At 37.5% G+C, this 144179-nt stretch overlaps 2 protein-coding genes across 5 annotated transcripts; one reads left to right on the top strand and one right to left on the bottom strand.

The window, feature by feature from the left end:
- Positions 1-52695: 52695 nt before the first annotated feature.
- Positions 52696-80043, top strand: CHODL (chondrolectin). 4 transcript variants are annotated; one of them, XM_057413059.1, is made up of 8 exons: positions 52696-52839; positions 67951-68263; positions 69023-69180; positions 73133-73180; positions 73546-73629; positions 75284-75386; positions 77770-77848; positions 79502-80043. In XM_057413059.1, exons 1-8 carry the CDS (start codon positions 52749-52751, stop codon positions 79502-79504), a joined length of 879 nt encoding a protein of 292 aa, XP_057269042.1. In that variant the 5' UTR covers positions 52696-52748; the 3' UTR covers positions 79505-80043. The 4 variants fall into 4 exon arrangements, with proteins under 4 accessions (XP_057269042.1, XP_057269044.1, XP_057269045.1 ...); XM_057413061.1 differs by lacking the exon at positions 77770-77848 and adding an exon at positions 77566-77638; XM_057413062.1 differs by lacking the exon at positions 79502-80043 and adding an exon at positions 77566-77638.
- A 3902-nt stretch (positions 80044-83945) lies between these two features.
- TMPRSS15 (transmembrane serine protease 15) lies at positions 83946-137309 on the bottom strand. The gene is made up of 26 exons (XM_057413034.1): positions 137165-137309; positions 134751-134881; positions 134384-134451; positions 133547-133591; positions 131249-131391; positions 126637-126678; positions 124560-124679; positions 118635-118743; positions 115852-115961; positions 114884-115021; positions 113496-113645; positions 111607-111709; positions 110977-111127; positions 109680-109821; positions 104799-104888; positions 102935-103060; positions 102334-102465; positions 99816-99926; positions 97260-97392; positions 93273-93368; positions 89989-90038; positions 89367-89541; positions 87292-87473; positions 86952-87047; positions 85950-86089; positions 83946-84228 (listed from the first exon to the last, which is right to left on the bottom strand). Exons 1-26 carry the CDS (start codon positions 137307-137309, stop codon positions 84073-84075), a joined length of 3084 nt encoding a protein of 1027 aa, XP_057269017.1. The 3' UTR covers positions 83946-84072.
- Between the last annotated feature and the right edge of the window lie 6870 nt (positions 137310-144179).

Below are 144179 nucleotides of genomic sequence, written 5' to 3'. Positions count from 1 at the left end.
CATGAGTCTGTGTCCTGGGTTCAGCAGTAGCGGTCATGTTTCTCCTTCGTGGTAGCTGGTGCAGTGCTGTGTTTTGACTTCCAGCCTGGGAACAGTGTTGGTGATACCGATGTTTTCGGCTGTTGCTAAGTGATGTTTACCCTGACCAAGGACTTTGCGAGGCTCATGCTCTGCCAGGGAGGAGGGGAAGCTGTGAGGAAGCAGAGATGGGGCGCCTGACCCAGGCTAGCCAAGGAGGTATTCCATACCACAGCACATCTTGCCCGTGGTGGGGGGTAACTGGGAGTTACCCAGAAGGACACGGGCTTCCCGGTGGGACTCGTTTCTTGGCCGGTGGTATTGTATTCTCTTCCCTTGTTATTTTCTCTTATCATTGTTGTCGTTGGTAGTAGCGGTGGTGATTTGTGTTGTACATTGGTTGCTGGACTGTTCTTGTCTCAACCAGTAGGAGTTGCACTCTTTCGATCGTCCTCCCCGTTCCTCTGGGAGCGGGAAAGGGGAGAGCTCCGGTGGGGGGTTGGGGGGGGGGGCCTCGATTGTTGTCAGCCCGGCACCACTCACTGGGAGTGAGTGAACAAGTTGCTTGACTGGGCTTAAACCATGACAGTCTGTGGTGGGCATTTTTGTGGGTTGCAGCTACAACTTTATTTCTAGCTATTTGTGAGCTAACAGACGAGAAGATAAATGTGATCTATCAAAACCATAGTGAAAAAAAACCCGCTGACAACTTACAGGAGCCTTCATACATGATTATTCCAAATCAGTAAAGAAATTGATTTACAGCAATTTAGATAACAATATCCACCTGCTTCTACGACTATGGCCTATGTGAGTATGGAAGGTCACGCTAAAGGTTATGTTAAGCTTCACCAGTATCAAAATACATTGTCTTCATTACATAGAAGTTATAAATACACTGTCGTTTTTCAAAAATCCCCATGAATCACCAGTCATGCACACAGAATGATCTCTTTTCTCAGAGAATGAAGCCAAAACAATTTATATCATATTCTGGACCTAATATTAATCTCATTTGTTTAAAGTGAATTGACTGGGTTGCATCAATTCCAGCATTTCCTATGTTTGTTATCCATACTAAGATCCAGACTTTGGCACTAACTGAAATGGAAGCTGGAATCTGAAATTTGAAGTGTCCTGATCTAGCACAGATTAACGACATCTCCACAGATATAACCTAGGACACGACAGTCATTCTTTTGCTCTTTGCTTTGAAAGAGCTGAGCCTAGTGCATAACTACAGATCACAGGAGGTCTCCAGAAGCACTGCCTCAAGTAAAGGAATGCAAAACCAGCAAGGACCAAAGAGCTTGAGGACAGATAGGATATAGCAAATCTTTGAAAATTCAGATGGAATTGCCAGCTTCTAAAGTTAATTTTATAGTGAAGACGTGATTACAACTTTTCAACAAGACCTGAAGTCTTGTGAGTCCAACATTCAGGATTAAGAATTTAGTGTGTCTAAATAAAGGTCTGCATTGCTCAGTGTCCTATTAGAAAATGGTAACCTTACATAGATGCCCAGAGGAAAAAAAAGCCCATCCATATTTCTCCCTAATATTTCTAAAGCATTTTTAGATGGCTCAGGAAATTCCTCTATTTCTAAGTACTTGTGTGTATTTTTAGTGGATTTATTTTCTCTGATTTGCCTTTTTTTTTTCTCCCGAACCCATTTACAATTTTAAGAAACATATTTTTCTATGACAAAGGCACCCACAAACATACCACTCACTGCACAAAGATTTATCTCCTTTCATTTTGAATGACATTCCTTTTAGCTTCATAAAACACACTGAAACTAAATATGGCTTCGTAGCAATGGTTCTAAACCCGATGAAGTTTTCTAAATGTGACATGGTCCATTTATAATCTTAAATTTTGTTTTTCCATGTTATAAATATTATCAATACCATAGGCTTATTTAAAACACATTTTTAATGTATTCCTTCACTGGATTTTTTTTTTTTCCATCTCAGTTCATGTGTTTCTTAGAGGTATGTAAGTGGATAGAAACACCTGATAAGAGTGTTTTGATCCTTAGAGTCCTGAACACTAAGCATAGTTAATGTTATTTCAACTACAAGAATACATGTCAGCTATGTGACTTATGCTGCTTTTTCTAAAGACATGAATGATTTGAATATACGGCTGGCTGAGCTTTAAACTGATCAGCCTATGTGGTACGCATGTATACAGGAGAAAAATTACCCATTGGAATTATATGACTGAAAGGGAAGGAGTGAAACTGTATCAATTTACATATGATGAATACCTGATTTATGCACAGTGCTTGGATCAAAACTGCTTTGATTTTCAGCCCAGACAGGAAATTGATTTGCATCACTTTAACAGAAGTTGGAATTTGAATCTATTTGTTTTCTGCTGGAAAACTTCAACACTTATTCACAAGGATGCTGCACTAATATACTTACTAATGATGTTGCAAAATGTTTTTAAATGCTACAAATACAAAAGCTAATATTTTACCCTCATTTTGCATGCATGTCAGAGATTCCATAATGCAAAGTCCATAAATGAATCTACCCCTTTCAGCTAATATTTTTTTTACTTTTACTTATTTATTCCTTTAATAAACCCCAGATTTTTAGCAAATGCAATATACTGTAAGGTTATTTTCAGATTCTAATTTGGTAGCAGATGTTAAAATAAATATTGCAAAAATCCATAAAATGGTAGCAAACATCATCTTCTTTATATTCACATTTTTAATATGATACAGCATTTGTTTTGGTAGCTGAAAGAGTAACCACTAGCATTCTGGACTTAGAATCCTAAAGTCTGAGTTCACAGTCCACTGGTAATCAATAAACCGTGTATTATCTTTTTCAAGATAATAATTAATTTTTAAACCCACAGATGTATGTACAATGTGGACCTGATGTTTTGTTAAAATTTCTAGATTCAGATGGATAAATATTAGGATAACAGATTCCCATCTTCTTGAATTCTGCATTATAGATGCACCAGGGCTACAACTCTCTCTCTTAGATGTAAACTAAAACAAAACTCTAAGAAATTAGGTCTCACCATTTTTCCACTAAACCACATCTGCTTTCTTCCATTTAATTAGTCTTGCAAAGTAAATAAAAATGGCCATTGGAAACTAACAGGCACAATACTGCCAGCTGCAAATGACAAGACAGTTCCCAGTGTTGTCATCTTTGTTTTAGGGGAAAAAAAAAAAAAAAGATGATTTTGTGCCTATTTGCTGAGCAGTGGTGGTGTGGGTCAGGTTTTCAAACTTTCCTTTGCAAGTAATATTCACTAGAAACTTAACACAAGTAAAGCAGAACCATACGAGCTAGATTCTCTAAGCTCTTGCCTTCCAGTAAACTACCAAAATTATAAGGCTAAAGATAAAACAATGAAGTTAACTACATTGCTGATATTAAGCATTATAACTCAGCAAACAAACAATTAAAGCAACACTCTCCACATATGAAGACTATAGCCTGCTCTCTCTCCTCCCCTAGTACAAGCAACAGAAATATTTTTGAGTTTGGGAACTCTAGCATATATCTATGTTACTTAAGTTCCTTAAATCAATTAAAAAAGCAGTTTTCTGGCTTTAGTGGGACCTTTTCTTGGACACTGCCACCTCCTCTTTGCAAAGACTGATTTTCATTCATACCTATTTTAACCTCACTACTGGCCCAGATATTAGATGATGCTTTGGGGAAAGATCAGTATGTGTTATCTTGTTGCAGGAAACTTCTGGGAACCTGGTCCTCAGAATTGTCTTACATGAGACCTGGGATGAGATGAATATTGGAAGTCTTATGTTCCTAAAACATATTGATGGAACTAGGACTCTGAGCCAGAGCTTTAGCCACTTCTTTATAACAATCACATAAATGCCTAAAATATTCATATTCTCTGTGATTCCACAGTCTTTCTTTGTATGCCTTCCTTTTCTGTATTTTCCTTTTGGTTTCTTTACCTGCCCCACTCTGCACTGTAGAAGCTTCTCTCCCAAAACTATCACTAGCTCCTCCCAGAGAAAGAACAATCATCAGCTCCCAATGAGACGCAACATCTCAGCCAAGGCACAGGGGAAAGAGGCAGGGTTCCCCTACTCCAAATCTGTTCCTTTCGTATAACACACAGCAAGCAAAGCAACAGCACAGGGTCTGTCCAACACAGATGTATAGCTCTGCTGTTCCAAATGATATTTCTTGCATGCCCTCTCTGCCAAGACCTTTGCACAAAGAGTTGTTCTATCAAATACAGATTCATCAATATTTATCAGCTAGGCTATTGCCAAAGCAAACCTTGAAAAAAGTTTAGCCAGATGCTCCAATTGCCTTATGTTAGCAGTGAGCTCAAGCACACAGCTGTTCAAAAACTGAAAGGTATTTTCAGAGAGGCTATGATTCAGGCAGCACTATCTTAAGGGATTTCTAAGCTCCTAAGAAACATGATTTGTGTACATAACACAAAGGATTTGCATAGATAACACATGAATTTGTTAGGAAGTAATGATAGCTTCGGCACAAATAACCAGTAATACATTACTGTAAAAGCTGGCTACTAGGGACCACAGTATAAACATTTTGACTGGGGAGAGCTCATTTCATGGGTAGGGGGGAAAAACTACAAATCAATCAGCAGTTATTGTATGATCTGCTTGGACATGTATGTAGCAAGATGTGACAAAATTTATTTTCTTTCTTTTCAACTAGCAAGGTTTTATTTCAATCTCATGCAATATTGTGTGGTAATTAAGTTGAAGTAGAGACTGGCACATCTAGCTGGCAGAAACAGATTATTTGTTTCGAAAATGCATTCACAAAATCAATATGAGTCCATTTGGGAAAGTAGAGTGATTTAGAGAAATATCCGCTATCCTAATTTCAGTTCTGTCTGTTTACTGAAACAGAGCGTGGTAAAAATTGGAAAAGCAATGTACCCTAAACACCTACATTTAAGAACTTGCCAGACAAAAGGCTGTGTAGTTATTATCAAGCAAATTTTTGCCTGCGTTCAATGACTTACATCCTTTATACCAAGAATGACTTTCAAGCAGTTTAAGCAAAAATACTACATATTCATCCCTTGATGAATTAAAGTTTACTCTTTAATTTTAGATTATATTCTTTTCTTTTGGGGTACATCTGACTTCAAGCCTAATACTTAGTTCATCTTAGAAGTTTTCAGAACAGAGACTTAAATAAGAAAGACTTTTGCAAGAACCACGTGTTTACAAATGAAAATTAGCATTGAGTGAAATTTCAGTTTGTATATGTAAATATGCTCTTTCACTAGGCATGTTTCTTGCCATAAGACTGAGGTCCAACCTCATGTTTTGTAGGACATACAAGGATAAAGGCATAGCTTTACCCTCATAAACAACAAATCTGTGTATTGGTGTGCCTATCACTAGGAAAATTTGTCCACATGAGGCATGGACACACAGCTGAACTTGTGTAAAGTAAGCCTGATCAAACAAAAAATGGAACTTTCCATCAGCTGCAGAGAAGGTTTAGACTGAATATTAGGAAAAAAGTCTTCACAGCAAGGGTTTTCAGGCATTGAATCAGGCTGCCCAGGGGTGTGGTTCCATCAGCCCTGGAGCTATTTAAAGGACATGTAAAAGTAGAACTTTGGGATTTAGTGGTGGGATCGGCAATGCTGTGTTTCAGACTACTCTGATGTGTACTGCCTCTGTTCAAGTGAACATGGAGACTCAGAAGCAAGGATATATAGGGAAGACAAATACCCTTGGAACTCTCATTTAGCTACATAGACTGCATAGCATTTCGCTCAGTATGACCTGGCCCTTGAAAAAGCTACACACTGATCTGAAGACTGAGATGTTCTCCCTCACTGCTTCTGAAACTGCATGTATCAGATGTTCAATGAATCAATGGTAATGAGCTGTATATTTGTACAGGTTCTCATCCCATATGGGCAATAAATAAACAATTATTTCAGTCACATCTCTAAGAAAAAAACAATGTGAAGATTAACTTCATGCACTCTTTAAGAGTTGGCTGAGCTGTAACCTATTATCTTGCTAGTCTATTTTGCAACTTGTAAATAAACCAAAGCCTTCCTTAGCGATTAACATTGCAGTATATTCTGTGTATTCTTAACTTATTCTGCACCTTCTGTGGATCAAGTGCCTAAACTGGGATGTTCCACCTGATGGAATCTCAGAGTGAACCTGAGCATCTCTGTTCTGAAACAGTGTTTTACACTCCTATTTGTTGCAGTTGTGGTGACTCTTGTGGAACTTCATTTCACATGAACAGTGTTTTGGTTTAGTCTTATTATTGTTAACTTTAAATCCTGATATTCTTCCATTGTCAAAATACTCTGGTTCTTTACCTATGATGTATAATAAGTATAATTTTGAAAGAGTATATGGAGAAATCTAAGCCACAAAGTAATTTTGACGATATAAAGACAGTAAAATTAAATCCAGATGGTTTTGACCAAATGTAGAATTTACATATTCTTAGTTCTTTCAGAGCTCCACTCAGTAGTGTCAAAGATCAGTAGAGTAGATACTGAATAGAGTCCTGGATATAGGGCCTTATGCTGCATTGAATGATTAGCTCTCCTATTGTTTTGTGAGGTGAACACCGGCTCTCATCTTTTCGTGACTCACCTTCTCCCTCCATCATCTCCATTTTGAAAAGATCACCTCCTTTTTACTTTAAGATTTACGGATATTCTATATTCATGCACCTCAAATTTTGACCTTCATTTCTGCTTGATTCCTTTTAATTTATTGAGCCACTGAAGTACAACTATGTTATTATGAAAATAGAGTGCTTTTTTATTCCCACATAAAGAATGGAATCATGAATAATACCCGAGTTCCTCAGTGGAGTTTTCTATAAAATAAGGCTACTTTTGTTATTTATTCAGACTGGTTCTTATTATATATTATTTTAAAAGGCTTGCAACCCCATAAAAATACTACCAACAGAAAAATAATCTATTATTTATTCAGAGATTAGGAAAAAAATGCCACTAATGGTCAAAAATTCTGAATGAAACTCAAGAAAAATGCAGGAATATGGTTTAAAAGTCACAATTGGTTTTACTAGGATTGCTGGGACTTTAAGAAAACTCCACTCCCATTATGTAGTAAGCCACTCAGAGCTACATAATGCAGCTGACCAGCTGTGATGGGCTTGTTGATGAGGATGGTGTGTTTAAAAAAAGAAAACATGATCTTGCTTGGGAGAAGAAGTAATAGATTTGCATACAGTTTAGATGGCACAAAGTGGGTGATAAAAAGTCTTGATGAGTAGAGAAACCTGCTGGGAAAAAAAAAGAAAGTAGAATTACAGGAGATCTAAGGCCATCTTTACTTTACATAGATGCTCCGCAAAGCAATTAATTATCAGCAAATTAGTCCATGGAGAACTCTTATGAAAAACTGTAGATGAATCCTCTTTTTCTTGTGCTGTAAAATTACTTGTACAGAAAATGTCATTTATATGGCGTTACTCAGAGAGAAACTAAATGAGCAGGGTTCCTTCAATTTTTATTGCTAAAGTGAAATGGATGATCATCTTGCATTCTGCTTTCAAAGAGAAATATCAAAACAGACACATCCGAAAAATAAAGAAATTGCCTTAGAGTGCTTCAAAAATATATTCTGATTAAGTCATAGGTTAAATGTAAAAAATACCTACTTTAGTTGTTAACAAAATCAATGTATTGAAATAGATAAAGACTGAAAATTAATACCAAGAAATAGCTTGGAACAAGTTGATCACAGAACTCCATATTGTTTAATTGGCCGGTGTGTAACTGGAATAATTTGTAATGATCATGTTTTTGATATAAAATATTAAGCTTGGCCAGTGTTAAATGAATGCACTCTATAGCTATACTATTTTCACCTGCGGCTTCCTTATACACAAGGCAGACTCCATCATACTATAGTAAGACTAAAAATCTAATCCTTTGTTTCCCAACTTGTGTATCTGTTACCAGCCATAGAGCTGCATGATCTTATAAGGTATGGCCACTATCAGGTTTCTGAAGATGACTTTAAATGTATAGTTAGAACTCAGCTTTTCTAAGCTGAATGCCTGAAAAAGAGGAGACGGGACTTTACGTTTCTAAAGATTTATAGGGACATCTGTACTGAGCAAAGAAATGTTCAAAGGACCTATTAATTGTTACCAAATGGGAGAGGCAGAATCATCTAGTGTAGACTGATGCTATCCAGAGACACACGCTTCCCTAAGCATACTGATACATTGCTATAGTCTTGGACTGACTTAGTAGCCATGGCTTAGTGCTCTATTGATCCAACTATATTACTTCTGGCTTTGCTACAAGATGCAAATGCTCCCACCCCCTTTCATTGTAATTTCTGCCGGGCTGCCAAACCCTTCTTCAGTCTATGAAATTGCTATCCTCATCTCTGTCAAAAGATGGTGAAACTAAGACTTGTGGGAATCAGTAGTAATATTTATGAAAAGCAGGATACAGAAATTCTTACAATTGAAACATTATAAGATTCCAGGAAAATACAAGTAAATGGTGTCAAAATACGCAATACACGGACCTATCAGTATTGACCATATTTATGCTGAAGCTCATATAACTCAACCAGGAAATGAAGAATTTGTCCTTTTTTTAAAAAATATATTCTCTTTCTGCTTAAATCGTTAGTACTGCATAGAACATGTTATTCTAATCAGCTTTAGTAGAATGCAAATAAAATATGCAGTTTCCTATTCTCTTTCCCATATTCCACCAATACTGATATGCTAATTCAATCTGATGGAATACCAGGTGTCCCATTGTGTAACATGTTTTTAGTCATAAAGTGAATGAAAAGTTCAATTTTCCATTAGTATTTTCCCCATCATTTTTTATAGTATCATATTTTCCTTTATGCTGCTCTTTCCCATAGTGTGCTTTTGCAATAGCCCATCTGCAGTGCACAACTAATGACATGCAAGGTGTTCCATTAGAGTGTGCCTTGGTTATAATCCTGCTTTGCAAACAGAAATGTCCAATTTTTTCAGTTGTTTTACTGAGACTAATTACTTTCTTACTAGTTACAATTTATGGAAAACACAATCTCTTACATCCCTCTTACAGGATTTACTAATCCTGTGACATCACCTCTGAAAGATTACTAGATACTATACAGTAAAATCTACAGTAAGCAGTATGAGACTCCATTCCAAACTATTAGACAGACATTTCTTGTCACAAGCTCATGCGGTCTCTGGTTGTGAATCACAGAATCATAGAATAGTTAGGGTTGGAAAGGACCTTAAGATCATCTAGCATGAAACTTCTGTTTCTCTCCCCTGTTCCTCTCCAAAATAGCTTTTAATCTATGCTCAGCACTGTTGGCATTTTTACCAGGTTAGCCAGGCTTTAAGATACTTTTTTCCCAAAGTCAAGCAAGCCAAAATAAGCTGATGCTTTCTGTCTTGTTCTTACTATGTTCCAACCATACCATGTGAAGGAGAGAGATTTTAAATGGGGAACTTCAATACTTTTCTTTGAGCTAGAGATGCCCAAGATTTTAGTTAACATTTTCATTCTCTTTTCAGTTTGTCAGCCTGGAAAGAATGGCTTGAGCCTTTAAGTTTAGCTCATTACATTTACAGAAAACAAACAGGGGTGTGAAGCGCAGAAGTGCTACTTAGTACTCCTGTGCTTTCCTCCCCTCCTACTGGTATGTTAGGTATCATAAAAGACCAAAACCTTGCTATAAACTTAAATTTAATATACAAGGTAGGGATATCTAAAGTATCAGACATTGCCAAAGGTTTTATGAATACAGTAATATGAATTATATTGAGTAAAGTATTTCATATTCTTAGGAAGTGAACCTTGATCTTTTATGGCACATGGGACAACAAATCTTCAGACTACAATTTTTGACCCAAGCCCTTGTGAAAACTTCTCTTACAGTGAATTCATGGGTTGAAGAAACAGGGCCGCTGCGTGTGACGCTGCAGAGGCTGCCTATATGTATACGACTGGAAAAGTGTTTGCATAGCTGCAGTGTAATTTTGTGGTGAAAGATGGCCTCATTACTGAGGTTTCTGTTAGAAGGGAATGCTAGATGGATAGGCATGGAGAGGCCAAGCACAGCTTTCCCAAGATGCATGTTCCAGGAACCAGGGTGTCTGATTCTATAACATACCTGCCCTACAGAATACATGAGCCATCAGTCTTCTGGAGGCCTCCCAACACACAGCTCGACCTTTCCTTTCACTGAAAGGGAAAAATAAACTAGCAAACTAAACTATGCTGTCACTATTCTATCTCCAACAGGTTTTGCTTTTAGGCACCTTATTGGCTAAAGACTTCATTTCCATTTCTCTGCAAATTTCTGAGACAAAAATCAGCATTTATTTTAAATTAAACTTTATTGATCTCTTCTCTGGAATTTCTAGGCAGCTCTTTAGGAGTCAGCTGGAAATAGTGCAACATGCTGGAAAATGGAATCACAATGGCCCTTTTGGTTTGCCCTTTACTGCCCACCACTCAGCCAACATAGGAGAAACAAGGGAGACAGAGGGTACAAGCTCAGGGTTCCTCATTCAAGTCATATCTGTGGTCCAAAGACAATCTGCCTCTTCTGTTGTTCAGCATGGGGTATTTTGCTAAGTATATTACAATATGACAAGTATCAGACTGAAAACAAGCTCATCTTGCTCTGTGAATCCAACTACCTTACTTTTGCATCTATAAGGATGAATGCATGACATTTCCAGCATTTTTCCCCATGGAAAAGAAAAGACAGGAGACACATTAGAAGTCTGAGGACAATACAGGCAAGCTGCAAGCTGAGTGTGTATAGAAGTGAGTCAGGTTAGTAGTCACTTTGGGCAGCATCACTCCCATGGACTATCGGGCACTAAATGATATTAAAAAAAGATCAGGAAAGAGTTCTGCATTATGTTACATTATGGCTTATTACAATCAACTCACTGGAAAGGTTCCTTAATACTAGAGAAACCAGTTCCAATTTACATCATTATTACTATTATCATCATCATCATCATTCTCATTACTGTCTCACAATATTTTCTATCTAGCTCAGCTTGCTTATCCCTAACAATTAGCGAAGTGACCTGGCTTCTACTTTGTACAAACCAAGCACCAAAGAGGCCTGACAATCAATTTCTGAAATGACTGAGTAGCAGAATTGCACGGCAAGTGTACATACTAAAATGGTGATGATTTGTAGGGCTTTGTAAATCACACAGCTAAAAAAAAAAAAGAAAAAAGAAATACTATGAACAAGCCATTAGCTTTTCTATCAGCTTAAGAGGAGGAACTCAGAGTTGACCTATAGCATGTCTGAATTTACAGACTTCTTTCCATAACTAACTAAACTTTTGCAAGCACAAAGTGATAACTGTATTCAGCACAAAAGAATGTACTGTTTTATATTCTAATTACTTTATAGCTTTCAGGTGAGAGGTTAAAGAAGTAGGCTGATTATGTAAAAAAATTTAGTTCATAGAAAATGTTATTAACTGAGGTCCTTCTTTGTTTGAGAGCAGCAAACGTGTTTCGGAGGTCAACAGTTGAAGGAAACTGAAAAATGAAAACCACTTAAAAGTCCTTCAGGATCAGTTAGAATTCATTACATTTTTGTTTCAGATCTGCTTCTTTTGTCATATCCAGAATAATCCAGTAGCTTGAGAGTATGCCTTAGCAACCTTAGCATCTTAGCTCTTGTCTGATCTACAGGGAAGCTGATGGTACTGCATATGGTAGTGCTCCAGAAATGTTACCTTCAGGGCAGCAAATATCTACTCGCTGTCTTGACTACAGCTCATCTTAAACAGTTTCAGATGAAGCAGCTACTATTACATTGGAGAGGATAGAGGTTACTATGCCAAATCCAGTTAACACTTTCATTGATAATACTTTCTTGCAGTCTGCTCTTGATAGAGACATTATCCTCTGTGGTTTGCTGCAGTGCTTCAGTATGTGAAAAGAACACAACCCCTGGGTGAAAAATTTGTTCTTGTGGAAATCCACTTCAGAGTCAAAATCACCCTTTCCCAAACAGGGTTCATACTATACAAGTGTTGTGGTTTAACCCCAGCCAGTAACTCTCAGCACCATGCAGCCATTCGATCGCCTCTCCCCCTTGGCTGGATAGGGAGTAGAATCAAAAGAATGTAAAACCTGAAGGTTGAGATAAGAACATCTTAATATCTGAAGTACGGTATACTGCTACCACTGTTACTACTACTACTAATAATAAGGGAAATAACAAGGGGAGAAAATATAAATCTAAAAGTGGAAAGAAAAACAGTGAACACAAGTGATGCACAATACAACTGCTCACCTCTTGCCGAATGATACCCAGCCTGGCCCAAGCTCAATTGGTACCTTCCGGGTGCCTCCCCCCCCTCTTTATATATACCGGGCATGACGTGCTGAGGTATGGAATACCCCTTTATCTGTTTTGGGTCAGGTGTCCTGTCTCTGCTTCCTCACAGCTTCTTGTGCCACTCCTCACTGACAGAGCATGAGAGGCTGAAAAGTCCTCGATCAGGGTAAGCATTTCTTAGCAACATCTAAAACATCAGTGTGTTATTAGCATTGTTCTCAGACTAAAGCCAAAACACAGCGCTGCACCAGCTACTGGGAAGAAAATTATCCCAGCTGAAACCAGGACAAGACAGAATTCCACCCACACTCCATCCTACTGAGCAGGTACTGCCCTATTGCACTGCTTTGGCACATCTTCCCATGCTCAGACCCTGGCTAGAACAAAAATTATTGTAAATGATCCCACCCACGGCAAATGTGCAGAAGCAGACCTTACTTTCTGCATTTAAGAAACTAATTGTAAAAAAAGTAAAAATAACAAAATAAGACTTCATATATTAGGTCAAATTTTTCTCACCACTAAAAATTTTCCCTGCATAAAGTAAAAAATACTCAGCTGATTGAGCAAAGAGCAGACCAGCATCACAGAGAAATGGGGAATAGATGCATGGGGCCAGAATGTGATAGCAGATTTCAGATAGTGTGAAGCAAATGAACAAATCAGTGCAACAGAGCAGAATATAGGACTGGAACAAAACTACCACCCTCTTACCTCAGGAAACAGGTGGCTCTTTAGAAAGAATGAGAAAAGACATAAATGATGTTCAGGAAGGAATCAATATAGAGAACAGGTGTAACTGCAACACAAAATACAGAAGAGATTTTTGTAAGAAGAATAAAAGCTGGTAAGGACTAAGAACTGAGAGATAATAAACTTGATTTTTGCACAGGAGACTAACAGTTTGTAACAGGTCTGTGAACAGAAAAATTATAAACAGATAAGGTTTCACAGAAGAGAAGTTTGTCATGAGTTTAGTTGGAAAACAGGGACTCAAAGTTCAGTGATGTGCATTATTACTGCCGTGGAAGGTTTCATTTTGTACAAATAAATATACAGAGACACTTTCTGTTCAGATCTCAGACAGAAGGATGTTTTAGCACAGTGCTGGTATCAGTATATATGGAAATGGAAATAATGTCTAACACCTACTAGTTTGCCTAAGAAATTAAAAAATCACTAATATTTATGAAGGCTCTATAGTATTTATCCAGGGACAGCATAGAATTAAAAAAGGCCTCTCTTTTTGCCAGTAAAATTGATTCTAAGTAAGCATCATGTATGAAATCATTAAACTAGTGCTGAAGTGAATATAACCTCCTTTATTGTAATTTCAATGAAAACTGAACTGCAAAAAGAAAATGTGCAAATGGAAAAAATAATATTTGCCAGGGAAAAAATTATCATCATAATGCTTCTGAAATGATGTAAACAAAGTATGTATAAAATATAAAAGCCAAGATCTTTGGCTCTTGGAAGTGATGTTGATTTACACCACCTGAGAATCTGGCACCAACAGTACCACAGCAATCAGGCTCTTTCTTCCAAACACTGAATAGTTCTTACTACAGTACTATTATATTATAATATGACTAGGAAATGCTGCAAATGGATCTAATTATTATTATAATCCTAACATTATAATCTTGAAGTCCTTGTCAAATGTTATTTCCAAGACATAGAGAGATGTCCTACAGGCAGGAGAATTAAAATAAATAGATTAAATAATTTCCTACGGGGGAGATAGCCTAAAAAGCTAATAGGTTTAGATTCCAGATTGGATTCTGCAGCAAAGATATTTGATTTGCTTGTCAAAATTTAAAGATCTTACAGTGCTCCATCAATCATTACGTATAAGATAGGTTAATAAGCAAAATCAAACTCAACAATTACAATCCAGACAAAAATTTGGCAAGGTGTATTAACTAGGGATCAAGTAGGATTGTGCCTTTAGTCTGATGTTGTCAGTGGCCTTGGATGTATGTCTAATTAGTACTAGTCCATGTGCTCTTCTGTTTCAGATATACAATAATAGTTCTGTTTTTAAAAAACGGGGCTTGCAGATCCAGTGGACACTGAAATCCTCAGATTTGGATGACTGGATCTTACTTGAGATTACTCGAGTGATAAGTGTCGAGAGCATGACAGACAAAATAAGTTCATCAATATCCATATCAACAGGATTCTTCAAACCCTGTCAGCTTGTTTTCACCTGATTTTAGAAAACCCTCACAATACTTCTTCATTAAACATCCACTCCCTCTGTAAGCAAACATTCAGAATTGCTTCAGTTGTGAAGGGATCTTATGGTTTGAAATATATCACACTGAAAATAAGACCAGTCACTTAATTTGACCTTTGTGATGCTGGAATAGTTTCCAGATGACTTCCAGACTCCAACAGTGCCCCTTTGGAAGTAACTCTTGCCTGATTAAGGGAATCGGGTTATTAAAAAAAAATAAAAAAATTAAAAAGTCTCCAAGTGCACAAATATTATCAGTCCAGTCAGTAGTGTTCCAGTATGAGCCAATGTCTCTTATCTTACATTATGTTGATAACACTGCCATCTGCTACACTTAAAAGCTTTCAGACTGAATGAGAAGGAATATTTTATTAGCAAATAATTTCTGCTAGTGTATCATGTGCACTTCTGCTTGCAGGGCCTGACAAAAAATCACCTTTGATAACCTTTATCTTACAGATGTCTCTTTGGAATATTATGTGATGGTGCTAAAGACATGGTAGTTCCTGTGGAATCTGCTAGCTTCCCTACCAGGCAAGGACCTCTCCTGTCACTCTGAGGGGGAAGAAAAGGAAGCCACTCAATTGTGTTGTTGGGAAAGCAATATGGTGAAAGAACAGATGAAGGGTGGTAGTGGGAGTTATGAAGTTTGATCTTGTCAGCTGTGAGGTCATGCCCAACAACCACAAATCGTGTCAGAGTGAGGATACTGTGTTTTCTCGTCAACAGTTACTTAATGCTTCTGTGCATGCTACACATTTTTTCAGATACATAGAGCTACAAAAACTCCCTCTGTTCAGCGCATGAAACCCCTCTTGCCCAGAGGCAGACAGTTCTTCAGACATGAACCATTTCACATCTGAGGTCCTGAAGACAGATCTTGTATTTGTAAATGATCAGATATAATTCCAATCCATGAACACCTCCTGAGCAACCAGCAATCCATGTGTAAGATCTTTACAAGATATGTCCTTCTTATAACACCTCGCTAGCATTATGGTCACTAATACTGTCAGGAATGCATAATGAATGAGCTTTGCTGTTAGCAACAGTAGAGACCTGAGCCTTGAGCTTTACAGTACCATGGTGTAATTCCCCACTCTTTAATTCCTCACACAGACCTCTATGAACCACTGTTAAATCGCCATTTTTGTGCATCAGGTGCTAACTTATGCAGTAGTTTTCCTGTTTCTCAAGCACTGTGCAAGGATACATGCCCTAGAGATAGTGAGATAGTCAGGCATTTGTGATGCTGAAGATGTGGCTTGCTGCAGTTCAGAAAAAAAACAAGAGGACAGGCATCAAGTCCTTAATACATATATTAACTGAGGCACAAGGTTTCTTTAACTGTTCTTCATTGTACAAGGGAAAAAATTAGTCATTTGTGCACTTTCTGAAATACAAGTGCAATTTTTGTACCATATTAATGACAAGCTATATTAATTAGTATAATGTAAATTAGATGCATTGTCTGTGTTAAGTACTCCTACACTCAGAATACTGCTATGGGTAAAGGGAGCATGTCATTTATTGCTTGTCCTATTAGCATTTTCATAGTCAAACACTTTAAATTATCCAGTGCAAAAAGGCCTCATTAATAATACAGTTGAAGTCATTACATGTACAAATCCACCTTTCTGAAATTTACCCCTTGTCTGTGGAGATGTCCTCAATCTCTTATCCTATTCCACTTCATTACACATTTCCTTACAGCAGCCTGCTCCCTTCCCCCTGCTCCCAGGGAGGGAGTGAAAGTTGCACCACAGCCCCTCAATATCCCTGGGGCTGTTTGTCCTCCAGAAACTGCCTGGGGCTGTGAGCCCCTTCCCCAACAGCACTCTCAGAGGTGGAGATCAGACAGGCTGGGCAATAGGCACTTGGCCATGGGGTGGCTGATAAGCCCAGCTCAGCCCTGCTCAAGCCAGGGGCAGCCCAGACACCCCGGTACATGCTACAGCCCGATGCCTCCCCTGAGCAGTGGCAAGTATGACCATGCTTACTGGGTTACAATGTAATATTGTTAGTTTTAAATAAATGAAGGGAAGCTACACTGAATATGACTATTCTGTACTTCATTTCACACTGAGAAAAACTGACAAAACTGGTGGGAAATAATCTTTTAATAACATAGAGTCCGTTGAAATAGTTGACTTCCTTCTAATGCCTTCTTTGAGAAAATGAACATTAGGCGTATTCTCATAATATATTTCATAAATGATGAGTGATTCATGGAAGACCTGCCTGTGATGAAGAATTAAAAACATGCAACCACAGATTCAAATCTTAATTGAAAGCTTTGTGTTTCCTAGTAATTTGATAATAAACCTTTCATCTTTTAATGGTATAGGCTAATGTTAACAGAAAAATCATTTGGTTTTCAATAAAGAGGTCAGCCACTCTTTTGCTTCATTTCACCATATCCTCTGTTACATAAAATAGATAGCAAATATTTCTCACTTTTCTCTATGTCTCTAACAACATTATCTAATGCCGAAAGGAGATCACCAAATAATCAATCCCTGAGTACTAAAGATTCATCTAGCTATACAATTACTTGGTCTGAGAAATGTTAATTTCCTTTCTGTATTGTAAATTTAGGCTTTACTTTACCAAAGCAAGCCATTCCCATTCACTTGGCCATAAGGCAACTCTTAGCTCAGCTCAAGGCAAGCCCAAGACATAAGGCTCTGGAAGCAATGGCAAAATCATATTTACTAGGTTAAAATCTGCATTCATCTTTCAGCACTGACGTTTAGGGGGATTGCAGCCTGACAGGCACTGCCTTCCCCGAGGCAAGGGAATGTAGCACCTCTGAAACCAGAACCAGCAGGTACTAGGAGAGCTCTATGCACAGTGCCTATAGCTGCACTGATGCATGGCAGTGGGATTATTACAGAAATGCTCTCACATGCAAAAAGTAAAATATTTCTGTTTCTTTCAGAGAATGTGCATGGTTCCTGTAAAAGAAGTAGCTATACTTTGTCTTAAATGTGCCTGTCACTCAGCTTCCCACTGTTTCTCCTAACAAAACAAAAAGACTAGTGATAAAAACATTGCCTGCATTTCAAGGGAAATAATAGCAAGTCTTTGTTCTTTGAATTAAAACCACTTCTTTTGTTTAAATCTTTGAGCTGTTTTGTTTAGTCTATGAAAATTCAATAATTATTTGCATACAACTGATTTTCTTCTAAAGCTAAAGTCATTAGACCTTTGGCTCACAGCCAGTTTTCCCAAACATAGATGGATAGATATCGTTGCATAAATTTTAATGGTAGCTAGGTTCCAACTCTGAGATTTTCTTCAGTTGTTGGATTGTCAAAATAAAATGCTGAACAAACACTCATGTCTCATATCATTGCATTTATTGTTGAAAATTGCTGGTCGATATTTGGTTGCACATTAACTAATAGCAGTATTTCATTGCCCATGCAATATTATAGTTAATAGCAATTGGGATGCCTCACACCACAATAAAAATTGGTTTCAAAAAAATCAATAGATTCCCCGGTTTGTATCAGGGAAGACAGATGAACAATAAATCATGTATTTGGAAGTGACTGGTAAGTCTGACAACATCGTATTCAGAATTACTTTGAATGATAGGTATAATTCACTGTAGAGTCAAATTCTAATATGAAATGCATCTTTTGATGTTTTTCTTTAGGGACAAATTACTGCAATAGTGTCTTGATGAATCTTCTAAGCCAAAGTGTTCACACCACCAGTTCACACCACCAGTTTTGTCTGGTTGATGCCACTTGTGGATTGTTCAAATTCAAGCAACATAATTTGACTCACGGTCCATCATGAGTATGACATCTGAGACAAATAGAATATACATACAGAATAATGGGAAAATGATTTACATAAATTAACATCTATAAGTTTCAAATATAAGCATTGTAAAGTTCTTTCAGAAGGAAGACTCTCACCAACAGAAAAAGGCACCCACCAGCACAATTCACTAAGCAGGGATGGCATGCAGGCTGTCATGGTAATCTTACATAAACATATCAAAATGAAATGGCTTTTGGGCATTTGTTTAGACAGAAAAATATTGCCACTTCTGAGGGAAGAGTTGTCTCAGTTTTATCATAATGATCCAAATACAGATTTTATACCCACTTTTTTTTAGAGCAGATAACAATGATGTTATAACAAAACATCAAATTTAGAAAAATTATCTTCATTAATACAGCAGAAGAATCACCTGTCTTTTTTTATCTGAGCAAATAATGGCTTGCTGTAAGGCTAAAGCATTGGTTATATTGTGCAAATGTTTAAAATGACAGATAATTGCTACATATTCTTGACAGGCAATCTTCTTAGGACCTCATCATGAAGGACAGTGTTATTCCTGACTACTTGTGTATTTGTTTGCATTGGAGATTTGCTTCAAACTCACTCTCTTTATTCTAGAAACATCTTTCTTTGTATCAGGACCATGTGCTGGAGTTTTATCCCAACAAATAGTACTTGAAGGATAAATCTACACCTGAAATATTACAGTCTCTGCTGTACTTTTTTTAAATCATGTAACTTGTATGTCTTTTTTTTTAAATCATGTAACTTGCATGCCTTTTTTTTCTACATGGTCCTAAAATCTTAGAGCTCTGCACTCTTTTGCTTTTTATATGGCAAAAACAATGCACAGAAAGATACAACATTACACCCAAACAGAATGAAAGACTAATACTTATCGTATTGACTAGCTACATTATACAGACTTCTTAGTTTTTTCCTCTAAGAGAGAAGACCATGAGTACCTTGTGGTCTCAAAGTAATCTGAAACATTACTTTACTTTTACAATGCCATTAAAAAAGCTTGTATAATAAACATTTAAAAAAAATTAGCATTATTAAAATTGACCAATGTAGGTTAAAGGACTATAATGTTTTTATCGTAGATGTTGAGATGTTACTAGTGGAAACAAGCATCATGGTAGAATGCAGATGAGAGGAAGGAATCAAATGAAAGAGGTAATTTTGATGGATAAATGTTAAAATATGAGAATTGGGAAAAAGGAGAAATCAGGTGGTAGTCAGTAAGAATAAGGTAGGTAAGTATCAGGTAGGTAAGAATATGCTAGATGAGTTGGAGATTTGTATGCAGAGAGAGGGAGAAAAGGAAAAAGGACATGTATAAAGAGATGATACAAGGGAAGAAATCTGAAATATCTAGGAGAATGAAGTGCTAGGCTCCTAAGAAAGAGTATAGAATCTGAAAAATTGAAATTAACTGAGACATGACAGTCCCTTTTCTGCCTGTAGTATTTCGTGACAACCACTACATTGTGTGCCTGAAGATCAGTCCCTGCTGTGCAGCAGCTTTTGATGCTGGTTCAGTAAGTGCAGCCAGTGAAGGCAATAGATTATGGTTAGCTTAAGGATAGTAATCAAATAGATTCTCATCACTATGGTAAAGAAGCTTTTAATGAAGGCTTGAATCTGTGTGCCACATCAGTTTCTAATTGTCTTGCTGCTAACATTTAGCCAACATATCAAACATTCAGTCTTATTTCTTCAATATCATTGTCATCACTAATTGGGTGTTTTGAATATGCCTTTACCCACAAGTCAATTTATCATACATTTACATTTTTCATCAAACCAATGAAAACAAGTGGAATTTTTAATCTTCACTCTTTTGCACTGGTGTCAGTAACTTCATCATCTGGAATAAAAGACCTATGTGGTTGATGATGCCTTACTAATTTTCTTTACAAAAATATATTGTCAAATACAACTGTCTAAATCTTAGTCAGATAAAGATCTGTTCTATTTTGCCACTCTATCCTGTCACAAAAACAAAAGGGGGAAATGATTCTCTGCCACAAGAAAACAAGTGGGGACCTCTCCTATTATTTTTCACTAAACAGGCCCTGAAATAAAAGTGACTTCTCTGATGATATTCTCTAGACTTCTCCCTTTATCCCCAGGGCCCAGAATCTGGAACTACTAGTAAACAGCTGTGCTATCAAAGCATTCCTGTGCAGAGGTCTCAACCACATCAAAAATACCAAACTGGAACTGAATGTTCAGGAAAATTATTCTGAGCGAGCACCCCTCAAGTGAAAGTTAAAATTCTGGTTTTTTTATAGAAATGGGGAAATATTCCTAATTTAAAGGACCAGAAAATTTGCTGAGAAGCCAGTTCTAAATTGGAAAGAGCTAGTGACTAAGAAGGCCCTGCTACTTCTAGTAGCAACTAGACATAAATGGTATAAAAATAAAAAAATAAATAAATAAATAAGAAGCTATTCTGATTATTAAGGTCATTATTTTAATTTTCTTCAAATCATTTTTTACCATAGGTTTCTGATGATGATGAGTAGCAGAAAGTCCTTTTACCCTGATGAGTAGGAAACTGAAAATAAGAGAACGTGTTTTTTCTGGAAAGCACATTATACAGTGTTAAGGAATCTGGCTTCCACGATCCAAATAGATTCCACCCCCCTCCCCAACCCCCCTAATCTGCGATATCCAAAACAATAAATAATTAGAAAAAAGAACTGGAGTTGAATCAACTTTTTGGAGAATGCATCAGACAGTGTATTTGCCACGTCTTTCTATCCTTGCATTATTTCTATCATATTCTAGGGAAATATGTAATTAATAAAACCATATCAAGATCACAGAAAAACAGAATTTAATGGAAATCTCCTATTAACAGACCATTCTGCCAATGATTTTCAACAACTGAGCATCTAAAACCCCATCCTTAAGATCACAGCATAATTCAGTTTAGAAAGAACTTCTAGAGGCCTGTCATCCAACCTCTAGCTCAAAGCAGAGTCAGCTACATGGTCATACAGGCTGCCCTGGGCTTTGTCCTTTGGTCTTCAACCTCCAGGGATAGAGTCTGTGAAGTCTCTCTGGGCAACCTGCTCCATCGTCCTGGGTTCAGCAGTAGCAGTCATGTTTCTCCTTCGTGGTAGCTGGTGCAGTGCTGTGTTTTGACTTCCAGCCTGGGAACAGTGTTGGTGATACCGATGTTTTTGGCTGTTGCTAAGTGATGTTTACCCTTACACAAAGGACTTTGTGAGGCTCATGCTCTGCCAGGGAGGAGGGGGAAGCTGTGAGGAAGCAGAGACGGGGCGCCTGACCCAGGCTAGCCAAGGAGGTATTCCATACCACAGCACGTCATGCCCGGGGTCGGGGGTAACTGGGAGTTACCCCGAAGGACACGGGCTTCCCGGTGGGGCTCGTTTCTTGGCCAGTGGTATTGTATTCTCTTCCCTTGTTATTTTCTCTTATCATTGTTGTAGTTGGTAGTAGCGGTGGTGATTTGTGTTGTACATTGGTTGCTGGACTGTTCTTGTCTCAACCTGTAGGAGTTGCACCCTTTTGATCCTCCTCCCCATTCCTTCTGGAGCGGGGAAGGGGAGAGCCCCGGGAGGGTGCAGGAGGGGCCTCGATTGTTATCAGCCCGGCACCACTCACTGAGAGTGAGTGAACAAGTTGCCTGACTGGGTTTAAACCACGACAGTTTTATTTTGGCGCCCAACATGGGGCACGAGGGGTTGAGATAACGACAGATCTGACCGAATTAATAGTCTTTCGTCACAATGCTGATTTATTGGCTCTCAGAGTTGTTCTTGTTGATCTCATAGTTTCAGTATATCATATCTTACTTCCATCTGGTATTTGCTGTATTAGTGTTTTTCAAGTGTGGGAGTTGGGCTAAGGTTTTTGTCTCATTGTACTTTATGGTAATGACTTGTAATACAATAGAATCATTGATCATGAAACTGATCTGGCTTATGTTCCCAGTGTGGTCACCACCTTTATACTTTGGGAGGTATATGATAGAGGTGCTTAGCAATTTCACATCTTTTTTCTCCTTCTCAGGTGCTCAACCTGTGAAGGAGACATCCTTTTACCCTCCCAGTCCTCCCCCCAGACCATTTACATTCGAGAGTTTTGAATTTTTTGAATGGCCTTTTAATGCTGTTGAGACTTGTTTGCTGATCATGATGGGAATCATCATGCTAGCATGCATACAGAGTGTGTTTTGCCCATGACTGATTTCAAGAGTTAAGCAGAGTCAGGTTTGGGTCTTGTCTGGGGTCAAACGATGATGTAGGAGGACCAAGAGATTTTCCCTGAGGCTGGACAGCCATGAGTGGCAGGGTGTGTTGGATAGTATGGGCAAGTATCTAGGTCAGTGGGCCCCTCTAGTACTTTGGAATTTCACTACCGAACAACTGCAAAATCCAGAAGAATTAGTAAAGCACTTAAATGAGGTGTGTGCTCATTCTGGTCATACCAGAGATGGACAAATCATGGCAACGTGCTGGGGCTTGGCCTATGCTTACAGGGCCTTGTTCAACACTATCCAGCACCTTCAAAAGGAAAAGAATGTCGGTGGATCTGAGGGCAAAGCAACAGTCAGCACAGCTACTCCAGCTCCAAGCACAGCAGCTTCACCACCCCCAGCAACAAGTACAGTCGCTACTCAAACTTTGGCTGCAGTGAACAGCACAGCTACCCCAGTGGCAAGTACAGCAGCTGCTCAAACTTCGACTGCAACAGACAGCGCGGTTACCCCAGCTCCAAGCACAGCAGCTACACCACCCCCAGCAACAAGTACAGTTGCTACTCAAACCACAGTGATAATTACTGCAGCCAAACCAGAGGACCAATTCGTACCAATATCGGTTGTCCCTGTACGCAAGAGAACAAGCAAAAAAGAGGGAAGAAGGGTGAAGCGAGATGAAGAAACAATGAATTAACTACCCAGTCTAGCATCTGATCAGGAGTCATCATCACATGACGAAGAAGAAGAAGAAGAGGTAACTTCTCAACCTCGGACCTCAACCGAGCTGCGGAATATGCGAAAAGATTTTACCCATCAAATAGGGGAGCACATCATCACCTGGTTACTCCGATGCTGGGACAATGGGGCCGATGGTCATGAACTAGAAGGTACAGAAGTCGAGCAGCTGGGATCACTTGCTAGAGAAGGGGGAATTGACAAAGCAATTGCAAGAGAGAAAAAGTCCCTCAGTCTTCGGAGGTGGCTCTTGGCAGCTGTGAAAGAAAGGTTTCCATACAAGGGTGATGTTATGAGTTGTTCGGCCAAGTGGACTACTATAGACAAAGGCATCCAGTCTCTGAGGGAATCGGCCATCGTAGAGATGCTCTATCACATCAAGCCGAATAACGGGGATACACCTATAGATCCAGATGAAGTTGAATGTACACGACCCATGTGGCGAAAACTTACACGGAATGCACCGTCATCATATGCCCATTCATTGGCAACAGTAACCTGGAATGACATAGTACCACTAACAGTGGATGAAATGGTTCATAAACTCCGAGAGTTCGAAGACAACCTCACCCCTTCCATCATCTCAGCTGTGGAAAAACTGTCCCAGGACCTCAAACAATTGAGGGACGATGTATCTGATTTATCCAGCTCCTCACGTGTACCAACACACGTCTCAGCTAATAACAAAAGGCGTCCTATTGTTCAAGAGAGGAGATACAGGAGGTATACGCCACGGGGTACCCTATGGTTTTACCTGCGGGATCACGGAGAAGACATGACAAAGTGGGATGGAAAACCTACTTCAGCTTTGGAGGAACGGGTGAGTGAACTGAAGAGGGGAGCAAGGGCCAAGACTGATCGTCCCATGAGAGCTACGGCTTCAGCCTCTGATGAGCAGTTTCCAAGATGGAGCGGAAGAGCTGATTTTACTCCAGCTCCTGTGATAACGAAGAATAATCCCTTTCAACACGACTTAAGTGTCCAATGCTGTGACGACCATTAGAGGGGCCCTGCCTCCAGCCAGGTGGAGGTAGGGGACAATCGGATTTATTGGACTGTGTGGATCAGATGGCCTGGCACATCAGTCCCACAGAAGTATAAGGCTCTAGTAGATACCGGTGCACAGTGTACCCTGATGCCAACAAGCATGGTGGAACCCATCTATATTTCTGGAATGACAGGAGGATCCCAAGAGTTGACTGTGCTGGAGGCTGAAATCAGCCTGACTGGGAGGGAATGGCAAAAGCACCCTACTGTGACTGGTCCAGAGGCTCCATGCATCCTCGGCATAGAATACCTCAAGAGAGGGTACTTCAGAGACCCAAAAGGGTACAGGTGGGCTTTTGGTATTGCTGCGTTGGAGACTGCGGAAATTGAGCAGCTGTCCACCTTGCCTGGTCTCTCAGAAGATCCTTCTGCTGTGGGGTTGCTGAAAGTTGAAGAACAACAAGTGCCAATTGCGACCACAACAGTGCACCGGCGGCAATATCGCACCAACCGAGACTCCCTGATTCCCATCCATCAGCTGATCCGTAGGCTGGAGAGTCAGGGGGTGATCAGCAGGACCCGCTCACCCTTTAATAGCCCCATATGGCCAGTGCGAAAGTCTAATGGAGAATGGAGACTAACAGTAGACTATCGTGGCCTGAATGAAGTCACACCACCATTGAGTGACGCCGTACCGGACATGCTAGAACTTCAGTATGAACTAGAGTCAAAGGCAGCCAAGTGGTATGCCACGATTGATATTGCCAATGCATTTTTCTCCATTCCTTTGGCAGCAGAGTGCAGGCCACAGTTTGCTTTTACTTGGAGGGGTGTCCAGTTCACTTGGAACCGACTGCCCCAGGGGTGGAAACACAGCCCTACCATTTGCCATGGACTGATCCAGACTGCACTGGAACAGGGGCAAGCTCCAGAACACCTGCAATACATTGATGACATTATTGTGTGGGGCGATACAGTGGAAGAAGTCTTTGAGAGAGGGAGGAAAATAATCCAAATCCTGCTGAAAGCCGGTTTTGCCATAAAACGGAGTAAGGTCAAGGGACCTGCACAGGAGATTCAATTTTTGGGAATAAATGGCAAGATGGATGTAGACAGATCCCCACAGATGTGATCAACAAGATAACAGCAATGTCTCCACCAACTAATAAGAAAGAAACGCAAGCTTTCTTGGGTGCAGTGGGGTTCTGGAGAATGCACATCCCAAATTACAGTTCGATTGTAAGCCCTCTCTATCATGTGACCCGGAAGAAGAATGATTTTAAATGAGGCCCGGAGCAACAACAAGCCTTTGAGCAAATTAAATGCGAGATAGTTCATGCAGTAGCCCTTGGGCCAGTCCAGACTGGGCCAGATGTTAAAAATGTACTGTACACTGCAGCTGGGGAGAACGGTCCTACTTGGAGCCTCTGGCAGAAAGCTCCAGGGGAGACTCGAAGTCGACCCCTCAGTTTTTGGAGTCGGAGATACAAAGGATCTGAGGCCAGCTATACTCTGAGAAAGAGATACCGGGAGCCTATGAAGTGGTTCGAGCTGCTTCAGAAGTGATTGCCACTGAAGCACAGCTCCTCCTGGCACCCTGGTTGCCCGTGCTGGGCTGGATGTTCAAAGGCAGGGTCTCCTCTACACATCATGCAACTGATGCTACATGGAGTAAATGGGCTGCACTAATTACACAACGAACTCAAATAGGAAATCTCAGTCATCCAGGCATTCTAGAAGTCATCATGGACTGGCCAGAGGGCAAAGATTTTGGAATGTCACCAGAGGAGGAGGTGGTGCGTGCTGAAGAGGCCCCACCATATAATAAATTGTCAGAAAGTGAAAAGCAGTATGTCTTGTTTACTGATGGCTCTTGCCGTATTGTGGGAAAGCATCGGAGATGGAAGGCAGCTGTATGGAGTCCTGGACGACAAGTTGCAGAAACTGCTGAAGGAGAGGGTGAATCGAGTCAGTTTGCTGAGGTGAAAGCCATCCAGCTGGCCCTGGACATTGCTGAACGAGAAAAGTGGCCAGTACTTTATCTCTATACTGACTCATGGATGGTGGCAAATGCCCTGTGGGGGTGGTTGAAGCAATGGAAGCAGAGCAACTGGCAATGCAGAGGTAAAACCATCTGGGCTGCTGCACTGTGGAAAGATATTGGTGCCCGGGTGCAGAACCTGGTGGTGAAGGTATGTCATGTAGATGCCCATGTACCCAAGAGTCGGGCCACTGAGGAACACCAGAACAACCAACAAGTGGATAAAGCGGCTAAGATTGAAGTGGTTCAGATGGACTTAAATTGGCAACATAAAGGTGAACTATTTTTGGCCCGGTGGGCCCATGACACTTCAGGCCATCAGGGCAGAGATGCAACATACAGATGGGCCCGTGATCGAGGGGTGGACTTAACAATGGACACTATTGCCCAGGTTGTTCATGAGTGTGAAACATGTGCTGCAATTAAACAAGCCAAGCGGTTAAAGCCTCTTTGGTATGGAGGACGATGGTTGAAGTATAAATACGGGGAGGACTGGCAGACTGACTATATCACACTGCCACCAACCCGCCAAGGCAAGCGCCATGTGCTTACCATGGTGGAAGCAACCACCAGATGGCTGGAAACATACGCTGTGCCCCATGCCACTGCCCGGAACACTATTCTGGGCCTTGAGAAACAGATTTTGTGGCGACACGGCACCCCAGAGAGAATTGAGTCAGACAATGGGACTCATTTCCGGAATAACCTTATAGATATTTGGGCCAAAGAGCATGGCATTGAGTGGGTATATCACATCCCCTACCATGCACCAGCCTCTGGGAAAATTGAACGGTACAATGGGCTGTTAAAAACAACACTGAGAGCAATGGGTGGGGGAACTTTCAAGCGTTGGGATACACACTTACCAAAGGCCACCTGGTTGGTCAACACCAGAGGATCTGCCAACAGGGCTGGCCCAGCCCAGTCAGAACTTTTACATATTGTAGAGGGGGACAAAGTTCCCATGGTGCATATGAAGAATTTGCTGGGGAAGACAGTCTGGGTTATTCCTGCTTCAGGTAAAGGCAAACCCACTTGTGGGATTGCTTTTGCTCAGGGACCTGGATATACTTGGTGGGTAATGCGGGAAGATGGGGAAGTCCGATGTATACCTCAAGGGGATTTGATTTTAGGGGAAAACAGCCAGTGAACTCAATTGTATGCTGTTGCCTGCTGTGTAATACTTTTATAGCTCATCAACTAGATGTCTCCAGCTCACCAGCGACTGGCCCTGACTTCCCTCCAACCATCATCCCAACAGAGAATGAACTTTGATAGAACCGGATGATTTCCGCAGTAAAGGAACAACCAGCATCAGCAGGCAACGATCCAATACTGCACACAGCCTTTCCTGCCCTGAAAGATTGTTACAAGAGATGGAACCTGACATCATGGACCGAATGGACTCGGCAGCATTATAGGGACTGGTCCATGCACTAAGAGAATGACTTTTTTCTCTTGGTCTCTGTGTATATGGATGTATATATGTGGGAGAGCGATGGTGTATTGAAAATGTGGGATCTGAGCATGACATGAATAGTATGGAATAAGGGATGGATAAGATCCTGGGTTCAGCAGTAGCAGTCATGTTTCTCCTTCATGGTAGCTGGTGCAGTGCTGTGATAGAATGCACTTCACAATGATACAGTGGTTTTAAGCAGGGTTACAGAAAGTAAGCAACCAGACTTCTACGCATTCCTACTAAACAAATGTGCACACAAACACTAGAATAGATGGAAAAGAGGAGAAATAAAGCCTCCCTATCAGTACTGTTCCTTGATAGGAGGAACAATATGAGCAATTTAACACCAAATTAGCTACTAGGAGAACCTAGTAGTTAATTCTTTAGACAGCAAATGAGAGGGGGATGCAGCAATTATTCAATAGAGTCATATTTAAATAGATCTGAAGAGCATTATTAATGTCTAAACTATTTTTTTTCATTTTTGTGTAAAGAAAATCTGTGAAAAAATTAGATTCCTCAGCTGACTGAAATACATTATAGAGCCCTGCAGAAAGCTAGAATAGAATAAAAAACCTTTAAATACCACTAAGCACGAGAGGAACACAGTACAAGCTGGCAATCTTCAGAGCCCTCCAAGAGACACTACTCCTTCAAACTCAGGAGCTAAGTCAGGAACATTGTCCTTTATTGTTCAGATGGCACGACAATCCAAAAATAACCACTCTTTGATCAACACTTTGGGTGACGCATTTTTGTCTAGAATAAAGTTATAAAGGTTTCTTTTTAAACCATGTTAAATTTGATACTTCTAGACCCTTCCTGACACGTTAATCTGCGCAATTTATTATGGTAGGAAAGACAAATTCAGAGAGATGTAAAGAAATCCTAACAGCAAATTTGTGCTAAGTCCACTGTTATCATACAAAGATAACAATTTTTCTAAGGAGGCTGTCTACAGTGAGATAGGTTTACTCTAAAATTTAATATCAGCTTTGATGACTGAAAGAGAAAACTGAAATAAAACATGAGCACAAATGAAAGAAATTATACAAAAATTACTATAATTATGAACATAAAGTTGCTTATCAAAACTCCATCTTCTTTATGCTAATTATTTTCCCAACAGATTACTCTGAATAGGATCAAGCCATCTCAGTTATGAAAGAAAACTAGTGTTTTCCCGTTCCCTGATAATTAGTCATTCATATTTAGATAGCCTTCATTCACTGCTGCACAGGTGCCTCAACCTTTGCCACACAATGTTGAGCTGCATTTAAAGGAATATTCTTTGAATACTTCTATAGGAATAATAAAAAACTGTATTAGCAGCTTAATCACCCTGCATCTTTCCAAACAAGAGATATGTCATGTGAAATTCATTTTTTTTTTGTTAGAAACATGCACAAAACTGTTCTGACAGACTAAAATATGACAACGTTGTATCAGCAAGCCTGCTTCAGCAGCCCTGCTAATTTAACACCCTATTCAGTAGATATTCAATTTCCGTGGCTGCTGGCCATGAAGTTTCAGTGAACTTCTATGGCTTGGCACCTGCAAAGCTTAATTCCAATTCAATAAACATGAATTCCTGCCTTGCTCATTGCAGATATGTTAACCGCTGACTGTGGCTATAACTTTCCAGCAAAAGCATGTCCCATTCACATATCTATATATAGAAGTCAGCATTATATGTCCATCAGACTTGTGAGCATATGTTTGGGTAGACCACAAGTAATGACATATGAGTGGGAGGAAAGTCCATGAAGAATGCCAGAAATACAGATGTGCTCAGAGATGTCAAAAGGAAAGGTTCCTGGATCACTGTATTCCCATTCTGAAAAGGTTATTTACTTATGGCTATAATAAGTACTAGAAACAATTTTATATTTAAAAAAAACCCGACAAAACAAAAACAATCCCTCCTCCCCATGCCAGTATCTTCTGAGCTGCTACATAAACTCAACCTCATGGGTAAAGCAGTTCACCTGCATAACCTATTCATTGTTCCATGAGCCAGGATCTTCTAATGAAGAGCTATTGCTAGGATGCTCCACTGCATCACTACAATGCACCTTATTCTGGCATTAATTTTAGGCTAGGCAGGGAGTCTACAAAAGATTCAATTATGAAGAATGCTTCTAAATGCTAGGATGTCTGGTTTTGCCATCTCAGCAACAAACTAACTCAAAATCTCAAACCTGACTTAATAAGAAATAGCTAAACAGCACAATTCAACATTCCCATGGAAAACTGTCATGAGATATCTGATTCACAAGATAAAAAAGTCATTATTTTTACTATTTAAGCTGATTCGGGATTAAAATCTAGCAAAATAACCAATGAAATAGCAGTCTGCTATTTCAATATGTTCCTTAAATGAGCATCATCCCTGAAGAGAAAAAGCAATTGTTAATTGTCATCACTACTTTCAGTAAAAAATTAGACAAGGTTAGCTGTATCACTGCAAACACATAATGTGAATGAGCAGATCAGGCCAATTTACAATGCAAGGGGTAGAACTGTATGAGATCTACAGTGGTGCTCCCAGTTCAGTGCTGCTGGTTCTTTGCAGTTTTGAAGGCCACTTAAAAATATTTTAATATATTAAAATAATAAAATAACTATTTGGTTGCCAGAATAAGAAGGAGAAATATCTACTGTTTATATAGTCCAGATTCTTGAATTCTGTTGGGCCTGTTCAACAGTGTGTGCATAGTACAGGTTTTATGGTTGTAGAGATACTTAAATTAGCTTTAAAACAAGCTGTTTTGAAAGCTAGAAACTATCTAGCTAAGGCAGAAAATCTGTCATGGTCTAATTTAACCATGTAGAAATAAAAGCTGACATGTGGCATTGATCAATTTATGTATCTCGACTTTCACAAAGACGACAGTGAAACATCACTGCAAGCATCCCTACTGATGATCCAAAATGGCACCCTTTTGGGTGATCAGACAAGTCCCAATTAACTAAATTCTCATAGCTTTAAAGCCGGGATAACAAAGAACTGCATGAATTACTGCCTTTGGTAGTAAATAATGAAAGGGATGAAAGATTAATGTGCTGTTCCTAAACTGATCTGGTTTTATCTCCTTAAAGAAAGAATATAATTTTTGAATATACTTATTTTTATTACCCCTCTAAATATAAGAAGCATTTGTATTCGATTCCGATAGAAGATGGTTACACACAGAATATCTACACTACTTTCTTGACCATTGCCCCTGAATCACATGCCTGGCTGCTGAAAGACAAATGACCAGCAGAACAAAAGCGAATGACTGGAAATTTGTACACCACGAATGCTGAACCATGACTGCTCTCTAGAAGATTACCATCCGTTTTGGTTTGCCAATAACCATTTGTCTATCTGAAACCTTTTGTTGACTGGTTTTGCAGTGGGTTGACCCTGGCTGGATGCCAAATTCCTACCAAAGCTCTATCATTTCCCTCAACTGCACAAGAAAGAAAATGTTATGAAAGGTTCACGGGTCAAGATAAGGACAGGGAAAGATCGCTTACAGGTCAGACAGACTCGACTTGAGGAAATTAGCTTCTTTATTACCAGTCAAATCAGAGTAAGATGAAGAGAAATAAAACTGCATCTTAAAAACACCTTCTTGCCACCATTCCCTTCTTCCTGGGCGTAACTTTACCCTGGATTTTCTCTATGTCCTCTCCTCCAGCAGCACAGGGGGATGGGGACTGGGGATTGGGGTCAGTTCATCATGTTTCTGCCACTCCTTTCTGCTCAGAGGACTCCTCTCATTCTTACTCTGCTTCAGTGTGGGGTCCTTCCCACAGAAGCCAGAACGTTACCAATGTGAGTCCTTCTTAGTATCTTAGTAAGATAAGAATATTATAGTGGACTGTCCAAAGGACTCTTCAAAGCTAAATTCGTATTCCAGTTCTGACTGCTGTCATTGATTGACATTGATTGACATTGATTGTCATTGATTGACATTGATTGATATTGATTGTTTTTTTTAACCAAGACCCTATAAGAATACCAGTAATCTTAGAGCTGGTAAACCTCACCATGGATGGGATCTGCACAATTTGCTGTGCCTTGACCACAGGTCTATCTAATACCGTATGCTTGGGGTTCCCAGCATCAGAAATAAGATTTTATAACTGGCTATCACCTTTTTTTTTGCTACTAATAAATAGCTATCTTCTTTGTAAATGCTTGTGTATTTCTTAAGGGATGTGGAAGGAACTGGCACCTCCTCAGTGCAAAATACCCTTCAGCTTCCCATTATGCGTACAAGAAAAATCTGATCTCTATGTTAGTAACCTGAACAAATTTAACCATTAAAGGTATATGTTATGTTAAAGTTATCATTAAAAACCACTTTTTCAACCCTCCCACACAGCATGATGAACTCTTATGATGAATTGCACATCCATAGTACACTTTTGAGCAGCACACATAGTAATATTGAACTGTAGCAAATACTGCAGTGGGGTATTTCTGGAACCAGAAAACCACCTCCATTTTCCATTGCACTTCAGTGGAAAATTCACAACCAGTCCTTCAGTCTTTCTTTCTTTTATTTTTTTTTTTAACTATTTGAAAATGAACAGCATGCTGAAGCTCCATTTTAAATGTTTTTCCTCACTAATTTGGCCTCATTTCATGAATGTAGACTGCTTGTGCCAAGATTTTATATACTGCTTTTTCCTTCTCTCTCCACTGTGCCAATAAAAATGTTTTTCATTTGAAGTCTCATATTTATTACTTTCAGTGTCACTTAAAGGAATAAATCTATTACAGAGTAAAGTGCAAGTCAATAAAGTAATGTACATACATCAAGCAAACTTTTTATCAGCTAAAGTACTATGGTACAGAAAATAGAATTCTCTGATATATATTGCAATGTTTTTAGCTGTACTGTAAATTCCATGGTGAGCCAATAAAAGTGTGCTAATAAGTGTCAGTTTTTAAATACCCTAAGATGACTAAACCTGTTTTAACCTCATCCCTATAGAATTCCTCCTTTAAATTAGATGGGAAATATATTTTATCTATTTTTCCTTCAAAAATAAAGAAAAAAAAATCTGTATAGTTATTACAGCTTCCACAGAAGATCTGTAACGAAGACCTCTACCTCCTAATAGCTTCAGACTTACTGCAACTGTATGGCTACATAAAATAATTATCTGGAAGGCATCTGTAGAAGTAAAAGAAACATCCACAGCTACTCATGCAGTGTATGCTCTCTTATTTATCTGGACAGCCCACTGAAAGCCAGAATGAGCTGCGTTTGGGCCAGAACCTTACCTTAACAGAGTGATCTTTTGACTACCTAATGCAGTTGGCAGGAAGGTTTAATCATACATTTTTCAAATGTTTTGGTGGTAAATTAAAAAGCCCCAACAGCCAAGGAATCCATTTGGTGGACTAAACTCTCAGTGTGTGGGCTGACTGGTTGGCCAGACAATCTTCAGGCTGGCTTCTACCAAAAATATTGATGGAACCATCATGCTGTCCGTGGGAACACAATACAATCTGCAGTGGCCAGTACAAGTGCATTTAAAAACAGGCAGATGAATATGTATACATATAGATTTCTAAACTATTATTATGGTCAAGAAGATTCACCTTAGTTCACTTCCATTTTCAGGCAGGCATTTTCTGTTCGTTTTTCATATAGAACCTCTCCGTGACTTCTTTAAAATAGAACATAAGGAATGCTAGGCAAGACTTGGGTATTGCTAATAGCTTCTCTCAGACAGACCATATGTCCGTGCCACACCACACTGATTTCAGGCTTCTGGGGATGCTGTGAATCAGTAACTTTCTGGTCAAATGTGCTCAGTTCACATGCAAAATGGTGTTTTATTTACATTTTATTACTACCAGTTCTGTCAGATCATCCTTAAATCTGAAAGCCAAGCTACTTTTTTTTTTCCAGCTCATGCATTTTCCAGGAGAAATGAGGTCTCTGATGATCTCATGGCTTGAAGAGATACTAATTTTGTACTAGATAAAGTCTGCAACCTGTGCAATTATACAAAAGGTGCAAGATGAGGACATTACAGAAGTGAAGTTAAATATATTATGGCACTGGATTTACACAGGTGAAACAGTGTGTCAAAACAACACCCTCCCCCCCCCCCCCCCTTCAAAATTATGGACATAGCACATAAGAAAGTAAGAACTGACAACCAGATGTAAACCATCCTCCTTTTGGATGGGTATAAAGATCAAAAACAACAAAAAGAAACTGCAGAGCTTGCAAGACTTGCTCCCTTTAGATGTGCAACAGGAATACTTAGATAAAACAAAATCAGAAGTCTTTTTACTGTCATGGTTTAAAACACAGCCAGACAACTTGCTCACTCACTCCCAGTGAGTGGTGCCAGGCTGGAAGCAGTCAAGGCCTCCCCACCCGGGGGCTCTCGCCTTCCCCGCTCCCGGAGGGATGGGGAGGAGAATCGAAAGAATGCAACTCCCATGGGTTGAGACAAGAACAGTCCAGCAACCAATGTACAACACAAATCACCACTGCTACTACCAAATACAACAATGATAAGAGAAAATAACAAGGGAGGAGAATACGATACCACCGGCCAAAAAATGAGTCCAACCCAGAAGACCCTGTGTCCTTCCAGGTAACTCCCAGTTATCCCCCCTGGGCATGACATGCTGTGGTATGGAATACCTCTTTGGCTAGCTTGGGTCACGTGTCCTGTCTCTGCTTCCTCCCGGCTTCCCCTCCTCCCTGGCAGATCATGAGCCTCACAAAGTCCTTGGTCAGGGTAAACATTACTTAACAACAACTGAAAACATCGGTATTATCAGCACTGTTCCTAGGCTGAAAGTCAAAACACAGCTCTGCACCAGCTACCAAGAAGGAGAAAAATTGACTGCTACTGCTAAACCCAGGACATTTACCCCGTCACTTTTCTGACAAAGTCTTAGTAACAGTTTGTGTATTTTGACAATGATCTGTGTACGTTCATCAGGGGTTTTTTGTTGTTGTTGGGTTTTTTGGTTCTTTTTAATATGGCATTTAACACAGTGCCTCCTTTAGCACAGAACATACTTTATGCTGTTACCATTTCTAGTCTTTCTGAACCCTTTAGGTTCTTTAGACTGATGTACAAAGCCTATGAGTACAATATACAGTTCTTCAAAAAAAAACCCCAAATAACTAAAATTCATTTCACTGGTTAGCGTTATGGTAAGAGCTGAGGTAGTAGGCAAGTGACTACAGATATGCAAATACTCAGCAGCTAACTTACAAATATTATAAATACAGAGATTTTTCAATATTGAAGACAGTAGAAAACCAGAACTGTTTTTTACTGTCTTATCTGTCAGCTGAAAATGCTGCCAAGACTTTCAAGAGCCTGATGAGATCCCAGTAACACAGGTCAGAAGATTAGCCAGCCAGACCAAATGGCTTTAAAACCAGACATTTTTCTCTTTCAGGAGAAAGGAGGCTGATTAATTTGCAGATGTAATTTTCAAAAGCAAGTATTCTGCTCTAACGTTCTACTTCAACTATATCAGTCAAGCACAATTTGCTAGCAAAGACAATACACACAAATTGCTAGTGACAAAAAAGAATCAAAAAGATCCTCAGAGTCTCTACACAAGCAGATACTCATCAGCTCTTCACTAGAATGATTTGTGCTCAGCATTTGTGCTGCTCAGTTGTGCTGCTCAGTTGTCCAGAAGCTCTGATCATCATTGTTACCACCTTTGTTAGTATGATCCAGAAGGAAATCATGCCTGCTTCAAACAGCAGACTACTTTAAAAAGAAAATATAGATAACTGATATAAGATCAGTATGATTAACCTCAGTTTACTGATTGTGATCTGAAGTACTACCAAATCTGTTTCAGGATGTTGGAAAAGCTAGAAATGAAGCCCATCTCAAAGCTCGGTCTGGGTGACAAAACTACCCTCTCTCATCAGCTTTTCTTTTAACTGTTGTTAGAACAAGACTGACAACTGAAACCATGCTGACAGCTGCATCTGGTCTTCTGAATGCTAACATACTGTTATTACACACTGGGGAACTGGGTAGCTAGTTGGCTGGCTACACATTTCAAATTATTTGATCCCATATGAACTTGCCTTATAAGCCTTCACATCAGAATAGGGGAAGTTTGGGTATTACCAATTGATTCGTAATTAAAACAGAATATAATTTATGCAGTGCTACTGACTTACTCTGATTGCATACACTGCCTTAAAACTTCCACTGATGACACCAGCTTACAGATCACCAGCTGACTTAGGGAAATAGCCTTGTTTAGTGGATATAAGATGTTCACACTTTGAAATAGGCACACAGATACTTGCCAAAATATTTGACACCCATCTTCACAACTGTTCCTGGATTTTGACCTTAGATGCAAATCAGAACCTCAGTAGAGTGCTGGAGTTCCAGGGCATAAGTGGAGGGGAAATGTGAAGAATAGTCTGACCCATTCTGCCCTGCAGGCTGGGATGCTTTTAAAGTGCTGAAGCACAGATTTCTGAGAAGAAGAGAGACAGGCTGAAGACAGCATATCCCTAATCCTCATTTCAACCCTCAAATTCCAGACTGTGTCCACGTAGAAACAAATCTAAGAAAAGGGCTACTACCAGTCCCAAGATAACTTCAGCTTTATATAGGATCTCTCCCTTCCTGCCCTCCTGCAACTTGTCTGTGTTTAATCTTTCTCATAATGTTGTCCCCTGAATTTGGTCACTGGCAAAGGTAGAGGCTTAGAAATTGTCATTCACTCCTGGGAGGAAAAAGTTCACTTGTTTTAATTTTCTTACTAGATGACTCCAGTGCAGTGTTCAATTTCAGGTTAATACTTCATTTTCATTATGAAATAGAAGTAAGGTATTGATCAGATCTGAAATGGACACAAACCTTTGTATTATACATTTACAATGCTGTTACTGCAGTTATTGGTCTTGAATCTTCATTTTTCTTTTTAGGATTTCCAGTAGAAAAATTAGATTATTTCTCCAGATGGAAAATTCTGCTTTCTGATCAAGTTTATTTCAAATTGTCAAAATTAAATCCACAGCATGCAGAGAAGTCTGTGTTCCAGAAAAGCACCTTTCCTAACTCAAGTACTTCTAACGACCATTTAGTTCACCTTTGTTCTCTTCCTCTATTTCATGAAGATGACGTGAGTAATGATTATTATATTAGCTCTGGTACCATGAATGCTACAACAGACTTGCAGCATAATTCTCTTCCTCCTTAGGGAACTGATATTTTTATTCATAGCACAAGAAAACCTAGTTTGTGGACAGAATATTTTTTCCCCGTTTCTGTTTCTTTATATGGTGTTTAAATGCAATAAATTGATTAGATAGACTAGCCAGCAGTTTCATAATCCTGTTCTGAGCCTACCAGAATTAATTACTGTTCACATAATACTATTCAGGAAGCATGTTTTAAAAAGCAGAATACTCATTATGGTATAATTTTCAAGGATGCCATCCACATGTTATAATTCCCAACAGTTACGGAGGTGGATGCTTGCATACTGCAAAAGGGCAAGATAGTTATCAGGTGAGGAGTTATCCAGTAATGCCAGACAGTGAAATGTGTGGTCCTGTGTGAGGCAGAGTTTTTCTCTGACCTTAAAATCAGATTACACCTGCCCTGAGTGTGAGTATCAGTGTTATGCCAATGAGTGCAGATGAGGCTAAATAGCTGCAGAATGGATCTGAACCCAGTGAAATGAATAATAGCGTTGCCACTGGCTTCATGACATCTTGTGTCTGGCCTTCAGTGTAGTCCTTTGCACAAAGTTTTGATTCAATTTCCTCGCCACAAATAATCCAAGGTTCATAAAAAAGGCATATGAAAGTCTATCAATCTGGAGACCCCTTTATCAGCTTGTTTGCTGTTTAGTAAACAGTTCTTAGCATCCACCACTGATGGTTGGATAGTTTGATAGTCCGATAGTTGCACTTACAGGTTGCAAAACTAGGGATTCCTTTTTCATCTTGTCCAGCTTACTTCTAATACTGCACTTTTCTGTGGTCTCTCCCTCAACTACTGAAGAGGGAAATCTCAGATCTTGTTAATAAACAAATACAAACAACTTTTGTAAGAACTTATTAGCACACCCTAGATTTCTTTATGATGGCTAAATTTATTGCCTAGATCAACACTGACAGGTTTTCTTTCACTAAAATCTCTCTGAGCTCTAAAAGTTAGCAAGTGCTGACTCAAGTCCTTTCTATTACGACAGCCTCACTGGGCTTTGTAAGTTTATCAGTGAAGCACTTAACCTACTTATATAGTACAAAATTTGGAACATGGCATCCATAGCATCCCTAAAGATGAATTGTTTGGATGACCTTTCAACGGATGGATTTCATGAGTTCAGAGAACTATTTCAATCATTGTAGAGATAAATGTACTTAAAGCAAGAAGCTTCGCAAGCAAGAAGCCTAGTAAACCATTTTCTAGACCTTACAGAATTACAACAATTACTTAATTTGTATTTCTTATACAGACAAGTGATCATATTTGTCCTTATACAGGCCTTATTGTCTTTGCAATGTTACTCTTCTTTTCACTAAACAAACATTTGCAGATGATGTCTGGGTGATATTTGGAGAAGAATACACACATTTACAGAGACAAAAAATAAAGCCTTGAAGTAAATCAACATTTATATTCCCTTGTCGCTTTTGTTTTGCACACTGCAACGATAGTGATACCCTTGAAAGAGCATCTACTGCACACCTGAAGAACTATATAGCTGTTAATGACCAAAACACATTAATATCATTGGAAGGGGTAGGGAATATAAAACACTATTACAGGAGAAGAGGTTGCCACAGTAGTGGTGTATAGCTAAATGTGACAAGATCTTCAGAGACTATTAGGTTGATGCTGTATCATATTGAACAAAGTGAAGTCAGCCAGTGATGACTCATGTCCTTTCCATCATAACTTAATAAATCGGTACAGAAATTGTATTGATTTTCATTGATAAGCGAGTAAATCTGAAATCTGAAAACTCAATGAAATATAAATTATGAAATCTGGACCATTTGTGATGATCTCATAACAGGGTGAAAAGTTCATCACTGCAAAGATTCGTTTCGACACATTATCACAACAGGTTTGGGTTCTTTTTCATTAAATAAAGTTTGGCAAATTTCTCCTTGTGACCTTAGGATTCTCCAAAGCCTTGACACTAATTATGGAAAGTTCTAATGTGGAATACCTACTTTAGAATTATAGAATCATAGAATAGTTAGGGTTGGAAAGGACCTTAAGATCATCTAGTTCCAACCCCCCTGCCATGCGAGGGAGGGGCACCTCAGACTAAACCATCTCACCCAAGGCTTTGTCCAACCTGGCCTTGAACACTGCCAGGGATGAAGCATTCACAACCTCCCTGAGAAACCGATTCCAGTGCCTCACCACCCTAACAGGAAAGAATTTCCTCCTTATATCCAATCTAAACTACCCCTGTTTAAGTTTTAACACGTTACCCCTTCTCCTATCACTACAGTCCCTAATGAAGAGTCCCTCTCCAGCATCCCTATAAGCCCCCTTCAGATACTGGAAGGCTGCTATGAGGTCTCCATGCAGCCTTCTCTTCTCCAGGCTGAACAGCCCCAACTTTCTCAGCCTGTCTTCATATGGAAGGTGCTCCAGTCCCCTGATCCTCCCCTTGGCCCTTCTCTGGACTTGTTCCAACAGTTCCATGTGCTTTTTATGTTGAGGACACAGAACTGCACACAATACTCCAGGTGAGGTCTCACGAGAGCAGAGTAGAGGGGCAGGATCACCTTCGACCTGCTGGTCACGCTCCTTTTGATGCAGTCCAGGATATGGTTGGTTTTCTGGGCTGCAAGCGCACACTGAAGCCAGCTCATGTTCATTTTCTCATCGATCAGCATCCCTAAGTCCTTCTCCGCAGGGCTGCTCTGAATCTCTTCTCTGCCCAACCTGTAGCTGTGCCTGGGATTGCTCCAACCCAGGTGTAGGACCTTGCACTTGTCACGGTTAAACTTCATGAGGTTGGCATCAGTCCAGCACACAAGTGTGTCAAGGTCCCTCTGGATGGCATTCCTTCCCTCCAGCATATCAACCGAACCACACAGCTTGGTGTCATCAGCAAACTTGCTGAGGGGGCACTCAATCCCACTGTCCATGTCAGCAATGAAGATGTTAAACAAGACCTGTCCCAACATCGATCCTTGAGGGACACCACTCGTTACTGATCTCCAGCTGGACATTGAGCCATTGACCACAACTCTTTATGTGCGGGCATCCAGCCAGTTCTTTATCCGAGTGGTCCATCCATCCATCCATTCATCAAATTGATGTCTCTCCAATTTAGAGACAAGGATGTCATGTGGGACAGTGTCGAACTGTCGGTCAGGCAGGATTTCCCCTTAGTGAAGCCATGCTGGCTGTCATCAACCACCTTGTTGTTTTTCATGTGCCTTAGCATGCCTTCCAGGAGAATCTGCTCCAAGATTTTGCCAGGCACAGGGGTGAGACTGACTGGTCTGTAATTCCCTTGGTCATCCATTTTCCCCTTCTTGAAAATGGGGGTTATTTTTCCCTTTTTCCAGTCACCAGGAACTTCACCTGACTGCCATGATTTTTCAAATATGATGGCCAGTGCCTTAGCAACTTCATTCTCCAGCTCCTTCAGGGCCCGCGGATGGATTTCATCAGGTCCCATGGGCTTGTGCACGCTCAGGTTTTTAAGACGGTCTCGAACCAAATCCTCTCCTACAGTGGACCCAAGGTCTTTATTCTCACAGTCTCTGTGTCTACCTTCCAAGACTTGGGGGGTGCGGTCAGAGCATTTGCCAGTGAAGACGGAGGCAAAGAAGTCATTCAGAACCTCAGCCTTCTCCAAATCCTGTGTAGCCAGTTCTCCCAAGAGCTTCCTGAGGGGCCTATGTTGTCCCTAGTCTGTTTTTTATTTGCTACATACCTGTAGAATCCCTTCCTCTTATCTTTAACATCCCTAGCCAAGTTTAATTCTAACTGGGCCTTAGCTTTCCTAACCTGGTCCCTAGCTTCCCGGACAACATCCCTGTACTCTTCCCAGGTCGCCTGTCCTTGCTTCCACCTTTTGTAAGCCTCTTTTTTCATTTGAATTTTCCTCAGCAGCTCCTTATCCATCCAAGGAGGTCTCCTGGCCCTCCTGCTGCACTTCCTTCTAGTTGGGATACTTTGTAATAAAGTAGAAAGTATTAATATGAAAGGAGTAATGTGAAAAGGGAAACTTCAGTCAATACTACAGAATGAAGAAATATGAAAGAAAAGCTAAGTATTTGCTGTTTTTAAATGAGACCTCGACAATCAGCTTCCAGATTCACTGCAATTAGAATCATTATGTTAAAATTGATTTGACCTAAAGAGATTTTTTTCAATAGTTTGCTCTGAATTTACTTTGTAGGGGATTTCAACCAATATGCCTCCACAGACAGATGTTTCTACAGAGATTTATTCCTATAAAAACAATTTTCATTTTTATAAAGCAGAACATTTTTTTTTCAATTTCCATCAATAATGATTTTATTATTTTTTTAATAAAATTTGTGCCGTGGATTTATTCACATTCACTACAGAGGAACCCATCCCTTTCCAGAAGGCTTCCTTCCGTTCTTCAGGACCTTAGACATTTCAGACAAACATGTAGTGTGCATGTACAGGGGGAGGAGCACCAGAGAAGATATGTGCAGAATATGACTTTTAATACTTTACATCTGCCAGTTACTCACCCCAGATTAAAGTAGACCACATAATTAAGTCCTGCATGCTTTCCTGCAAGATCACTAGCAGTTTTGGATGGATCATGTAGCTCTGGACAGTACCTAAGGAGAGGCAAGAAAACAAAATTTAAACTAAAAATGTATTTCCATTTAGATAGTCCTACAGCACTATTTGCAAATAATTTGCAAGTTCTCAAACATAACTTGCTGTTATTTTATTTTCCTTAACATGAATAGGAGAAGTATTTTACCCTATATGTAACTTAACTCATACCTTTTTCTGATGTTTTTAACAATTAGACAAAACCAATTTCCTGAACTAATATAGCACCACAACATATCTATAGCCAATTCTGCCAACTAAGACCACTACTTCTAGGACAGCTCTCATGCAGCCACTTGGCTGCAATCCCTTAGTCCATCTTACTAAGGAACACTCTCAGGTCTTCCATATCAGGCAGCTGGCACAGCCACAAACACTAAGATGTTTTGCATTTAATGATTTAATCAATCTTTCTCCCTGCTCAGAGACCAGAAACATGCATCTTGTATATTCAGAATTACTTTCTTCTTTCAACTATGGCAAAATAATCCTACATTGCCAATGCTTTTCTAAAGGAAGGTTCTGTTATTAGCATTCTCTCTACAGACAGGAAAGAAGACCATGTGTAGAGAATTGCACACAACAAAAATTGGTGGAGTAGAAGTCAGGACAATGAAGAAGGGTAAAATGGAGGTAAAGCAGTATCTAAAGATAGAACTAGTGAGAGATTATGACACACTGAAGTGGATTTATCTCTATGAATGGGAAATTTAGTCTGAACATGAACGTTTAAACAAGACATATGAAAGAAAGAAAAATCAAGAAATCCCTGGATAAAACTGGATGGTTCTGTTGGGAGTGGGGTTGCTCAACTTCAGTGCAAGACAGGAGAGCATACTGGTCTCATGTAAAAATCTTGGCAGGAGGAAAAGGAGAATCTACAAAAAACAGAGGGGAAAATAGTCTAATATTCATATTTTTGAGGAAATAATAATAGATAGGAATAAGAAAGTAGTAATTATGCATTTTTAAGTGCAAAGGCACTTTCCTGCCACCATCCCGTGATTTCAAACAGGCACACTCTTGATTTTTTAATAATTTTATTAGTTATATGTATGTTAAGATTTTAGTTACCAAAAATCCCCAACCCGATCAAAAAAGTACCAATGACCAAAAAAGTACCAACACTATAAAAAGGCATGACTACCTACCATTAACCACTTGGCCAAAGTATAAGCTAAAATGCTACGGCAATCTAACGTTCCTGACTATATCAGATATATCTCTAAAACTCTCTAAAATTCCAGAAAAAAAGATGGATACATGTGACAAATAAAATGATCAATTATTTTCAGTTTTATGACTGAAGCAGCTATATAGAAGACAGGAATTACAGGTTTTTGCATTTTTTTTGAGTCAGGTAAACTCATGCTTACAGATAGATACGGCCTACAGATAGATTATCATTTGACATTCAACTCTAGAGATGTGAAGGCATTCCAAATTCAGAAACTCATGAAGCCATGAGCCAGCTTGTGCAATATAATGTTTGACAAGAATCATTTTAACAAACAGATATCCTTAAGGTATTCCACTTATTTAAATTCAAAGTATGTTTTGTTTAAGCTTATTACATAGAGCTTTCATTGTAGTAAGTGTAACTGGCATTCTTGCCATGATGAGTATTCATTTTGCTTAGGTTTAGCTAAGACAAAATCTCCTGGGTGTTTGTTTTTGAAGTAGTATCCCGGGAAGTATATCCTCTTGCAGTAAAAATAACCTTTGCCAAATGTTCTCTAGGAACAGAATAATTTCCCCTTTCCTTTTATAAATTTACACACATTTTTCCAGGTTTTTACTAATCAAACTTTTCATCTAGGAATTCTTATTTTTTATATTTCTATATTTATTTTTGTTCTGCAGATGTCAGCAGTCCTCTTTCCTTCCTTCTTGAACAAAACTTTCCACTCCTGAAACAATTGAAGCTTTAATTCAACAATACACGAGATTATTCAGTCTTCTTTGTAAAGATGAAGTAAAAACTAGTGATAGAATTTCTGGAGAGAATGATATTGTATTTCATGCATGCTATCCATTAAACTAGCTACTGTGAGGTTTTGTGTGTGCATTGACTTTCCCCCTTCTCAAATGGTCCACTTCAGGAAGTTGCAGGGAGAAGGGAATGAAAAGAAAGGAGGAAAACATAACAATTTGGGATCAGTAGCATGTTCAGGCAGTATCAGTTGCCAAAGCTCAGTTTTGGGCAGAAGCATGAGAGCCAAGCCATCAGAGTTCCTGGCATTCCTAATATTGATTAGACCTCATTGTGAATGCAAGAACAGTAGTTGTAACTGGCATTCCTGCTTCTGCAAGGTAGGGAGGATCACAAATAGCTTAACTCATGAAAAGAGACATGAGTATGTGTCAACAAGAAAATGAATTCTGTTTCCTGCTGAATCAGCCACCTTATTGCTGCAGAGCTGAATTAGCAACAATTGACATCTGCAACTGAATTAATCCCAGCTCTCCAGGAATTAGAATTATGAAACAGCGAGGAGTCGCTGGCACCCTGTTATCTCTGCATTACTGAAAGTCATGAGACCACAGTAGTTCTTACTGTGAAGAGAGATCTGTGATGAAGCTACCCCTTGTTAGAGAAGCAATCCCTCAAGGTGTAGGGAACCTTAACAAACTTGCACCTGGAAACCACCACCATTCATTTATTCAAGAAAATAAATCCATGGAGATCACTGGTTTAGTGTTACATTACGTTAGAACAGCGGTATGATATTTGGTTTAGCTTCTTCTGGAGCTTCAGGATCACAGCTTATTTGACTCCAGCCAGAGAATTAGATCATGTTAATGAGCCATACTGTCCAGTCTTTCAAATTAAATGCTAAAAGGCCAGTATACAAGGCATGGAATATTATAAGTATAGTAATGCAGGATACGAATGAAAGGTGATTATTTTACTGTGCAAATCCTGAGCATTTTCCTTCACTGGAATACTAAAGGTTAGCCATGCTTGATCTAACAGGTCCACGCTTTTGCAGGTTTTGCTTTATTTGCAGTTAGCTACCTGCCGCTGAGCTCCAAGTTTTTCACCACCTCACCCTATTTCTCTTTCTCAAACTGTATTTATACAAGCAAGCCATCTTCATTACAGAAATCTTTTACTTTAAGCTGTATCCATCCACAAAAAGTGCAAATGTACACAAATCTGAAACACTTTCCGCTCAAGCAGAAAGGCCAACATCCAGCTGCCCTGGGATCCAGTTACCAGCAGCTGGCCAGAAAGACAGTAGGCCAGAAATGTGGAATTTTACAGGAACACCCCTGATCACCACCCCTTGTGCTTCCAGCAAGGGGCAGCTTTTGGGAGCCTCTGATTTGCAGGAGTTCTGGTTGAAACAAAGGCAGAGCTGTGAAGGACTTCTTTGTGCATGAAACGTGTTTGTTCGTGGGGATGAAGGAGAAGACAAAGGCAGCAAGGGCAGCAGCACATAACTGTTAATCCTCCATGCTGAAGCCTGAGAATTAGGATGATTCCTTCTTTGAAGGAATTTGATGATTATTCTTTGAAGGGAGATTATAAGGATGCTGAGAAGGGACTCTTCATTAGGGACTGTAGTGGTAGGACAATGGGTTCAAACTTAAACAGGGGAAGTTTAGATTAGATATAAGGAAGAAGCTCTTTACTGTGAGGGTGGTGAGGCACCAGAATGCCCAGGGAAGTTGTGAATGCTCTATCCCTGGCGGTGTTCAAGGCCGGGGTGGACAGAGCCTTTGATGACATGGTTTAGTGTGAGGTCTCCCTGTTCATGGCAGGAGTGTTGGAACTAGATAATCTGAAGGTCCTTTCCAACCCTAAATATTCTATGATTTTGTGATACTTATAGAGAGGAATTAAAAATCTAAGCCACTGGATATGAAGTCCTCAGTGATCCTTCCGTTTCCTGTGGCTTTACTGTAGTGAAACAGCCTGCAAGGTCTCATACCTTGGCCTCTCTCTCCTCATATCTGGGTCAGAGAGCTCATACTACAGAGTATCATTCAGGTTGTCCTCCCCCAGACATAACTGGAGCTTTTTCTTAGTGGAAACTTGAACTAGGATCAGATCTGGTGCCTGCACATGAGGATGCCATGAGCTGGGAGGCAATGTAAAATTTTCAAGCAACAACTCTTTGCAAGGCCAACAAGGAAATGCAGGTCAGAGATTCAGGGATTTTTTACTTCAGTTTGTGCCCCAAGGTGACAGGCCTTGCCAGCCAGGAAGTTCAAGCAAGGTTGGGAAGCACCAGTGTAAGCTAACCTTCCTGTGACAGACCTTTTGTTCTAGGGAACTGTGGAGTGGCCTTGAAAGAAGGATAACAATTTTCTCCCAGGAACTATATTTTCTGTTTTGAGGTTTTCTAAGTAGTATTGTTAATACTAGCAAGAATGGATTAGAATGAGTTAGCCAGAAAAATTTGAAACATCAGCTGCTGACATCCAACAGCCTGTGGAGCAACCCAAGACAATCTTGATCCTGTGTATTTCTGATGTCCCTTTCCCTCTGCTCTTGCATTTCTGTTTCAGTTAATCATGACTCCACTTACTGTCCGCACAGTTCAGCCAGCAGAGGTGAAAGACATCATCTCTGCACACACACTCATGTCTTGCATTGCAGTTGTATTCCTGAAAGCCAGGAGGAACAGACTCAAACAGTTACTTATATGAGGTAGATCTTGAGTAAAGTAGCCAGCATCCACATTGACTCTTTGTTCTTGCTAACAAATTGCATGATTTGATCTGAACACATTAAGAAACAGAATAAGATTACAAACCAAAGGTGTTATGTTATGCTACTTTACGTTACATTACCTTGTGTTGTTATGTTATGTTATGTTTGGCTTTGTTTTCTTCTACTCAGTGATTTGCACTAGAGCTACTTAGGTAATCAACAAGTTGAGACACTAATGAAAGCAAACATTGAATGACAGGCAGGACTCCTTGCTCTACTTAAGAATCATTAAGTCCATCCCAGAGAAGGAGAGAGAAAGACATCCCTACCACTCACAGCTGCCAGAGAACTCTCACCTCTTTGGCTGACACGTAGATCCCATGTCTGAGCCTTAGGAGGCAGTGGAACCTGGAAAGGAAAATAGACTTACTGGTGAATTGCGATGAAAAAGAATGGTGTGGCAAGGTACAAAGAAGGTTCTCTATGTGGCCATATCATTGCTATAGGAGATCAGCAAAGAGATCTCAGCAGCACTACAGAGTTGATTTCACAGCATTACAGGGCTTACGGAACATGATTCAAACTTATCAGGAGGAGCATGTAGTCCTCACTGCCAGCAGAGTTAGATATTCAAAGAAGAGGATCGAGGCAGGGTAACATAGCAGGTTACTTGCAATAACGGTCATAGAATTATCAAATTGGGATAACAAGGTAAGGAGTAAAGGAACAGGATAAGCATCGGTAGAGCTGAGAAAAACTGAGAGACGCGTTGCAAGAAGGTGCTTGGAAGGAAACATCATCCTCAAAAGTTAACATGCAATGTTTGCTTTGCCTCTGACAGCCTAGATGGTCCCCTTCTGCGGGTAAGTACAAATACCTCCAATGACAAGAAGAAACAGGAAGACACAAACCACAGCTCAGATTTCACAGGGAAAGGAAGGATTCTGTCAGGCAGCCTCTACTGCTGAGCAGACCTAGTAGTCAACAGTATTGGTTATCACATCTTCTTTTCAAATGTCTGAAAGCAGCTGAGAATGAAATAATGTGTGTCTGTGCCTAGTAGTCATACTTTAAGAAACAAAGATTTTAGGAGAAAGTAACACTTTGACTAAAGAAGTACAATCTGTACTCCCTCTCACATGGTTAATGATTCACCAAAGCACTTGATCAACCCTCCTCGCAAACCTCTCCTCCTAGTTGTCGAAGTAGTAGTTAAGAGTAAGCAGGAAAAACCCTATTTGAAAAATTACTGAGTGAATCTCATGACATTCTTGAACAAAGTCTGTCTAGAAAGTCTATAGAAAATTCCAGACTGCAAAGATTTTGATAAAATATGTAAGCACAAAATAAGATTAGAGAATCACAAAGGTCACAGCAGAAAGTAAACGTTCAGTGCATCTTTCATGTGAGGTACAGTGGCAAGGCTTACATAAATACTGCTTGTGTTTGTAACACATAGAGACCTCCACATCCAAATGAGGTTGTATCATCACCTCTGGTAGACAGGGAAAACAAATGCCTGTGCTCCCGCAAAGATATAAGTTAATGTCCTGCAGTAGAGGCCACCTAGAATTTGAAGCTGGGCATACATCTGATGAGAATATCACTGTGCACTCGCTGCTTCCCTGAGAGAACAGAGAAAGAAGTGGCTAGAAATTTGATTCAGCTGTGAATTCTGGTGAGCCACTATTTTTACCCAGAAAGATTAAGTTTCTAAGAGCAGTTGTTTTCAATTATGTCCTTGCCTTGAATCTGTTTCTGTAATAAAGCTTTAGAGTTGTCAAAATGCTCATCTTGGCAGTTGTGTTCAAAACACAATTTACTTTCTCATTTTGGGACAGAATTGCTGCTCACTTTGAATTAGTATTTTACATCTGGTTTGAGAATTAGGCTTAATTAACGCACAGTTTCATTCTACTGATTAGTCTGATCCAAACCCAAGAAATATTAATAAATTGGTCTGTAGCCATGAAGATTTTGATGAAGAACTAGCTTTAATGGGATTTTAAGGGGGGAGAGAGGGGGAGGACGCATCATGTTATTTTAGTAGATACAAGACAGTACAGTTTAAGAATGCTTAAAAAATCTGTGAACTTACAATTTTTGTGCTAATATGTAAAAAAATGTCCTGTGGCCATTAAGAAAAAACATTTCTCTAAAACATTTTTTTTTTTTGTTCTTTTTATTTTAAAGCCACTTCTGCTATATGTTACATTTAAATGGATTATAATAGAAGGAAATTAAATTACTTTGGCCTTCCTTGGCAGAACTTGGCGTAACTGTCAGTCATACTGCATTGCACATACAGCCACAACGGCTTTTTGCACTGTGCAATGCAGCACTATGCAGAAATACCTGAGTTAGCACTGAATTAGCTGGCTTCAGAGCTGGGCAGATTAAGGTGGGAATCATGCCATTCTAATTGGGGTATTGCAATTCAAGCAAGACCACTAACTTGCAAGTAGTTTGGGAATCTCTAAGGGGCATCATATTTTACAGGCTAGATACTCGTTCTTAGACACTTGGATAATGAACAATGGTATATCTCCTTCCTTCTCTCCTCTCTCCTCTCTCCTGCTCCCCTTTTTGTTTTGACTTCTATTAACTTTGTGGGTGGATGGTACCTTAGATGCTGCTAAAGAAGGGTGAAGTAAGCTTAAAATTTTCCTCATCACTTCCCTCCTCTAGTGCATCTTACATCTTCTCAAATGCTTTAAGCATCTGTACTGAATCCTTTTCCACAAATACAGAATAAAAAAAAAACATTAAAAATATAACCCTATTATAGTCCCATGGAAATTGGCAGAAGCTAAATAGCTTAAACTACTTTTGGAAGCCAATAAGATACCAAATTGATAGAGCTCTACCACAGTTATTTAATAAATTATCCATGTGCAAGCCATTGCACATGATAAATGTATAAAATTCCTTTTCCTGATTTCCTACTTTCAGTTGTATAACAGGGAGCTTCAGAGAGTGCATCATCTAGGCTCATGGGCAAATGACATAAGAGTTTTACATATGAGTGGGAAAACTAAAAAGAAAATTAAAATAATCGTTGCTGAGAAATGAAGTGCACAAACAGCTGTAACTGAGATTTTAAACAGCACTTCATGAGAGCAATGTATAGAGCCCTATCACTCTGGTGAATGGCAAAATAGAGCCTAAAGGGCAACTATTACAACTTAAATTTCTTTTTTTCCCTTCTAGGCTTGTTCTGGAATTGGCTAGTGACACTAAATAGTAATCATATTTCAGACTGGCCAAAAGTGATCTTTAAAGTGTTTAAAAAGCAATAATGAGAAACACATCAGCATTTCATGATCATATTTATTCACAAATTGATAGGCTAAATACCATTAAGTTATCCAGTGATTCAGCTACCTTAAGGAACTGCTCAAATTTATCCCTTTTCTTTTGTGATTTGGCAAAAAATTTGCCTTAGACTAAAAATTACCTCTGAAAAGCACCTATCACTGATTTGAAAATAACAATATGATATAATTATAATAATATAATATTTTTATTATAATTATATATAAATAAAAATATTATATAACAATAGGAGAATAGCAGAACTATTCTCCTGGTACTTTTGTACTCTTCAAATTAGGAAATAAAACTTTGCAATGTGGCTAAATTATGATGCTAGAGAAAAGACAGTCCACTTTTCAGAGTTCTTTCATGGATGTACGAGTTATCAGGATTTTGTGATAAACATTACAAAACTTTTAATGCACTATAAGTTATTAATATTTTGGGTGACAGAACCCTGAATTATGCATTGCTGGGTTCTGAGTTGCAATACAATTATTATAATTTGTTAAAATTCTAAGTTATTCAGTCGCTTCATAATGCCACTGTGTCTTATGTTCATACATTGTGGATTATACCGCACTATCAACAGAGTGAATGTATAATAAAGGCCATAACCCCAGTCCCAGCACTGAGTCCTGTTTCCATCATTTAGAAGGCCCAGATGAACAATTGCAAATTATGCAGTTGCCAACTCTGGGAAGCAATTATTTTTAACTGAAAGTGAAATCACCATTTCCTGAAAAAATAAGTATATTTCAACTATGAAAGGGACAGGGAGAAGCAGATTAATAGGTAGCTTCTTAGCTGGCACTACAGGAAGCGCCTCTTAAGCAGCATCACAGGGCTTTGTGTTTTCTTTCTTCAGGACAGAAAGCAGCAAGTGGCTGCAAGTATGGTGAAGACAAGTCTGGAAAGTTTCTGCAGATAATTATGAAAATGCAGTTTGGTCTCAACACAACTGCACTTACTCTTTTTTTTTTTTCTTTTTCCCAAAAGACTTTATTGATGAGATGTGCAGCAAAGATCAGCAGAATGCCAGGAACAGTCACTCTATGTACAATTTTGGCGAATAAACCAGCATAAAGCATGTCAAAAAAGTGCTGCGTAATTTACTAAAGACAGAATTTGTTTTGTTTCCTTCTGCATGCTGTTAATTCCATGGCAAAAGAGATGGTGTTGTGGGTGACAGGAAAGTTTAGCAGTGTGAATATATGAGTATTTTATTTCAATGTGGCTTTTGGAGCTGGCAAGCTAACAAAGTTGTGCATAAAAAAAGACCTTTTCATTGCCTATGTGTGGTATTCAACATAAGATTCCCACCTATTTGGAGGGTTTCATCCCTGACTATCCATATGCCATTTTTGAGACAGGAGGAGGCTTTACACTTGGGAAAACTTGTAACATCTTTCTAATTTTTCCCATCTTCTTTTGGTGGGAAAACACTTGGGATCCAAGATGATTCAGACAAACTTGAACTCCCTCATATTTACAACACAGGAGCAAGTTACAAGCATATAGAGCTGAAAGGCTTTGATTACTGAACATGTTTTAAACTTCTCATTGCATTCATTACAGGTTTTGGTCATGCTCTTCTTTTTCTGCATACCATCAGCTTTACATGAAGAAAAGGTCGAATTTCAGGTGCCATAGGGATTTTCTCTGTTTCAGAATGTGTTGCTCAGTACAACAAGTTTTAGCTCACAGCTCAACTTACCTACAAATGTAGAAAAAAACTAATTATTGGCTTGGAAGCCTAAAGCCCACATCAAAATAATCTTTATCAGTCACACAAATGAATAACTGCTGTTAAATCGAAAAAGTTGGTAGCAAAGCACAACAGTGTTTGAAATAATTTCCCATTGCTACCTGAAAGTTTTTGTTGGTAAAAAAGGTAGCTATGAAATTCATCAAGTGTTTTGAAATCCACAGTAATCTGGGATGTACTGACTTCAAAATATGGCTATAAACATCTAAAGGGAAAATATCAGTACATCAAACATATATATATATATATATATATACATGAATTCTAGTAGAGTTCTGAGTGGCAAACTGTTAAATGCATACAAGATGTCCTTTAAACCTACCTATAATGATCTATCTCATTTAAAATGAAAGCATTCACAAGTACACAAGTAATAAAAGAAATCTGCGAACTGTATTTGTAGAAAGAAACCTTAACAACATGACTTTGAAGAACAAAGTCTTCAAAGTGGTCCTTTGAAGAGGTCCAAAGAATCACCACAACACATTTTCAGTGACAGTAATGTGAATTTGACTACAGTATCTTCTAGGGCAGTGAGAGAAGGGAACTTTCCAGTACATATAGCAGTACATATACCTGTATATATGGCTATAGATTGATACATTAGTAACTTGGCAGTAGAACATTTCTATTCTTGCTAGGGAAAGCACAGACCAGGAAAGCCTATAGAGCCTTTGGCAGATAGAAAATGACAGGGACCCAGGTCTTGCTCGCACTCACCAGCCGGTAAACTACTAACCCAGAACGACCCGACAGCATGGGGCTGGACGGCAGGCGCCGCTCCGACAGCCTCAAGCCCAGGGCTGGAGGCGCTCGCCCTGACGGCAACGAGCCGGCTGCCGCGCTCCGGCACCTTGGCATCCCCCTTCTCAGCTCCGGCGGCCGGCGAAGAGGGGCGGCCGCTGGAGGGACACCGGTCCCCTCTCCCCCTGAAACCAAGCTGCTGCGCGGCAGGACCCGCGCCCCACGGCCCCCACAAGGGTGGAGCCCTCAGAGCCCGTCAGAGGCTCACCTCCCGGGCGGTATTTCCCCCCCGCAAAAAGGCTGGGGCTGGCTCCTGTCTCCGTCGGGGCCTGTCGGGGGGCGGGGGCGGGGGCGGTCCCAGGCGCCCGTCTGGGCCGTCCCTTTGCTGGGGAGCAGATATAGGCAGGGGCACGGCAAGGAGGAGAGGCGGTGGCGGGAAGCTGTGCGGAGCCCAGTGGGCGCCTCTTACTGGCGGGCGTCGGCCTGCCTCGAGGGCTTCTTGGAGGGGAGCGGGACAGGCGCTATGGGGTCCGGAGGTGGGCTGGGGCTAGCGGCGGTGCTGGCTGCCGCCGTGCTGTGCGGGCCCGGGGGTCTCGCTGGGCGCGTCCTCAGCGGTGAGTGCTGGGGCTGGTGTGCTGCGGGAGTGGGGCTTGGCGTGGAGCCGGGTGGTGTCCGGGGCCGGTGTGGGGGATTCATCGCAAAGAGCAGCAGCCACGGAGGGGAGCACCTGGGAGCGAACCCACTCGTTAAATGGATCCACTTGTTAGAGGCAAGCTGTGAAGTCGCTGCGGAGCGGAGCCGAGCTCCGGGCGCACCCCCTGCGCCTCGGCAGGTCCCGGGAGGCTCTGGCAGCAGACCGGGCATGGGGCAGCCTCCGCCGGCCCCGCATGGCCCTTCGGGGCTAGGGAGGTAGATGTGACTCTTTGGGGCAGGAGCTCTGCAGCAGCCTTGGCTCAGCTCCCACCGATACGGCTTGCTTTCTTGTACAGGCAGAGTTTGGGATGTGATTGATCGCCTGCATAGTGTAGCTCTGTTTTAATTGTTTTAAAAGAAAAGAGCGTGTACTTGCTGCAGCGTCTTTCTGAGGAACAGCTATACATTGAGCTTTGTTTGCATCTATACAGGAATGTTTCTTCTTTGTTTATAAGACAGCTAGAAGGAAAAAGCAAACTTTTAAGGGCATACATTGTAAATAGTTTTGTTATGGGCAGATGTGTCTACACCTGTCAAAACTGAGAGGAAGACAGAACTTCAGAAATCTGTATCTAACATTTGAGCTTCGGTTTAACTGAAGAGCTGTGGGATCACATTGTGTGTTTCCAGCACACAGGTGCATATGTTTAGAAGCTGCTGAATATTTTTTTTCAAGTTGTGCTTTGGAGCAAACCCTGCAAGCTAGAGCTGACAGGCTGCTGGGGAGGCACATTGTATGTGCAAGCACATCCGTACATTTGCCTTGAAACAAAGATTTGCACACTTGACTGCACTTGTTAACAAATTGTGTGTATAAATCTTTGTGTGTATGTAAGAACATGCCTTTTTACAGACTGATTCCAGGGCAATGCACGTGATATGTATACAGTTGTTTCAGAGGCTGTAACGGTAGTATGTTGAGACATTTTTTGTAATTATTTTAATTATTTTTTATTATTATTTTTTCGTAGCAAACATTTGGTTCCTGCATTCAGATAATTTTTGTAGTTGCTGTTGGAGTACAGTCACTGACTATTTTGGTGATGTCTTACTCGAAGCAGGTTCCTGTGCAGAACTGAGATGTGCTGTTGGACTTTTGGTGAAGCTGTATCTTCTAGGAAGCAATAACTAAGTAGCAGTGCCTGAAGTGTACTCTGGAATATTTCATGTACGTCCGTTATGTGAATTATATAGCCATATATGATACAGCAAAGCTCTTAGTTTAACAATTTCTATGGATACTATGTAACACTGTTACTTCAGTGAAAAGTGAAGTTTACGCATCCACAAGATGCATTTTGCATTACTAGCCTCAGCACAAGAGTCCATGTGTGGCTGAGGAAGTCCCGTCCATTAATCTTCCAGCTGAAGCAAACTGAGTAGATGTGCAGCTTTTTAAACAATGTGTAGTATATGTATAGTGCTTAGTCAAGCTGTTCCTAGATGCATATAAGGCTTCGGGATTTTGAAAGGGTACAGGCTCTACCCCATATTTCCCTGAAACATTTCAAAGCATATGATGAGTCTCGTGTCACTGTATTATGCAGCTTATACTTGGCTGGTAGAATATAGGAGAGGATTTTTAGCATCTTACAGAAGGAACTATGTATGTGCTATCAGGTATTAGCTGAAATTGTATTCACTAGATAAAGATTCTTTAGATTATAACAGCCAAAGATAACTAGCATGCTTATGCCAGAATATTCTGACAGACTGACAGGAGGACTTCTCCCCAACCACACACTCCTCCCAAGGACCACATCCCTTTCCTGTCACATGCACATGGATGGGTCTAGCACTAGTGGTAGCAGGTATTTTTCAAACAAGAAATAGTAGTTTTGAATCATTGGGCAGTTTTTGCTGTCCACCTGACTCCTGTCTGGCTTGTCTGGCTTATCTCTCTATATTGTAGAACCATCAGTTTGGATTTAAGCAGGTTCTCATTTCAGATTTTAAGTCTACATTTTAACAGACTTGTTCCTGACAAACTGCTGGTTTATGCTTCAAAGATAATCTGGAATAAATAGAAATCTCACTGTTCTCATTCCAAATAAATTAAATGTGTAATTCTTATTGCTCACATTAAAAGTATGCCTGAAATTGACCTGAGTGCTGATTGGACCTTGTGGAAAGCCCATTTACTGCAGAAAGTTTGTAGCAGGCCTAAATGCAAAATTTCAACCATTTTAACCACAGTGTCAAGAGAGCAGAGAAGGAAAGATCTAACTTTTCAAAATTCCATTTCCTTAGGTAAAGATTTTCTGTTTCTTTTTTCAAAGTTTGTTAATTTTCCTAGGTTGTAATTTAGATGGTTATTGGCATCAAACAATTCACATTTAGGTGTTATTTCTTTGTCATCTTTAATTTGGGAATTGTTGGAGAGAAGTAATACAAACGCCTTGTAATTTTTAGTGCAGTTAGATAGATGTTTTGAGAGCAGTGCTCACAAGCCTCCCCATCAGAATATTTAGTGTTGCCAGAGAATTGATTCTTAAAGAAAAAAATCAAAGCAGGCTCAGGAGAAACTGCTGAGTCTGCCTTGCTGTCCCATGACATCACAATGAACATGAAGTGATGATAATGCAATTTGCAAAGATGCAATTACTTTAAGTATCTATTGGGCAGGAAAGATGCAAGCTAATCTTATTACTAATCATTTAACTGCCTATATATTAATCATAGATGTTATAGCTTAATGACTGCTGTATGCTGTCTTTTTTTATTTCTATGGGTTTTAAAATTGGCTCTTTGTTACTGTTATTCATCACTGGCAGATTAAAAACTGATACATTATTTTAAAGCAATAGGTATCTATTTTGGTGTAAAGTATTTGTGTGAAGTATTAAATGAAGAAAAACATTTGGTGAGCCATGAAACAGCAAGAGTTGCCCCTAAACTATAGTTGCCTTTAAGGATGTGGATATGTTCATTCACACAGTTTATGACCAGATTTGAGTTGGTCATAAAATATTGTAAAGTAAGATAATTAAAGAAGTATCTTTAATGGTAATGAATTGAATAGAGATAACAAACCCTCTCTCAAAAAGCACAATTTTATTCAGTTCAATTGGCTTGGCCTGCTTATTACACCTGAGTTTTGTCTGTCAGACTTTCAGTATGTTTGTGGATGAAACCTTCTACCGTTTTTGTTCAGTGGGTTTTGTTTTTTTGTTGGTTGACATGGACTGTTAACTTTTAGCTACACTTACATTTGTAGCTCAGAATCTGAGAAAGTGTAATTTGAAAGCACACTGCTAGTCTTATCTACAGGATACATACACATTGTGCATTGAACGTAACATTTTGTTGTGAATGCCCAGCATTAATTTCCATGCTAGAAAAGCTTTTAATGGACATGCATGGCCACATGGTACAGGATCGTTTTGTTCAGTTGTAAGTCTCAGAAATCATTAAAGCTGAAACTCTGATGACTGCTGGGGAAGCTGGGCACTTAACTTCCCAGGATGTCTTCATTAATTCGTCTCCTTATACACCTATTCTAAGCAGTGTCTGTCTGGGGACAAATCAATGATCTAGGTTCTTAAAGTGAAATAAAGTGATGACTCTTGGCTATAATACATATTTCTGCTAAACACAGCTTGCTGCTAACAGGGAAATTCCATAATACCCTGTGGAAAGACACTTCATATTAGGTAAACTGCTATGACTCTTAGATAAGAATACAGTTTTGATAACCAGAGATGCATGATGGTAGATAAATACTTGGAGGTATTGGAAGACTGCTATGGGATCTCCCAAGAGCTTTCTCTTCTCAAGCTTCAACAAGCCTTGAGTATAAGACTTTTGCAGGAAAACATGCTTTGGTTCATAAAGTGCTCTGTACAGCACTTTGAAACTGTATCTGAAACTAACTCTCATAATGACTTTCTACTTGGAAATCTCTCATGAATCAGAAAAGAATGTATAGTACTAATGTGAAATAAGTAAGGTGAAGTAATGCTTTGATAATTTCTACACTGTAATCCCATACTCATACCTGTCACTCATTAGTTGGAAATTATTTGAACCTCTTGCTGAAGCAGTCCCTACTCTCACCACTCAGGCAGTGGGACCTTCAGTTCCAAGCAGTCTTAAGAAATAATGAGTCCTAACTAAAAAGTTGGCATGGCTTTAAATCTAAATGTAACTGCAGTAAACAGCTAATCACTCTTGACTCACTTTATAAGTAATGAAGGAAAAAAAAATGGTTCACTTAAAAATAGGTCTGGAAAATACTGCAGCTACACCATAAAAATGCCCATTTCTTTCAGCTGTCTACCCAGTGAGGTCAGGGATCCAGCTCAGCTAGAGAGAGGTACATTGTGAATAAATTTTGGTGGGGGTGAATCCCACTGTATATCTCAACAGTTCCATCCCATACAGGGTTGTATACATGTTACGTGAATTAACCAATTATGCTTTACCTTCATTTGAGTTTCATAATAAAGGATCATTTACACGAAGAAAAAATATTCTAACTTAATTCACTTCCTCTCAAAGGTCCCTTCTGTTTTTGCCTTAAGTGAACTGTCACAACTTCTAGGATCCTATGTGGATTGTTGTTTTTTTTTTTTCCCCTAGTTTTTTAGTAGAAGGTGAATGCGCAAGAATTTGCCTGTTGTTTTCCTTTGAGCTTGAATTGTTGAACCGTTGCAGAAAGACAGGCACTTTGTTGTAATCATGTACTATGATGCATATAACTTGTTCCATCCAACTTAAGTCCATAAACCACAAAAATAAATATAATTTCACATCAATATACATATATTTTACCTACATCTCATGGCAAATACAGGTATCTTGGTAACAAATCCATGAAAGTACACTTACTTGGAAAAAGGCATTCAAATTCCACTGAAAAAGAATAAGAGAATGGATGATGCTTGCTCTGGATGATGCTTGATGAAGAATATTTTAATGACTAAAGTTCTATGAACTATTTTTTTCTAGAGACAAGAAATGAGCAATCAGCGGGAACTGTCAGAAGTGCTTAAGTTTATGCCTGTGAGAAATTCTGTTGAGGGAGTTTACTGAGGTATATAAAGTTAGGTACGTGTGAAAATGTCTGCCAGTTTGGGACAGGAGAGTAAGAATATTCCCTGCTCCCCTAGTCTGGTACACATTATTCTTAAGCCATTCAGACTTGACAGTTTTTGTCAAGTCTATCCCACAACATGCTAACAACAATTTACTAGCTGCTGTATTACGTCTGTCTTAAAATCTGGGAAGCCTGTTCTGGTCTTTACAGCTACACAGAAAGCTACTGATGAAGGGGCTTAATTTGCCAGTTTTGTCAGTGCTTGTGTCAGTATTTATGTATATATATAGATATATATATATGTACATAAAAATACAGCTGAAATGATGGAACACTTGTGTGTCATTAGGCTATGATATATAGAAAAATTATATTAGTCTTTGTGTATATAAGACTTTTGGTTTTGTTTTTTTTCAGTCCTGTGTGAATAATACACGTCCTGGGGTAGTCTTGTAGATGTGTAGATCTATCTAACACATCGTATTTCATCTTATTTTGAAAAGGCTCAAAGAGATTCTGTTCACATTTGGGTTTTATCATTGACTTGTCTGCTTGGATCTGTGGAAGTGAATAGTGTTATTTACACCCATGAAGAGTGTTATACTTTGGGTAGTTTTTCATATTTTTTTTTTAACATAATTTGTTGTCGGGGAAACTGAAGTCCTGAGTATGTATATTTTTGTTCCATGTCCTATGCTCATGGTGACTTTTTTCCTCTTGCAAGTTGAGAAGATGCAGATTGTACCATGTTGAAATGCAAGTCTATCATCTCTGAGGATGCCAATGCTAAGGAGCTTGCATTGCTCACAGTGACAATGTTGCTAGACCTTGCAAAGACAGATAGGAGAAAAATATAGCTCTGACACCAGTCTTGGTTTCTTTTTAATATGGGAAAAGAGAAGGCAGCTTGCTGTTTTTAGGGTGTTGTCTTAGCAACTATGTTGGCACTTTTCATGAACCCCTAGGACAGTGCAGTTGTGGACTGGCCCCTTATAGAAGCAAGTGGCTCTCTGCCATGATCAGCCCAGTGATAGATATATATATATATACCTGTAAAGTTCACATGATCAGAAGAATGGAAAACTGCTGTTACAGGAAAAGCTAAATGGATCTCGGGCTTTAAATTTATGATGTGCTAGATACCTGAAATGGAGCTGCTGCCAAAAAGTGGGTATTTTTCACGTAGAAGAAAGGAAAACTGTCAGGGTTTTACTGATCTGACTGGGGAGAAAAAAACTAGTACTTGGGAAACACTTTATAGTTGGGCTTTTTTTTTTTTTTGACACTGACCTATCACTTGAGTTGGTGACTAGAACTGTTTCATAAAAATGAATATTTATTTTCCAGTTGAAAACACCCTGTATTGATTTACATAATTGAAATCGTATGTTTTCCTGCAAGGGTAATTGAAGTGTTGATTAACCTCTAATGAGATTTAGACATCAAGCTACTTCTTTACAGCTCCATTATCATTGGCCTGAGATCCCTGCCATGTGTGCCAGGGCTGAGAAGCTAACTAAGAAATAAATGTGTGTATTATTTTCTTTGTTAAATGACTGAATAATCCTATCACTGCTTGGTGAAGATGGCAGCTTTTCATGTGGGCAGGTATTCAAGTTGCCAGCACATCAAGAACAAGCCTTTATCTGAAACCCCACATCCCTGATTTTAAAAATCCAGACAAACTTGTCTGCTCTGGGGGAGATAAATCCTCCCAGCACTTTATTCAACATAAGGAAAAGCTTACCTGTGTTTTGCAAGACAAGGATTCCTGGCTTGCATCTTCCCAAGACCTAGAATAGTGCAGGTTCTGAGCACATGGAGGCTTTGACAAACCTCCACCAAAATAATCTAGTTAGTTCAGTACTTGTCATCAGTGTTTATATGTAATTTTTTTAACAGTCTATTTTAGTAACCAGCTATCTTGCAGCAATATGCAGGGAAGCTATCAGCTTTCATTTTAATTGCATTTGCATTCAGCCAGATGGCAAAACCTAGGTGTTAGTGATCAGTGATATTAACATTTAAATTAGCACTGCCCAATGCTCCTTCACAAACAGGCTTCCCTTTCTGATCACTTGTTTTTTGTAAAAATGTAGCTGCTCTGGATCTATTGAGAACAGTTGTGATTCGGAAATAACCAAAACAGCTACTTGTCCTCAAAAGCACTTGGAAACACAATAGCGTAACTAGCTAGTAAAGACCAACATACAGGTGAAAATTTGCTCTATTTCAGCAAAAAAAAAAAAAAGTGAAAATCGATTCCCATGGCAAAAGAGAAAATAAAGAAAACAGACTGGACTGGGACATGATTCTTGTCTAGCTTCATATTCTGAATCACTACTAAATCCATGTATGAATGGTTTAATGCAGTACTTTCTTTTTACTTAAAACTTCCATCGTGCCCTGTTTTCTCTCTGCAAGAGTTGCATTAATCCTAGAGATGGTTGTTGTTTGGCTGGTGTCTGAAGACCTCTCTCATAATCTTTGCTAATTCACAAGATATGAATGGTTAATGGCTAAAGATAGGTTATCTGGCCTGTGACTGAGAGAGAATACAAAGAATTTGCCTTTTACCTATGATTTCACACATGCTGTCTATACATCTATAATTTTTACATGTTAATTCCTAAGAATTTATCGAGAAAGGGTCTCCCTTATGTTAAGTATTGTAAGAAGTCTGGCTGTGGATGAGTTTTGCTTAAGGGAGTTTGGAGCCAGCCTCTATTAAACCATCTTGGACATTGTCTACATGCTAATGGCTGTATGATAAGATGCATACAAATTGTCTCTACACATGTATACCTTAAATAAAGCTACTTAATAGGCAAATTTGGCCATCAGTTATTTTATCTAACCTCTTAAAAGGGACTTGGAACCTTTGAATGTTTTTCACAAAAGAAAAATAACTTTAAAGAAACTGATATGACAATTGAGCATAATCTCTAATCCAGAAAAAGTAGAAATTGATAACAAATGTATCTTCTCTGTTCGGGCTTGGTTACTAGGAGGTTAGGAGGAAAAAGGTGCCTATTAAGGTATGGAAGAGTTAGCTATGAAGATAGAAGTACAGATAGATAGAGGCTAACACAAGATCTGTATCCCAGTTTGTATTTGAATGGCAAATTTTTGAACACAGAATTCCTTAAGCTGTGCAGAAGTGTGAGCTGAGCAACATCTGTGATTTGAATATTGACTCAACTGGAGAATGATGTGTCTTCAGTATTACAAATTTTGGTACAGAAGATGGCAATTTGCTTTTGTCATAATTGAAAGCAATATAATTATGAAATCTTATCACAGTAGTTTTTTTAAAAACTCATATGAATCATCAGAAAAAACAAATTTAATTCAGTAGCTGGATACAAATATGCAGTAGAATATCAACTGCAGTAACATAATACAGCAAAACATGATCAGCGGCTGAACTCATAAAATCTGACTGGATGATACAAAGGTCAATTGACAAAATGCATCAGCTTTGAATCAAAATGTGATTAGGAAAATGTAATATCTTTTAGCCTCTTACTGACCATGTTCTGAAGTGCATTACTGGGCCTTGGCATGGAGCACCCAGTGACACAAAGGTAGGTGTAAACAAATTGTGCCCAGTGTCCTGTGTGCTGGCTATACAGCCTTGGAGGTTGGTGTCATCACACAAGCCCAACACCAAGGCAAGCAGAGAATAATTATCATAATGCAAGCAGAGAAATATTATCTGGCCAGTGAAATATTTGGTTAATTCACATAGATTTCTGTCTTACTATTATTTCATGATCACTTTCACTTAAGCCATCTTATTTTGTTACTTTATTTTCAGAGGCCTCCATCAGCATTATGCTGGCCTTTGGGACTCCGGTTAGTGTTAAATATTTCACATTTCTTTGTACCAAATGCTCCTCTGTTTTCTGCTGAACCCTTTATTTTAAGAAGAAGAAAGTTGCAGTGTGAAGACATAATGGACTTTCCTACATTTGTGCATTCCTTATCTCCCCACATATGCTTTGCACATGCAGCAGCTATTCCCCTCTAATCTAGGTGGATGCTAATGGTAGCGGACCCTGGAGTGTAGGTTATTTTATGAAGTTGAAGAAGGATGGAATTTAGCAGCAGGGAGCTTATCTTCTATCTAACGTGTTCAAAACATCCAGCTGAATCATGAGTGTTACTCAAGATAGCCTTTGTGCCCCCATGGTTCTTGGGGATGTAGTAGTTAGGACTGAGTCTGATGCTCTTAGGGAGATGAGTCTTTGAGCCTGGATACTTTATCAGTAATTTTGCTTGGAAATAACATTTTGTTATAAATTCTGTCAAGACAGACCAAGGAACCTATCTATCATTTCTGTTTAATGAAGCATCATTATTAAAACACAATGGAGACATAATTGATTGAAATAATATATGAGAATTTGCTCATTTCTCCTTTTCTTGAAAGATTTTTTTTTTTCTTCCTGCAGAAATGTTTTAACTAAGTATCCAGTATTTCAGCTAAAAGCTACCTTTGTTTTAATGTTGATATGAAAACATTCTAGTATGGAGCAGCTGTGTGACATGCAAAGACAAAAACTAATTCATATAGATGATAGCTAGCACTTCCTAGAGCAAGTACTGTACACTTGTTTTCTTCAGCTAATGGGATGATGAGACAAAGTGAGTGCAAGGGGTTTTCAGCCAGATCAGGTTCTCTGCAGTAGGCAGCTAGAGCTGCTAAGGCTGAGGGAAATGACCAAAGCTATGTCGTTTGGCTGGTGTTCACAGAAGGGATAGAAAGAACAGACCTGGAGACATTTCCGTGAAGGACACTGGGGAGATCCAAATGTGTGGTTTTGGAAGCAGGAAATACAGTAAGAATATGTTCTTAGCTCTTAAACTAAATTTTTGGTTTCGTGCTGAAGGGAGAACTAAATACAATAACAAGCATTTTCATTTCTGGGTAACCTGTGGTGAAACATTGTTTTCCTTCATGTTTTCTTCCATCTCAAGCATCACAGGGCAGATTTTGTGGATGGGTTGTAAATGCCTAATTTGCTAATATTTATTCCCATTGTGTAGTATCTTAGCCTGATTCATTCTAATAATAGACTTGCTTACAAACATAATTTCTATTAAATTGTGACAGGGAAAAAAAAAAGAATTCAATTTATTCAGTTGAAATAGCAAATGTTGCATTAGAATTAATGCTGGAGTGTTGTCTGCTGCAAGATGTTAGAAGGTAAAATAGTTAATAGTAAATGTTTCCATACTTAGCTTGTCTACTGTACAATGTGGTCCATTATTTCATTTTTCATTGTCAAATTATTTCTGCTTTGTAGTTTACAAATTAGTAGTGCAAGAAAGCTGTAAAAAATGAAGCTTGGAAACTTGACATCTCGATGTCTTCCGAGAAGAGCACTAAAATGTCAACTGATTTGCCAGCTATTAAGGCACAACTGCAGATTTCCATTAACACATTGAACTAGCTCTGCTACAGCAGATGAAAGTCCCCTTCAAAAGAAGAAAGAAATGATTCAGACTAGGTCACTGCCTAAACATGGGGACTAAATTAAGTAGAACAGAAAGAAAATCACAGCTTCTTCCAGAAAGCTTACTACTCTGCATCACATACTTCATTCACATTGGATTAATGCCAAATATTTCTTGGTTTCTTGCTGGTTTCCCTGTTGTTTTGTAGAGGTATATTCTTGCACAAGTGATCAGCCTCTAAGGAAATTAAGGAAATAATTTCTGTTGCCACAGGTATAGAGAGCAGCAAATGAGAGAAGTCATTTAGGAGTTAGATTGTATGCAAATATTCATTTGTTCAATTCTTTCACTTTATAATACTTGATTTTAGAGTTTGGGCCTTCACATCTGCATTCTGGATGACTCCAGGAGGGCTTCCTGTTATAAGTACACAACAGTCACAAGCTGGGCATGTATTAGAGACTGCAGTGACACCTACTGAGCATCTCTGCTGCCATTGTACATCACAAGTGCCTGTCCTCCTCCCTGCTCTGTACAGTCCCACCTGGTTTCCTCAGCTTGTTGTGAGTGATGGAGTTGAGCCTTAAGGCCAATGCAGCTTCCATACTGGACCAGTATACAGCGCAATTTACGGCTTACGGACACAAGCCTTACGGCAGCTCAAACAGCGCATGCCATTTGGGACCATGAGTCTCTGTGTGGATGTGTGTGTTACGGATGGAAAACTAGCTATTTTCCCATGAGTTGGAGGCAAGCACAGGAACTGAGATGGGTAGTGGCCAGCCCACTCATCTCAGTGGATTAGACATTCCTGCATAACTGAAATCACGACAGGGATACTTTGATACCTGAATTTGCTCATAGCTTACTACTTGGTGTCAAGGAGGAGTGTGTGTACAGAATAAAAGGACTCGTGTAGAGTTTATTTCTAAAAATTGCCTGGGAGATAAAAAGAACAAGGCAGTGGATAAAGCATTCTCCATAAATCTGCATACAAATCTTGAATTACTGTTCTGAATCCAATCTTTAGTTACATGGAGAGGTGTGGTCCCTTTTTCTTGTAAACAATTAGTGTCCTACATAATTCAGTGCTATCCTTTGGATGTTTGCATTGTCATGTGTACTCTGGCAATAAGCCATTGTCACTCACCCTGTTGTGAAGATAAAAATGTTGATCAGCTCCATTTTCACTGTGCTCTCTATCCTGTCAATGAGACAGAGGTCCTGGGGAAAATAAATGATCATGTTAACAAAACTGGAATTGCAGCATTATAGATGAAGTGAATGAGCTGTGATTTCACATGCAGCTTTCATTCTTGCACTTACTACTTTTGAGTATTTTTTTATCACTGTTTCTTTGATAATAGGGATATTTTTTCTTTTTGTTTAAATAAGTCTTATGGAGAAATCCACTGTTTTATATACATCTCTAGCAAAGGGTCTTCCTTTGATTCTTCAGCACCGTTGCTCAGCTAAGGCTATGGCTTTTACTACATTAGACTCATAAAACCATAAAATGGTTTGGTTTAGAAAGGACCTTAAGGTCATCTAGTTCCAACCCTCCTGCCATGGGCAGGGACATCTCACATTAGACCATGTCACCTAAGGCTCTGTCCAACCTGGCGTTGAACACTGCCAGGGATGGAGCATTTACCAGTTCTTTGGGTAACATGTTCCAGTGCCTCACCACCCTTACAGTAAAGAACTTCTTCCTTATATCTAACCTGAGCTTCCCTGTTTCAGTTTAAATCCTACTGCTACAGTCCCTGGTGAAGGCATTCATTGATAACAAGACTTTAACCTATATGGACAAAAGGAAATGACAGGAGAGGATCTGGGACATGCACAACATTGTTAGGACATTTTCAGAGGAAGTCCAAATAGGTGCTGTCTTCCTGATCTCAGATCCTGGCTTTTCCATGGTTATGTGTGGCACAAACTTGTCCTTACATTAGGTTATTCTTGTTCCTGTATTCTTTTGGCAGGTTAACTACCTGTAAGTGACTCTTCAGATATCTGTCTGCCTAGCCTAACTAAGAATGAGATGGTAAAGACACTTCTTACTGACATTTTCCCAGGTGAACTTTAATAGGGTATCATAAAGAATGGGTTTCAGAGGTTTTTTTATTTTTTCAGCAAGATTACAAGCATTGTAGGAACCACTAGAAAACTAAGTATAGTTAATCCCTACTGCCCCATAGTTTAGCTTTCCATGATAAAAAGGATGCCCAAAATAAGAGTTACTTTCAGATTTAGCTAAGTCTTTAGAAAATCTTGGTTTTATGTTCCTGTATTCATGCAGCTTTGATACAGTCTCCTTATCCTCTGCAAATTCTTGAAACTATGCTCTGTGCAAGTATGCTACTCATCATTAGTTACAAAAATGAAGCAACATTGAAGCAAGAAGAATTAACTTTATTGTATCTTTTAGGCTTTTCTTTTTTTTTTTGGTCCACTTCTGTGTTTATGCATAGAAAACACTGGCTTAAGCAGCTTAAGTACAGTTTAAGCTATAGGATGATGTTGCTGTTTCCCAGTGACAAATAACTGCTCCAATTATTTCTATTTTTACTTCTTTTTTTTTTCTTTTTTTTTTTTTATAGTTTTAAGGTAAAGCAGGGTAAAACCCATTCAAAGGTAAAGCCAAAGGGTTATTTGCATGAGTTCTGTATTGCTTAGGTATGGTTAGTTCTGGTTTGCTTAGGAATGGGAGATGAATGCAAGATTTTCAAATGCAAACCTGACATGGTATGAAAACATACTGTCCTTGCTGAATTTTCCAGTCAAATGATGAAATTTGTTGGTTTCTAAGTAATCTAGATAATGCCTGATAGTTCCTATTACTTTGCTATCCTTCAGTAATTCTTGGTTTACAAAAGAAACTCTTCCTCTTCTCTAATGACAAGTTTGCATCCTGAAAAAAAAATGATTTTACTTGATAGTTAGCTTATTTCCTTGTATTTAGAACCCTTCCCTGTCTCTAAATAAACAAACTGGAGTTCAGTTGCAGCTGATAGGTGAGTTTGTTCATTCCACATCTTGTATATGTTGAATAAACTCTAGAGACTCCCGCTAGTTGAAGATTATGATAATTTTTCCTTTTTGGGAAAAAGGCATGTGTCTTTCTCATCCAAAGAACTGGAAGGAATAAACATTACTTCCTCTTTTGGCTTTTGATTCTTTCTACAGACATAACTCTGAAAGGCAAGGGGAAACTGGTGTGAATGCAGTAATCTACTGCTTTCTGAAAGCATCACAGGGCTTCTTTACCGTACCCAGTATTGTGATAGCTGCTAGTATCTGGAGTTGTTTTCTGTTTTAAGGGATGTTAAGAATGTGGCTGCCTCTTCCAGCACCTCCAGTCCCAGGACTCCCTCCTGTCTGGCTGCTGGTACTCACCATCATACCCAGGCCCCCCCCTGAGCGGAGGAATGTGGATGCTGCTTTTGCCTTTGCTGGTTCAACCAGCAGCAAAGCTGATCAGGTATCACAGAGCCACATGCACAGGCATCACACAGATTGCACAGGCAAGGTGCTGCCTTCAACAGCACCCAGGTGAGGATCCCACGTAAACAGACAGCCAAAAGCCAAATCCTCTCCTCCTCATCAGCTGGCAGAGATGGGTTGTCACTAGGAAAGATGAACATTCAGACACATACCCTGTTTTACATGACTGGCCCCTTTCTCTCTATTTCTGCTTTGTTCTTCCCCATTCCCTAACTCTGCATAGCCTCTCACCAGACTGCATAGTCCTACCAAACCCTGAACATCCTTATGAAGCTGCAAAATCCTGTTTGTCTTCAGTTTCTTGATAGCCCACCAATTAGTGTGTCTGATGAGTTTTTTTCTTCTTTTGGGGGTTTGGTTTTTTTTTGTTTGTTCCCCCCCCCCCCCCCCCCATGTTTTTCTGTCTGGTTTGTGCCTGTACATTTTGTTTCTTTGTATTCTTTTTTGCACTGAGAAAGCCATTGACCAGATAGCTTACAGGGGCAGACACTCTCATTCCACACACCCTTAGAGACATGATAGCAAAGAGAGCTGTGAGGTCCTCCTGAATACAGTCTCTCAAGATTAGGTACCAAAATCAAGAAACTGCTTGCATCTTGATGCCACTAAAATTGGGAAATTTAAGTACTTTTTTCAGATCAAATAAAAGTGAAGTTGGTCCATTAATATGAAATAGTTAAGAAAATACCCTTCAAACAGATCCTGGCTTTAACAGAGGGGCCTGATGGTACAGTCATTAAAGTCAAGAATATTTTTCTAGAAGTTAGTGGGAGTCTTTAGTGCCTTTCACAGGCCTTGGGAAGAAAGCCATGGATTCCTGTGAACTGTATGATATTTGCAATTTCAATTAACACTAAAGTTTTCAACAGTGTCAGCATCCTAAGTCCTTTCAGACAGGGGCATAAGAAAAAAAACTACTGTCCTCCATCACTGTATACGTGTTGTGCTGTATATATGTATTTTTTTTTCCCATTTGTGATATTTGTTACTATATTCTGAACACTCTTCTATTTATATTTTTCAGGTCAAAAGGTGTGCTATGGTGACTTCAAGCGTTCTTGTTACAAGTTAGCTTATTTCCAGGACTTGTCTAGACGTGTGGGCTTTCAGGAAGCCCGCCAAGCTTGTGAATTTGATGGCGGGACTTTACTGAGCTTGGAAAGTGAAGCTGAACAGCAACTAATAGAAAACATGTTGCAAAACCTCACTAAATCAGGCGCTGGGATTTCTGATGGCGATTTCTGGATTGGGTTGTGGAGAAGCAGTGATGGACTAGCCACCTCAAGTGCTTGCCCTGACCTCTACCAGTGGGCTGATGGAAGTATTTCACCATTCAGGTAAGTGTGTAAAACTGCTTATTGAGAAGGTTTCATGGAACAAAAGGGAGAGTGAAATGCCTAGCAAGTCAAGTCTTCTAGGAAGAAGCTTATAGACTTGCTGTCCCACAAAGTTAGTAGCATCCCTCCTTGACTTCTCCAGATAAAGGGGAGCTGGCAACCAGGGTTTTGAATTTGAAGTGGTGAAAGTATGTCATAATGTTGCTTCAGCCTACAATTCTCTTTACTCACATCTCATGGGTTTGCTTCTGAAAGGCTTTTGGAGTTTTTTCTGCTACAAACAAGAGTCCTCAGGATGCGGTCTGAAAGCAGGAAGACAAATTGTGCAAGACTGGCCACCTTGAATCAGGGTGTCAGCCACCAAGTAAATTGTGCATGTTACTTAATGTAAATTACTATGTTTCTGCACTGTGTTTTGAAAAGCCTTTCATTTTCTGAGTAAGCGAAAGGCCAGAGTAGCAGCAGCTCACAGGACTTGGGACAATGGGACAGGTAAGAGAGTCAGATAAGAAGAAAAACAGCAGAGCAGCAGGGTGTTATTTCTTCAGAGGTGCTTTGACTGGACAGAGCTTTTGGTTGTTAAAATTCAGAGATGTGGAGCCCAGGCCGTAAACTCCTTTCACAGAGGAAATGCAGCATGTCTTGGAAGAGGATGGAGCCATTGGGGCTTGCACGTCTTCTCTGATGTAAACTCCTTTCCTCGGTGTCCTGATGAACTTTACTGTCAAAATTTGAAAGTTTGTCTTTGTGTACTGCTAGAAATTGGTATACAGATGAACCTTCCTGTGGAAGTGAAGCCTGTGTTGTGATGTATCATCAGCCAACTGCAAACCCTGGTCTGGGAGGGCCATACCTTTATCAATGGAATGATGATAGATGTAACATGAAGCACAATTTTATCTGCAAGTATGGTCCAGGTAGGTGAAACTAAAGTTCTGTTTCACAGGTGGGACACTGTCTTAGAAAAACAGTTGCCCTTTCTGTAAGGGAGTATGCAAATGTCTTGTGGCCTGTTGTACCGATTCTTTTGGTGTGCAGGTGCCTGAGCTAGCATTAACAGGGGATATAATATGTCAAATCTAGTGATAATTTAAACAAACCTATCTGAATCCAATTAGAATGTTTCAAAATTATCTTCACTATCATGCATTCCCAGGTTTACTTTGACGTAACTCATTCACTAGTTCTTTTATTCTCCACAGAGTGATTTAACTGGCCATTTTCTACTTCCCTTTCTTGCTGTCAAGTAGGATGACCAAGACATCTTTTGGTCCTACTGTAAAAAAAATAAAAAAATAAAAAAAAAAAAAATGAGAGGAAGAAAAAGACATTGTCCTTGTAGGTGCAGACTTTTGTCATTTTATACCAACTTACGTTTGTAACGTAATTTGTTTGTTTCAACTTACATTTGTTTCAAAAAGTTTTGGCTTTAGGAATGAAGTTCTGAACAGCAGGAAGAAAATTCTGCATTTGTGCATGCATTTCATAGATATGAAAAGCAGATGCACACTAGTTCAGATGGTGACAGAAAAAGCTAGATCTTAGGCAGTTTGGCTGTGCTTGCAGACATGACATGGGTTCTGTATATGTCAGTAGAGGAAACGTGAACTGTAAACTAGAACTATGTGCAAACAGAAGGACCTGAAAAGTAAACTTTCAAGCTGGGTCTGAAATAGCTTCTACTTTTGGTGGTACTTATGGTAAATTAAAACATGTTTTTCAGCAGGATCATGAAAATATTTTCAAATAATTTATGGTGTGTCTGCTTTTAAAAAATTGAGCTGGAAGTCAGAATGCATGTGAAATCCTACCCTTAGCAGTGATTTGACCTATATAATTCTGCAGTTTCATACCTGCTTTCTCTACGCTCGTGATCTAGCAATAACCACACTCTCTATAGAGATCTGTCTGTCTGTAGAGGTCCAGGCTATTTTCTTCCTTGAGTTTTGGTGGGTAGATAGCTTTCTCACAGTCTAATATCTTAATGGAGATATTAATGGTAATTAATATTGCAAGTAAATATTAAATAATTGGAAGGCTTGATATACCTACACATTTTACCCCCATGCCCTAAATATGTTACTAGTGACTGTCACTATCTTATGGTGATCGGTAATTATCTTAGTCACTGTCGTGGTTTAAACCCAGTCAGGCAACTTGCTCACTCACTCCCAGTGAGTGGTGCTGGGCTGACAACAATTGAGGCCCCCCTCCCACACCCCCACCGGGGCTCTCCCCTTCCCCGCTCCCAGAGGAACGGGGAGGAGGATCGAAAGAGTGCAACTCCTACAGGTTGAGATAAGAACAGTCCAGCAACAAATGTACAACACAAATCACCACCGCTACCACCACCGACAACAATGATAAGAGAAAATAACAAGGGAAGAGAATACGATACCACCGGCCAAGAAACGAGACCCACCCGGAAGCCCGTGTCCTTCTGGGTAACTCCCAGTTACCCCCCACCCCGGGCATGACATGCTGTGGTATGGAATACCTCCTTGGCTAGCCTGGGTCAGGCGCCCCGTCTCTGCTTCCTCACAGCTTCCCCTCCTCCCTGGCAGAGCATGAGCCTCACAAAGTCCTTGGTCAAGGTAAACATCACTTAGCAACAACCGAAAACATCGGTATCACCAACACTGTTCCCAGGCTGGCAGTCAAAACACAGCACTGCACCAGCTACCACAAAGGAGAAACATGACTGCTACTGCTGAACCCAGGACAGTCACATAGGCCATTCAAAGAACTGTAACATATGCAATTTATTACTTTTGCAACTGACCACAATTTTTTTGAATAAAAACACAATTAAAATGTTTTAGGCTGTTAAACTAACAACATTTTTGTATCAGAAATATACAGGTTTGATTAACTAAAGGGCTCAAATATATTTCATGTCTTTAAAACCAAACAAATTTAAGTGAAGCAATCATTCTGTAATACCAAGTTACTTACCATTCTAGTTGAGATATGACAAATAATTGTGTTTTCCTATTGCTTTTACAACCTGAAAAAAAGTGCCAGGTATTTTGGATTTGCAGAAAACCAAGTGATAAAAGTAACAATGGAAATGAATTTTTATTTCTTTCACTATGTATAAGTAGATTGCGAGGGTGTAGTGGCACATATAAGGCAAATAACATATAGGTAGATTATTATGACTGGCATTGTTATGCAGCTAAATACAGTACTACTGAATTGTAGCTATTTATTTCTCAAGTTGTTGGAATTTCTGCTCTTTAGCAAAACAGACTATTCTCTAGAAATTTATTTTTTTTTATCACATGGAGGAGTAGATGCATTAATGTATATAAATAGGTACATGGTATCGCTTTCACTGCCTGAAGAAAGTTCCATAATATTTGTAAGCAAATGTAATTTGCTATATAAAACCTAGTGAGACTTACAAATGACTTTTTTCCCCTGCCCCAAATAACTGTAATGGCTTCAATGTCAACCATTTGCAGTACTAAATGCATCCATTTTACTAGGAGTATGAAAGTGCCACATGCATATTAAATTTCACTTTGTTACCTGAGTATATTATTTTTCACAGCTTTCCTGTCCATTTTAAGTATACGGTATACCAGGCACAGGCCAAAACACAGAGGTTGTAAGTGACCATGACGAAATTGCATCTAGTTGTATTGGTGGGAAGTTGAAGAGCAGTGCTCATTAGGCAGTCTTACTGAGTCTTACTAGATTTTTCTAAGCCTTTCTTATAGTACCTCCCTTGACAGCATTTACTGTTGCAATGTTCAGTCTGGCTTTAAATCATATTAATCATTCATCAACCTTAAATTTAATTATAGGTTGGTAATTGCAACCAGTTAGTTCCTGACCAGCTCCTGTAGGTTTGATTATATAACCAAATAAAAAGTTCACCTCCTCTTCTGCTGTCTAGAGCCAGCAACTCAGTTCTTTGTGGTATTTTTATATCTTCCTTTATGTATGCCAAACATAGTTCTTACCAGAGTAGATGAAATAATTGTCTTTGTTCTAGTAGTCTTTATTCTTTGATTTCTCCCAGCATTCTATGTTTATCAGGACACTTGGAACTGCAAGCTCATAGCACTATTATGTTAATATAATCCTACGGTAAAGGAATGGTATTGAAACAGTCATTCAGTTTCCAATTGTATGCCCAAATATGAAGTAATGAATTCTGTTGCCTTTGTAAACTTTTAGTTGTAACAATAGCCATCAGTAAACTTGCAAGCCTCTGTAATATAGCTCAAAGCCATCAATTGGTTCTCCAGTTTCTGATGCATTACAAGAAATGATAGGATCATTTATCTTCTTGTGATTTCATTTCCTTATATGATGTATTAGAACCAATTGCCCATGATTTGTATTTTTGGCTGCCTATTGCAAACCCAAGCTGCATGAAAATGACCTTTAACCTCACAAACCTGTGCTGCTATGTTTTGCTTCCTAGCCAACATTCTGCAAGCATTATTTTGAAAATCTGAAAAAGATTTAAGTATTCATGAAGAACACTTCTTTTCTTATACTGTTTTAGGACTGTCTGCACAGATGAAACTTTGAATATGTTAGGAGTTTTATTCAGCACGAGAAATTAAGGGATGGAGTGATTTAATCAGTAACCTAGCACAGGTCACCAAGAATTGGAACCAGAATAAGCTATAGTTGTTTTCTAAGGAGCACAAAAGTATGAACTAGAAGTGATCTGGCACTAGTTTGCAAATAAGTGTTTGGTAAGCAGATTAAATGCTGAAGAATTAAGCAATTATTGACTTTGGGAATGTATCTATTTCTGTGATACTGCATGCAAAATAATGAAAATATCTGTTTTAATACAAGCAGTTTTCATTCTTCAACAATCCATTTCAAATATTGATTTAACAGATATTGTCTTAGAAAAAGAGTTAAGAGACAGAGCGGAGCCAGATTACGGTAAGAAATTTTGAAACATTAAGTTGAATTGCAATGATAAATACATAAAGTGATGGCTTACAAGAACCTCAATTACTCAAGTTTTACAGCCCATAGTTTAGAACTGGAACATAGGAAAAATGAATCCTTTAGAGAGCAATATCAACAAATATATGGCTGGTGTTCAGAATAGCACTGCTCATAATTCTTGTTCCAGATGTACTCCCAGTTTTGCAATAAAATGATGTTTACGTGTTTATAGCCAACAGTAAAAAAAAAAAACTGTTTGCTTTTCCAATTTAAATTAAGATGTAATTACTATTAATTTACTTAACAACATAAAAGCTGTATTTTTTACTCACTAAAATATCTGGTATCCTTTTCAGATATTTTTCCAACAGTGCCAGCAGGAAATCCTTATGACACAAGCAAACCAGAAGATCAGTATCATGTTATTGCTACTGAAACAGGTAATGTGATCATATGAGTTTAGTATTCTGGTAAAAATATTAACAGTGGACTCAGTTAAATTAATCTTTGACAATTTCCATTGTTGTCAGGGGGAAGAAGCAGTCTATTTCCCCAGGAAATGCCCTGAAAATTTACACTTTTGAATAACATTTCAAGAGTTTCAGTCTGTCCTCTTTGTAATTGTGGAAACAGATCATTTCCGTGTCTCTGCAGACTTTGATATAAAGCTACAGTCTAGCAGTCCTTGAAATCTGCACTATTGTCTCTGACCTGGTTAGTCTCTGTCAAGATCCAAGATTTCACCAGTGCTCACCCAGCTGTGGGGCATCTTCTTCTGGGCTGTGGTAACCAGTGCTTTGCCTCTCCATCTCCTTCCCACCTCTTCCCCAACATGTGTGACAAACATACAGTGCATCTCTTTTATATCTGATAGCCAAGGCTCACAAAAAGGCACAAATTAATCTTTCCTAACAGGGCATGAATTTTTAAGTTATCTGCAGGATAGGTATTGTGCTGTACCTATCCCAAGTACCCTGTGTTTTAAGGAACACCACATGCTAAGAGAATTTAAGTGCCTTGCTGAAATTTCTATCAGAGATGACACTTGGTATTTTGAAAGTGGATACCCACTGCCTAGGAGCCTGCTGTAATACTCCTAGCTACTTTATTTAGCAATTTATGTCCTGAGTGGAGTCCTGAGTTTCAAGGGTTATAGCATGGCCTTAATTCAAGGAATTGAACATCTCTAAGGAGCTACTCAGGATTTTACAGGATTACACCATGGGATTATGGAAAGGTGATGCTCCATTTTCACACTGGTTGGTTGGATATGAGCCAGTTTCCCATTGTTTGTAACTCGAGAGGAATGGATAAACTGATGAGCTGTATTTTGAAATTAATAATGATATTTATAAAAACCATGCAAAGACTCATAAACAAAACGAACCTGAACATTCAGATTTAGTCTTGCTAGTGAAAATATATTCAAACAGGACAATGTGTGAGAAAGTCTCCACAATTTGCACGTTATATGAATACTGTTAAACATGGGCATATAGTTATTGAAAAATGGTCCTTTTGTCAGTTTCAGACATCATCTATTGCAGGCAGATAACAGAGTCTCAGCTTGGACCATTTCCCATTCCTTTTGTCCAGAGACCTATAGAGCCCTGGCTTTAGCTCTCTCCTGGTTAGTCAAGGAGAGTGTATGTTTGCCTTTAAACGGTAGTAGGGAGACAAGAGCAGGGTTTGTTCCTCTTGTGGTCCTGCATGGGTGGAAATCCAACATGTAAGGGCAACTGAGTAGACAGATATATGGACTGTAAAAATAATAGGCTGTGAAATACACTCTTAAAATACTTGAATTTTCAATTACAAAATTGTAAGTCTTTCATGGATGCATACTGAAAAAGTCAGAATTCATGTTTCCTTAAGATATGTTTTGCTTGTCACTGAAGAAGTACTGTTTTATTCTTGATAGTGCCGAGTTATGGTTTTGGACCTCTTCCTATAGAAGGAATGTATAAATATGCTTTTGTTTAAGTCAATGTATTTCTGATATTTTACTCCAGAGTTTTACTCACATGAATACTCTTAACTCATGTTAAGAGTATTTCAACATGGGAGGCATTAATGAGACCTTTTGTCTTGTAGGTATAATTCCAAATCTAATTTATGTTGTAATACCCACTATACCACTACTGCTGTTGATACTGGTGGCTTTTGGGACTTGCTGTTTCCAGATGCTTCATAAAAGGTAAAAGATATTAATCCATAATAGTTTTATATCACAGAATTCATGTTTCCATTGGCAAGCTATTCATACTGAAAGACTGCTTACATCTGTCCGCAAATAAGCATCTTTTCATCTATTAAAATCCAAGTAGTTTACAGCTGTTACAGATGAATATTCACCTTCAGGCTTTTCCACAACATGCTGAAATAGTTCCATGTTCTCAAAGTATATTGCCATTAGGACTTCACCCGTTTCTGAAGAAGATATCTTTGCTGACCATTTGATAGGCTGAGCTACTACCAGCACTTTTACTTACCCTCTTCCACCATGATTACCACCGATAGAGTATGTGGGCTCTGGGAAATAGTACTGGGGTCCTCACTGACACAGCGCAAACTCAGGGACTCGCCTCACTTTGACATAAAGTCCAGTTTGTTCCAAGGATAAACCTCAGGGGCCTGCAGCTGCTTAATGTTGTTTCAGTGTGCATACCATACGAAAAACAGATGGACCGCTGGAGCAAACAAATTGAAAACAAAAAGCAAAAATATGTTTTGAGCCACACACCAGTGCAACTCCTTTGTACGTCATGTATCTGCCAACGAAAATGTGTAAATGATAAAAAAATAGATAAATATCAAACAGATACATATAGGAAACACTTCAGCATATGAAACAGGATATGTATTGATCCATGCTTTAAAATTCTTTTTCTTAAAATATAATGTACCAAGATATGACAACATACTTTTTTTTCCTCCGAACTCATCTTTCTGAAACTTTCAAGGGTGCTTTTTACGCTGCAGATTTTTTTTTCCAGAAGCATTCTCGAGTAATATAATCCAGAAAAGTTTAAACTTAAATATATTTTATGGATAAACAATGTTTTGGCAAAAAAGCAAGATTCACAAACTGTTCTTCTTCTTGAAGAGCAGGAATATTAGTAAGGAATACAATATCACTTTTTTTAGGAAATCAGAAAATAAAGTTTCCTCCTTACTTTTAGTCTTTTTCTTTTTCTGCGTGCTTTTTTATTTAGCATTTTCTGTAAACAGCTGAAACACATTTCAGGTGAAAAAACACTCTAGATGTCAGGTCATCTTATATCTTTATGAGGGTATAGTGATCACAGCACTCCTTAGTAATATGTCTGCTTGAAATGAGTAATTGTAAAGAAAAGATGTTATGAAGTCTGCATCATAAACTAGATTGTGTCTTTATTTAATGCACTTTCCTATAAAGAAAAGGAGAAAATGTGCACTTTCCAGTGTGTTTTATGGCAGACAAATTCTTGCTTGTGAAAGCATGCCCCCTCAGCACTGGGGCTGTAGAAGGCCAGAAACTCAAAGTAGTAAAGGAAGCATATGTATAACAGTAGAAATTATTTAAGTATTCTAAATCTGGAACCATTATAACAATGGACCTGGATTTCTTGGTAAGTATGACAAATGTGTTCATGCCTTTTCTGGCAGCTCTTTCTCTCCCCAGAAACGGTTCAGCTTTCAACTATTCCTGGGAAAACAATGAGAGTCGTGGCCCACTGAAATCAATAGAAATAGTAGTGTTGACTTCACTGGGCTTTGATCAGGCCTATTTGATGCTATAGCAGGTCATCCAGAAGTAATTAAACTGAACTTCCAAGACTTAAAAATTATATGACACATACTGGAAATTCAGCTCTGAAAATTGTATGTTTTCTGTTAGCCGATTAATTTGGTAGATCAAATGGTACAAAATTCAGAGAGAAAATTATTTAAATCAAACCAGGTTTGGTTTGTGGTTGTGGATTTTTTAATGTGTGTGTTCCCCCTCCCTTCCAAGTGTTCATTTTGGGTTGCACCAGAGTTTTTAATTAAAGAAAAACAAAATTTACTTTAAAATTCATTTAAGTCAAAAGATGATATTTTGGTATCACCAAAAATGAAGTATTTTCTTTTTTATCTGTTGAGAGAGAACTTTGTTTTTTAAAAAATATTTTCCCATCTGTTTTCAGTAATATTTCTGTGTATTACCTACCTTGTCAATCATTTTGGTTCACCACAGATGCCCAGTTCTTGGGCAAAAAGCAAATCAAAAAAAGAGGCAACCACTTGAACTTATCAGCTGGATGCTATAGAGCTTTAGGAAAGGGATTTTGTCCTGCTGGGGAAGGAGGGATCCCCAACTGTCAAAATGAACCTGACTTCTCATTCTTTTTTAGGCTTCCACAACATGGTGACCTTTCCTCTGAAAGCCACAATCCATGGCCAACCAGGACATGCCTAGCTTGAAAGGTCATGACTAATTTTGCCTAGTGTTGGGCTCTTAAAGGGTAGTAGTAAGGAAAAGCAAAACATCACCCCTGTAGCTAGTAGAAATGATCAGCTCATTCATTCTTAGATGCTCTCCCTTTCATTTCTTCCAGGGAAGCAAGGAGAAACTGCTTCAAAGACCCATCTCCATTATCATCTGAATGCCTTGCAGAAAGTTTAAATTCCAACCTGGTATATTTCTCAGTTTTATGGTTGCATTTTATGGTCAAAACGGCAATATAATCAAGCTATTTGATTGCATCTTCCTTACCTTTCTTACTAAAACCTACTTCCTGAACCATATGTATAGCTGTTGAAAATAAGTGTAGGTTTGCTGAAGATAAGCTCATTTTGTACAGCTAAAGTTCTGATCCAAGGTATTTAGAAACTGTTCCTGCTGTATGGCAAGGAATCTCCATTCAAAGCATTTCATCATTAATCTACACAATATGCCTGCTTTTGCTGTATTGATCTGGAAGGAAGTAGTGAATTTCTTTCATAAAGAAAGAAGTGCCGAAACTACTTGATTCATTGCAATTGCTTTGTTTATAGCATTGTGGCCTGATCTAAAGTCCACTGAAACCAATGGAGTTTTTTCAATTACTCCAATGGGCTCAGGTACTTAATGCATTACTTCATAGGACTTCAGAGGTAAGTCTGGGGGTACTAGAAATTACTGTTCTGTCCAGTTCCCTCAAAGTATATTTAAAATCAACTCAGACTCACATTTACAACCAGGGAAAGGAGTAAAACTGAATGTGTAAGACTGCTGGGATCTTGACTCTCAGGTTTACATCCTACAGAATTATGTAGAGCTACTTCTCTGGTTTTTATTTAATTGGGGAAAAAAAAAAATCACTGTGAAATATTCTGGCCAGAGACTAAAAGATTTTGATTAAAATACAGCTGCAGTTGCTCACAAAGCTCCTCTTCAGTAGACTGCAGTGCACTGTCACCTACCCTCTCTAACTGAGGGGAATGGGTGTGATGTACCTGTCACAGCAGAGATGCTAGCCATATGGAAAGACTAGCATCAGTTTACAGGGTGCTTCAGGGCTCCCTGTAAAGACTGGAGTGAACACTCTTGCAGTATCGCAGAGCAAGTAATTTTGTAAACAGTTTAAGCTTTTTTTTTTTTTAATTAAAAAACCCCAAACAAACAAACACAGAAACTACTATTGACAGTTTTGAATGAAAACTGGCCTAAGGAAGCTTTCTACCAGTCATTCATTGCCAGAAGTCTGATTCATGTGCCATTACTTCATTAGAAGCTAGGTCAAGCCCTGAAGGAAGCTATACCAGTATGCACTGGAACTCATGAGCGTACTGCAGTCATGGCGTGCAGCTCCATGATGTGAATGTGCAGGGTTGCTGTAGCTCCCTGGGGGTGGGTGGGCTGCACCCTTGGCACATCCGATGTTGGTTCGCATGCTCCTGTCCCATGTACATCCCTCAGATGAGGGAAGTGCCCAACCTTCCACCACCCTGGTCAAATAGTGTCTGCAACCATCTCGTGAGAAGACCACCATGTATGTAAGTGTGGTTGAACATGCACTGAAAAACCAAAATGTGACAAGTCAGTTGTGTTCCTGGGAGCAGCGCAGCTGAGCAGGGTGGTCTAGTAACTTTGGTAATAGTTGCTTACCTCAACCCACCACCATAGTGCTATGCTGGGTGCAGCATGGGCATGACCCTTCTGTTGTTCCCACATGGGGAACCTATGCAATGAAAGCAACAAAGATGTCCTTCAAATAGGGGGTGGAATACCCAGGTCTGATCGCAAACCTGAATCAGGACTGCAAAGGCATGCATGCGCTGAAAAGACTTTATATTTTTCCTTTTCAGTAAAGGAAGAACAAAAACCAGTCCAAACCAGTCCACACTATGGATTTCAAAGATGCCTAGGAAGAACAGTAGCATGGAGGTATAATGACTTACTGACTGAAAACAAGCAAAAATAACATTCTGCAGTCAGGCTGTATTATATTGTCAAAGAACATTAGCTTGGAATGGCTTGAAAATGCAAAGGATCTACAAGAATGAACTGTAAGCTCCCCCTTGAGGCAAATGTTCAGATCGTTTTTATATAATGTTTGATTATTAATTCAGTAACAAAATATGCCATGCTAAATAAAGGGTATGTGTTTATTTTGCTAAGAAATGTAAGTTAGCTAGTTGTGAGCAATGAAATGAACAGAGTGTTTGAAGTTTTTATGGGGAAATAGCTACAATGTATATCGGTTTTAAGACTGCTTGTAGTTAAACAAACCCTCTTTGTTTCCTTTAGTCTTTCATGCATTGTAACCTAGTTGACGTACTGTAAATGGAACTGACAATTTTACAGTGTAACAATTATTTATCTTTGCATAAATGTTTGATACAAAATATTTGTTTAATATTTATTCACACACTTAGCACCGTTTTTGAGCCTCAGGCACACAAATTATTAAGTATTAACATGGCCGCTAGCCATGTTGTGACAACGATCTGATGTGGCAAAATTCAAGGATTCATGAAAGTCATTTGATGCCATATAATGAATTCAGGGAATGTCTGTAACTTTTTTGACATAGTGGCCCAGGGTTAACATAAATGACTTGGCAAGTGATACCTCATTAATGAGGTGTTCTTTGAAGACAGCCATTAGTTGTTATTTAAGTAAAATGCTTTTTACTTTTACAAAAGAAAAGAAAAATCACACTGGACATGAGTTTAAGATGAAAATTACTGGTTTGAGTAAATCTGTAAAAAAGACATTAAGGTTCATTTAAATACAGCTAATAGTTTGTTAGGAATAATGTAAAGTTGGATCAAAGAAGACAAATGGATGTTCTTGGACATGGTACTAATTGATCCAAACATTACTGAGACTTAGCTAGAAAAGCGTTAATTATGTTAATTGACAGACATACTTACTGGTAACCTTGATGCACTGAAGGTTTTAAAAATTATTATTAACATTACTAATGTCCATTCTCTTTGGTTCCTTAAGAGCTTTCTGAGCCATAAGAGAGGTTTTACTAGTCATTAGGAGCAGATCTTGGGGTGGCAGCAATAGCACTCTGGCTGATTTGTTGGTGACAATCTGGTGCTGTAGCAGAAAGTTAAGAGGTTTTACTATTCATTAGGAGCAGATCTTGGGGTGGCAGCAATAGCACTCTGGCTGATTTGTTGGTGACAATCTGGTGCTGTAGCAGAAAGTTAAGAGGTTTTACTATTCATTAGGAGCAGATCTTGGGGTGGCAGCAATAGCACTCTGGCTGATTTGTTGGTGACAATCTGGTGCTGTAGCAGAAAGTTAAGAGGTTTTCTGCAATTGCAGCAAGAGTTCAAAAGCACAAGTTCAAGCCAGCTTGTTTTACATTAACACAGATTCAAAAATACCACTGGGTGGAAGTTGGGGAGAGACAAACAGAAGCAAAACTGTATTGCTCTTTGGATTGCCTAAGCTGTGCTAGCTGATGCTGATCACAGCTTTGACTTCAGAGACAAATGTGTATCAATTTCTCTGAGTAAAGAAAAAAAATAAAATGTAAAGTTCAATACCAGTAATACTAATGGTATCCATGCTATTGCTGAAGCATAGCATTTACTGTTATGCCCTGTTTCAACTTGCTTTTTGAAGAAGCTGTCTTCTGTATTCATTAAGTATTGCTATTCCTATGTCAAATATTCTCTAGTTTTTCCAGTCAATCACAACTCCATTGCACAATCCCCTACTTCAATATCTTTTGTAGTGATTGTAAATAGAGAGAAAATACTATGATTCTGTACCAAGACCAGAACTGGTTTTATCCTGATTTAAGCTTTGCTTAAGTCAAGTGAGGGCAAGAGATTCCTCTTTTCTGGGAACATTTGTGGTAAAAAACTTAGCTCTTTTTACAGTCTTGAAGGATTAACTCCCTTTAACACATTCCCTTCTCTGAATCTCTTCCAAATGACAGCAGTAAGTGAGGCAAGGAACAGAAGGATGAACAGTAAACCATAGCTAGTCCTCGGGTGGCATGGCTTCACTTTGCTATTTTACAGACTTTATACTCCCACCACCCCTATTTTCCCATGGGAAGAGAATTTTTATTATTTTTCTATTGTTTTTCTATTGTGCAAGAAGCATTTGAGAGAGCAACTTGAGTCCTTCTTTAATCTTTTAACCTTTTTGGGTGCAAGCAATGTAAATCAGTATCAAGCTTCTGACCTCTCTTTCAAAGCATTTTGGAAGAGCAACTTGTGGGCCGCATGGATTATTTTCATGTTCCAACACAGTAATGACTGGTTTCTCCACAAGTTAATATGCAAGCCACTGAAGTCATGGATGCTGAATGAAGGCCAGAATGAGGTTGATTGTTATGTTAGTTTTATGTAGACGTAAGTTAGATGAAATGAAAAATTTATTTTTAGTCATACTAGTCTATATTACATATAAATTTCTATACCAGTTTATAATAGGAATTTTTTTAGTCTGATGGGATGGTTTATTAATGTATACCTCAAAATACATTGATGCTTTGCATTTTGCGAAGCAAAAATATGTGTAAATAGAATTATATTACTGTCTTTTTGGGAAGCATGTTTTCTAGTAACTGGTTCTGCTTTGAGTTGGCTCTCGTATTTCATTAACAGACTGAAACACAATTTACAATAGTGATGTATGGTAAAGAATGCAGAAATCATGTCACATTTTAATTAAGCATTTTAACGTTAATTGCCTTATCGTAGAATCATAGTGTAGTTAGTGTTGGAAAGGACCTTAAGATCATCTTGTTCCAACCTCCCTGCCATGGGTAGGAGCACCTCACCAAATCAATTTACAGTGATAGCAAAATGCACTTGATTTTCAGTGGCTTTTTTCAAGTGAAGGAGAGTAACAGGAGAAAGTCCACCGTGAAAGCTAGGATTAACAGCTTTAACATTTTAATGTTAAAAGCTGCATTGTTTATATAAAAGAAGGTGTCTAAAATACCTTTTATTTTCTTTCTGGCTTAATCACAACTGTCTGTCTTCCTTGTGGTCACAAATGTATTGATAAACATTTTGGTCTGGACCTAGTCCTCTAATGCTTATGAAGACCTGAAAACAGTTTGGGACTTGTTAATTATTTTATCAATGACTGCCAGCCTGTGTTTGTAAGCTAGCCTTTTGTTCTGAGCACTTCATATCTGCATTTAGTGTACTACTAAGTACTTACAAAAAAATCATACGTCTATGTGTATATCTGTAGTTACATATACACGCTAAGTTAGAATGCATTTTGTATTTTCATGTAGTACTTTGGAATTAAAAATATATTAAATATCCTACACTACTCTAAAACAGAAATAAAGGAAATGCATCATATTGCACAAACATTAAAACATGATTACATTAAGGCATTTCAACAAATAGATGTTTATATTTTAATAGAAACCTATTTAGAAAAGAGCTCAAGAAGATGAAACCATTTCCATTGTATTCTTTCCTTTTTGGATAGTTCAGCTATCATGATAGTTTTTATACAAAGCACAAACTCAGTATTTAAAGTCATCACTACAGAGAAGCATATTGAAGGAACTCTATTACCTTTTATTCACTAGAAATAGCTGGTACTCATTATTGTCAGATGTTTTTAAAAGACATTACTGTTTGTAAGAGGACGTTGTAGTATTGTGAGTCTCTGCTTGGATGTACACAAGCACATATCTGTAATTGCTTGAATAATTGCCAAAGCACTTTCTTAAAAAGAAAACTAAAAAGCTATGTTCAATCCTTATTTAACTCTTATTAATTCCAACACATTACACAAGAGAGAACTTTTGGCTTACATTCAGTTTGTTCATTAGAAAGCAGTATGATATATGATCAGTTTTTGTGCACAATCCATAAACCTCATTCCAGAGCTTTTTGTAATAGACAAAACAGAAGAAATCCCATGAGCCCAGTTTAAACGGATAACATACCTTTGTTTTGATGAGTGGTGAGATTACTGAGAAGAGTTGACTATTCATTGGAATGAAAATATACATTGAAAAATACAGTGTAAAACATAAAACTGTGTATTGTTTGGCCTGGAATTAACTATCTAGACGATTTTTCAACAAAGCATTTGCAGTTTACAAACTTTTTTTATTTTACTGCCCATGGTTTGTAAAGCCCTTCACTATGCATTTAATACACTCATGTTCAAAGAAACTGTTTCCTCATGGTCTCATAGAAAAAGTAAAATGATAAAACTATTTGTTAAAAAAATCATAGCATCTGATTTGGAATATTACTCTCAATTGGTAATGGAGTTCTCAAATAGTAATGTTTTCCTCCCTGAAATTTAAATATTTATTCAGTTTCTCTAACTGTAAGGTTGAAATGCCAGTCTGGTTTACATTGTTATCTAATGGCTTATTTTCAACCTTGAAGTTCTATTTTTATCATTTAATAATATCATGCTAATAGATAATGTCTTTGATCCAGTCCACAAACATGGTGACTCGAACATACACTCCTGGTCGTTTGGAAAGTGCACACTTGTAGCCAAATGATGTTACACCAACCAAAAACCATTTGTCCCCATCTTCAAATGTCATAGGGCCACCTGAATCTCCCTGCAATATGAAATTCAGAAGTTAAAAGTGAACACTGTGAATTCTGAAGCACAGCCTGTTTATGCTGTTTTGTTTGTGTTGATCCTTAATTGTACCTGTTTGTCTTGGGCACCAGAAGCGAGATCAATATGAATACTTGCATGTGGAAGAATTCTTGAGATAGATATTAGATTTCTTTTCTTTTTTCTTTTTTTTTTTCTTCCTTTTTTTTTCCCTTTTTTTTAAAAGAATATGAACTTAAGCTCTTACCAGTTTTTCAGTACAGGACTGGGTTTCAAATTATTTTTCTGCTTCTTACTTTTAAATTTAGCCTTTCATCTTTCACAAAGCCTAGGTAAATGTGTAGGATTATTTTTTAATTAAACCTATTCAGACAACATGCAGTTATATTCTTGGTCACCCCAGACTTTCTGAACTTCAGATTTAGAGAAAAAATTGCAATATTACCAGAATAGGAGGTGTCCTTTTCTCAAGGACATCTGCTGAACTTCTCAATAGTTTAGCAGATGTAGCATTGCAATTGAATGTGGAAGACCAAATTGATTCATCCCACAGCCAGAGCAGGTGATGAGTCAGCCATGAGTGTCTTTGTTTTGATGAGAAGGAAAGCAACGACTATTTTTTTGTTGTCTATCAAGTTAGTTGGGTATTGTCTATCCAGTATTATCTCTGTCTTTTCATAGCCCTGTGAATGGATCTTTATAGGAGAGATCTGCAGAGACTTGAGCATTAAAAGACTTCTGCCTGTAACTCTAGGGTGTCTGCAAATGTTCAAAGGCTGTGACAGCAGCCTAAAGGCTGAAGCACTATTAGGACTTGTTCATCTTTGCTCATGGTTGAGTGGTCGTTGATCACAATGCTGGTCACTTGTACTCTATGTCATCCTGTGTGCTAAGCTGATTTTTTTTTTTTTTTTTTTTTTATTATGAGGTTCAGAAGGAAAAAAGGAAAGAGGAAAGCCACAGAGGCTGAAGGAATGGCAAGTAAATTTGGGCTTGCATACACTCCTTCTAGACTAAACTAGCCAAAGCCACTGTACCTGATGAAGTCTTAGGTCACCAGGGCAAGGCAGTTGCAATTACATGGGAGAGCTCATTAGACTTGATGAGACCCAGCCAGTCTCCATGCCACAGACTCCATATTGTTGGAAGAATTATGTGACAGCTAGCTCTGACTAAATCCTCAAAGGGAACAGTGCGCTGTAACCAGAGTTGGAATGGATAAAACTAGGTACCCAGGAAAATAACAATGCAGAAAGGCAACCTCTCCAAAATACTGTGGCTTCCACCTACACAAGGTCTCCAGAGTCTACAGATTCTGGGGAAAGGCATCATTGATCTGTCCCTTTGGGAAACATTTCTGAGATTTCAGTTTATTTGGTATTTGTTTCTCTGTACTCTGCTTTTCCTTAAGCATGTCCTTTTTTTCTTCATGGAATTACTAAGCAGGAATTATTCAAAGCTTAGTGAAAGCTTAGTACAGAAAATTTCCAGTCCTCATATTTATCTTCCTCCAAGGCTGTTTATGTCAAGATGACCAAAAATTGCTTTTTACCTTTTCAACTTTTATCCTGATAGAGTATCAAATGGGAAAAATACTGTGAATAGAAATTACATTGGTGAAGTGATTGTCCTGGTTTTAATGACTGGAGGATTAGGAAGCATTTTATTCAGTAATGAGGTGTGGTCTATGCAAGTACGAAATGAGTCACTTGTATTTACCTGACAAGAATCTACTCCTCCTTTGTCATATCCTGCACAGATCATATTATTAGTAATATGATATTCTGGCATCTGTTGTTGGCATTTTTCATTTGAAATGAGAGGGACCTCTGCTTCTTGCAACATATCTGAAGTGGGACCTGATGAAAATACAAAGTACAGTTACCTGCTGTAATAAATATGTACATCCTGCTCAGAATTCTGATGGCTTTTTTTCTGTTCCAGCATGCTGGGCACGCTATGGAGCAGCAGGAAACTGCCTCACTGCTGTACTATTCAGGTTTATAAGCCTGTAACACAGTCACTGATTGAACATTGCTCATTAATTGAATCCTAGCTTTCACTTGTGTAATGGGACTGAATTTGGTTATAATTAAATCAAGATTACTAAAATCAATGACTATGAACTCACTGTGGGGAGATATAAGGGATAATAAAGGGTTTAGGAGCTTGAATTATCCTCACTTTGAGTATTTAAACTTTTAAAATTTTAAATGCAATTTTATTCGGAAAATGTAGAAGTGAATGCATACAAGTAACTGTGGAACTGAAATGGCATGTTTATTATTTCATAGAGACTTCAAATCTGGAGCATATGATATACAAACAGAACATAGATTTCACAATACAGTCAGTGTGCTTGGCTTCTGGGGAAAACTGTTTGCCCATTGTCAGAAAGACTAATCTTCCTCCTCCCCCACCCAATACCTGGAAAAAAGATGTATGTATTCCATGTTGAGAAAAGTTGTCATCATAAATTCTAAGGGGATGCAACAAGGTTTTTTCATGATTCAATTTTCTTAGGTATGTATATATTTTTGAACAAGTAAGTTATAATTTATTTTGCTTTGGCGAAGAAGCAGTGGAGGGGGATAGTTCCCAAATTTTTATATGGGGGAGTATCTCTTTAAATTATTTTACTTTAGCAACCCCTGTGGAATCAGGAGCAAGCTTTCCTTCATGACTTCATGCCTATCATAATTTTCCGAGCAAATGACCCACCTTCACTCATAATAGTACCCCATCCAGCAATGGAGCAGTTAATTCCTGGTAAAAAGTGTTGATTTTTTTCTGGTAAGCAGATAGGTTGTATATAATCTGTGAATAAGAAACAAGCAATCAATTTCAACCTTTTCCCTGTATTCAGGTTTTTATAAAGTCACATAAGAAAATATTCATTAATTCAAGCCTGCTTTTTGGGCAAGATAGCCAGGAAGTACTGGACTGCCTCCAGAATGATTAGATTGTAAAAAAATGTACGACCACCCCATCACCCTCATGTGCTTAACACAGAGTTTTGCATAATAGAGTAAATCTGCTTTATGGGAAAAGAGCAACTCACCTGTATATTGCACTTCGTATTGCAAGTGCATGAGAGCAATATCACTATCTTTTGTAGATCTTGTGTAATGAGGATTTATAATTATTTGATCAATGTTTTGAACTACTGTTGAAGGCTGTGTCATATCTGATTGGTCATACAAGCCAAGAACTGCTTTCCACTGAGATGGTTTTAATTGCCTCCTAGAAGTTGCAAGGAATTCACAATTATGAATGATTAATGAAAGTTTTGAAAAATATGTTAGGTAAAATGCTAATTTTTAACCTCATGGTAATTCATAGCATTTGCACATTTTGTCAAAACAAATAGAATGTAGCAGAAGTGCTTAAAATTTTGGCATAGTAATGCTATCTTAAATATCCAGACTCTAGAAATACATGGTCAATTTTTTATGTTAGGCTTATAATGCATTATGTATGAAGAATTAATCAGACAGTAGTGCAGAGGAGGAAAATACATTAACTAAATTACTCTGTCTTTTTAAACACTGTGAAAAATATTGCTGACTGCCCACCAGGCAATTAATATTGGTCCCAGTTAGAAAATTATTATGGAATATCCAAAGAATAGTAGGCATAAGATGTCATTAGGAATGCTGCAGCTCATAGACTCAGAAAACTGATCTTTTATTTTTTTTAATCTAAATAATAAAAAAGTAAAAATATGATATAATCTGCATTTTTTTGCTACACTATGCATGCTAGTTTGAGGCTGCATTTATGTTAGAGAACTTACTTATTTGCTATTTGTTAATCAACTGGTTCATAGTTCCAAAAATATGTTTTCAGTCTGATTGTTGTACTGAATTGGTTTGACACCAAGAGGTTATCTTGTTCTAAACTACTAGCATTTAAGTTGAATGCTCAGGATTAAGGTCTGAAACTACAAGCTCCCACTTGGGAAAATGCCAGTAAAGTCAAGATGATAAGATTTAAGTGAAAATAGAAAGGTGATTTAAGGGAAAAGGAAGTAAAAAGACAGGTGTGGATTTATTGTGTAAAAAGTAAGAGGGGCCTGATCCTTCTCATTTCAGTGTCTTTGTGTGGAATATGTCTCCTTGGAATATAGCTCCTGTCATGCAATGAGGCATCATTAATGTATCGGCATAGTCTCCACTGCCGTACTACTTAGTTATTTATAATGAAAGTTCAGCTGTAATTTTGAATGTTAATGTATCTTTTTTTTTGCCATTCCATTTTCTAGGTGTCTCAGCACTTGTTTTTATTATAGATGTTATGGAAGCAAACCCTAGAAAATATTTTCATATGCATCACTTCTCACTTTGAATAGTACAAATAACACCATCTAGAGGATATCCAATATTGCCTATGGACATAAATCAAGATTCATGCACAGTAAATCTTATCAATCTGTGATAATGTACAGTAGGAACAGACAATACTCAGTTTACCTTTCTAAGATATGATGTCATCCTTTCTACCACTGGCAGAGATTCAACTCATTAATGGAACATCACATTAATTATGGGTTAAGTGCAAATGCTCAGTATTAAGACCATATATTTAAAGTGCAATTCTTCACTGCTGTTTAGTTTCCATGATTCTCTGCTTTTAAGTAAGGACTAAGGGTTTACCAAAAAGTAAAGAAGCCTTTAGCTGAGCCCAAAAATGATTCAAACCAGCAATTAAACAGTGAGCTAGTTGTTTATTTTTTATATTGGTGTCAAAAATTATTCATAATATGATGTCTCGTTAGTGAACCTGCACATAAAATAAATGTTTCATTATCGTTAAAATAAAAAAGACGTGGCAAGGATATCATATGTCTGTCTCAGCTAGTTGGAAAGATGCCCTAGATTCAGTGGAGAGAAAGCAGCACTTGTGAATTTATAACCATTTCATGCTAAAGTAAACATCTAGAAAAATGCCTTAAAAGGTGTCACACCACAGTGATTTCAGTATGATCCTTTGAAAGAGTGTTTTGCTCTATACAGGATTGATTGATGGCTCAGGTCATACTTTAACCCAGCCTTACTGACAACTATCCACCACTTGGATACTTGAATGCTGTGGGAGTATCAGAATGTGTTAACTTCTGAGTGCAATGAACATTACCCATATACACAGTGTGCTGCTGTCACCAGCCATTCATCACTGACAAGGGAAGCTCCACAAACAGGTCTGGAATTAAAATGGAGTGAAACTATCCAAGGCCAAGCCTCTCTTCTGGCATCACTTCCACCTACAATTCTTGTTCTGTAGCTCTGAGTTACCAGGTGTTTTCCGCAAGCTAAAAAAACAAAAAAAAAAAAAAAACAATAAATTAAAAAAAATGCAGCTTTTTAGGGGGCTATAGCATGTTTTATTAGACTAGCTAATATTGTTGGGAAAATTGGCTTTGTAGTATCTAAACTGCTATTCAAAAATATTGTTACTGTGGAAAAAAATTGAGATTTTATAGCTGAAATCAAGATACAACTTTATAACTTGGATTTAGATGTGTTCTTTCCTCAGACCTTCTGGATTTTTTATATGTGTTTTCAGAATACTACCATCTCTAGTGTATACTTAACACTGAAAACAAGTGAAGACTTTAAATTTTCCTGTGTTTATATCATTACGAGTATAGCTTTTATAGTCCATTCCCTAACCTTTCAATTCAAACTATAAACATTAGGCTTTATGGACTGAACAATTTGATTTCTATGTGAAATATTCCCAGGGTATGTCTACTTACGTTTATTGTTGCATTGCAGATGAACCACCTGGTTGTTCAAACAGAATTCTCTAGAATGAAAATGCAATTAAATCACAAATATCTGCACACCAACAAACACTATATGACTGTCAAGTATACATACGTAGACATTTATATATAAATGTCTATAAGCATATATCTACTTACACACTTCTCTATATAAACACATTATCAGTATAACTGTTAAATATATTTATCCAACATGTTTTAATTATATTGTAATTATAAATACACAACATTATATATTGTACTGTATGTACATATTCCTCTTCAATGGACACCGAATTCGTATATTTTACAAAAATAAAAGTAGACACCTCTTGCTTTTTAGGGAAGTGAGTCATCTGTGACAGATTCTCAATTAAATTGTAACTGTGTATGGTATTTTTTCTATATTTTGAGATGTTTTTAATACCTTACCACTAGAGATCAGTGTGACCAAAGAATTTAAGAGGATAGTTTGATATCGTTGTATCTTTACTAAGGTTATAATGCACTGTCAAATATATAGCTGCATTTAAAAGGTTAGAAATTATTTAGCAGAGATATAAAGCCAGAGTCTGAATAGCGCAAGACCACAGATCAAAACTACTCAAGCATTTCTGATACCCAGAGGTTTTAAGATTATCTTCATAACTTGTAATGAATCTGAACACTTCAGACAGTATGTGTACTAACAATTTAAATCTGATACACAGAAATATATCAAAGGAAAAAAAAGTCTGCCAATGGCTAGTTTACAATATGCATCTCTTTATGATTTTTAAATAGAAAAGGGGAAGATATTATAGGTATTATGTATCCCTCATTATGTTTGCTGTAAAATTTTATTATAATGCATGATGTAACCCAGCATTTTCACAATCGCATAGTGGTGCAAGGACAAGTGGAAACTATAACCACCCCCCACATTCCCAATTAAATCTTCACTACAACAGCATAAGAATGAGGTATGCCTCCAGCCCTGAGAGTCCCAAATAGCAATTTTCCCCTTCAAGATAGATTCATAATTTTAAACTAATTTAACAAATTACAATTTGTAGTCAAGTCTATATTGACTTCATAAGGGTGTCCCTTGGTAGCAAGACAAACGTTAAAGAGGACAACCAGAAATGCATAAATCCACAAGAAATCAATACCATTTTCTGCATAACATAGGAACTAAATACTCTTGACCAAGCTCCTCCCATAGGCTCTAAAAGAATGGTTGGTACTGTATATTAGCTTTTTTATCTGATCCTATGTTTTCTCTCAGGTAGATGCATAAACTAGCCAAAATAATATCCAATATGTCAGATTTGTCCCCATTTCTTTTTACATGGAAACAGGGAGTCACATGTATTGAGGGTCTTTTTCCCACCACCAATACCTACTGACTACTTTAGTAGAAATTATGCCTCTCTGAGTGCTCTCTAAGAAGCAGCATGCTGGCCAGAAATCTAGTATAGCTGGGAAATCTGAGACTATGATCTTCGCTTAGGACTGACAAAAGCAATTATACCTGTGAAATCTGCTCACATACATCTGCAAGGCAGGATTTCTCCCTGTTACAAAACTATTCTGCCAAGGATATACATTGCCTAAGGACATCAGAGAGCAGTTTTGCTGTCTCTGCCACCACAGCTTTCAAGTTTCATCATATAAGTGCCCTCCTTTGATTCAATGATAGTTACACTTGAGTAAAGACCAAAGACAATGTGAGAAATACATTTTATAATTTGATGAATTTGGGGGTTTCTTAATTATCAAGTATGTGTGATCTTTCTATCATTCATTATATGTACAAAAAGCATGTGAATCTCTAAGAGTTTCACCCTGTAAAATGATTCCTACCAGCTGTCCAGATGAAACATGGTAGAAGATACCTATTTTTGCAACAGAAATACATCTAAGATAAATGAACTTATTCTATTTCCTCCTGAATTAATCACTTTTTAGTGTTTAATAGATATTTACAGAAGACATCTTTAAATCATTACCACTTTTTAAGATCTCTTGTGGCAATGCTGGTTTAGCCATCCACTCAAGAGGAAAAGAAAAATAGCTTGCAATGATATTCCATTAATTGAAGATACTTTCACCACCAGTGAGAATGATAAATGTTTAGGATTAACAGGTTATAATAAGAACATAAACTGTACCCCTTTAAAAATATTTTTTTTACTGTAGATAAAACATGGCATAGAAAATTAAGAATTCTCTCCTGCTTAGTTACTACATGGTATGTCTATAAAGGAAACCTGAAAGAACACAGACTCTTTCCATCCTCAACATAGTTTCAGCATTTTAGCAATTAGACAGTAATTTTCTACCTCAGTGCTTTTGGTAGGATTCCAGAAAAAATGTGTATAATAAGTCCTTCTATAAGCAGAAAGACAGTAATTGAAGTAATTGTGTATATTTTACTTTTTAATTTGATGATGGCAAGCCTTTCTGCTTTTGGAGGTAAATTCCAGAATTTCCTGAGAATATAATCCCGTGCAAACATTACATTTTCATTTAATCTACAAGAAACTACAAGTCTGTAGGACACTTCAGAATCACTACAGATGTTATTTGGGTTGAAAGAGATCAGAATATAATTGACAGTATGCTAAAGTTCATTTCATGATGATTCATTTCTAAAGGTGGAGACACATTGAGAAGTCATTTATGAGTGGGACCAATTTGTCTAAATAAAGATACCTGTCTGTTAATTGCTTGCGTTAGCAATCCACATCAAGTCCTAAATCCAATAAAGTCAATGGATTATAGAGTGTGACAGTATTTCAAGAGATGCCTTGATGGAATGCTTATTTGTCCTCTGTTGATAACAGAGTACCTAGTATGACAACTACTACATAACTATGGGTATATGCCACTCCATTTTAATTCTCCCACTATATTACATATTTATAATTTAGAGACCACTAGATAAGAAATGATGGTTTTTTTTTAAATAGCAGTATTTATTGTTTCCACAGTAAATATATAAAGACTTCACATAAGGTTGTACTGAATGCTAGCTAAAAATGTAGCAACTACCTCTCTTCTTTTAATTATACAATAGACGGGCAAAAAAGGAGGGGGGAAGAAAGAGTTTCCCAATGTTACACAGAACTCAGTAGTAGAAAGAGAATAAAACCTAGGTATGTTTATGGTCCAGACCTCATGCAGAATCATTATACCTCTTGGACAAACTTGAGCTAGAAATCAGTATATAAATGATTGCCACCACACTTTAAGTTGTTCTTTGTATGAGGAAGAAACCGCACTCTACCCACCTTTTTGTAAATATTAGGCTGTTGTTAGTTGCTTTGGCAATGTTGACAAACGGGCCATCTGCAGTGAATAATACTGTCGATGACACGTTTGCATCCCTGGAAGGAAAATACATACATGCATATTTTTAGATATTTGGGAAATTATTGCAGTACCAATTCTTACATATATGGAGCTAAAACTCAGTGTGCAAAACAGAACAGAAATGGCTGAGCCTTGGAATATCACAGTTTTGGGTTTTTTTGAGGGGGCAATTACATTGATACTATACATCTGTGTCTAGAGAAGAAATTAAGCTATATTTTATATAAAGAAGAATCTAATGGAATAAATACTACCTTCCTTAGAAGTGAGTTTCAAGAGTTATGGATCAGTTGAAATAAAATAACTGGGGAATAAGTCAAGCATACTATATTTGCTAGTGAACAAGAAACTTCTTCTGAAGTGGGGGGTATTCCTTGACTATTTGTTTTTTGCAAGAACTGCCTTTTGAACAGCAAGAATTCTGTGTACTATTGCTGAGAATTTTTTTTTTTTTCCTACACTTAGAACCCATACCCAGATTTACTTTATAGCACATTCAGCATCATATACTTTGTGATACTGCATATGACCAGCTTGGAACATACACCCAAGAAACCTTTGCTTTCTCTTGAAGAAATGGGGGTGTGTGGGGTGTGTGTGTGGGGGTGTGTGGGGGGATTATAAATGCAGACTAATTTTTTTTGGGGGGGAGAAACAGCCTATTCTCATCTGACTCTGGAGCCAGACATCTCAGGAGCAAGAGAACCATTTGTGCAGGTTTAATACACAGAGAGTACCTGTCTACCAATGAAGTACCTTCTCTTAAGTGCAGTACATCTCATTCTCCTGTAAAGTATGAGGTCCAGAATCTGCCTGCAAATCTGCTGTGTATGAAGAGTAAGACTAGACATAGGAGAAAGGAGATGTTCAATAGCCCTGCTGTGGCATTAAGGGATCTGTGTGACCCACCATACAGGAAAAGCCATTACTGCAGCATTGCTCAACCTAGAAATGACAAAAGTCCACTTAATTCTGTCTCTAGATATACAGACATATATAGACAGTCTGGGCACTCTAGTCTAGTGTACAGACTTTTTTCAATGTAAAACACTAATATGTACTTCAGAGATTACCCTGGAACCTTGGGGTTCCGCAGGGAAGTTTTTAAATGGTCCGGGAGAGTGGTAAAGTGCCAACCCAGGTAGGTAAAGTGAAATTCTACTATGAGGAACTTTGCTGAGACCAGTCTAATCACTGATCTATGAAAAGTGCAAATGTGTGAAAAAAAGCACCAAGTTGTTTCTTGAGAATGTTAGTAAGCAGAAGTTTTAGTCAATGTAAAAAATGAACATGCTACCAGGAAAAGCTTAGAGTATGTACATTTATGAATATTACTGGCTTATATTTTCCATGGCACATTATACCAGGAAACCTTTCAATTCATAGCTTCCACCATCCTAATTTATCCAACAGATTTTTTTTTTTTTTTTTATTATGCATAGATTTTTGGGAATCATTCTTATCACTTTCAGGTCCTATGTTTTATTCTCAGCACACTGGAGAACCTGGGCCTGACAGCCAAAGACAGGATTTTCTGAGCTGCCACAAGGAGCTTAGCATGTAGCTACTACTTACCATAGATAAGTGGGGAGCATGAAAATCTAATTGACCTGGAAATCTCAAGCAAAACATTTTATTCTAATGAACTCATTTCCTTCTCAAGAATTTTGTGAGTTCATGAAGAAAATAGACTGCAGAATTGAGAGCAAGGCCTATACTCTCAGTCCTTGTTGGACTTTTGGATATGGCAAAATTGCAAGGTCTACCCCCATTCCCAGGTACAATTCAATAAACACCTGGATGGCTCTGGTTCCAGAGAGACAAGCTTGTTTCACACCACACCAGTATAATGCTGAAAAGCTCAAGTTATTATTTTGTCAGTTCAAGGAAAAACGATGCTAACAATACTCAGATTTTAAGTGTTGTCAGATGCACACAGTTACAAGTCTACGATGAGCAAAGGAGCTTCTTCAGGTTTCTCAAGAGCATCAATTTGTGTACCTGGCACCCCAGACTTATTAGGAATATTTGTAAATTATTTGCCTCAGCTATATTTTGTAGCTGAACACATAGGCATACCTCCAGATTTGCTTCCTGTATAGCACACACCACAAATGTGACAGTCACATATTTGAAAAATGGAGGCAAAAGGATTCACATGTGTGACGTATTGGAATCTGAGTGGAACATTGCACTTTCTAGCCCAGCTACATAAACAATCAGGATATACTACAGAAGTCCTATCATTTCAGTCCATTTCATGAATTAAACAGTAAATGAGACTAGCAAACGTATAAGCAATTGTGCAAATTGTCCTAGATGAACTTTAGCTTCTTTCTCTAATAAGCATGATTCTAGATAATTATTCAGTATAGGTGCATGAGCTATACCCTACTTGAGACCTGTTATTATAAACATCAATTTAGTAATATTGTGTCACAGTTATTAATAAATATGCTGCTACAGGAGGATTCATGGAAGGCAGAAATAGCATGATGCTTACAGGGGTTTTATATAGTTGTATATATGAGAATTTTATCCCAGAGTGTAGGACCAGTGACAACAGTAGCACCCAGGATATGACAATATGATGCAATTTCAGTTTAAAAATACTTTCTCTTGACAATGGAAATATGTAATAAACTGAGAAATTGAATTAAAAAGAAGTAACTAGGAAACTTAATAGGAATATTTTTTTAACAAGTGTATCTATTTTATAGATACACACAAAAATGCATTGCCACAAAATGTGATGGAGACAAAAGCATAAGTAATTTTTAAAAGGTAATAGAAAGTACCATAAGAGACAAAGTTCACTGAAGCCTATCAAATATAAAAATAGAAAGGAAACCAGCAGACTACAAAATTACTACTGTCCAGAAGTTATAGAGGGAAAAGAATTAGGCAGAGGGGAGAAAGAATCGGAGGAAGAAGGCTACTGGCCACTGTAAAGGACAATGTGTTGACTAGAAGAACATTTAGTCATTAGTTCTTATATGCATGTGTAAATGAGATCACTATGTAGATAAATTACAAGAGGGATTTGTGCATGCAGGTATCTGATATTTACATAAATGCAGTACCTACCCAAAGGGAATAATCTAAAACAATGAGTCAGCACACATTCATCTAATGATTAAAAGCATTTTCAAATAACACTTGGATATTTTTCTAAGTCCTAATTCTGTGATTTCTATAAGTAAATTATCAGAAGGGAATTTGCAGGCATCCTACTTTGGACAGAGCCCATCATAATGAATTACAAGCTTAGAATTTAATTTGATTATTACTCGGATGAGTGACATCCCCTAAAAACATCAGCACTGTCAGAAAGCTATTTGTTATTCTGTGGATGGCAGTAAATTTTCAGTTATATATTTCCCTCCTCCCTTGAAATATACCTCAAGAGAAATACAATTTCTTCTCCCAATAGCTCATGTCTAATGATAGTTATGAAACATATTTGGGACCCAGTAGCAGCATACCCAACTGATTATCTTGAATTTACTTAAAATGAATATTAATAAGATGGCAGAACAGCCAAGGCTGCAGTTTACTCCAGCTTTACTCTTGAGTCATTCTCATACACGTGAAGATGTAAACGATGATGTAAAGTGCAAAAGACTAATATCTCCACATTAGTCTCCCAGTGTTTTCCAATATATACCTCCTCATGCCTAATCTGCCATATTCAGAGTCATCAATCCTCTAATGAATGCCATCAAAATAGGGTTTGCAATAGTTATGAAGTTGTTAGCACACCAAGCAGGTCACTTACTACAGAAAAATATACTTGCCCTTTTCTTGAATGGTAAAGACGCCAGTAAAATGATGAAGAAAACATCAATATGCAGACTAAACAAACCTGCAAATAAGTTACAAAGACAATGAATATTTTCACTCACCCTAACCCCAGAAGCAGGCAAACACTGTCTGAAATCTCTTCATTCCAACCATCAGCACATGTCAGGTGCCACATCTTCCCAATCCTGGCCTGTAGCAGCCCTTCAGTGCTTAGAGAACCATTAAACAATCTCACTGTAGATCAAAATGGACAGAAGCATTTTAGCTGGCTGGTAAATGACCCTCCCCCCTTCACACCCCCATTGCTCCTCCTGGCCCAAGCAAGCAGAAATGTAATATGAAAAATAAAAAAAAAAAAAGAAGAAAAAGATTAAAATACATTACAATGGTAAGAAACCCAGCCTCTCCAAGATGTTGTGTTTCCACAGGAAGGAAATGTTATTGCTATCTCCTTCTATATTTCTGCCACAGGAGGGTTTCACACCCTGTACTTTGCAAATGCCTGACAAGTAGACAATAAACAGTATATTTTCCATCAAGCCTAACCAATGTTTTTTCTTAGCCAGCACTATGTAATTTTCAGATACTGTGCGAAGCTTTAACTTAGCTTAGTAAAACTGATTGGAAATGAGGTTACAACCAGAGCTGACAGAAAAATTGGATTTTCCAGTTCCAATTTCTTTGAGAATATTCACTTTTTTCATTGCAGCTTTAGTTAAAACACACACACACAAACAATAAAAGCTCCCTGAAAACCATTTGTTAAATGTCAGTTGTCCAGAAAACCTTTTCACATCAAAATATTTCAACAAAAATGTGAAGCATATCCACTATAGTAAAAAAAGAAAAAAAAATAGATTGTTATGAATACCTCTTTGACACCCACAGTGCACGAATGAAAGAGATGATAGTGATTAATCAATGGTAACCCTCAGTCGTAAGAAATTTTTGAGCAGTCTTCAAAATCTCTATGCTACAAGAATTCTCCAAATTTCTTTTGACACCCGTTCTCCCTTCTTCCGCTTGAACTATAATTCCTTTTCTCCTCATCAGATCCATGTCCTCCAAATACATTGTTAGGAAGGAGTAAGAGAGTTATTTAGCACTCAACAACTGCTTCGTTCAAATGCCATATATTTTGAGAATTTTGCAAGGGAAAAAGGTATCCTATAATTTTCTTTGCAGTTCCTGGGAAGTTTCAGAAGATTTAGAATTTGAAAACATCAGTTTATCTAGTACAAATTGCCACTTCTCATAAGAAATTGAAATTGGATTAAGAAAAATGAGCAAGACTTTTGGACACTGAAAAGATTCAATGTGAAGATGTCTAATTGAATTTTCATTTTATTTTAAGGCTTAGATTGATTCAGCCAGAGTTTGAATTAAATGAGGTTTTGGAAACAATTCTCCCAGTTCTTTATTGTGAGGTAATTTGCTATGAAGTAACAGACAATCTATGGCAAAATAAATCTTTGGGAATATGTACATCATGTTAGTTTAGGTGATGGTTACCTTGTTCATATCTTCTTTAGCAATGACTGGAAAAAAAAACATTCAAGTTCTCTTTGCTGAAGAAGCATCTGAAGTCAATTTTATTCCATGCATTTTAAAGGAAGACTATCTTTGCAACAAAATAGCTAATTGCTCTATTGTGAAGAGTGAATCTGTGCCTTTGGACATATATATATAGGTATACATATATTTATATAGGTCATATATAGAAATATATGGGGTTTTATATATATATATTACATGCACATTTATATATGCATGTAAAAGATGTTTAACTCAATGAGAATTGTCAGCATATATCCAAGGACATATCTGGTCCCTAGCAGTCCTCTTTGAAACAAAGGAAGATGATGCTGTACTAAGGTAAAAAGCCCACTTACTGCTCCAAAATAATTTGCCAGAACCACCACATTGTCAGAAACATCAATTTAATTTCTGTGCTAGGCCCAACATGCTTTTAATGTCAGTTTTACATTTAACATTGTTGAGAGAATGCTACTTCCATGTTATGCGATATGAGGTCACATACTCATTGTACCTCTACATTTTGGAAATAACAGTTTTACATGGGGACTAAGCAGCAGCATCCATTTGTCTGCTTGTAGCAATATGCACACCTACAATGGATGGTGCTTTTGCAGCCATACCATCCTTTCAACCTATGTCAGTGTTTCCACAAGATAAAGTCTATGCAGGCTGGAGGGTGCCATGTGCTGTAGTTTGGCTTCACACTCACAAGACTGTCTGGGAATTTCCATCAAGGAATAGAACTTCACTGCAGAATTTATACTGCTTTGAAACTCAAATTAATTACAGCAAAAAGTGATAGAATTTGGGAATAAAAATGAATACAGGAGGAAAACATGTCATGAGTTTTCATTTCATTTTGGGCTGTTATAAGCAGACACAGTTTTAAGGACAGAGAACTTCCTACCTTTTCCAGACATCTTCATCAGCTTACATACACTCTCAGAAAAGCAACCTTGTTTTTTTGGTCCTGACAAACTCAATGAGCTACTACTGTGTAAACTGGCATGGTCTGCATGCAGCTGCAGTAGTTTACACTATCTGAGGTTTTGTGGCTGTTTTCCTGCATAATTCCTACTAAATACACATGCACTCCTTCTCTTTGAAAGAAACCTTACTGCACTTTGCTTCATCAGAGCCATCTTCACACTGAGGTAGGTTGTCACAAAGGTTATGCAATGGTATACAATCCCCACTGCCACACTGATGCTCGTTAATTGCACAAGCTCCTGAAAGAAAACAAGAAAGGAAATTTAATTGATAATTACAAAAAAGGTTGATGTTCATTGGAGATCATATGGTTCACCTGAAAGAAAAGTTGAGTACACAGAACCTTTGGTTTCCTTTCTTATCCATCTCTTTTTCAAAATAAAGATTATTTTGAGATAAATAGAAGCTAATTAAGAATAGAATCTATTGCATTATACTTTGTAGCATCTGGTTTAGTTAATATTGCTCCATCACTAATGTTCTTCTGTTACATGTAATAAACTTTGGAGGGATGAGAAAAATCAAATCCTGGCCAAATCTTGTCAAAAGTGACAAACGATTTCAAGTTTCAGATGTTGAGTACTTTCACTAGGGTTTAGAGACCATAAAGTATATTAAGTCAGACATACAAGAGGCACTGAAACCATGTATCATCTTTCAGAACGTGCCTGGGAAGAAAGGTGGAAGAGACAAAAGTAACAGGAATGAATGAGAAAAGCATCCACAAAAGTAGGATTAAGCTACTTCAGTATCAGTTATATAACAAAAGCAGATCAAACAGAGAGTAAAAATAAAGTTATATTTTTCCAAGGCCAAAGTGTATTTTTAATGGCTCCATTGCATACATTTACAGGAAATCCACAGTCATAAACTTAAATTGTGTTGAAAAATTATTTTCGTTATTTTCCTTCCTGGACTTACTAACTGAAACATTTAATCATCTAGAAATCTTATTTAAGGCAAGGTAATTGTTTTGCTTCTGAATTTTTAGTATTAATCTAAAATGATTCATTCATCAGTCAGCATGGCCTGTTGTACAATATGGAAGCAAAATGATATGGTTATAAAAGGCCTTAATCAGGCCTTAACCAGGCCTTCACAATATTCAGTGGTCATAACTGATGCCAGATTTTCCATAGAATTTATTGGTCAGGTTTTTTTTATTATATTGCATACTGCCAAAGACTATTAATGTTCAAATTATGCTTCCTTTTAAAAAAAATCAATATTTCATAGAAAATTAAAATATGAGGAAAAATCTGCTTTTCTTTTCACAATTACTTTATTTACTGACAATCCTTTTACCCTTGGGCCTGCATGCTAATGATAATAGTCTCTGTCCTTTGGCTGAAAAGATCATGAATAAGCATCATTCTTTTGCAAATGGAACTTCTTAATATATTTAAGAAGAACTGGCAACAGCCACTTGGAGAACTCTGCCTTAAGTTTAATTTTTGTTTCACAACAAAATATGGGCAAAGCTGGCTCAGCAAATATGCTGAACCAGCTAAAAAAAGGCATAGCATTGGACTGTGCATATGTGATAAGAAGGCGGAATAAGAAGCAGCAAAATGGTCTTATGTCTGTATAAATCTACCTCTCAGCCTTTCACAGCAGGATTAAATGTAGTTGATTTTACAAAGATAAATCAATAGTTAATATTTTTATTTTTAAGATTAAGAAAAATACTGTTGTTAATCCATTCAAAAGACGCAGCTGGCTAAACATGCTGGGGGCCACTTGCCTTTATGATGTTTAAAGTACGAAAGCGTGTAGATTCTTGTTGACTTTCTGTTCATGTAAACTAATGGTATTTCATATATCTCTCAATACATACTGCTTTTTCTTTCTTTTATTTTTTTCTGTTGTCAGACTTCCATAGAGGTAATACAAAGCTTTTAAATAATTCCAACAAGATTTGCAATAGAGTTAGTGTAAGTATTTGTCCTGGTAAGCATATTGCTGTTCCATGTACTTTAGCGTTTGGCTTCATTTTGCAAGTTTTTGGAGAGCTGATTGCCGTATTACTTATATATGTGTCAAATCTAATTGCAGTCTCCAACAAAACCTGAGCCTTTTAGAAGGGGACTGGCTGGGACTAGAAACACTGCTATCCAAATATTTAAGTCTAACTCTTCTGAGATCCTTCACAAGCTGAGGATCAAATTTTGAAGGTGCAAGGAGGACTGTATTGCAAACAGTAATCAGAGTTACATATACATTTTTCTTTTCTAGTGGATGTAATTGATAATAAGTATTTCACAAATGCATTTAAAAACACATTAGTAACATCCTCAAGTGAGTCACAAAGTGATCTTCTTTTCTGAGGCTTGTATAACGAACAGTTTGTCTTTGCATTCTAAACATTTGAATATCTTTTGGTCAAAATAGTGAGTCAATTTTTCACATAATATTACACAGTTTTTCGTAGGATACCGACACTGGTCCAGTTACAATAAAGAAACAAAAACATCACTTTTCATGCTAGAAAACAAATTACAGATGGGTAACTACCAGGCTTTTTCTCTTTAACTTTTCCATATTTCTGTTGACAAAGGACTGAGGGTCAACTTCCACTCTCCAATTTTTCTCAAATGTCTTTGAACAGCAGTATAACCTCTTAAATACATGGGTTCATATGCTTACCTAGATGGTAGCCAGTAGTAAAATTTGCAAGAAATCCCCTCTTCGTTGTAGATTTGTCCGTAAGGAGGATTACTGTCATCTGATTTGTTGTAGAGAAAACATCTGGCCGTGGGTCTTGTCCTGTATATACAGCTTTTCTCCAGGAGAACATGGATATATTTAAGCTACTTTTGTTCTTATGTATTTCAAAATGTTTTGGGTTCAAAAGCAAATACTGCTACCACATGAATAGTTATTCCCCAAAACACAACTGCTATCAGACTGCAATGATCAAAGCTCAACCCCAAATTTGACATATCATTATAGAAAAATAAGGTTCAACTAAGAGATTATGCTTCTGTTTGTCCACACAAATGAGCAGGCTTATTTATCAAGAAGTTAATTTTGTTTGGATTGCATAGAAAGCTAAGTGTGTGCAAACACTTAGGAAATATGATGTCACATAGAGTATGCTTTCTCAGGTTTTCCTCCTAATTTCTGAGATCCCAAAATATAAAGAAATATTGAATAAAATTAGAGAGTTACTTTCCTTTATGTTATATCCTACAGTTTGCTCCAGCTGTCTGATTATATTAATTTTGTATGCTATGCTGCTACTTGCCCAAAAGTAAGGACGTTGGTCCTCTGCCATCTCTGACTTCAACTACATCATAAATATTTTCCAGATCAAAAAACTGAAAATGAAGTTGAATGTTTTTTCCATTTTCAGCATTTAAATACCACACACCTAGAAAATAATAACACACACACAAAAAATCACCTTTTCAGCGTTGCATTTACAAATCCTTCTGGTTGAAGGATTTGGGGGAAAAACACAACTCTGTTAAATTATTAAGATCACCCAAGAGGTTTAGAAGACTAAATCTTATCTTTAAAAGCAACTTATTCTGTCAAGACCCAAAATTCGATTGACTCTCATCTCTAAAACACTTTTGAAAACTGGATTTAGGCTCTTAAGACACACACATGCATTTTTTTACCATTCATTACAACTGTGAGTTTCCCTAAAGCAGCAAAGCTAACTCTTTTGTAACTGTGAAAATGTGACAGTCTTGACACTAAAGACTTATTTGATAGTAAGATAATATCTATAATCAATCAGTCACAGAAGCCTGCCTTTCAAGTTAGATGTCTTTTTTAGAGTAGAAGTGTTTCCTTCTGTTTAGCCTATGCTTTACAATATTTAATCTATGTAAGTGTGGATGCTATCAAAATCTTCTAAAGAAAGTAAGAAAAAAAAAAAAGAAAAGAAAAAGAAATCAAACCCAATTGTTTTATAATCTGTTCAGGGAATGAAAAACATTTTCTCAGTAGTAGGAATCTCATCTGGGAACTTGTGAAATTAATACCTGGAAATGAGAGCTATAACTCAAATGAGACAGAAACACGAAATTACAGCCTTTGTGATTAGCAGCACAACACAGTTCTCTAGTGAAAGGTGAAGCAATAAATAATTAATATTTCATTAACAAGTAATGACAGAGTTCTGTTCCTTGTTTTATCCATCAACAGCACAGAGTGTACAACCTTGTAACATTTTCATTTTTGCCAGCTGTAGCTTAATCTATATCAAGTAGCATTAGTACAGTAATGATGTCTTTCTTAGAGCCATAGAATCATAGAATGGTTGGGGTTGAAAGGGACCTTAAAGACTGTCTAGCTCCAACCCCCCCCTGCTATGGGCAGAGGTACTTTCCACTGGACCAGATTGCTCCAGGCCCCATTCAGTCTGGCTTCGAGCACTTCAAGGGATGGGGCATCTGCCAGTTCTTGCAGCAACCCTCACAGTAAAGAATTTCTCCTTATACTTAATATAAATCTACCCTCTTTCAGTTTAAAGCCATTACCCCTTGTCCTATCAGTACTTATATAAAGTCCCTCTCTAACTTCCAGGTACTGAAAGGATGCAATAATTTCTCCCCAGAGCCTTCCCTTCTCCAGGTTGAACAAGCCAAACTCTCTCAGTCTATCTTCATAGGAGAGATGCTCCTGTCCTCTGATCATCAATATTTTTCACTAGTGTGTTAAGAAACACTCTACAAAGAGAGGATCCTTTGCAAAATGTACACACACATTCTTTGGCCCTAGAAAAGCTTAACTATTTAACAGAAGAGATGATGACATTAACCTGGCAGATATATTGAGGTATAATGGTAAAATGGGGATGTTCAGCACCTTGTCTGTTGCTACATTGACATAAAGATATTTGACATAATAGTCATGACAGAACTGGCCTGTCTGAACCCATTCCAAAGGATTATGCTGGTCTTCATCACTTTTTAATCAACTGGAACATGATTCCTTAACTTCTGCTAAAAGCCATAGAGTTTTCAGTTAAAAGGTCCTACTGTATATAGCTTAGATCTTTTTGCTTGACAGCATTTGACTTAGGAAAGCAGATTTAGTATGCCTACTTTTTATATAGCTAAACTTCTTTTCAGAAAAGTTGGAGAAGAATGACTTACAAGAAGCTTGATTAGGATAATTGTTTGGAAAGTTTTCAGAGCTGAAGGTATTGTTTGGCTCCCAGAGTTCAACCGGCCCTCCACAGTCAGCTGTAAAAGAAAACATTTCAAAAACGTAATTAGCCTATTGCTTATTTTTGCAATTTGTTGTTAAAAAGATAGGAAGAAAATAATTTTATGAAGAGGGTATTCAAGCTAACTTCATCACTGTAAGGGTAAGAGTTGCAGTGCTATTGATATAGAGCCTGAACAATGAGTTGTGAGAAGCCAACACTCTGGTAAGGACACAGAGCATTGAAGAAATAAGGTTTCTAAGAAATTCACTGTTCTTATTAGTTACAGTGTCTAAGACCTGCTGACTCATGCAGTCAGTGCTGCAGTGTTACAGCTATAGGTCTTATACTGCTATTTGTGAAGTGCTAGTGCCCAGATGCACAACTGTATTCATGATCATGCCATGAGAAGTCTTCCCCGTGTAGTTAGGGGAAGGACACAGTCTGTCTTTCATTTGGTGATTATTGGTCTGCTGTGCACATGGCAGAAAATATAATAAAAGAATGTGATACATCCTTTAATAAATTATAATCAACTGTATAATTTACTATTACATTAATAGAAAAGCTAGAAAATGTCAAAGAAACAGATGAAAGTTCCCCCCCCAGTATAACCTATTTATGCACTTAGCTTTTATGCCTTGCTTATTATCTGATTCATTTTCTTGCAGCATTACCTGATAGCCAAGTATGAAGCACATTTTGTCACATAGCAAATAAGCTTTATAGCAAAAAACCCATTATACTGTCATTTTGATTTCATCAGGACCCAAAAACTTTTACAGTTAAACCCTCTAAATGGTAAAAGTGGCCATTTGCTTTTTCTTTGAAACAACTTCTCCAATAAGAACTACTTATTTATTATTTTCTTATTGACATCTTAATCATAAACATGTATATGCACTTATACATAAAAACAAATAAAATGTATTTATAAGCAATTATTGTAGATATGTATGTACAGATACATGCACTCACACGAAGAGCTGATTGTACTTTATTTACTCAATAGTCTCTTTCAATATATAGTTTAGATGGCAGTTTACATCCAAAATATGCAGCTTCCCATTCCAAAACTTCACTTCATGTTGAGAAATATTATTTATTTTTAGTTCAGCTGTACCATCTTAATGAACTTTGGTGTTTTCCCACTTCTTTTGTTTACAATTACTTTATTCAAAAATAAACAGTGCTCCTTCACCTACTTCAGGAATTAGGAGTTAAGGCGAAAGAAATTTACGTTTTAAATTTTGCTTTGTTGTTTGTTTATTCTTTGAATTAAAATATTTTATTTTTTTTTTAACTTTCAGAATTTGGCTAAACTTTAACAATTCCCCCTGCCCCCACATTATGGCTGAAATTTTGTGTTTCATTATGCCTTATCAGTGTTCCATAATCTGAACCACTTGGTTGGAGACCGCATAATCTTCGAGTCCTAATGAGTTTGCTCATTGAATCGCACTGCATGGAAGCTCCTATATATACAAGAAAGATTTGAACTTTATCACTTCATCATGACAACCATGCCACAGAACTTTCTATTTCACCACATCACTCCTGGCAAGAAAAAGGCAAACTCTTGTAAGGAAAAGGAACTGCTAACAACCACACACTAATTAACAAGTGTATTATGTTTCGGTTATAGCTCACAATGAGGACTATCGGTAAATACAATTAACAACAAATAAATATTATATTGGCTTTTTTTTTTATAGAATGTTATTGCATGTACAAATAGACACAACCATTGTAAAGCTGCATAAAAAACATGACTCCTAGTCAGCATAATCTGATAATATGAGCAGAACATACACAACTTTCTTAATAGAAGAACAGGTGCAATTTATAATGAAATCTGCTCTCGTGTTGACCACATGTAAGCCACATTAATAATGATCTTTTTTTTTTCTTACATCAAAAAACTAGAAAGAATTTATTTTACTAATGCATGGAAAAATGTTTTAATAATTTCTGATGATCTTTAAATTCAAATTTATATGGAGTTATTCATATAGCTGTCATTTGTTAGAAACCAAATAGTAATCAGCACAAATGGTTTATCATTGAGCATAATAGACAATTTTTCTCAGCACTGAAGAAAATTACATATGACCTATTCATAAAGAAAATCCTCTGTGTATTGGTCAACATTTTAATTTATTTTGACATATACATCTTAAGTGTGTAATCTACATGGTAATTTCCACACTGTTGTTTGTGTTAAAAGACAGGTTATAAATGAATATGAAGATGAAAGCAGTCTTTGTTTTAGATGAAAGTGTAAGCTGACAGTCTTGTGCAAAAGACAAAAGCAAATCCAGCTTCTCTATCACACCACCAAAGATTTGGTTTTACTTTTCAATGAGCTTTTGTGGCACTGTGAATGATGCCAGTGCCTCTTACTAAAGCTCTAAGTCTAGCAGAAGAAATTGGCTTAGCTCACATTCTTTCATCTCTTGTTTATAGACATGATGTTTGTATTGAAACCATTAGTGTTAGAAAGCTTGCACCACATCCATCAAAGTAATTTCATGCTTCTTTGAAGATGACTGATAACATTCACTATTTTTTAGCAGGTTACAGGCAGCATATAGATAGCACACCTCAATAAAGTTATGAAAACAAGTTAGTTTTTCCGCAGCAACAGCTTAGCCTGAGCTATTCTATCATATAGAAGAACAGTATGGATCCTCTCTAATCTGCTTGAAAAGGAGTTATATGCTATGTGACCACTTCCTTATTTTGAATATTAAAACTTGATCACCATATTTGGGGTAGAGCCCTATAGTTTGAGTGACATTTCTCTTGTGTTTTGACAGCAGCACCCAGCAACTATTTACCACAGGGTCATAATACCACTAACCATTAGACTGATGCTAACTTGCGAGGTGTTTACCCGCAGCACCTGAAAGACAGCTGGAGGTAGCAGACATCAACACCTCTGCATTGTATTACTTTTATGAAAATTCCAATTAAATTCCAAAACTGACTTTGATGATTTATGACTGAAATTACTAGTGTTATTAAAATTTAATTTTGCTGACAGAGGCATATTATTGAACTCTACTTTCCCGTGTCTCAAGATGGAGCTCCAAAACCAGAATTTTGCTCTTATATTTAGAAGGTTTTGGTTTCTTATCTGTCCTGATGCAGTAGATTTAAAGGTGATAGATTTGATAGAATGACAATATTAGTACACAGTACTTCAACATAAATACAATGCAAACAGTCTTTTTCTATTATTTCAATTTTAGACCATTTTTATTTACTATATGCTGTCAAAACAGCAACTAATTGTGCTTTGTAAGTGACAGTAAATCCAACAGGAGGCAATCCTGAAACATACTCACTGTCTGTTTTGATTATTTGAAGCCAGCTGTGAGTAGGTCTTTTGTAGAAATCTCTTCTTCTTTTACATAAATTACAAGGCCCTATTGGATCTTTTAATGCTTTCCACAGGTTCTATTTATATTTGTACCAGTTTTTGCTTTGAATGCGTGTGGATCTGGTTAATATTGTATGCAATTTTTATTCAACATTTTAGATATATTTTCCAGATGTATAATGATGGCAACAGGTATTTTTGTATATTTTTCTCAGTGAGATTCTGCTAACTAGCTCAGTGAAACTGGCATGTTTTGAGGAAGCTTACATGTCTGTGCTTTCCTCTAAATGACTCTGCAATTTGATGGGTCTGGATCAAGCTATATAACCTGTTTGGAGAAGTGCATATGCACTTTAGGTAACAACATTTCATGTTCCATTAATTTCTACTTGACTTGGAGCTGATGGCAACTATGAATAAACAAAATAAGCTCTCCTCCTATTTCCTTCTCTTTCCCTGAACCTGGGATTTGGAAGAGGTGAAAAGTAGTGAGATGAAACGAGATCAAGCAGAAAAAAAGCCCTATCCATTATTACTAGGTCAATCACTTATTCATCACTGCTGCCTTACCACAAGTAGTAGTTACCAAAAGCAAAATTGAAGAAATCAGGCTTTGGTTTTGACAGATTCAATAATTTATGCATATAGTGAAATCTCTCATTAGATAAGAAAGTGGAAAGAGTCCCTTGATTGTTTTCTGGGGTTTTTCTTTTTGGTCCACTCATTTCCTCCAAAACCAGAACTAACTGCCATTGTGTCCTTTCTGTTTCCCTATTTAAATTTTTTTATAAAGCAAATATTGCTTTATTTTATGTCATCAGATACAGTAGGAATAACTATATGGCCAAATATATATTGGAAAGAACTCATTCATTGTGATAATACCTCCATTTTGGGTATTAGACATTCACATAGATCTTGCTCCACTCTTAAAACATTCTTGCACTATTTCATAGACTCATTCCCCTAAATGTGGGAGTTTTCAGTGTGTGTGTGTTCTCAGACCTTGGTGAATCAAGACCTCTAGTGATATTTTCATGTGACTTTGCTCATTCTCTTGTTATCCTGCTACATTGCTTATCATTCAAATAGAGAGGTTATAATCTTCCTTCTTTTTCATCTTCCTTTCTCTTCAGTGGCTTTCTGGCAGCTTTACTAATTAAAGTTTTTAGAGACATTTTTTTAATTATTTCATTATTCTCCAGGCTTCAAGTTTTGGAAGATACTGTACTGATAATAGCTTAAGCTGTGAATCTACCAGACCTGTTACTATCAACAAAGTTATAGGCAGAGAATCTGACCCCAAGTTTGTTATCCTGAAGATAATTTTATAATGCTGAAGAGAGATTTTTATAAAACTGAAGGCAGAAAATTCTGAATCGCTCATACCAAAATACTAATAGGAAATGGCAGTCAACTAACTGTAATTTAGTGTTTACTTACTAGGACCTGAAGGGATGGCAGTAATAGATGGAATCACAGTTGGCTCTACATAAATACTGTCATTACACTTCCCCTTTGTCAGGCCAATGTCATCCACGGCAATATCACTGAGACCAGGTCTTTTAAAGGCATCAAAAATAACCTGAAAAAAAAAATAGAATTTTATATTTTAATTAAACATTTTTGACCTTCCTATGCTGAATCATTTTGTCTTTCTTGATTGCTCTTATTTCCACTGTAACCTACACTGGTGCATCACTCAAAGAAGGGCATCAAGGAGAAAACAGAATTCCTTGCAAAAAAAAATCCAGCACCATGCCAACCGAGTAGATATTTCTTAAGACTGCAGGAACTCTTCATATAAATGATGAACATGACTCAGTAACTTTACTTTTTATATATAAATACATGCAATTTTTGAAATGCAAACTCTGTATCAGCCGTCAGTCCAAACTTCTGATCCAATGGCATATCTCCGTGAAAAATTGAAATTGATCTCATTTGTTAATATCTACAGATCTAAAGTAACCCTGCTACCAAGGAATTTGTGCTGGTGAAATACAGCTAGGTACAGTACTCTTCCTGAGATCATAAAACACACATTTGCTGGAAATCCGGTGCAGCCAGGTCACAGATGCATTTACTTTCTCAGATAGTAAATGCCTCTTTCTGGCAGCGCTTTTGCATCAATCAAAACTACTATAGCAAGGCAAGCCATCCCAAATACCTATAAAAAGAAATTGTTTTCAATAGAGAGTTGCTGAAGGAATTACCTAGCAGAAGTCTCCTCCTTTTTGTTTACAGATAGATCGGGTTGGTTGTTAACCATGCAGCGCCAGATACATTTTCATCTGGAACACACTTTCAGTGTGTGATTCTCCAATCAATTAGTGAAAGTACTGCTTCAGATTCTGAAGTCATTTAATTTAAATATTCTCATGCCTAAATGCTTTACATTGCATTCACTATTGAGATTATAACCTCCACTTCAGATTTTGATAGGTTTTAAACACCCTTGTTTTGTGGAAAGCTCTCTGTTGTGATAACACTGATTGTCCCATGACGTTAAGGTTTTCTGTTTTCCAGAAAAGTAATACTTCAAATTACTTTGAGTAATGAAGAAGGAGGGGGGATGGCAACTCTAATGGGGACTCTAGTCTTCTGCATGCTAGCATGTATTAGTAAATAGTACTAGATATTATCTTTGGAGCTGTGGATTATTGGGTTAATTTGGCAGAAAATTCTGATATCAGTTTAGCTAAAATAAATTTTAAAAAGAACTAGTAATATTACAAACCTTAAAATCAGATGATTCATTTAAAGTTATTTGTCCATAATTCCAGTTTTTCCCATAGTTTCCTTTTTTCTCGAAAATGATCTTTTCCAAACCATGCACATTACTTATGCTCACTCTTAAACAATAAACATTAGCACCATACATGAAATACCTAGAAGGATAGAGGTAATTTTAGTGTTATTAGAACAAAGTGAGTTTTCATGAAAAAAACCATCAAGCTTCTTATGAATGGTTTTATGGAATTAGGACAAATTTGTAGTTAGCATGAAAATAAAATTAATCATATGTTTAGATTATACCTGGAAGTTTTACTTGGTACTAGCTATATTTTCTGCAGAGGCCTCGATAAGCTTCATGACAAGAAATATTTCAGGGATTCTTAATGTAATTTCTGTATAGAAGTGAATATTTGATCCAGGGTGAAAAAGAAAACATATTAAAATTAACTGCAAGAATCAAACCTAAAAAGGAGTCAAAGTTGCAGGCCTGGAGTTGAGAATGACCATGGAAATCCAAACAGAAACAAGTGTGTATTCCTGTCACACTGATTTGGCTTAATAATATATATGAAGAAAGCTATTTGGTTTTATTTTTAAGCAAAGTATATATTTAGATATTATGTAGGAATACCAAAAGCTTAGACAAGATAAATCTGAAGAATTCAAAGGCAGACTCAGAATCTGGACTCTCTCTTCTCTGAATGTATGTCCTATGGGTGTTGAAATATAAAATCCTGCAAGGTAATGAGGACATTTTAGTCAGAATTACAGACTTTTTTTTTTTTAATGAGAGTTTTTACATTTTACAAATCAAGCACAAGTAGTGTTCCATGACTTGGAAGATTTCTGACACAATAAATGTGAATGTTTATCACCAGTTATATTCATCAGTCCATGACAGATTAAAATGAGCTTTTAAGCTTGTTGGACACTCCACAGAACTAGACATGAAATGGGAAACTAGTCTTTTTAAAGTCAGTGAGAGATCTGGCTTTTATTTAGTGAGGGCAGCAATTCACATGAGCAATTTCTATTTAGTTTATAAAAATGTCTCCCAGTTTGCATTGCTTGTGATTTTACAGAAGAATTTCCTGGCATTTTTATAATTTTTTTTTACACATACAATTTTTCATGCAAAATATGGGTTGCATATTGAGAGGGTGAGAGAATGACTGCATGAATATTTCATACCAAGGTGAAGCATTTTAAACAAGAAAATTGGGGTTTTAGTTTTTTTCTGAGTTAACTCCTTGCAGCTGGGAATTTGGACTTCTGCTGCCATATGGAAATAAAATGTGACTCCAAGCTACAGAAGCATCATGATTTGTCACAGGAAAAGCAAAATTAGGCAGAGTTAAAAGTCCTAAAATAAAATCCTTGCTTTATTGACATCCTGGATTTAATCTTAGATTTTATTCTATAGATCTTTTGATTGGTCTATCACATAACATATGCAAATATTATATTTACAGAATCTAAAAATAAATGCAATGATATAATTTAAATTATATATACTCTATTCTATAATTTATACTTCTAGATTAGCTAGCTTTTTCATGTGGGATGTTAAAGTACCTGACAATTAGTCTGAAATCTGAATATGGCCTTTCACTTCATGTGCTGACTTAGAAAGTATGCGTTCTTGCATAGAATACATATAGCCATTGCAAGAGCCAAATTAATTTAATTAGTTTTAGCTGGACTGACAAATCAGCTGAGACAGACTGGGTTTCATTTTGAAGCAGAAAAAAACTTTTGGAGTCTTATTCTGGGATAAGCAGTCATGATACACATATAGTCCTTATATGAAATCTGATTCATATCATCAGTATGTCTCTAAGTAAAGCACATGTTTGATATGATCACTTACAATTAAGCTGTTTCACTATGAGAGTTGCTGGAGTGTTTGTGTTTTTTATACATGTTTTAAATTATTTTAAAATAATTTAATATTTTAATCAAATAATTTATTAAATAATTTAATTTTTTTTTGTATGTGTTTTAAATTATTGCATTTGGTGTGCAATTCTAACTGGGGACACAAGTGCCCTCTGTACCCTGAAGGTCAACTTTCTGTTAGATCACAATTATTCTGTGACAGCCATGAGGTTGTCACCTGTAGACAGGGATGAAATAGAAGTGATTTCCCTTGAAGGTAACTATGCTTCCTTTTTTCCTTAAGGTAAACATGCAGTTATTTGACTTATAAAACTGTTACATAACAGAAATCCCTTTCTCAGATGAGGCACTTTGTCATACTGTTAAGATTGACAATTTTCAATACTTCACACTTTAATCCCTTTATATATTTCTTTATTTCTTCTTTTAATTTTGGTACATTTCCACAAGATGGCAACCAGCAGCATAAAATATTTTGTCTGGTGGTCCTGACTCACTTTTATGGCAGAATAAAATTACATCTTGATAATACCACTATGAAAAATCCATTGTATAGTGATATAACATAAGCTAAATCAAGCTTTTCCTTTTTACCTGCAAGCAACTTGTATTTGATCTTACCTGACATGTTGCCAAATGTATGATCAAAATCAGGACCACTCATAGGGGGAAAAGTAGGACCCTGAATTCTTTCCCAGTCTGAATCATCATCTAAATCTTGTATCCAATAACAAAAGCTTTCTTCAAAAGTGCAATTGATTTTCTCATAATCTGGGAAAAAGAACCGCTAGTAAATAAAAATGACAGAGATGTGAAGTATTTTCACAGAATTATGCAAGGTGACAAGTATTTTTAAATCTGTTTGAAAACTGGAGCAGTGACTCAGTTTTGTCTACACAATGCAACATAATTACTCAAATAAATTTGCCATTCGTACTTGTTAACAAAGCACTATTGCTGAAGGTGGCTCTACATGCCCTTGCATTCATTCATCAACCTTCTTTTTTGATCCTTCACCAGTAGTGTGTTGTGGGAACAAGAGAGGACCCTTTGCTTAGTTAACACAAAAGGCTAACCCTGTTCTTTTCCTCTTTTCTTTGCCAAGGCCTGTATTGCTTCAGCTGAAAGGACCCACCACCAGAGCTGAGTGCTCACATGAGTGCTGTGTTCTATGCACCAGGGATGCTCCTCTCCATGTCCTTCTCCTTTACTCCTTCTTTGCTCACATGTATTTACTGCAACATCCTAATCACTTTACTTGTCATGATATTTTGCTCAATGTCTTTTCATGGTGCTCTGGAGAGCTGGTCTGCTCCCAGTAAGGGCTTCCACATGACAAGAGCTTGCTGGCACTCTGGATACTTCCTGAATCATATCCCTTCCCAGTCACATCCCCTATTCACATCCTGCTCAAAATTTAGCAGCTGAAGAAGCCTTCACTTCTCCAATCTGCATGTAAATTTTTCCTCAACTACCAAAAAACGCTAATTCATGAGTCACATTGTTTTTTTTTTGGTTGTCACTGTAGATTTATTGCATGTGGACTTATTTCCAGTGTCCATTTACTGAAGCAGGAATTTTCCTGAATGTTAATTTTACCTTTTGGAACTACTACTCCTGGCAACAATTCAGGCCATCAGAAACCCTGGTGAGCAGGTACTGTCAGGTGATAACAGAATAATGATCAGTGTCAGTGATTCAACAGTGTTCATTAGTGAACAAAGTAGCTGAGAAGAATCTGATGGAGATATGGCCCAATTAACTTTGTAAGGCATCACCCTACTGCTAGATACAGGCCTGTAAAACTGTGGACTGAAATCAACAATTTTATCTTTAAAATAGTATGAAATTTCACAAAGTGGATCTAATTAGTAGACTAAGGCCGGAAAATACTGCTTCCCTTTTCATCTCCACTTTGTCAAACTAAAAATACACTTTCACCAGGCTCTCGGGATAAAAATACCACACACACACTGAAGTGTAAAACCATACAAAAAAGGAACACTTACTGTTTAGTTCATTTGCATTAAATGTAGAGTATGTTGCATTAAAGCCGCTGTAATTTTCAGAATAATCTGATATGAACTGTGCTGTAGCCTCATGAGAAAAAATGTAAATTGTCTCAGGATTAGTCCCTGACAGAGAAGCTGAGGAAAAATAAATAATCATATAGTCAGAGAGAAAACAATCCTATGCACATTAAAATCCCCAGTGCTGTCATAAAAATATAGTGGATTAGCTTTTTGAGTCTTAAAGAATGCTTTCCCTCTTCTACTGTGATCCTGCCTACAGTACCTTCAGAACTCTGAAGGCATTTAGTTGTTTGGCTACCATATAAGTATTCTGCATATCCCATCTCTCATACCTCTTACAGTACACATATTCAATACTACAAATTTCATATCCATACTTATTATGCTGTAAAAGTTTTCAAAATTTACAGGTATGCACTCTGAAACTCTAGAATCACAGGACTGATCACATAATTTTGTTATGTTATGCTTGTAATGAATTTCAAGGAGTATCATAGTACTCCCATTTCAGTATAGATGCTTTCATTTTATGTTAATGTGTGTGATGTTACATGTTCTTCTGGCAATATACTTCCCACGAAAAATGGACACCACAAGACCATGGCTCTGATCAAGTTATAAAATTGTTTAAATAAGATTTAAACCCAAGCAGATTTCTTAATATATTACAGAATCACTTATCTGGTCACTTTGTATACTAAATGTATACTAAATGCATACTAGATGTACACTAAATGTATACTAAATATATACTAGATGTATACTAAATGTATACAAAGTATCCAGATATGTATACTGAGATCAATTGCCTAACAGGGTAACTTTACGCAGATGCATTCTTCTATTTAAACCTACGCATGCCGTTTTTTTTCACTTCAAAATGCTTATTTTACCACTTAGATTTTATTAATGGAAAATGAGTATTAGCTCAAAAATAACCTTACCTCTTAAAATCTTGTTTTGTCCTATACCTTCAAAAATATTTAAATTGTCTGCATATTTTTGTGTTTCGAAGGAAGTGAAGTTCAGTTTAATGGATAGCCCTTGAGGCACCCTAAGATAACAAGAGAAAAATAAACCTCAAAACTGAAATTCATGTTCTATTAATATTTATTTTTTTCTTTGACTGCAGTAAGCTCATTGTGTAATTCAATGATGTTAAATTCAGAAACGATGTGAAATTACATTAATCAAGATTACTAACCTATTTGGTTAATTTCTAGTTTGTAAAATTACCAAAGGAATGGGGCATAATTTTTTGGTAACATTATAAGTACTCCTTTACTTACTGTAGTTAACTGTATATTAGGAACTGAATCTTCTAAACTCTAGAATGAGATATTCATCTGAACAGCCAGCTTTTTATGTTTGGGGTTTTTTTTAGGGTTGTTTTTTTTCCCCCCTTCTGCATTTCATTAATCTACAGTTACTTTTTAATACATTACTAATAGATTACATCTCACTGCTCAGGTAGACTTCCTAAGGTCAGAGAATTTATATCATGGTATCAATAAGAACAACAACAAATTAAAATCTCTCTCCTGAAAGTACAAAATAATATTTCTCATAACAAAACAAGGATTTGCATGAAGATTTGAAGATCTCAAACCCACTGTTTGGGAACATATTATCAAACTTAACCATCACCCAATAAGTTTAATAACAAAAGTCACTTTAACCGAAGTATAAAAATATGATGGGTTTATTTTGCAGATGCTATGTTCTTTCCATAAGCTATATTTAAGCAGCTCTCCCATTGCCTTTCCAATAAGCATATATGGTAGTCCAAATTCTAAAACTCTGTCATCACAGTCCATTTCCATTTAGCTTCCTATACCATGACTTCTTGTTTTCCGGAATTGAGAGACCCAGTGAAAGGTAGCTTTTCAACAGCAACCTGCTGATGCTTATCAGTACCAATTAGTACAGGAGCATGAAGTAAATATCTGGATATTTCTATTTGCCCTTTTTTTTGTTATATATTTCTCTATAGGGAAACAGTATCTGTGGTTTGTAAAGGGTAAAACATAAAGTTGAAAGGAAGCTAATGTTTCAGGGAAATATTAAGCATACTGCTCCTTTAAAAGGAGAGGAAATTACATCTTCATATGGGGAGGCGTAAAATGGGATGAAAATATACAAGCTTTTCCTAAAGGTAATGGGGAAATCCTTCTAGACAAAGAAAGGAACAAGAGAAATAAAATCTTGGATGTAATGTAGGATGACTCTTAATACAAACACACTTTTATAGGGATAATAAAAATAATGGGACAAAATCTCTCCTATTTATTAATGGAAAAACCCAAAAGTTCCCTCATAGACACAACTCTGTTTAAAAGTGAGACAAAATTTGAGTGCCACATGGAATTTTTTATGCTTTTACTGTCAGTTGCCAGATTTTTTTTGAACGCAGATAACTGGAAAATAAAATCAAATGGAGGTTTTTGCCATTAATCGATCTGCAATAACACATATTTGCAGCACTTGTACTATATTAGTTGCATGATTCCTTACAAAATTAAGTTTTTGTTAGCTACATGCCTGGTGCAGCTATCTACGTAATACAATGCTTCATGCAGCTACAGCAGTATTTTAAACAAAATTAACATCTTAGAAGGAAGTAGTACAATTGAGACAATTAAATTAGCATGCTTAAATTCTGTGACCACGAATTGAGGAACATGCTTATATCCTGAATAATATTTGTGTTTTTCCTGTGACACACCTATTTCTCAAAACCCAGTGTACCCAGTAATAATTGGTGAACAGTATTGCTGAAGGTGAGAAGGAACAAATGTATTCAACAGAAAGAAAACCATGAGTTTTTTTTGAAGATGAAAGACCTGAACAAACTCAAAGACTAGCACTTTCAAAGGAGCCTTGGAAATGAAAAGTCCAAATTTTATCCAATTTTAAAGGCATTTCCTTAATCTCCTTTGAAACTTTTCTACCAAACTAATAGTTCTCAGAATCAAAGAATAGCCAGTGTTACAAAACCATCATAAGAATTACGGCCTTTCAAAGCATTAACTTCTGAATTGGCAGTCATTGTAGGGGTTTTCAGGAGCTTCCAGCTTGCAATCATCTAACTTAATTTAGATGTGTACTTTAGAATGAGATTTATCACATACTATGGCTATCTTTTTTCTCCCTGGTCTATGAAGTAGATCTAGAGTGTCAGTCAAATAGCTGTCTTTTCATGTAGGTATATATTCTCGATTAAATCAATTCCACTTCTTGTGTCTAGGCTTAAAAGGCATTTGGTGCTATTATGTCAAATAATACTCATGCACTTTTAAAACATATTCTTAAATTACTTAGAAGTGAAGGTGCTGTTAACTCCCAGAAAAGCATACCCATAAATAACAAGGGGATTCTTGAAAATTCCATCTATTACTAACAGTTATATCATATAAACCCATTATCTAAAGACTAGCATTTACTCTAATACTTTGAAACAAATATCTTGCAATTATTTTGAATTATGTGATTTATTTTGAGCTTACAAATATATTCTTGTGCATGTATATAATACACAAGATTTTTCAAAATCATACCTAAGAATTTTTGTATGTGGGAAAATTATTGACATATTTGTGGGGTTTATTACGTATTTTCCATACCGGGTGTTTGGGAATACAAACAAATGGCATAAATTTGATGTGCAGGAAACAATATCACTTCATAATAAAAAAGCAAGGTAGAAAATTATAGGAAGATAGCTTACAGTATAATCCATTGGCAAATGATGTTTGAATTATATGGTTTTGGGTAATTCATAGAGTGAAAAAACCCAGAGGAATCAGTCAACATAAATTTTCCATCACAAACTGCAGCTGTAAAGATACAGTGAAGCACATTTGTCAAAATGCTATTTGAAAAACAGAATCAGAACCAAAGTAAGAGTGAACTTAGACATTGGTTTACCTGTATTACCTTGGAAATGATTTGTAAGCAACAATGGAAAGACAAAATAAAACACACGACAAACTTACTCCCACTTAAAATTCCTATGGCTATTTGATCTCAAAGCACTATAGGAGAAGAAAAGCAGTCCAGATAATTTACTTTTAAATTAGAGACAATCCAATTAATCCAAACTAGTCCAAACCAAATACTTCAAATTCAACAGTTAGACTCAATTAATCCAAATCTCTTTCTTTGGTTTTATTTTACACATGCATAAGGAAACAGGACCTTGCCTTTGCAGTTCTCATCTACAGCTACTTTAAATCAGGAAACTGTGTTTGCACTACCAGAAACAATATGATATTATGTGAATAAAAGCAAGAAAGGATATGGTTGACTATTGCTATCTCTGCTTCTGTGATCTTCCTTGTCCCTTGCTTTATATATTACTGAGTACTTTCCTGCCAGCTATCAAATTCATTCATCTGAGGTAAATGTCATCCATCATCATATAGTTTTTCAAAAGCTTTTATTAGTTTGGTTTCCTTGGTGCTGCTAGTCCATTCTATGCACATTTTTCAGTTTAAAAAAAAGTTACTTAAAAAAAATATCTTTTTAAGCCTCAGCAAGATTGGAAACATTAATTCATGTAGAGTTGCTTTTTTTTCAGCAGACACAAAGGCACTGCTGAAACTTTTGCTGCATCTCTTGAACATTACATTAGGAATAAGTCTAATGTTTTTTCTTCAGTTATTCAGAAATCATAATACAGCTTTCAAATAAGAATAAAATCAGTACCATACATGATTATCTGGAGAGGTAAGGACAAGTTCATCAATTTGAGGCAGATAATCAGAAATTAGATAGAGTTTTTCATTAACATCAGGAATGAAATCATACCTATAATGACTATCCAAATTATGAATACTCAATCATATTGATAATTAAATGGAAATTTTATTGAGTATAATCCTCCTGTGGGAAATGCTATATAAAATGATAAACTGGGGCTCCTTGTCTGTTCATTTTCTAAGTGTAAAATTCTTTCTGACTACCACTGTAGCAAACACAACATAAAAATCAAGCTTTGTTTCAGTCAGGCTTAGGCATGTACTGTTAATAAAGACAGTGCAGAATGAACTTTATTAATGATGATATGTCTAATGCATGAGCTGGAATAGAAACATATTCCCTTTTGCAATCTTCATGGCCTTCAAGAGGAAAACAGAACACATAAAATTTTAAATACATAGAGAAAAAGGCCCATGAAAGAGAGTTACTATTCTATATAACCCTTTTTTTCAGAAAAAGCTACAGCTTTAGAGCTGGGTATTGGTATAGAAGTATTTTTTCTGTCCATTTTAATTCATATGTTTACCAATGGACTGATATTTGCAACCACTTCCCATTGAGAAGAATAAAATCAGTGTAAGAAGGAAAGTGCCCAGTTTGTTATTAATGAAGTATGCAAAAAAGTGTTACTGTTAACAAGTGGTTAGCAATACACATCCTGAGCTAAAAAGGAGTTTATAGCACTGGCAGTAATAAAAATAGATATAGTATATTGCTGTAATAAAATTAATGATAGAAGTTTGCTGTTGTCAAAAATTCATTTCTGCTTTTCTTGTTTCATCTTATTTGTTTCTTCTTATATCTTAAGAGACAGTAAGTAACTTGCAACAGGACAGCAAGATTCAGGCAGAGGTCCTTAGGCTGCTCATCCAGAGTCTAGCAATAGAATGTCTCAGGAATGAGCAGGAAGATAGCTGGGACTGGCATTACATCTCTCTGCCTTTTTCTAGAAGGTGTATAGAAAGAAAACATTTGTTCTTTACCTCCACTCAGCCTTTTTGAAAGTAAAAAAAACACCAAACCTTGGCATGTTACCCAGGTCTTGTGGAGATCTGTGTCCCAGGTACATAAGGCCAGGTTGGTTGGGGCTTTGAGCAACCCTGTGTAGTGGAAGGTGTCGCTGCCCACAGCAGGGGAGTTGGAACTAGGTCCCTTCCAACCCAGGATTCCATTCCAGGTTTCTATGATTCTGTTTCCCTGAAGAACTTCCTAGAAGTTCCTTGTTGCAGAAACAGGTGTGGTCTAAGAGGGGCAGAAGTCATTATACTTCTGCGTCCTCCTGGAGCCCTGAGGAAAAGCTTATTTGTTCTGCTAATCAGACAGGAGACATCTTTTGTAGGAACCACTTTCCCTGCTTCCCCATCATGCACCTTGCTGTACATTCCTGTTTACTTATGTTACATACAGGGCACATTAGGAAGACTTAATCCTGTTATCCTTGAATTGCAGGGAGAAGCTCCCCAAACTGCTCAGATCAAGCCCACATATTTCACTTGACAGGACCTTTCTCTGCCAAGGGCAGTACATTTCCTCCTGACTTACATATGATTGATCTCTTATTACTGTAGTGCTGTGAGGTAGGTAATCACAAAATGTTAGCCTAGACATATGATAACTGCAAAGAAAGTCTGCAGAGAGAAACACCTCCTGGGATCGGCCTCCAGTCTCCCTTTCCTCACACTTAGGTTCTTCATGGCTGTTTTCAGCAATGCTAGTCATTATTAACAGATGCTGTTCAGACTTTCACATTTCTCTGGAGATCCTTTCATTGAAATTCCCAACCGCACTTTTGCAATACCTTTTGTTACTGCACTGCATTGCAGAGCCACAAAGAAACCTTTCAAGATAATTTTAATCAATAAACCCAAAGAAATGAAGGTTTTCAGTTGTCTGAATCTCTGCTGAGTATCTGAGATTATACTGAATTCAGTCTAATGCAGGAAAAAAAACCTACTAAAATTCATCCTTGTATCCTATATTTTAAAGCCACTAACATATTCTAAAATCAGAATTACTAGAGGAAATAATCATCAAGATGAAAAAAAAACCCCAGTTGTTTAAAGGGCAGCAACTTTGTTATGTGCAAGAGCGCTTATAGCACGAAACATGAATTGGCTGTAAATCTCATTGTGAAACTCTGAAACACTCCTGAAAATCTAGGCCATTTTAGCTTTTATATGACTGTATTGTTAGTCTAGGGTTTGGACATAAATTAAATATCAAAGAGGTGGAAAAATTGGCAGGTATCCCAAACATGCATACTGCTTATTGCCACTCATTCCACTGGTTTTGCAAAGTCTGCTAAAAAACTTAAATATATAAATTTAGAAAAGCTCTGAGTTTTTGGATGGAAAATTTTAAGACTGAAAATGTAGGAGTCATGGAGCAACAATCTGTCCTCCAGCCAGAACTGCGTTTCTGCAAGGTTATGAGCTGAAGCTGAGAAACTAATGGTAGCTGAATGAATTGCTTGGAAATACCAGGCATCAGTGAAGATGAACACAGGCACATCATCCAGCTCCCTGAAGTGGACTGTAACTGTAGCTGGTTTCCTTATGTCTGAGTACTTTTATTTGTATGCTCATTCCTGAAATTTCCAGTTCAGTTGTGCATATGCTTTAATGACCGTTAAAGTGCTGATTAAGAAATTATATCCTCAGTTACAAAGGAGCAAGGCATTCACAATTTATATATGGTAGACATTCAGGGAGATACCTGAATTGAATCCAAAAGCCATGAGCTATGCCTCAACTGAAAATGTCTACTCAAACACAATTCATAACTTAAACCGCTGTGTAGCCTCCAGGGCAGAGCTAAGTCATATTTACAGAGCTTTGACTGCAAGTAGGTGAGCTTATTTTTGTCTGTATCTACCAATGTAAACAACAGTTAAATCCTTTCCTATATAGCAGGCCTGACTGTAACAACTTTAATAAAATGTGAGCAAAACTTGTACCTAAAAAGCATTAATTTTGATGAGATATATAATACTACTTCTTAACTATCTGGATATGCACTTTTTATTTAGCTTATCTAAAATAAAAAATAATCTAAAATCTATAAAATAAATAAATAAATAATAATTAAAAAAAATAAAATACCAAGCAAAATCCATGTCTCAAAACAACTGTATGATGGTAGAAATGAATGAGTAACTGTGGTTGTACCACCTTAATGCTTGCAGTGGGACAAAGGTCTAGCTGAGTTTATTTTAGCACCTTCTGATTTCCTCAGCTGTGAAGGGACCTGCTCAGAGCCCATCGTTGTTATCTGGCTGGATGTGGCTGTTATGCTAAATAAACATTTGGATGTGTTTCAGTGGATATTCTACTGAAGTATTTGGATGGATATTTTCCCCAAACTTTCAGCTCAGTCACCCTTCTGAGTTGGCTGCACTCAGAAAAATGCAGGTAATGGGCAGGTCTGCGATTTTCTCTGAAGAAATTTCCACTTCTGGCAGAAGGGGTCAGTCTGTCACCAGCCTTCAGAATCGAGCTTGCAGCTTGTTTAAAAAAAAATGGTCTTTTACTTGCTTGTTTGTTTTTAAACCAGAGCCCAGCATTTTATGTTTTGGAAAGCTCAGACCAGACTGCCCTCACCATTATTCTCAGGAAAGCTCAGAAGGCACTCTCACAGCAGAAGGGAATAAGCTTTCCAGATTTCTAGCAACAAATTCTATAGTTAAAACAAACAAACAAACAAAGAAACAAAAAACAAAAGAACAACACCCCCCCAAAAAAAAAACTACCAAATAATGCACTCAGGGAGTTAATTGCCCCATTGTCTCCTAAAACATCTGCGAAGTTCTCTGCAATAAAACTTTACAGGCTTTTAACCGAGGCTGTGAAGATCAATACAGATAACATTAACATACAAGCCTTCCTGTGTACCAAAAAGCTGCACACAAGCTTTGGTAAGCAGCAACGTAGATTGCTTGGTACAGCTTCATATTATTTACACGGAGCAATGGCTGCTCTGCACAAAAAGGTGCTCAGGGAAACTAGCCAATCAGGTATTCAAATAAACCCACTGGCACTGAAGGATATAAACTTTTTCCATTAAAAAAAAATCAGGTGTCAGATTTGTAAGGTTTTCACAGATTTACAGGAGGGTTGAGGTTGGAAGGGACCTCTGGAGGTCATCTATCTCAACCTCCTGCTCAAACAAGGCCACCTAGAGCTGCTTGCCCAGATTTTTACATCATCATCACTGAGGTGACAGCAACTCAAACATTTGCGTCAGTCATATAGACACTCCCATTTCCTGACACTCTGTAGTGAGATGCAAGTGGGTAGCCAACACACAGAGTTATCCTGCCAGGGCTACATCCTGCTGTGGCAGCAGTCATATTCACCTGCTCTGACTACAAAATGCTGCCAGGACCTGACCCATCTAGTTTCTGGATGTACAATATCAATGTAGCTGACTATACACAGTAACACAGAAAAAGCTATTTGCAGTGTTTCATATGACAATATTAATGCTGGAATCAAAAAAGAAAACTCTCTTCTGGCTCCAAATATTCAATTAGGGGGTTTCTGATACTAGGTAATGTGAATTTGTATCCTTATAGGGTCATAATTTTAATTTATTTTGTATGAACATTATTTGATATTACTGGTACACAACTTTATATGAAACGTCTCTATTATTTTATTATTTTTGTTCAATTATTTCATTATTTAAAAAGCATATTCTTTATTAATGAGAAGTTAAAGACATTTGTTTCTATTTACAACATAAAGATTATAACAATCAGTCTTGTTAATATTTTTGTAGAATTGATTTTGTTAGAAAACACTGTGCAATTTATTGTCTATAAACTATTTACTAACTACTGACAGGTTTAAGCGTGTTTAAAAGACTTATTTACAGGGATTTACATTCTTACCACATCTTTTTTCAGATTCATCAGAACTATCTGGGCAGTCCAAGATTCCATCACAAAATAAATCATTTCTAATGCAGGTTACACCATCATCACAAAGTTCAGCAGGTAGCAAACATTCAGCTGAAATAATAAAGAAAATAGCAATAACAGCAGAGCAGTAATGCTGTTTCACTACCAAGGAAAATTGAATTACCTCTGGTTACTTTAGCACAAATCAAATCACCCACTCTATTGTGTTTTACAAAACTGCATTTTCAGAAGCCTGGAGTGAAATATCACACACTAAAAAGATAAATTTGGCACAGAATGGAGGAAGTTCTCAGAACTGACATATTTTTTGAAACTAAGCTTGAAGTAGGGCTGGCAGAAAATTTCCATGAATTCCCATTTACTTCCTCTACAGAAATAGACTATCTTATGCAATACAATAAATGATATTTTCCTCTTGAATAACATGAGAAAACTGTACTTTGGTTTAAATACGAGTGAAAATCTCTGGGTCTAGCTGAATACAATTTAATTTCTTCAACTTTCCATTTCTTCAACTTATCCTAATGTTGCACTTTGTCATGTTAAATAATTTTGTTTTTTAACCAGCATATCTGGAAAATTAAAGACTTTAAGACTGGATTTCAAAATACTAGGATTATCAGAAACCCTATTCTTTTCAGATTTTCAAACTAAATTTGTAAGTTAAGAGCAAATTTCTTCAAAAATAATACATGGGCAGGTCCTTAAAATTGTGGAATCTTAGTATTAGTGTTTTCTTAGAGCATAAATGTTCATCCACTGCAAACATCATCTTTTAGTCTTTAGATTTCTTTGGTCTTAGACATCTGTAGAATTCAAGCAGGTCCTATTAAAGTGAACAAAAATATGCAGCTAAAATGAGCTTTGTATAACTACTAATTTCAAAATTCTTGATAATTGCATTAAATTCCATGGAAACTATTCACCTGGTATTATTCACATAGTTCCTTTTCTTTACTTTGGTAAATGCTAACTGGAAAAGTTCAAAATTGCAAGTATGAATACATTCAAATTGCACTTGCAAAAGTAAAAAGGAAAAATATTAATATGCAAAACTGAAATTGAAGCCTTTAAGCATTATTGCTTGATTTATTTTTTTCATAAAACTTAGTTCTGTTATCAAATTAACTAGATGTTTGTATAATATTGTATATCAGTGTAAGTGAAAAAGACTGAAATTGGTTTGGATGTATTTGGAAGTATTGTAGCATTTCAAAATGCTTTACAAAACACTTCCAGTGCTAGCAATGAAAACAGTGTAGAGAAAAAGAGCTGCCATTCTGCATCCAATTGGTAATCAAAGAAAACCATACTTTAGTCAAGTGTTGGAGACACAGTGCCAATGAATGAATTGCCACATACGAACAGAGATGAAACTGTGCATTCTAGACCCAGAGCAGAAACCCAGACAATGAGCAATGAATATGTTTTGCACAAGCCCAATATGCAAGAAAACATTGTTTACATACAACATGATTGAGTCTAATTTATTCTTCAACTGAGAAAGCTAAACAGTATTGCCACCTACTGGATAAAAAGAAATTAACATTTGCTAGTTAAATATTTAACTTTTTTTTTAAACAGCAGATTACCCTGAAGTGCAATGTAATTGCTATACTCAACTAAAAATGGCAGTAAATATATTAGATCCATTTGAAAATGCCTATAAATAACATATAGTTCGCCATTTAATAAGGATAAGGGAAGTTTTCAAAGATTCAAACAGCTTTTTCCTTTTTTTTTTTTTTTGTTAAAGCCTCAAGAAACAACAGGAAACAAAAATGAGTATGAATGTCAATATATATATATATCAACATACACACACATATCATTTTTGTAGAATGTACTCTTAGAATTTCCTTCTCTTTGAAGAGGTTTTCTTTGTCAAATCAAAGGTAAACCTACATATCACGCATTTGTAGGAATGGGATGTGAGAACTGAATGACGTAAGAAGAGGTTGTATGAAACCAGTATATTCTAAGTGATTCTAAGGTCTCAGACTATTTCATATAACCTCCCTGCTTCTTCCCATACACAGTTACCTACCTGCACTTGTTGAGGGCTTGCTTGTAGTGAGCTGTCCTGAACCTGGGAAAATACAACCCAAGTTTAGGAAGAACTAAGAAGCAGCTAGTCTGCTCTTATATCTACACTATTTGCTATATCCCCAAATCCCAGCTTAGGTAATGGTACAGTAGTGCCAGCTTGAGTGGCCTTGATCCTGAAGGCCAAGTGTCATAATAAACATAAGAAAAATAACATGGAATCCAAGTGTATTTTAGATTTCATTATTTTATCTCTAGTCACATGCTTTTCACTAACTTCAAAAGACCTTTTTTGCTTGTCTGTTAGTTTTTTGGTTAAAATGGCATCATAGAATCATAGAATCGTTAGGGTTGGAAAGGACCTTAAGATCATCTAGTTCCAAACCCTCTGCCGTATCAACTCTTTCTTGTCTTCCTCTGGTATGTAAAAGTTCTGACCTGAAGTTGGTGTGAAGGAGCTTGTAGTTAGACTCTGAATCTGAAACTGAAAAGTTACAACAACTTCAATATTAGTACTAAAATATATATTTTCTTATAAATAACTCCACAAATTGCTCAACAAATCAATTATTGCAGTGTGAGGAGAGGAGCCTCAAACTATCTAGTCTTTGTATATTTACATATATACATGCATAATTGCACATGAACAAATACCTAGGTACATAAGTAGATTTGTATTAGTGATAATAAAGTGCAAAACACTCTGGAAAATGGAATGCTCATTTGTGATGGCTCCAACACAACTTCCATTTAGTGGTGCTTTTAATAGCAATTACTGAGGATGCCCCTGGTGTTTCCTCTTCCAAACAGTCTTTCTTTTCCTCTGAATTTGCATTAGCATCCCTTTTTACTATTTTCACTTTCTACATTGACTTAAATATGAGAGTAGGATGGTGATGTACTCAGCTCAAAAAGATCCCTATGTCACTACAGTTAATTCATCTTATCCCTTAGTTCATAGGATGAAAGGCAAGAAGGAATAAAGTGAGAGACATAGTAAGGCCTCTATAGTTTGTTTTCTATCAGTTTTGCTGGCAAAAGTTGCTGATCATCAGATATCATGCTTTTATTAGATGCTCCTGCTCTCCCAAACCTAGAAGTGCACAAACCTGTATGAGGACTTCCTACCAATTTTCTATTAAAGCATGCTTATCTAGCAAACACCATTAAGTTAAGCTAGGTCACTATGTATTAAATGGATTACAGAGCATTCTATGTCAGCAAGTTTAAGAACACAGTTCCTCTGACAGAGAGAGAGGAGAGTCCAGAAGAAGGTGCAGGGAGTGTGCAGCTGGACAGACTGTTCTCAGTTACATTCAGAGAAGGAAGCTTCATACATACCTTCACAGTAGTTGTCAAAGTGTTATATACATATACACAGACATATATGTTATATACCTATATATGTGTTTAGTTACATATCTGTCTAAACAGTGTCTAAAGGATCACTATTTTGGAAGGAATTAAGCATGCAAAGATCTAAAACATGGACACCTGCAGAAGCAAGCAGCTCTAACAGAACAATTAACAGGTAGCTATGTCTTGAAGACTGTTGAAAGAGATCTGGATTGTTACAGGTACTCCCAATAGTGCATGTACAAGTTGACGGCAAAAAACATGCAAGGAAAAGCACAGGAAGGTGACAGAGGCATCAGTGGTATAAGCACAAACAGAAAATGTTCAGTTACTGTGCAGTTTCACTAAAGTAACACGTGAGGTGGATAAGGATGGTTTTAGGGTCAATAGAGCCAAAACCCAAGCATCCAGGAGATGTAAATGTGTTAATACTTGGGTATATTGTGGAGTGAAACAGGAAGAACAAGGAAGCAGACATTATTAGCAAACACACAAAAATGACCCCAGGCAAACCCAAGACCAAAGGGAGAAAAAGGAATCCACACCAGGAACATTTTCCTTCCAGCCTGGGGTGCTGACGAATCCCAACTCCCTTCCTCCGTCCTTCCTCTGTCACTTTTTCTCCCCCCCCCCCCCCCCCCCCCCCAATTCTTCTTGAGGATAATTGGCAACATTGAACTTATGACTCACGGGATCATCGAGATAGCACACCAGAGGCAGGGATAAATAGGAGAAAATTTGTATGTTAGCAGTTTTAACTGTATCATTCAGAATAAGCTGCAGTAATTATACACTTTGGACTGTACATGTTCGTAGGTCCGTAACTAATAACAATTCTTTCTTCGTTATGGTTGTAATTAGACTATCAACAAGTACTTGGCTCCTATAGTCACAGGTGCATATCTTTAGCTCACATAAGTTGCACGAAGCTCCTGGTCTTGCACCCTGTCCTGGAGAATTCATACACGATAATTTGTATGCAGTTTGAACATGGCAACCCTATCTGTATCTACAAAGCACCTACTGTATTATTCAGCTGTCTGGCTGACTTTTTGCAGGTTTGCACTCTGTGAATTTGTGAGATCAAGATGTGTCTGCTTCATATTGTCATAAGACTTCCAGTAGTAGAGTGGAAGGAAAATCAATCAATCAACATTTCCCAGTATATTCATAACCACAGCATAAGAGTAGCTCTCCCCAGTCTCATCTACCTGCTTAAATCCACAAAAACTTCAGCTTGCAACTCAGCTGGTTGGTGGATACTCAATTTTCCTTTGATCCAGTAATTAAGCTCTTAGAGCTTTTGTACAGACTCCAGGTGTCTGCTTTCTCAAATGGTCAAAAATGATGGGGAGTGGCTAACTATCACTGAATCGACCCTCTCTTTCAAGACCCAACTATAGCCAAGGCACCTTTACTAAGTTATACCAGCTGAACAGCAAGTTTTATGTTTCTTCATGCTGTACTGGTGACAAAAAAAAATAGTTTCTATTTATTGAAAGAGACTGACCTGAAGTTAACGGCATCATTGTAGTAAGATTTTCAGCAGTTACTGGAAGAAAGCAAATTCATTATAAATTCCTTTCATAGCACTGTGTCACCATTTGTACAACTCAAAGAAAGGAAATTAAAAAAACAAAATAAATCAGGTGTGACTATTTCTTTTGAATAGCTAGCGGTGTCCCAACGTCCTCATTATGATCACCTTACCCTGTTCCCAGTCTTTTCTCAAAATCTATGATCTTCCTAAGGAAGAAAGGTTTATATCAACACCTTTCAATCCTCAATCCCAGTTCATTGTATTGCATATAAAATGTCTTCATCTGGGAAATATCTGTCTTGGCATTTTTTATACTGTGCAAATTTTCAGAGCACCTGTGTCTTACAAAACATTATTTAGATCAGATAAATGAGTTAAAATTAACCTGGGATAATTTGCAAGAAAGTAAGCTACTTTTAATCACTGTGCAAACCATGATTTCAATCAAGCCACACCTGTGTTGCAGTTCTCTCCCTCTCTGAAATAGGAATAAGGCTTGAAGAACACATTGAGATATAGGATGCAGAAGTGCCATATATGATTATAAATGTTAATTAGTTATGGTTGTCGTTTCATTGAAGCACTGCAGATGGAATGGACAGATGATCTCTCAAATGAAAAGGGGATTTTAATGATCCACAGCAAGAAAAGTTTAACTACTCCAAATTTCATCAATAGATATACAACCTTTTAAAAAGCTCTTTATATTCTTTTTGGTGGCATTTTTAAAGTATAATGAGCAATCACTTTCCACAGTGATGTGCAGGTATTCACAACAACTTTGGAAATGTGGTACAAATAGTAAAGAAAAATAAAGATTTCAAGACTCTGGATTTAGCTTTCAAACATCTGATATACTAAGCAAAAAATGTGCATTTTAGAATAGAGTAACAGACATTGTACATCAGAGATCCCACCCCTCATAAAGCAATCAGTTGCTATCAGTTGCTACTTAATAGCATCGCCAGCATGCCTTCAGATGTCAGCTAATCAACTTCCACTTCAAAGGATTCAAGTTATTTTTTTATCCTCATCCTCAGTAAAGGTCTGGTTTGAAGCTTTAGGAGATAAAACCAAGGAATCCCATTAATCTTGTTTGCAGGCTTTGATATATTTTCTAGTACTTACATAAAATCACTATATTTGTATATCTGCAAAATTTAAAACTACTTAAAAGCCACATTCCTTTTCTTCCATTTACATTTTACATATGCTTTAGAGCAATATGAGGTCAGTTCCTTGGGCATGCTTCTCCAGAAGCCACACTCTACTTGGTATGTTTTGACTGACATCTTTTCAATAAATGAGTCTTCACTCACTGTAAGGCTGAGCCCTTTTTCTTACTCTTTAGAGAAACAAAACTGAATTTACTTATGAAACAACACTGTTGAGGCTTAATTGCTTTAATTTGAGTGATAATGAAATCACAAATGTTATACTACATTAAAGAGATGAAATCGAGTGGTTTTCACTGGGAAATCACTTCTTTTTATCTTTACTCCCTCCTTAATGAGCATACACCATGCTGACATACTTTCCAGCTGACAAAGTTGTAAATGGTTCATTTAGCTGCTACTGTAAGCTCTCTAATGGTGAAGGAGGGCACCCATGGCCATAAGTAACAATCTCTTTGCTGGTTGGGAGTGTAAATTTTCATTCCTGCTACCTGCAGTTCTCAAGAATTTATACAGAGGCAAAAAATGTTTACCAGTCTTACCTGTGACTTGTATGCTGTTCACATCAATTTTCAGTGTCTGAGTAAGATTAGTTTTATTTGAGTTGATATGCAAAACCAGCTCATTTTTTACTTTCTCAACTGTTACCATGTGGCTAAAATAAAGGGTGAAGATCACAACAACACTAGCAATACAAAAGAAAGAAGGTTATTAGAAATGCAAGCTGATGAAGTAAATTTGCTATATGACTTATCACCTAGATAATATTTCATTCCAATGCAGGTTACATTTGTAAAGTCAGACTATCTTTAAGTTTTGGCTGGCAAAGATCACACATGAAGAAACACCTCTTATCACTAGGTTTGAACATTGAAGAAACAGGGCTTTTTTTTCTTTATCTGCTCTTATTTTCACTGTGGAAAAAAACCGAAACAACATTTATATCAACTGCTGCAACAGAGATGAATTTCGAATAAACTGAAGAAGTAGGTTTATTGTTATTCAACAGGTCTTCTAGATTAAGCCCTGAAATATTTATGGTAAACCTTGAAGTGTCATGACAATTATGTAATATATTCATGTTGCAAAACTATAATACAAAGTGAACCACTTCTATAAAGCAAACATCATCTGTGGATTTTGCATCTGTGAGGATCTGCTGTATGACTGCATAGATTCTCATAGGGAAACAGTAATGGCTAAAAGCACAGATGTTTTTAAATCAGTGATTAAACTACATTTGACTTCTAAGGCACCTGAATTCTATCCAGAGTGTTTTCTGTTTGCTCTCTTCCATTCCTTCTAGATACTATTATTACGTTTCATATTTGTAGCTAGACTAAAGTAGTGTCAAAGTATGATGCTTGCTATTTTTCTCCATTTATGTAAGTATAGGTACAAACTTTGAATTGTTAAGCATGTATACTACCCAATGGCAATTCACTCAGGAGTGGTTTTGATAAGAGGAGATTAATCCTGCCATTTTGCTGACCATAGTTCACAGTTTGCAATATATGGCAAAACTCTCCTCTTTAATTTCTTACATGTTTCTGATAATCTCTTGGCCATGTGAGCAAAAAAAAAGCTTTTATTGCTATCCTTGTGACTCAGCAGAGTTTTAAGGGTGATGTAACAACAAGATTGCCCAAAGGGGTAAACATTTTGAATGAAGAGTCAACTAGAAAAAAACTTCTGAGACAAAATAATAATTCAAGTATTATTTCAAAGAAGAAATGAAGACAGATCCTTACTGGTGTATTCAAAGCCATATCCAACATTCACTGACATCAGATTTTTCTGTGATTTCTGTGGTATTTGTGTCAAGATATTGTGTGGAATTGATTTTACCCAATACAGATGTTTACAGTGCAGATATCTACATTCTGGTTGTAGATGATGGAAAAAAAATAAGCTATTCTTTGGCATAATCTACCTCCTCCTAAAAAAGGCATCTAGATTGACCAGATGAAAAAATTCTAGAAACCCATGTCTTGCATATAGAGTCTTGATCAACTAGCTCAGAGATGTCTCCATCTTTGATGCCCAGATTTTAATAGGAATAGTCCTATTCTGTGTGCAGAAACTAAATTGTGCACTACTCCAATAAAAAGATTGCTCTAATTCAAATGCACTTCCTATTTTCAACATACATGTATTCATGGTTGGCTAATACCCATTTTTGTTTTGCAAGCATGGTCATTCAAATGAACTAGCACCTTTGAATATTTATCCATTTTATGTATTTACATAAAACATTGATATCACAAGAGCAGCTGGTATCACAGAATTGCATCATCTGCTGTCACAATAGTGTATACTTCTTTAATTTTGTTCTCTCACCTATAAAACAACTAATTATATCATTAATTTCTTGATGAATTCCAGTTCTACAGTCTTAATCTTTTTGTTCTCTGTTTGCCTATCATAGTGTGTCATTAGGCCTTCCTTTAATAAAACTTAAGTTGCTAATGACAACGTGAGATCTGCCCCTCAATCTATGCAACTTTTCACAAGCAAGCTCAGTACAAACAGATACTCTTTAATTTCTAGCTAGTTTCCTACCTACTTTCTTGTCCATCTTTCTGTCCATCTTTACTATCTATCTTTCCCATTTTTCTTCCTAAATTGACAGTCTCAGAGACTATAACTTCTTTGTTTTTTTTTTTCTTCTACTCCTAAAGGATGTTTTTGGAGGAAAGATTACATCTTGAAACTTCATGTCTACTTTAGAAAGCCTTGTCCAATCTCTAAAGATGTATTTTCATATCTATTCACTGTCTACATAACTTTCTAAATTAATAGCATCATTGTCTCTTGCCCACTTTGTCATTTGCCGTTACCGAGTCTCTGACTTCTTGAATCTTTCAAAGCCATCTTCAGATTTCCTGTAGAAAAAAAAAAAAACAACCCAAAAACCTGTAACACAAAACAGCACAAAAGCATACAATTCCCCTTGAGTTTATAATGTTGTGGATAATGTGGAAGCATGTTCTGAAACTGTTTGATAATAGAAGACAACCTTTCAAATGTTTTGCTGAATCAGGACTTTATTAAGAACAGACATCACTGAATATACTGGTCTTTTTTTTGCCAGCTGACATTCAGCAGGGCAACAAACATAATAGGATAATGAAAAACAAGGTCAAACAAGATTAAATAAATAAAGCAGATCTTACTGTACCTATTTTATGGACACTTTAGGATTTACAGGGTATAGCTTTACCTGTGTCAGATGCTTGCCTCACTTGGTAACACCCTAAGGAATATAAGTTAAGTGAATACAGGTCCATAAGGACACATGTGTATTTCCATTCATTTCAGCTTATGCCAGCAGATCTCTAACCTGAATTAGATGCAAGGGCCAGTAACCCTGCAAACATAGCACAACTAATAAGTCTTGAGGGGAGGGAAATTTGTCGATTCTCTAAAATACAGAAATTTTGTGAGCTGGTCTTGGGGTTCAGCCTTTCTGGTTTGGTCAAGGCACAGATATACAGGAGTCTGTGAAGAAAGTTTGCTCAAGGAAACACAATGGTGTCAAACTTCCCACAGTAGCACTTGGAAGACATAAGACATGAAAGAAATAATACCGGATGTTCCCAAAGACCTCTTGAAAAGCAAGGTATTGGTAAGCACTCCTGAGATAAATAGCTAAGTGAGGATCAAACTATACCTACTTGAACTGGGAAATTTCACATCTCTCAAATTCATTTTTCAGATCACTTGTTTGAAAAACGTCTTGTATCTATATGGAAAAGAGAAATCTTGAGCAAATACAGGAATTAAAAATACACCCAATTGTACATTGTATTTGTGGTTTTAATACTAAATAAATTTTCCATCCCAAATCTAGACTACAGAAGCAAACTTCCTCTTTGATGCTTCACTAATTTTCACAAATAAGGAATACACTGCAGTCTGAAGGGTCCTAAACCTGAAATATCTCATTTTAGAGAGGGAAAAAAGCCATCAACAGCAGGTCACGTTAGGAAATTAATGTACCTACAATGCTTTTGAATTAACCAGAGACCAATAGGTTCTTACCAGTTGTTCAACATCAAAGGCAAGGACTTTGAAATCAGCTGATGATCTGTTTTGCAAAGCAGGAGTGAATGATGTCCCAGAGAGTATTTTAAATGTTCCCATGTAGCCATGTGTACTCCCATTTGCCTTGGCTAGATAATTAAAATAAAATTCAATGCTTTGAATTACATAGAAATGAATTAAAAACATTATATTAGATTTTATTCTACACAGATCAACAGTACAATAAGTTTTAGCTTTCTGTTTTCTTTGCAACCAGAGATGTTTTACCTAGTGCTGATTTCAAAAAAGTGATAGAAGTTTTTCAATGTTTACAATAGTTACAACTGTAAACATGTTTTAATGAATACTGTTTGTCCTTAGTTCTCATTACTTTCAATTCTGTTTCAAATGCTGTTTTCCAGAAGCTGTGTAAATGGGTAAAGGGGACAATGTTATGCCCCGTTGTGTCTGACACAAGGGACAAAGATACATGGGAAGAATAATACTCAGTGAATTATGAGGGGGTTTTGTGTTTTGGATTAAAAAAGCTAAGAACTACTACTCCACACTTCCTTTATTAAATGCTGTTCACTTTTTATATAAATGTATGCTGGTTTTGATGACAACACTGGAAACACTAGTATCAGAATAGTTTGAGCTGACATTTCTTACCAATACAGGCATGAAGTGCTCGGAGGATTTATAAGGAAACTAGATAACTGGTCCTTACAGCAAATTTCATCTTGATTTTTAATATGCTACAGCACATGAGATGTACATAAAGCAATTCATTATACATTAAAAATATTTCCTCACTATGTAACACACAGGGAATTTTCAGATAAGGCCTGAATTAATGTGGTTGGTTGATTGATAGAAAAATGCTTTTTGCATACCAGTTACAGTACCATTGGTATTTGTAGATTGTGAAGGCATTAATATCAAGTGGTTATCACAATTTTTAAGATAAAAGCATATAACTAATAAATACTGTGATAAACAGCTTTTAATGGAAAGCACAGCCTACTGACACAATTTGCTATCAACTAGTAACAGCAGACTACTTAGAACTTCTTTGAAGGTCATTTATCCTTCCAACGATTGCAAATCTGTTTAAACAAATGTTTCTAAATAGCAAAGACCTTTTTTTCCATATAAGTCAAATATTTTTTTTTATTTTTTATTATTATAATTTATACATTATTAAATTATTGCCTATGCTCTAAATAGACAACATACCATCATTACCTTTAAGCTCATTGTGTTTTATTGTGTGATAGTATTCTGGTAAGAGGGGAAGAAAGTCAGTAGGGAAAACAAATTTTAAAATCTGGAATGAAAATCAAGAGCAATTGAAAGAATAAACATGAGTATTCTGACAAAAGTTGGTTTGGTTTTATTTAAATACGGTTTACAGTAGTTTAGTCTTCTTGTTCTTCGGTACGAAATAGTATGGACTTTTGGTTAATGACTGCCCCAAAAATTTCCTTCACACTGTTTCAAAATATCACTTTGCTATTAGCTGTGAGGGTTTCACAGACCTGAATATATTTCCTTCCAAACAAAAATTTAGATCACAGAAGGGCTGAGGTTGGAAGAAAGCTCTGTAGGTCATTTGATCCAATCCCACTGCTCAAGCAAGGCCACCTACAGCCAGCTAGCCAGGATAATGTCCAGACAGCTTTTGCACATCTCCAAGGATGGGGAGCTCCACAATCTGATCAGTCCTTTACTGGACTCCAGTAACTCCATATCTCTCCTATGCTGAGGAGCCCAGAACTGGACACAATATTCCAAATGTGGCCTTACCAGGACACAGCTAATATATATCCACAAGATCTTTAAACCAAAATTTCAGTTCCATTTGAAAATCATGACATTTTATAGATAGTTTACTTTGAGTCTTAGTAGCTTGATTCTATCATGTTCTAAGTATTGGCTAAATATTAAGAGTAACTATCTTTACTGTCTAATGTAGGATCTTTCTCACATCAATAGACGACTTTAAAATATTGTGGGTTTTTTATATAAAAAATGAAAGATGCCAAGAGATGCAGAACACAGAGAATTATCATTGTCTTTCTGAACCAAACCCCATAAATGGTTGTCATATTACCTTCTGCAGTTGATGATTACAACTGAATAACCAAAGCTTTGTAGCTTGGATTGCATTCCAGGGGTCTCACCCAAATTCTAAACCATGAAAATTATTTTCTATGGTTTCGAGACATGCTTCAGATGTTTATATTTTTGCCTATTTTTTTTACATTGATTTCCAGGGGAGGAGAGGAGGAAAACAAATATCCCCAACCTCTCCTCCCCCTTCATTAAAGGCATGGCATGAAATATGAAGAATAATGACACCACCACTGACTTCAAAGTCTGAACGTCTACTGAAGAACTCCTAGAAAGATTAAAGGTTAGCTGCTTACCTCGTTCTAACTCCCGGACTGACAACCATGAGAGAACAATCAATCCAACACAAACACACACAAAACCTGCAATGAGAGAAGCAAACAAAATTTCATAGTAACTAAGAGAAACATATTTCTTGTCAGATGCTTTTTGCAGCTTCATTTCTAACTTGAAAGCTCTACAAATTAAGGACTGTCAAAAGACAAAACCTAAAACGGAGGGTAATAATCCACATGAACAGATATTTATAGGAAACGCTTGTAAACTAATTACACCATAAAATGTCACTGACATAGGTTTTTACAACATTCCTGAACAGTCATACTCATGCACAAGATATGCAAATGTGAAGAAATCACTTCAGAACAGATTGACCTATGTCTCAGATAAAGAATAAGCAAAACCACAGAAATGTAAGGTTGATCACTGGATTTGCGCTATTTCTTGTAATCTGATATATTTAACTGAAAATTCATATAGAATACCAGTGTCAGATTTACTTCTTGTACAGGTATTTTGCTAATTCTTCACAAATGCAGTTATGAGGACAACAGGGAAAGTCATATCTTTCATCATTCTGATTGAAAAAATTCTTTAAAAGTAATTTGCTTTATATAGGAAAGTCTGGCAAATTAGTTGTTTAGTACTGTGCCAATAGCTGAGCACTGAACAGTAATTCAGCAGTAAAAATCTGATCTGCATAAGGCATGGTTCTTTGACCACATACCTGAAGAACTAACAAAGAAGACATTATGAAATATATGCTTCTTTTATATTTTCTTGCCAGGCATAAAAGTGCCAGGGGATGCAAGCCCTTGATAAAGTTAAAGCACTGTGGATGGCCAGTGCTGCATCCTTAATAATGGAAAAGTAAATTAAACAAAAAATGTACTATCCAGTCCAAAACTTTTAGTTACAAATCTAATCTGTCAAAATTTTTGAGTAAATCAGCTCCAGAAAAGTAAAATCATACTGATTTTATGTTTCATATCCTGTGAGATACTGTCTGTGACTCTGGATCAGAGATCCTAAATCCAGATTTATGGTATGGCATTCCTCAGTTCTCACAGAGCTGGAGATTCTGAGCAGACCAGCCACATTCACAATCTTTGGACAAGAGAGGCTCTAGCTACCAGTAAATTGACAGAAACTGAGATAGTAAAAATTGGGAAGAACTTAGAAAAGATCAAAATAAGACTCTTGGATGACACACAAGTTCTTTGCCCAGTCTTTGAGAACTGGGATGTTTGAGAGCATCTTCCACACAACTGATCAGATTTAAAGCACTCTAAAGCACAATCAAAATCTTGGCCTGACAGTAGACGCTTTAATTTAGTGCATTATCATAACACAGTGTATGAAATTCTGTAATATTTCCCATTACTAACAATAAAAAGTGATTTATTTAAAACCAAAGCTTTTGAAAGAAAACTTTTAGAACAAAATTCGGCGCAGCTAAATCATACTGCCCTTGCAGAGCAAGAGTAAACGAACTCCTGCAGATGGATGCAAGCTTGGAGTCATCAGATGAATTAGAGTAAGAATTGCTTTTCTATATATTGTGTATGATACACATATATATGAACATAAACGTTTATCTTTTTATACCTATACATTGATGAGCATATAAAAGCAGACTAATTTCAAACTCCTCTGTGAGGAATGGCCAGGGTTCCAGCCGGATCCAATGGATCCACCGCAGGCACTGTGCCCAGGTGTGAGAGGAAAAGCTTGAGAACCACACTGTGAGCACCGCGGGGAGAGTGGCAGGAGGCAAAGAGGTGATCCAGGCACCCCAGCAGGGATCCCTGGCAGCCCCTGGAGTTACCACACTGAGGCAGATGTTTCCCTGTGGCCCATAGAGAGACCATGGTGGTGCAGTAACCCACACTACAGTCATGGAGGACCTCACCCTGGAGCGGGAGCATATTTTGTGAAGGAAATGCAGTCTCTCGAGAGCCCAGGCTGGAGCAGGTTTATTCTGAAGGACTGCAACCCATGGGAAAGATCTACAGCGGAGCAGGGGCAGAATGTGAGGAGGAAGGATTGGCAGAGAGGACCTCTTATGAACTGACCATAATCCTCCCAGTTGCCATTTGCTTGCACTACTTGGGGAAGGCAATAAATTAGATTACTTTTCCCCAAGCTGTCTGTTTTGCCTCTGACGGTAACCAGTATTTACCCCTGTCTTTATCTTGGCCCATGAGCTTTCCTTTCCTGTTTTCTCTCCTGTTCTGTGAAGGAGTGGAAAATGAAGAAAAGGCAGGGTGGTTATCTGGAGGCTAGCCAAGGCTGTATCACTGCAATCATCCATGCTGAATGAAACAATACTAGTCTTATTCCTAATAGGTCATTTTCTATTACAAATCTGAGGAGTTTTGCACAGATGGATTTTGCATTCTTTTATCATATTTTGCATAATTTAACTAGTTGTATCATTGACATTGTATATCTCTAGTAAAAGATATAACACTATTACTCAAAGATGTCACCGCATTTTGAAATTCTGAATTTATGCCCTAATGGTGAATTGATTAACCAGAGAAGTGAAAGTTGTGGACATTTACAGTTCAGTTCTTTTTCTAGCACTGGCATGTGATAGTGAAGTCGTACATGCACTCATACATATTGATTACACTCTGGCCAAGGACATAATAACAGTATGGGTAGTCTCCAGTTGAATTTGGGACTCCAAAAATGAACTCATTTGCTAAACAATTCTCACTGGTAACAAGGTCATGGTACTGCTCCAGCCAGGACTAACTGAAATTAGATGAGGCTGTTCAGGGCCACGCCCAAGCAAGATCTCATTACCTCAATGGGGAAAAACCACCTGTTCCAGCATTGACTACCTGCATAGTGATTTTTTTTTTTCTTTCCTTCTGTTTTATTGCAATTTCAGTTGCTGCAATTTGTATTTACTGCTTCTTGGGCTTTCACTATGCAATTCTGAGAAGAGTCTGGCTTCATCTTTTCTACAATCATAGAATCATAGAATCATTAGGGTTGGAAAAGACCTTAAGATCATCTAGTTACAACACCCCTGCTGTGGGCAGGGACACCTTACACTAAATCATATCACCCGGGGCCTCGTCCAACCTGGCCTTGAACACTGCCAGGGTTGGAGCATTCACAACCTCCCTAGGCAACCTATTGCAGTGCCTCACCACCCTCACAGGAAAGAATTTCCTCCTTATATCCAATCTAAACTTCCCCTGTTTAAGTTTTAACCTGTTACCCCTTGTCCTATCACTACAGCCCCTAATGAAGAGTCCCTCTCCAGCATCCTTATAGGCCCCCTTCAGATACTGGAAGGCTGCTATGAGGTCTCCATGCAGCCTTCTTTTCTCCAGGCTGAAAAGCCCCAACTTCCTCAGCCTGTCTTCATATGGGAGGTGCTCCAGGCCCTGATCATCCTTGTGGACCTTCTCTGGACTTGTTCCAACAGTTCCATGTCCTTTTTATGTTGAGGACACCAGAACTGCACACAATACCCCAGGTGAGGTCTCACAAGAGCAGAGTAGAGGGGCAGGATCACCTCCTTCGACCTGCTGGTCATGCTCCTTTTGATGCAGCCCAGGATACGGTTGGCTTTCTGGGCTGCAAGCACACACTGCTGGCTCATGTTGAGCTTCTCATCAGTTAACACCCCCAAGCCCTTCTCCACAGGGCTGCTCTGAATCTCTTCTTTGCCCAACCTGTAGCTGTGCCTGGGATTGCTCCGACCCAGGTATAGGACCTTGCACTTGCCATGGTTAAACCTCATGAGGTTGGCATCAGCCCACCTCACAAGCGTGTCACGGTCCCTCTGGATGGCATTCCTTCCCTCCAGTGTATCAACCGAACCACAAAGCTTGGTGTCATCGGCAAACTTGCTGAGGGCACACTCAATCCCACTCTCCATGTCAGTGATGAAGATGTTAAACAAGACCGGTCCCAACACTGATCCCTGAGGGATGCCACTTGTTACTGGTCTCCAGCTGGACATTGAGCTATTGACGACAACTGTTTGCGTGTGGCCATCCAGCCAGTTCTTTATCCACCAAGTGGTCCATCCATCAAATTGATGTCTCTCCAATTTAGAGACAAGGATGTCGTGTGGGACAGTGTCGAACGCTTTGTACAAGTCCAGGTAGATGACATCAACTCTCTACCCCTGTCCATCAGTTCTGTAGCCCCATCATAGAAGGCCACCAAATTGGTCAGGCAGGATTTCCCCTTAGTGAAGCTTGGCTGTCACCAAGCACCTTGTTGATTTTCATGTGCCTTAGCATTCCATCCAGGAGAATCTGCTCCAAGATTTTGCCAGGCACAGAGGTGAGACTGACTGGTCTGTAATTCATCCCTTAGGCAGCTGAAGGCAGAAATTAGACACCCATACCTAGACGCTCCTACCAGCTTCTCAGCCCCAAGCCAGTGCTGATACATACAATCATTCCATCTCCGGTTCAGGATTTTGTACTTATGGAACTTGGTTGAACTTTATGGGGTTTGTGTCAGGCCGTTTCTACATCTCAATGACAAGTACATCCTGTAACTGAAAACTTGCCTCTAGCCATTGACTTCACTTGCTTCTACTCTTTTATTTCTCACTTAGTTACTTGTTTTCTGGTTCATTCTCCTTCTGAAGTCTTGTATGTATATTCTTTATTTTGCTTGTAATTCTAAAATTTATTTTTCACCTTCATTTCCTCTATATACTGATAAGACTTTCGAAAGTTGGATTTGGTTGGTTTGCCAAATGACAAAACTGATGAAATGGTATGATCCATTCAGGAAAATATATTAACTGATGTTACTACCCAATTAGAAAGAATTGCCATCTACTGCAAGTTGTGAGTATTCACTGGTCATGAACAGCCTGCAGTACAGAAATTATTCACTGCAGAAAATAACATAAAATTAAAAATAATAAACTGACTTTTCAATCTATTGGCAAAATTTGCAAATAGAAAACCAATGAAATACACTGCATGTTATTTTTCAAGCTCTAGTATGACGATACTGCGTGTGAGCTGCACGATAAAACAATTAAACCATGATTTAAAAACACTTTAAATGGTACAAAGGCAAATACTCTATTAATGTCTTCAAAAACCAGAGAAATATGGCAACTTATTTAAGTATGGCCAATTGATTTTTTTTTAATTATTACTGTATTCATACTAGTGAGATAGGAGATTAGATAGTTCTTAAAGACATAGGTTATTACAGTGGTAGAAGCCTAACAGACTCACATTTTAGTTTATATTGCATCCACATCTGCAGCTCCACAGGTTTTATAACATTATTGGGCTGTTCTTACTTTCTTCTTCAATCAATCTCCAGCACAGGATGAAAAGACTGATATAGAAAGGAAGGGATGCTGTGTTCATATAATTCCTCTAACACCCAGTCTATCACAAACACACCTAAGGCCTGACATTCCATTAATAGTTAGCTGTCTGTGGGAAAATGTTTTGGTTACCCACACAGACTTGACCACCCCTATCAAAATTAAATGAAAATCAGCTTTCTTATGGCAGCTGTTTTCCATTGTTTAAGTGATTGGTCCCTTTTGCTATGCAGACTTCTACAGAGGAAGGCGAAAACCAAATCAATGGATCAGCAGTGAAAGTGCATGAACATACTATGAGCTTATTTTCTTACATCATAAAGAGAAGTTAAAAAGGGAATTCATATGGAAACATAACTTCTCACTAATGCAATATTTAAAAATTCCAAACCCTGCATATTGATTACCTTTAAGTCTTCCAACTGCATGTACTGATGATGAAGAAGATAGATGGTAGTGGTTAGTCAGCTGTCAAACTTTATATGAAATGAAAGACATGGACTTAATATGCTAAATTAGTCATCAGAGTTTTTAGTAGTTAAAAATATATGATTCTTTGTATAACCCCTTATTTAATATTTCTTGACTTAGTGACATAAAATATATTACTAATGTGTTACTCTCTTTTCAAATATCTCCTCATGCATACTTGACCCAGCAAGACATAGGCTGTCAGAGGAGTCATGACTTAGCAGAGGACCACATAGTCCTTCTATACACCCTATTTTCACCTGTTTCCAGGATGATCCAACTTGCAGGACTTGCTGAATATTTAGATTTCCAGGATGGTATTTCTTATTCTGAGGTTCTTATACAAGATCACAAAATTTTAAAGTGCTTACAGTATTAAAGATGCAAGTAATGAGCAATTTCCTTTTCTTTAAATTGGACTAGAGCTGATGAAAGAACAGTATTGTAGAACACAAAAATGTGTTTTAGTTAACTGAAAGTTGTGAAGGAATTATGTCTTCGCTCACTCCTCTGAAGTCATACGTTTTGAGCTAATTAAAAAAAACAACAAACCAAACCCCTCCAAAAACAAACCTCAAACCCAACCTCTTTTCAGGGTCATGTAACAAGTATAACTGCTCAAAAGCTTAGGTAACGTATGTCCCTATTTGGCTAAGGTATGTCAAAGGTGGGAAGATAGAAAATAGAACAGGACACGGATACCATCCTTCAGTCCCTAAGCATTTCCCAGAATGGGGCTCTAAATATATATTGAAATAACAGTTGTTAAAAGCTCTGAGTTGATGTCTGGTAGGGCTCATCACATGGAAAAGATTTAGTAGTAGTGGGAAGATTTGCTCATAGAGTCATCTGGGAAGGGTGTTTACTCTAAGACACTACCTAAGAACTTTCACATGCACACCTGACAAGAAATGTTTCCTAGGGATGATCACTAAGCAGATGGGATGTGTAATGTACAAAGTAATGCAGTAATGGGTAACTGAATGCAATTAAGTAATTGATGCGTTTATTTTACATGGAAAACCATACTGAAACATTGACAAAGCTTTCTGAGGAATTTTAGATTCCTACCACATGAGCTAATATCTATGCTGTTTTGTGCATTCACAATTTTAATTAAACTCTGACTTCCAATAAGTATACAACAAAAAAGAAAAAAATAAGCATGAACCCCCCATGTATTTTATACAACCCTTCAAGAAGGTTCAGAAAGATGGATTAAAATT

Source organism: Pezoporus wallicus, unplaced genomic scaffold (genome assembly GCF_028554395.1).
Source record: "Pezoporus wallicus isolate ANWC-B61680 ecotype Strahan unplaced genomic scaffold, APGP_CSIRO_Pwel_v1 contig_6484, whole genome shotgun sequence".
Classification (NCBI taxonomy): domain Eukaryota; kingdom Metazoa; phylum Chordata; class Aves; order Psittaciformes; family Psittacidae; genus Pezoporus; species Pezoporus wallicus.
This window is presented reverse-complemented; position numbering and strand designations above follow the sequence as displayed.

Coding starts and splice junctions, on each gene's coding strand:
- TMPRSS15 (XM_057413034.1), bottom strand. CDS start 137,309: ATGAAGCTGCAAAAAGCATCTGACAAGAAATATGTTTCTCTTAGTTAC. Junction 99,927..102,333: donor TACTACTGGCTACCATCTAG/GTAAGCATATGA, acceptor GTTTTCTTTCAG/GAGCTTGTGCAATTAACGAG. Junction 90,039..93,272: donor AGCCTAATATTTACAAAAAG/GTGGGTAGAGTG, acceptor TTTTCATTCTAG/AGAATTCTGTTTGAACAACC.
- CHODL (XM_057413058.1), top strand. CDS start 52,749: ATGGGGTCCGGAGGTGGGCTGGGGCTAGCGGCGGTGCTGGCTGCCGCC. Junction 52,840..67,950: donor CGCTGGGCGCGTCCTCAGCG/GTGAGTGCTGGG, acceptor TATATTTTTCAG/GTCAAAAGGTGTGCTATGGT. Junction 73,630..75,283: donor TGTTATTGCTACTGAAACAG/GTAATGTGATCA, acceptor TTTGTCTTGTAG/GTATAATTCCAAATCTAATT.